The 132294-nt window shown below is 47.8% G+C and overlaps 1 protein-coding gene across 2 annotated transcripts; it reads left to right on the top strand.

Annotated features, from left to right (window-relative positions):
- The first annotated feature begins 17340 nt into the window (after positions 1–17340).
- MARCHF4 (membrane associated ring-CH-type finger 4) lies at positions 17341–119017 on the top strand. Of its 2 annotated transcripts, none has more exons than XM_086751030.1 (4): positions 17341–17817; positions 88667–88822; positions 97678–97870; positions 117002–119017. In XM_086751030.1, exons 1-4 carry the CDS (start codon positions 17341–17343, stop codon positions 117361–117363), a joined length of 1188 nt encoding a protein of 395 aa, XP_086607156.1. In that variant the 3' UTR covers positions 117364–119017. The 2 variants fall into 2 exon arrangements, with proteins under 2 accessions (XP_086607156.1, XP_086607155.1); XM_086751029.1 differs by having other exon boundaries at positions 88667–88828.
- The last annotated feature ends 13277 nt before the right edge of the window (positions 119018–132294 follow it).

Here is a 132294-nt window from a genome sequence, read left to right as displayed (position 1 = left end):
AGAGAGAGAGAACATGCAGAGCATAACCCTGCAACTGTTTCCAGCCACCTTCTCCCCCCCCCGCCCTCGCAGCAGCTATCCAGTTCCAGGTCTCTGCTGATTACTCCTTATGCTTTGGGTGATCTGGGGAAAAAAGACAAACTTGAGAAAAGTGGAGAAAAGCCCCTATCGGGGACTGTCTCCAATTTGTGAAAATGATGAGAGTGGAGCATCATTTGCAGAGAGCTCTTGGGTCGCGTGGTCAGGCAGACACACAGACAGACGTTGAAGCATTTGCTCCATATGGCACAACTTCAGCGAGACACAAGGAACAGCCCAGCCATGCAGAGAGCAGACCTACAAAATGAGAGGCCATTTGCGAGCAGTTCGCTGGTAGCACTCCAGGTGTCCTTTCAGTTGGAACATGCTTCCAGCAGTGGCTTGGACTCACCCTTCACATACTGGGTCAGGGAGCAGAGATGCAGTACAAAAATCCTGGGAGGACTGAGAGGGTTAGCACACACCAGCTCTGCTGCAGAGGAAATGGTTTACCCACTTCTGGAGAAATACTCCCACTGGTGAAAAAACTTAAGGAAACAGGGTTCTCAGTGCTGTTCTTTTGGATCGTTCCATCACTTCGATAGTACTCTAAACATGCTCTCATGGGCTGGACTGGCTGGTCCTGGCTTCTGGCTCCGGAATGAGGACAGAAATGCCTGCGTGGTACATCTTGTACAAGCAGCAGCTAATGTCCGAAATACGAGTGACCCAAGATCCTGGAGCTATTCTGTAATCTCATGGATTGTCCTCTGAGGGGTTTCAGAGCTCTTAGAAGGTTCTACTGCTGTCATATTGAATGTATTCACCCCACTCCATTGCCTTGCCAACACACCTTGGTGGTTCTCCACATGGACAGAGCTGGCTGCCTTCATCCTGGATGTGTGGCCAGCCTGCACTCTCTGCTGGGGCTGAATTGCACGCAGAGCTGCTGTATGTAGCAAGGCCATGCAGCAGAGAACTGGAAATCAGCCAGGCTAAGGGCCCTCAGATGACCCAGCTTCTTGGAGGGTTTTGGTAGACCACACTGAGCTCAGAGACACCATTACCAGTGCCCAAATGTGGCAGTCTTTGACCACCTGTGGAGAACCTGTAGATGCACTGTCTTAAATAAATTAATCCCATGCTCATGAGCCTTATGAGTTCCTTCCCAGCTAAGACCAGTCAAGTGGCTGGACTGGGGATATGCAGGTCAGCTCTTCAGAGAAGATCTTGGGGCAAAGGAGTCAGAGAAAGGCCCCTGAACTGGCAGATCTTCTTGGGATTGGAGAAACCCTTTTTTTGTGCGCTGCTAGGGTCTGACCTGAATACTTTTTACAGCACGTGTCCTCTGTAGGCTGTGTGGTTGTGCTTCCTCTGCTCTGGCTTGGGGTCCTCAGCAGGGTCTAAGTTTCCTAATGGGGAACCAGAGCTGTGGGCTTGGAGGGCCAGGAGATGCTTGGGTTTGGGGGGATGCTGACTTGCATCCCCTTCCATACCAGTTCTCCCTGGATTTCTTTTCTTAGCTGTTCATCTCCTCTGATTTCCTTCTGCTATCAAGGCATGTCAAGGACCGAGGCCTGCTGGCCTGTTTGACAGCCCGGCTACTACTGCAAGCTGACTCTGAATCAGCTCCTCGAGCGTCTCTGTAGAACCAAAGACAAAATTTGGAGTTTGCTGAATCCACCTGTCCTTGTAACTCTGATGGAAGAGGACCCGCAGAGGCTTTTCTGTGAGCTTTTCTAGCATGAGAAGGTTGCTCCCCTCCTCTGACTGCCAGCTCAGTGAAGACCACTTCTTTTTCCCTGCTCTTTGGCCACCTGGTGCAATGAAAATTAGTCACCCTCCACTCTTCTGAAGCAGCCTTTTTTATCTACACAGCTTGTCGTTCCCTGGCACGCTGAAGCCTTCCTGCTCTTGTTTATAGTACAACCCCTCCAACAGATTGCAGGGTCTTTTTTCTGCCTTCTGTCCTTCTTGGCTGGATTCCTCTCCACAGCTCCAGTCCAGAGCAATGGTCTGCACAGCACATGGCCTCTGCTTCACTGCCAGGCCGCTGCCGTGCTCGCAGGGCTGCTGCAAAGCTCAGCCGGCTCTTGATCTTTTATACAATGCAGCCCAGGTGTGGGGGACAGTTCACTGGCACCCAGAACAAAGATTTAAAAGAGAAAAAAAAAAGAACCCACATCCTCCATTGAGATGCAAACAGTGTTTCTGAAGCTTCTGTGTTGCCAGCGTTTAACACAACATGAGCTGTGATCCAGCTGGGGTGAGGGCACCAGCAGCGTGGACTCTCCAAGGTCTTACAACATGCTTAAGATCAGGGCAGAGCACGTCCCTCTGCTCTACACAACTGATGGTTTTGTCCAGATGCTGAACAGAACTTTATCTTGGTGAAACACAGTTGAACTGGCAGAAGGGTGCGAAGTTAGAAGAAAAGGCTTGTGTGCACACACAGAGAATTTAACTGCATAAGCTTTATTTTCTTAGGGAACCAGGCTAAACCAATCCAAGCTGCATTCCCAGTTCTATTCTGGAGCTGATTTTCAAGCTTGGAATAAGCAGATAATCCTGTGGCTTTAGTATCGAAGTGAAGCCAACTTTTGAGATTCTGGTTGTTAAAGCTAGCCACAGTTCTCTCTGCCCTTTCTCTTCCTGGTGCATGAGAGACCCAGAGATATGGAGAAATCCTTTAAGCAGGAGCGTCAGAGGTCACTGATGTTAAATAATTAACCACCAAATGTAGTATTTATTAATGGTCCTTTGCCCTTGCACAGGAGCAGCATCTCTCCTTGGAAGATCTCAAAGCATACTCCAGACCAAGAAGAGTTGGTGGAGCAGCTCGGGACTTGTGTGCAGTGCAAAGTCTGATGCCAAGGGGGTTTTCAAGAGACAGACCCAGGGTTGTGGCATGCCCAAGGCTTTCCTAAAAGCCCTGAGCTTGCAGTAGTTTCTGATACAACTGTTTCCCATCCGCTGCTGTGACTTAGACGGGAGCAGCATAAGACAACTGCTTTGATTAGGAACGTGGACTCAGCACAGGACTCTCTTCTGCCTCAGTCTTCACTCAGCCAATGATGCAGCACAGTGGCTGTTATCTGAGAAACCTTTGTGAATGCAGTGCATGGAAAGTGAGCCAGAATCTGGCCTTGGCAAGCAGCACACTTAAGCACACACCTAACTTGAAGTGTGTGCTTAAGCTTGTTAAGCCTCCTTCTTCAAAAGAGATGATTTTCCTTTATATTGGGAGTCTCATCTGCTACAGAAGGGGGGAGTCACAAGGTGACTTGTTTGTTATATTTTGTATAGCAGCCGGATCTAGAAAACACTTGCTGTCAGCTGCAGTGTTTTGCTACCAGCTTGTCTCAGTGACTTCCACTGGGCTCCTTGGGAGAGCAATTACTCCACAACAGGGAGTGCTCTTGAAGTGTCAGGGCAGCGTGCTCGCAAGGCGCTGCTGCAGTCTGCCTGGGCAGTGCTACACGTCTCTCATTATAAATAACAAGGGTCAGAGGCAACGGGAATGCACGCGCTGTTGTGGGGGATATGTCCCCATTTTGATCACAGTAAAAATCGTGATAGCCAGATCCTGGGAAACAGCTACAAAGGTTCTGTTTGAAAGAATGTGACTACAGAAAGCAGACGCTCATCAAGTCAAATAAGGAATTTAATTAGCCCGCATTTTATCTTGTTTTCAGCAATATGATGACAAATTGCATCTTAATAAAATAACATTAGGGAGCAGCACAATTCCAGTGCTTCAGGAAATAAAAAGCAGTATGAGTTACAGGCCTGTTCCCACTGAAGAAGTCATTCTCATTCAGAAATCTGACATGATGTTAAGATGGATAATGTTTTAGCAAAATGGTCCTCTGGCATTTAGAAAGATTTACAGCCACTTCCAGGTTTAAAAGGCTTAATATAGGGTGGTGGGGGAGAGGGAAGTGGCATGAGTAGCTCAAGGGACTGGTAGTGCAATTCATATTTTTTATTCTTATGGTGGCACAGGAGTGCAGAGTGCTTTACAGGTGAATAAAGAGAGTTGTCCTTTCCCCAGTGAGGCTATAACTAAACATAGACTTTATACATTGTACAACCAGCAGCGGGTTTAGTGTTTGTCGTGTAGTCGAATGTGTCCAAATTCAATTACAAACTCGCATTTGATCTGGGAAATCGGTTTTGTGTAACATGGTGAGGACAGGTCTTGCCTCACTCTGAGAAAGGTTCACGAAGGATCCATGGAAAGTTCACTCATGTCATGGTTTGAGGGCTGCAAAAGTTTGGCTAAACTCAGTTGTAACTTCTTGGGACTCAAGAAATGAATGTTTGGAATATTTCTGTCCAGTAAAACAGAAGAGTTACAACAATTAAAAATTATGAGATTTAGCTTCATTATACAAGAATAAAGGATCTACTTGTCCCATTGGCATGGTTGTCCACTGGATCCTTTATTTCGTCTGTACCAGGGACCAGATCCATGTTTTTGGTGATAGATGATGGGATTATCACATACCTGTCTACTATAAAATGCAGTTTGATCCTGAGCGATATCTTGAGGCAAGATAGTTCACTTGCTGATCATATGTTGTAACAACAGTTATTCCTCGTGGTCTATTTGGCGTTTTCCATCTTTCAGATTCAGTCATTGCACTGTAGCTCTTGCATTAGGAAAGGAAAAAAGTGCAAGAGGTGTCAGGTTGGATCTCTTGTCACGTGAAGGTACACACCTACACAGATAGTACACACATTGAATTTATACACATATACATATTTGTGCCTATACAAATATATATATTTGCTGATAGAGTAATTTTCTGGATTTATGATTTAATGTATTAATCTGAGATTATGCTGCTATTGCTGAGGACAGAAATGCTTCAGAAGTCATTGATGAATTCTGCCAGTCTTCTGCCAGTAACTTTTTGGCCTGCATTTAGTTTAGGTTGATGAGAGCTGAAAGCTCTTGCTCTTTGACAGCTGTTTACTGGTGTATGTGAAATAAGTTTATGATTCTTGATCCAGATCCTAGAAAACATGTCTGTGCTACAAAACCCGTCTTTGCTATTTAGACCCTCGCTAACGCCATCTAGAGGGATGGTGATGGAGCTCTGCTCATTGCTATGGGGCAGCCTTGAACAAAAGACAATGCAGAAGTATGGGTTGGGAGTGGGTGTCCTCTTTTAAAAGCAACAACTTATTTTTAAAATTATCTTGCAGGAGCTAGATTTAAGACTGAATGTGGAAGGGTGAGGTTTTTCCTTCTCTCTGTCGATGGAAAACATTTTGAAATGTATTGACCTGGAAAATCCAAGCTCAGAAGCAGCAGCTGGGTTTTTCAGCATCTTGTTTCTTTACCTGTTGTCCATCTGGATTCACTGTAACACCGAGAAATCAAACATTGCCTCTGAGGTCAAGTAAAGTTTGGAAATGGCCACCATTTCCATACGATTTTGCCAGGATGGGTGGTGGTAGCTTGTGTTCTGAGAACACTGCTTGCTGGATGTGAAGGGCTCCGGTCTGTAAGCAGTGGTGGGGATGACTTTTCTCATTCACAGCGCTGTTTGCAGAATTGGACCCTACCCCCTCCTGGAGCGAATTGTGAATCAATGCACAAATCAAATCAAGATGCTGACTATGACTGCATCACGGCACAATATCATGGTGACAGAATTTGGGGCTAAAAGCAGTGACATTCATGTCCAGCAATGTCTAAAACATCATATGGTTGTAAAGTGACAACTGAGCCCTGGAGGACAAAGATTAACCCCTGTATGCCCTGCAAATATTTTCCACTCCACAGACAAGTTAAAGATGAGGTCTTGAAAATCATTTGATGCGGCACCTGAACTTGATCTCTTAACAGCAGAACAGGTAGTTCCCTCTGAATTTGCACATGCTGTCAGATTTTATTCGTGGTCATGACACCATGCGGTATTAATGTTCCCTGTGGATGCAACCAACTTTTAAAATAGATTTTCCAGACTTTCATTAATTACTTAATTGACACACAGTAATTTGAGAAATGAAGTGTATTCCTATAGGGCAGTCATACTTCAGACAGACAGCAAGCTGTTTGCAAGCAAATTTAAAAACAAACAGGATAAACATTTTCAGTTGTCCCTGCTTCATCCCTGATTTCAGCAACAAAGCTGATATATTGCCAGGTACTGATCCCACTACCTGGGCTTTGTCCAGATTGAGAACTTATTAGTGCTTATTTGAGGGAAGAGGGAGAGAGAACATGGCTGGTATAAATCAGATTAAAGTATTGACAACTCCTAAGCAATGCTCATTCCAGGAACAAGCTCACTGTGTGATAACACCTCTGCTGTAAAAGTGCATTTTGAACGCATGCCACTTTGCAAATACCTGGTGGGTCATGCGTTCTTGAGGATTAGTTCCTAGAAGACAAAACAGGATTGCTGGAAAAGTTAAATAATCTAGGTGGAGATTAGCCAAATGATTTAACAGGTGAGAGACTTAACAGCCACTGGACCTCAGTTTTGCCTGTAGCTGATGGTTCTGAACCGTCTTTGAGCAGAGTAGAGTAGAAATTGCTACAGCTGATGCAGACTAAATGAAAAAGTCAGGGTCTTGGCCCAGGCCTAGTGAGCGAAGAATTGCACTGTGTGCTGTGATTCGCCTTGGCTTGCACATTCAGCAGGAAGGGCATGGTTAAATACGAACCTAGAAGAAAAAACTCCTGTCTCTCAGTGTGGTTGCTGGATGTCAGGACCATGAAATATTAATAGTCAGTGTGTGCTAAGAGTCCTCCTCTCTGCCTGATCCACAGACAATGTGCATCTGTCTCTGCTTTAAGCCACAGAGCTCAGCGCGAGCTGCAGACGCTGGTGCTTTTCGCTTGGGAGCCCTTGATGCACCCGGCAGCGGGGCAGCTTTGCCAGTAGTGTTGAGTCTGGGCTTGGCAGATGGCTCCAGCTTCCTGACTGTCACCCTGGCATCTTGCATCAGCACTAAAAACCCTTACGTTATTTCTATTTGATACATTAGTCTCTTTTTTTTTTTGCTATAAAGCAGAACATGAGCAAAGGGTTGGAGGCAATGTGAAGAAGGATGGATAGCAGGGTAGCAGGAGGGAAAGAGGAGAGCTACCATTGCAAGCAGAAAGACCTTCGGTGGCTCTACCCCATCCCCTTTTCACATCTGTCTTTCACACACACACAGAGTTGAGCAGTGGCAGATGGAGAAAGAAAACAGATAAATAAAAGTGTCAGTAGGATGGATTGGTTTGCACTCGGTCTCCTCACATCTCTCTGCATATGTCTGCTGGTATGTAAAGATCGCACAACTGAGGGACTTACCACTGACCTGGAAAATTTATACCACTGAACATAAAAATGAATCAAAAAGAAAAATATAGGAAGAGGGTGGTCAGGGAAGAGAACAAAGGGAGATTAATTTTTTTTTCCTGTGTACATCAGGATTTCGTTGGGACAGCAATTTCGTGGGAGCAGGTATTGCCAGTGCCACCACAGGAGCATCTCTATCTCAGAGAAAAGAGAACGAGTGAGCAGTTTCCTGTGCTGAGATCCTCTGTGGTTTTGATCTTTATCTTCCTAAATGAGGGCTCCCCAAAGGGCATCAGAGGTGAACAGGGGCGAGCTCAGCAGCAGAGTCCCGACACATGATGTCTTCAGGCAGAAGAGACACCATCTCCTTCTGCAAGCCCTCCTAGTATCACACACCCAAACCACATCAGGGAGGGCAGGAGGAAGATATATCTCAGGGTACTCCGGGCCAATTCTCCTGTGATTTTCCAATTTTCCAGTAAGCTGGTGTGTCCAGAGGAAACGTTTCCCCACTGTGTAGTGCCACCATGTAACGGGAAAGGCAACATCCCAAGGAAGAGATTTGTGGTCTACCTGCTCTGCCTGTTGCCTAGATGACCAGGACTCAAGCCATCGGCTTCATTTAGCACACGACAGCAGCAGCTCGCCATCGTTGTAACGTACATGAGCACGGTCATTCCTGTAGTCTTGCAGCTGGTGATCTTCCTCTGGGTCTCATCAGACCCAGGCCCATTCCCAGAGTTACCACGGGTACCGCAACAGCGTGCCCTGCGGGTGGCAAAAGCCCGTCCTGCAGTGGGCTAAGTCCTCCTTGCCCCATGCACCCTCCCATGCAGGGAGCCTGGGCAGAGAGCTGTGACATGACCGCTGTGCTGGGAAAGGGTGATGGTTGGGAGCAGTGGAAATAATGGCCACTAGGTCCTCCAGTGGGGCTACAGTGGGCTTGAATGTCCATCCCCACTCCTCTGGGGGCAGGTGGGGAGGAGATGGAGCACCATACTGCCGGCTCTTCTGGCCTCTATGCCTGGCATGGCAGCCAGGACTACAGGCAGGTTCAGGGGTGGGATGAGATTCAAATTTGGCCTGTGTCTTCTGCATGGAAACCTTCATTTTTAGAACATGCTGGAAACTTTTTTCCTAAGGCACTATCTATCCTCTAGGGCATCCTTTCCTCCTTCTCATTGCTAGTTTCTACAGAAATGCAGAATCTTTGGTGCTTAGTCACTCTACCATTCCTGCTGTTTATTGCCTCCGACGGGCATAATTCTCCGCTCTGGAGACCTTTGTGAGTTGCTGTGGAGGAGCCGTGGGCTGTTGTCATCCTGTTTCCAGGGGGCAATAAACAGCAGCAGTCAAACTTCCATGGAACAAAGATTGTGTGATTATTCAGTTGTAAAGAGAGGGAAGAAAAAGATATATATTGTGTGTGTGCTTATTTGCACATCACACAAGGATGTGCAAATTGCTCTCAGAAGAGAGTCTTGCTATGAGGTAAAATAGGTCCCCACGTAGTGCTTCGCTTCTGACTCAAATGAGGGATTTCACCTGCTTGCGCCTCGGTTTCCCTGTGCAAATCGAAGGCCTTATATCTCTGCCTACACAGCTTAAGTGTTTTCAGGGCCAGGATTTTGTTCATGCACTTATAGGGTTCATGCACAGGTCAGGAAGGCAGGGATGTGAGTTTGGGGGTGACACAGGGAGGGAAGTGTTTCCTGGGGTTAATGGCTTGTGTTTTCCCCCTCTTTTTGAATGAGATCAAGTGTTTGTCTGGGAGGAAGATCTAGAGAAACCACATTAGTCTTAAGATGGAAAGAGCTGGTATTAGAGCCAGCCCATCACCACAGTCACCTGCATCTGACCTGGGTTAAAAAAACCATCACCAGAGAGAGCTAAAACCTGTTAGAAAGGAAGACCCCCTTCAACAGCAGGGAATTGCTGCCTGCATGCAGACGCTGGCTCAGAAGCAAGTGTTTTTGAGGGTTTCCTTTTGGGGGCTATGAGACTGAATACTTCAATCTACTGGGGCCAAGTCATTAAGAGCGGCGTGACCCCAAGGAAAAGAGGGGATTTCCAGCCCATCAGCAGGGAGGGTCCAGCCCACTGGGGAACCCATGTGCTGAGCACCTCCATGGAGGTGTTCAGCACCTGCCAGCATTCATCCCTAAAATGCTTCCCCTGCCATAAAATGTAATTACAAAACCCTATAACTACATAAACTTCTAAATCAATTATCTTGGCCAGAAAATATATATGGTTTTGAAATCTCTCTTTAATTAACATAAAGCCCATTAGGAAGCTAGAGATCCAGGCCATCACTTGGATGAAACAGTCTCTCACTTCAGTGATGCCCTGGGAGAGTGTGCCAATGCGATGCCCAAGCTCCCTTTAAATTCTATGTCTGGGCCACATGCAAGGCCAAAATTCCCCTTTCAGGACAAGGTTTCCATACTGATATACTGTTGGGGGACCCTCCTTAGAAGTGCAAGGCTGAGAAAACAACTGCCGTCTCCACTGGTGTAAATCCACTGACTTTCCCCACTCACTGCTTTTCCATTTCTCTCTGCTTCCATCACCGGCAGCACTCCATCTCTAACAGTCCTGCCTTTAAATCCACGCTTATCCTCTTATCTCTGTCTTATCTGTTCCTGATGGAGCCCTCAGTTCTTTCATCGACAGACACTGTGCCTGTCCTTTGTGCAAAGATGTGAGAAGAAGTCACCATGGAGAGTGATACCTGCCAGTGAAATCTTTGCGCACTTATTAGCGGCAGTTGGGAGCTTTCCTGTATGTCTGATGTACATTGGAGCATATTCAGGGCAAAGGAGAGAGGCAACACAGTATCTTAACGGGCTGTGGGTTCTCCCAGTGTTTTGCACCTGACATTTCCAGGCAGATCTGGAAACCTACTGACTGCTCTTGTTGTGAAAATGATGTGGAGCTGGTGCATGTGGTGGGTGCTTCTTCAGCACAGGGAGAAACTAGGATGTCCTCTTACAATGTTCTTCACTGTGTGCCTTTCTTTGACTTCCTGTGTCCCCTCCCTTCTCAAGACCCACTATATGCAATGAGGGTCACTTAGGAGACACCTAAAATAGTCTTCTCCTCATGTCTGGACCTTGGCATCTGCCAACATGGAAACCCAGCTGCTACTGATGAAACTAAGAAGATTATCTGGCTCGTAAGTGACTTCACTGCCTGCATTGTATTTATTCACCATGTGTATATTTGCCTGCCGATCCAGAAACAAGCTGGTGTAGCTGCAGAAGTTATCTGGGCAGCCTAAGATGTTAAATCCTAAGATACGGATTTGTAAGAATTTGAGGAAACAGTCTCAAATGTTCAAGCTGTTGATTGTACTGGAGCAGAGTTGGAGCTCAACAGGGATCTCAGCTCAGCACAGGATTCACAGGATTCATCTCCTGGACATCCTGGCACAGTGTCACCACACACGACCTCTTTGTGCCACAAATGGGTCCTCCTGAGGACAGACATTCAGTCTTCCCATACAAAGTTGCTCCTGTTTTCTTAAGCTGAGTATGGCAGTGTTGTGCCACAGTGTAATCATGATGGTCCTGAGGGGAATATCCTCAGTGTCACTGTGTCTGGTCATGAGTCCTGGTAGCTAAGCAAATGCCTGCTGACATGCTAGTTTCTCTCATTTCACCATGATTTGAAGAGCACCATGTATCTCTCAGAATCAGCCCTTAATGAGCTTGTTTAACAACATTGTTTTCTCTCTAAATCCCATGTCAGACATGTGAGAGCTAGTTCCAGGACTGTTGCATGTCGCTAAAATAACATACATCTGAGAATGCAATTAGAGACTTGAAACAAATTTGACTTGACTCAGGAGAGTAGTGGAAATATCCAAGGGACCTGTGATTATATACTTTCTCTCTTTTTTTTTTTTTAATGCCTAAATTCCAGGTCCTTTTAGGTTTGGGATTTCATGACAATTACTGTGTTCCTGGATAGTTAAAACTACTCAGCATTTGGCTAAATGCCTTCTGAAGATATCCTGAAATGCACCATCTATTGCAGCTGCTCTATTCAAGTCACAGCTCTGACTACTCACCCAAGGGGACAAGGAATTCCTTTTGTAGGAGTTAGTGTAGGACTTGTTACCAGGAAAGCTCTGTGTTTGGGGTTGCCTAGTCCTGAAGAGAAGTGCTGTGGCTTTGTAGGTTTGAATTTGAAATCCAGATCCTAAAGGAGGGAAGGTGGGGGCTGTCCTTGTCAGCATTCGTATCATCTCTCTCACATACTCCTGCACATTGACTGGCCTCAAGACTGCTTGTAGAGAAAGCTCAATAAAACAAAGACCTGAATTTCTCCCTAAACCCGAGGAAGAAGGTGTGCAGTCTTACGTCTTTGCTTGAGCTCCTGTTGTGGGACATGCCTGATTTTTCAAAGAAGGAACAATTCCTTCTCTTCCCTTAGCAGAGAGCAAGCTGCCATGGAAGCAGAAAAATTTGCTCTGCATCAGCTCAGAGGCAGACCATGATCCTTGCAGGAAGAGAGCAAGTGGAAGTTCAGCCCCTGCTTGGGGAGAAAGCAATAGCACGGGGACTCCCTGCGTGCAGAGTGCCATGCTTTTTGCTGCAGCCTAAGGCAGCAGAGATATGAAGGCATAGCAGTTGAGAAATTCATTCTGATCTCCTTTGAGAAGATCATTCCAATCAATATGTGGATTATTTCTGGAAGCTCAGAGGACGCGTAACCCCCATCTATCGAGCCCAGCTTCCCAGCAGCAGCATCCTTTGCAGTGGTGCATTTGCAACTGCCCAGAAAGAAAGAAAGACCAAAGAAAATGTGACACAGCTCCCTCCAGCCCCCGGCTGTGTCTGCCCACAAGCTTCGTCAACTAAGTTATGGTAATTGCATCACTTGAGATTTATTTAATATCTCCATCTGGGAAAAAGAAACAGGAAGTCTGGCTGTGACAAGCAATCAGAGGGTACTCAGCTGATGAGCAGCTCCCCATCACCGAGAGCGCAGTAGGAACCTTCAATGGATTGGATTTAAGTAATGGTTTGCAAGAGGGATGAGGCCCACACCATGGCAATCAAAGCTCCTCTGCACCATTAAGGAGCTGTAAGTGGAGCAGGAGGCGCAGTGCAGCTATTGACCGAGTAGGTGGGCATGAAAATGGGTTTAGGTAACTGTTTACTTCCTGAGAGATGGAAAACACAAAGGGATCTTTCTCTGGCAGCTTTCTGGCTCTTGGATCCTGCCTGTCCACATCAGCATTTATATTGTCTGTCTCTCACATACCCATGCACAATAACCGGTATGCTGTGTTCAAGCTGTTTGGCTGCAGTCCACTTGCATTTGCCTTCTTGCTGTCTCTGCCATTTTAAAAATCTCTGCCCTAACAACGTTTTTTAAAGAAACAAATTTCTGATATGATTTTATATCAGGCCACCACATAGGCAGATTAAGTATTGCTGCAGCTCTAGCCACCCTCTTTCTTCCTTCCTCCACCCCCTCTGCACTGAGCGATGGCTTGTGCCAAGGGGTGAAGAGAAGGCACAGAAACAACAATACTTTTTTTCTCCTTGTTGAGGTGGTAGCTAAGGGCAAATGGGCTCACACTCGGATCTAGAAGACCGGAGTTAGAATATCTGCCGTGAGACCAATGTGCAGCCTGACGAACCCATCCTGATGCAGAATCTGTAACAAACAGGCATGCAGGTCTGCGCGGAGATGCCCGGACATCTCCCCTTCTGATTTCCCAGTCACTAGCTCAGATGTAAACAATCAAGAGGAACCAGTTCTCCACTCTCAGCTGACAGATCCATGTTTTTTTCTTCCTCTTTCTGTACCTGAGGAGGGCAGGGGCAGTGTGTACCAGAGCTGATGCCTCCCATATGTTTCCTCTCTAAGTTAACCTCATGACTATTAGTGGGCTCAAGAGACGCAGCATGAATGCTCCCGGAGACAGGCCCTTCTGCAAAAGTAGAAGGTGTTGCCCATCATTTGCTGCATGCTGCTTCCTGTAGAGCAAAGTTGGGAAAGCTGCATTGTCCTCCTGACAGCCCCCTGCTCTTGCTGGGATCCCACCAAAGTGTCTTGGACCAGCTCTTTCCAGTGCGAGCATTTTAAGCAAGGCACCTTGATCCATACCAAGGGACCTGAATGCAGCATCCGAGTGTGAAAACATTGGCCACTGTCCCATTTACCGAAAGAGCAATAATAGCACCCGCTCACCTCTGGGAAGCATATGCAGCACCTCCGATTTATTATTTGGTTTATTTATTTTGTCACATTTATCAGCCATTCAACTCTCTGGGCACACAGCCCATACATTAAAACCCAGAGTATAATACAAAGATCTCCTCTACCCTGAGCATATCCTTTCTGTAAAACCAGGCATGAGCAGGAGGGAAGGATGAAGGATGCTTTACATAAGCAAAGGATGACAACAATATATTTTTCTCCAATTCTGTTATTGATTGAACCATTCTGAAAATGTTGGTGACATCAGGACAATAAGATGAGGGCAATAAAAAGCAGGTGGGGTGGAAAGCTGTCCTGGAGGATAGGCACAGACCCAGCCTCTAGCCAGCCTATCTCATGCTCAGGAAGTCCCTAAAATGCTCTTTCCATTATTATTTCTCTAATGACCCCATTAGACACATGTGAAATTCTGAGAAGCCTGAAATATGTTGTAGGGAGCCCCACTGGCAAATCTGCCCAGCTTTTCGGAGAAATGGCAGGCTGCAGTGATGAATGTTTTAGCTTTAGAGCATCCCGATGTGTAATTTATTTGCTGGAAATTAATTGCATGTGCTGGCTTCATTTTCCTGTAGCAAATAATCAGTTTTGCTCCCTTTTTAATTAGGTACCAACACAGATTCCTCTGCTGATCGTGGCACAGCAGTTTATGCATGTCACGTCTTATTCTAAGGGAGACAATTTCAAATCGTTGTCTAGGGCCCAGCACAACTTTGGAGTGACATTATGTTGTGGTATCAGCTGTAACTCCTGGGTCACCGCCAGTGAAGACCCTGTGCACAGACCAGATAGAGACCCCAGCCTGGGCCTTGGCACGCACCATATCCTATGGAAGCAGGAGTTTGAGGAAACCCTATGGAGAAACCAAATTAAGGAGCCTGAGATTTCAATGGTCTTGACGTGATGTCGGACCCAGGCCCAGCTCTGCGTCACCGAAAGGTGCGTCCCATCTGGCAGGCATTCACTGGTCCCTGAGCTGAGACATGGCACTGACATTAGCCAGATTGCGTAGACCAGAAGCCTTCACATTATCTGTATAATTACCACATTTGGTCCACATCAAACCCAGCACCTTTTTCAGCTGTTCCAGCTGGGATGGCACAGACAAAGTCCCAGTGGAGAGCTCATTTTTCCCTTGTATTCGGAGGCTGGATGGGGCTATGTGGACACACATAGCAGGACAATGTGGAGAAAGCCACCTCTGCTGATGCCTGCAGAGAAAAGCTAAGACACCAGCAGCTGCTACTTACAATAGGCTGAAGAGAGTAAAAAGTACCAGCTTTGGCTGCCATTGGTTACTTCTAGTGAACCTCTAATTAAGCGACAGTGTTCAGTCACATTTACCCTTCCTTGGGCTACAGGAACCCGTCCCTGCTGAAATACACGCTACTGGAACAAAACACATCTATCGTCGGGCTAGCACTGCTGGAGTGAAATGAAAAAATATTGATTATCATAGCTATTAAACCATGAAATCCTCTGCAACTAATTAATCTGCTCGGGAAAAGTTTGTTAGTGGGATTTCGGCTTCCTGCGGGGGACCTGTACGGCAGGCACCGAGAAATCGCCGAGCGCTCGATCTCTGCCGCCTGCCTCTCCAAGTTTCCCGGCTGCACCCGTCGCCGCGACGCCCGGTGGGAGGCGAGGACCGGCGTGCAACCCCGCCGGGGCCCGGAGGCCTCGCTGCCTTCCGGTCCCTCATTGCCGGCGGGGCCGCCTCCCGCGGAGCCGGCGCTGGGCGGGGCGCGGCCGCGGGGAGCCCCGGGCCCGCCCGGCGGCGGGGGCGCGCGGAGCGGCGCGGAGGCGCGCGGAGGCGCCGCGCCCCGCCCGCGCCCGGCGGGAGCTGTCCGCGGCTCCTGGTGCTGAAGCCGCAGCGGCCGCCCAGCCCCTTCCCGCGCCCCTCCTCCCTTCCTCCCCGGCGTGGGCTCTTGCAGGCGGCCGGCAGCCAGCCCGGGGCATCAAAGCGTGGGGAGGGCCCCACTTCTCCCTTTGATTCTCCATCCCCCTCTCCCTCCTTTTTGCTTCTTTTTTTATTTTTTTCTTCTTCTTCTTTTTTTTTTTTTTTTTTTTTTTTTAAGCTGGGGGAGGGAGGAGAGCGCGGCCACGTTACACCCCTCCCTCCCTGCAAATCCCCGCTTGCACTGCAAACAATCTGCCTTCCCCATCGCATCCAAGGGAGACAGCGACAGCAGCATCATCGCGGCGAGCCGGATGGCAGAGCGGAGAGGCGGCTGCTGCTGAGGGAGAAAGGCGGGCACGCACACACCGCCAGCTCGGTGCTGCCAAAGCGGTAGGAGCCACACGAAAAATAAGCCATGCTGCCCCGTGTGTCTGGCGCATTGTGCTCCATCCGAGCCTTTTAGGAGGAAGAAGAGAATTATCTGCTCCGATTCCCCCCCCCCCCCTCTGACAGCGAGAGTGCGACAGACTTGCGATGGTTGAATGTCAATGCCTGTGAGAGAGAACAACAGTCAGAGAAGGAGGAGGACGACAGAAGGGGAGGAAAATGAAGGTGGGGACGGTGGCGGAGAGAAAGAAGGAGCCTCGTCCAATGCATCAAAAGGAGGTCCCTGCAATTGCTGCTAGAGCCCTGGCCGCCTCGCCATCCACAATGGTCTGTACAAGCTGCCAATGCGTTTGATGACGTTCCTGTTTTGTGAAAGGAGGAAAAGAAACGTGACCATGTAAGATCCACGTTTCCCCGGTCAATTACATGCGAAGAATAGATCCGATTTCGACGGCTTATTTTTTTTTTCTTTTTTTTTCTTTTGGTCCAGGATGGTAACAGCTTAGGGAATAATACAGCCGCCTTCCCTCACCAATTTTCGCTCTGATTTTTTTTTGGTGTGGTCCAGACAGCTGCTGGAATAGAGAAGGTCAGAATATACAAATATATATAAAAATATATCTGATATATTAGATATATATTATATATAAAAATATATTTATCTCAGTACATCTGGGATTAAGCTCATTGGATGCTAATTATTTCTTTCAGGACTTTTAATATTTGCAATGAAATCTTTTAAAGGCAATGGTAAAACCTGAAGCCACCTGGGAGTACAGTGTTGGAAACCTAGGGTGTTTTCCCATAAACGATGTGAAGGTCTTTTTTTTGTCAAAGAGGCAATTTTGATAATAACAACAGCTACCAATTTTGCATTTTGATAGCCTGACCGGCTGCTATTTTGTCTGGGTGCACACCGGGTCTCATGTGATCGAGTTTTATTTTTTAATCGAAGAAAAAATTACTAAAAAATAGAAGAAAAAGGAAAATTACTTGAGATGCCAAATACTGTCGAGAGAACCATCTTTTCCCTCCTCCCCACATCCACTGGAGACGTGGACCTTTCTTTTTTACAGGCTTAGGAGTTGCGAGCGCCGATCGTGGGCTTTCTCCCGAGCTCCGGATCCTCGGGCGTGGGAGATTTATTTCCTCCTCCCGCTGGTTTCTAAACAAACTTGTTGGGGGTGTGGGGGGGTAAGACTCCCCCAGGAGAACAGAGTCGGGGTTTTTTTTAGTGTGTTTTGGGTGGTTTGTGTTTTTTTTTTTTTACCTGTCACCCTCAGCAGGTTCCAGCGGGCTGCCGGGGATTCCTCCCCACCACCCCCTCGCCCTCCGACCCTGCTTTTTGCCCTTTCCCCGCCGGCCAGCGCAGCCCCCTCCCCAGGCACTGAGTCCGCAGCGGAGCCCCCCCTCCGCCCCCGGCCGCCGGGCCCCCGGCTCCTGCCCTTTTTTTTCTTTCCCGGCCCGTCCCCGCCTGCCAAGGAAAGGCACATGTTAATACCACCCGGCGCGGTCATTTTCTGCTACTGCTGCTGCGGGCTCCTCCGTCCGAGACAGATGTTGCGAAACCAAGGCCTCCTCAAGTGCCGCTGCCGCATGCTCTTCAATGACCTGAAGGTCTTCCTGCTGCGGAGACCCCCCGCCCCGCCGCCGCCCTCCCCGCCGCCGCCGCTCCCCATGCTCGGCGGCGCAGAGGCGGCGGCGGCGGCGGCGGCGGGAGGCCCGGCGGGGGCCGCGCCGCCCGGGGGGCGAGGGCTCGGCTGGCGGGCGGGGGGCGGCGGAGCGGGCAGCCCGGCCGCCGAGGAGTGGGGCAGCCCCGCCGGGGAGCCGCCCGCCTCCCTGCCCAGCAGCACCTCCTCGGATGACTTCGGCAAGGGCAAGGCCGAGGACCGCTACTCGCTGGGCAGCAGCGTCGACAGCGGCATCCGCACCCCGCTCTGCAGGATCTGCTTCCAGGGCCCCGAGCAGGTGAGCCCGCGGTGGGCGCCGGGGCTGGGGTGGTGGGGGACACACAGCGACGGGCCCTGGGGAGCCCGGCTGGCCCGACGGCTGCGATGCTCCAGCCCGCGGTAACTAGGGCCTGCTGCCTACGGGGCTGCCGAGAGCGGGACCCCAAACCCAGAGAGGCTCTGCCCTCTGCCCAGCCCCTGGGCTGCAGGATTTTGCACCTCGCCGGGGAGATGGGGGGCCCGGGGCCTGCTCCGTCCCTCGCTGCAGCCCCACACCCAGCCTCAGAGCCATGCAGCTGTGGGGTGGCAGGGACTCACCCACCCCTTCGTGGAGCAGAGCGCATCTCGGCGTGGGGGGCCTTTGGGTTGCCTCGCGGGTACCCGGCTGCGATGATCCCAAAAGTGATGCAAAGGACACGTTTAATGTGCAGATTGCTGTTAAAAATACAGCTTCAGTCTGTATAGGCACGTGGCGGAGGCAGCCCCACCTCATCAGCCGTTCCCAGGGGAAGGCTAGTAGGAACTCTGCAGGTTTGCCATTGCCTCCACGCTCCCAGTTGCACTGGCTGGAGGAGGAAAACCGCTGGTTACAATTGTGCTTGCCGAAGCTGCAACCCTGAGATGCTCCTTGGTACCAACTGATGAGGCTGGGCTGGTGAAGTTTCCCTCCACCACACAGGAGAATGAAGCAAATACAACCTCACTAGCACATGAGGTGCCACCCTGGGGCGTTACTCTCCCTATTTAATGGCAATTTAAAACAGTTCACGTATTTTCAGGCTGGCGACTTCCTTACAGTAATATGTACAGCAACCTTTGTACTTAACGTGGCACTGCTCCAGGCGGCAAGGAAGGCTGCGGACCTCCGCTAGTGGGGTCAAGCCCAGATAGGCAGATAACCTTTATTCCCTGGGATGGTCCCGTTACCTGTGATAATAAGGGACCCTTGCACGAGAACGTGTTGCAAGGTTTGATTTGGCTGAGACTCATTTCCATTTTAGGCACAGATCCTACATTGACAATGGTGATATATTGACATTCTGAGCAAAACAGGTTTTGTCCCGTGTCTTCTTTCCCCTTCATGGACCTGTGTGCTCTTCTAAGGAAAGCCAGCGCTTGTCTGAGAGCAGCTGCTCTCTGGCACATGTCCTAGCTGTCCCAAGGCTGCCCACGTCTGTAGTGCAGTGATTGTGCCTGCTGTTGTGTCTGTCCGAGGATGGTGGTGATGGGGACGGGCAGGTGGGGAATAGAGTCCTGTTCTTCTCTGGGAGAAGCTGAGCCTGCCACCAACCCATCTGAATACCTACAGCCCTGCTGCATGTGTCATACCAAGGGTCCCATGGATCTGAGCTTGGTGCTTAATGGGCTGTAGCCTTCTCTAATGGTTTGTGCAGCTGACTGATAGCTATGAGACGCAATTTTCACCATAGGCTTTTAGATGGGGGTGGGAGAAATCGTTCTTTTTTGGAGCTGCTGTATGCCTTCCTTACTTGACTGTCTCCTTCCCATCTCTTCTAAAAGTTGGAAGCCATGCAACTCCCTGCCTGGGAATTTGCATTATTCCACATTTCTAGTACTCTTCCCTTGGCTTGCCATTCTGCCTGTGTACACAAGACGTAGCGCCTGCAAGATTGGCTTACGTGTCTGAGCAAATAGAGCCTAAGCAGAATTAAAATAGAGGTAACTCGCTTCCTCGGAGAACATTGATACTCGAAAATAATTGGATGCTAATTTTCACACTAAAAACCTGTGTAGGTTGCATTGTAAAAGTGAGACTATTTGCTGACCATCTGCCAGCCTACCTGAGTGAGAAGCTGAGCAGACGTGACTGGCATCTAATGAGGTTTCACCAGGATTTCTCTTCTTTGCCTCTCACAGTTTCTGCCCAGTATAATAAGACACTTACAGTAGGATCCTGCCACTCATCCTTGAGCAGTACCTTATTCCACAAATAATTTTTTCTCCACCAGCATGGCTTGAGGAGTGTCTGAAACCCTTTGCCCTGCAGCAGCTGGGAAGCACAAGTCGTTCTGGAGGCCCAAATCGTGGGGTTTAAAAGCCTGGCCAGATCCTGACACAGCTGCCTGGATGTACGGTTCAGAATAACTGAGAGCTGAATCAGTGCAGCTGATGTGAAGACCTGGAGTTTGGTTTATTTGGCCATTATGCCAATAAAACTAAAACCAGGGCTAAATATCAGATTCCATGCTCTTTTTTTTTTTATTATGGTGGTTATTACCAGTTTAGCCTTTATTTCCCATTTGTTTTCTAGCTCAACAGCTGAGCAAGGACCCTTCATGTTTTGGACCCTCACAACTGTAAAAGTCATAGATGCACATTATTCTGTACCACCCCTGCCAAGATCATAATGAAAATTTATCCACTTGGAAACAAAATATAATTGCTAGTCCTTTACTGTGCAGATTAATAACAATGACAGATATAAACAGTGTTTTATTTACCTGTCAAAACCATCTGTAACTGCTGCAGCTGTGGGCAAATTCGCTGGGCTGCATCACAGTACCAAGAACAAAAGCCTTCGTTATAAATTGACTGTTAGACGCTCTAAGCTTATTTACCCAGATAAAATGACAGTGAGTCTCCAAAAGATGTTTTAATCCTGTTCTGATTTTTAAAAAAATACAGCAGCCAAAAAGGTTTCTTGCTAATCTGGCTTTGCAAGTAGGTTTTATTTAATATCTAATGCAAAACAAAATCAGTAGGGATTTTCACTTTAAATTTAGGATTGCCCAACACGCATGGTATTTCAGGCTACTGAATTGCTTATATCTTAAGCTCTTCATGTTTGTTTGTGGCTCTTATGGGTAAACTGATTCTTTCATTTAAAAATGTGCTGAGGGCCGTAGGAAGGAGTAGAGCTCATTATTGTAAAACTGTTCTGATCCTTGCATGGTACTCGAGAGAACTCTACCAGTGATGCAGACAAGAAAGAGTCAATCTGATGGCCAGGTGATCACAGCATCTGGGCTCGTGTTTTGAGGGCATGAAGAGCAAGTTCTGCTCAGGTCTGGCAGGTGAAAGAAGCAACTGCTTTTGTTGAAAATGGGTGCTTAACATCGTGAAAGCTGAAGGGCTGAACTGTGCGCTTGGTAATGGCATTGCCTCTCGGGGACTTGCTCGGCATTTTCAAAGGTTTCATTGACTGAATGTCCTGCACCACTGTGTCAGCTAATTCTGAGTGGATTAGAACAGCACCATCTGGATTGCATGGCAAAGCTCTGGGGAGAAAGTGAGAAAGAAAGATGTTGGAGTATTTTCTTCTGTTTTGGTTAATGCTCAGTGTTTGCAGAATTTTGTCTGCTTTCCTGGATCTCTGACAGTGTTCTGCAAGAGAAAGAAACTAAGAAGAGCTCCGCTCTCACAAATGTTTCACAGTGCTTGGTATGGATCCAAGTTGAAAGCAAGTCATGGACAATAGTGGGAAAAGACATGGGTGAAAAGTCCCTTCACATCAGCAGATAAACTGTTTGCCCATGTCACAGGGAGCTAGCAGCGTTGTGGAGTTTAGGATCTCAAGAGTTGGTGCTGACTGTGCTGAAAATAAAAAGAAAAGCATTCTTAGATGAAACTGGGATAATTTGGAAATCAGCGTGTCTCAAGGATTGCTTGTTAGATTGTCAGAGTGTGTGTACATCTTCTCTTACCTGTCAGTTTCTGTCTGCATTTCGCTGTTTCTCTGTTCTGGGGGAAAATGCTGTAAAGCTGTAGATTTGAAAAGTCAGTGCAAATAGGATTGGTTGGCTAAGGAGGATCAGAGAGAACAGAATGTGGACTCTTTTGCCTGCAGGCTGCTAGCTTGGACTTAGCTGGAAATGTTTGAAAATAGACTATTCTTCCCACCAAAGTCCCCTCCAGACTTCAGGGACACCAACTCATTAATATGAGAACATGAAGACCTTCAAGGAAATTGGAAGGGAAGACAACTTACAATGGATATTAGGACATGCATTTCCATGTGATATGTCATTAGGCTGTGAAGCTCCTTGCTGCAGGACGATAGCAGGACAAAGAACTTAACTAAGCTTAATGAAGGGCTGTAGAGCCATGTGCTTATTAATGATATCTAGAGTCACTGCAATTAATGGTACTACTTCTGAAAGTAAAATTTGTACTTCAGATCTGAAGCCAATCTGGAGATCAGCGTGACGCTGAAGAGGAGCAGAGCCCTGGGGCTGGTCCCTAGCCCCACAGCTCACCAGCCCCTTGAGCATGCCCCGTGAGATCCACCTCTCCAGGTGCCTGTCTGGATTTCACGCACATGCAATGTGATGTCTTCAGCATGTAGGCACCTGCCGTGCTCAGGACCTCTCTAGCGCTAAGTTGACCCTAAATTACTCATTCTGGATTAACGTGCTGTTCTTGGGGGCCCTAGGCAGGATCAGTGAATGGCTAGTACCATCGAATGGCTGGTCAGTAGCATATGTTGCTTGAAATAACTGGTGAGAATCTCAGCCCGGTTCCTGTTAAAAATACAGGCACAGGCAAAAGCCATCCTTAGCTTCCTGCCTGGTTGTGTCTGCAGAGAAGGCACGAACTAAGCCAGGAAATATTGCCACTCTAAAGACTCGTCTCTCAGCAGCACAGAGGAGTGGAAGAAGTCTCTGGGTTGCTTGACTTCTGATTTACAACATTGTAGGATCGAGGACAATCAGGTACCTCTTTTCTGGAGTGAGACAAAGAGGAAAAGAGGTAGCCTGTGGCAGAATTCAGGGCGTGAGTGTGATAATGAATGAGTAGAAGAAAGAACTGTGCAAACAGCATCAGAGGCAGGTCCAAAGCTAGGGAAACTCGGGGAGGGGGATGTTGGCCTGTGGGGGAGTCTGTCCAAACCAGCTCGACCATCACAACACTGTGTTCAAACACATTGAATCACATAATGACGGTGCAGGCTTCCCGTCCATGTCCTTTTCATAGGTGTGTTCCCACAGAATTTGTTTACTTGGTGTTAGAAGGAGAGTCATTCACTGGAAAGCAGCCAGTCTTGCTAAAACTGAAGACTAAGAGACACCAAGATGCAGCCCTTTAGATTTCAATCTGATAGAAAGAAAGGGAATACATCTGTCCTGGTTCCAGCTGGGATAGAGTTAATTTTCACCTGGGCTGGGAGAGGAGCTGGAGCTTGTGGCAGCTATTGCTGAGGGACACAGCTGGGATAGTTTACTAATTAGCCAACAGCTGGGATAGCTTATCCAAATTGGCCAAAGGGCCATTCTGTACCATGGGATGTCATGCGTTGTATATAAGTGGGGATGGTGCTGATGGGAGGTTCCTGCTACTTGGGAGAGAGCTGGGTATCAGGATCCACTGTGAGCTATTTTACTGTAAATCACTTGCTTAAGTGTATTCTGTTACTAGTTTTGTTTGTTTGTTTTCCATCTCTGTTTTGTTTTCTTCTGTTGTTCTCTTAATTTTTTTTTTTTTAAATCCTGACCTTTGGTCCTGAGTAGGGCTAAACTATGACAACATCTTTGTCAGTGACACGGACAGTGGGATTGAGGGCACCCTGAGAAAGTTCAGTGATGACACCAAGCTGTGTGGTGTGTTCAGCATGCTGGAGGGGAGGGATGCCATCCAGAGGGACCTTGACAGGCTGGAGAGGTGGGCCCTTGAGAACCTCATGAGGTTCAACAAGGCCAAGTGCAAGATCCTGCACGTAGGTTGGGGCAACCCCAGGTATCAATACAGACTGGAGGATGAAGGGATTGAGTGTAGCCATGCTGAGAAAGACTTGGGGGGTACTGGTGGGTGAAACGCTGGACATGAGCTGATAGTGCACACTTGCAGTGCAGGAAGTCGACCGCATCTTGGGCTGCATCAAAAGAAGCATACCCAGCAGGTTGAGGGAGGTGATTCTGCTCTGGTGAGACCCCACCTGGAGTATTGTGTCCAGCTCTGGAGCCCACAATGTAAGAAGGATGTGGACCTGTTAGAGTGAGTCCAGAGGAGGGCCACGGAGATGATCAGAGGGCTGGAGCACCTCTCCTGTGAGGACAGGCTAAGAGAGTTGGAGCTGTTCAGCCTGGAGAAGAGGAGGCTCCAAGGAGACCTTGTAGTGGTCTTCCAGTGCCTAAAGGGGGCCTACAAGGAAAGATGGGGAGAAACTCTTTAGCAGGGCCTGTTGTGATAGGACAAGGGGTAATGGTTTTAAAATAGAAGGAGGCAGATTCAGACTTGATATAAGGGAGATATTTTTTACACTGAGGGTTGTAGAACACTGGAACAGGTTGCCCAGAGAGGTGGTGGATGCCCCATACCTGGAAACATTCAAGGCCTGGTTGGATGGGGCTCTGAGCAACCTGATTTGGTTGAAGATCTTCCTGCTCCTTGCAAGAGTGTTGGACTGGATGACCTTTAAAGGTTCCGTCAAGGTTTCTTCCAGCCCAAACTATTCTATGATTCTAAGGTAAGATGCCCCTAAGACATTCAGTCTACCTCTCTGCCTTCTTATCTTTGAATCTTAACACCTCTATAGCTAACTCTCCTGTTTTTTTCTGTCCCAGGATCAAATCTATACTGTGCAGGCAGAACATATTTGGCTTTGGCAAAAGCTTTGCTTGAGCCATCGACTGAATGGAGCCTGTGATGTCATCTATTTTAGATTTAGGCTCTGTTGCCACAGAGTTCATTGGCAAAGCTCCCATTAACTTCAGCAGCAAAAGGGTAGGCATCCAGTAGCAGGGACTTGACCCCTGTATTTCAATAATGTTGTGCACACAGTGGGGTTTCTATAAATAATAGTGACGGCCACTAATCCCATTGACTTTTAATTGCTCCAGGAGACGGGGTTTTCACCTCTTGTGCCTGCTGAAACTCTGATGCCTGACCCATTTATTTCAGTGCCACTAGCTAGCCTGAGGAGCAGTTTTTCTTTTCTTTCACTTTTCTCTATATAAAAGGCTTCATGAAGGAACTTGTCTGTGTTTGTGTCACTGTTTCTTAAATATACATTTCAGGCCATGATTAACAGTGGCTGATGTCAGTTAGTGACAGAACAAGCAATGCAAAAGCATGTAGCTCCATTGTTTGCATCTACAGAGTCACTGTTATTTCCACAAAGGCAACACTTGCTCCTGGAAGGGCTCTGTTCGTACAAAACTGAATTGTATTCAGGTTGTCTTTCAAGCAAAAGTTCATTCCCAGCGAGGGCTGCCTCTGTGGCAGCCTCTTGCTCACACTGGTGTTTTCCGTTCAAAGTTGTCCCAGTCCAGAAGTCAGAAATATGGTTGTGCCCAAAATCTGGATGATTGATAGTATCTGTGATGCTATGTGTCCATATCTGTGGCTGCTCCATCCCTTTTATTAGCTGATTGCTAAAGGAATAAAGCCATGTGATGCTGTTAGCTGTTGGAGTGTGCTCATCAGCCTTCCTCTAAACCTATTGGTTGATTTCAGCCAGATTTGGCAGAGAGTGGAGAGCTGAAAGGCATTAAATTCCTGCAAGTTTCATGAAAACTAGCTGGATGGAGGAGGAAACCTAAAAATGTCCTGTTGTGGAAGAGATTACAGCATTGGCTCAGCTGTGCTACACACTGTAGGGTCACCCACTGAAGGACAGAGCTTCAGCTGGAGCAAAAGCTTTAGCAGGAACGTGTATCACATTAGACAAAAAGAAACCCACACAAAACCCAACATGATATGGTTTCCATGGGAAACCAGACTCAAATAATACTCACAGAATAGCTTGTTAACTTTGTATCTTTCTCCTTTTCCTTTGTTAATCAGGTTTGCTTGCCTAAAATGAATTGCTTGATGCTGAAGACTTTCTTAGCTTCTCTCATCTTTTCACAACCGACCTTTTATCCTTTTCTGATTTATCACTGGTTACAGTAGAACAGATTACATTGTTGGCAGTGGAGAGTGATGACTTTCCTCTGGTGATGAAAAAACCAACAAGACCTGGAAACCTACATAGATAATAAATAGGCTGTCCCCATCCACCTCTATAAAAAGTGATGAGATAAGACAAAATGTTGGTGGGCAGACTGGTTCCAGTGACGGGGCCCAGATCCTGGAATCCTCACACATCATTTCTGTCATGGTTTTACACTCTTTGGTGGTTTGTTTTTTTTTTTTTTTCTGACCTCCTCTTCCTTCTTTTCTTCTCAGCCAAAGTCAGTGGACACATCAGACCTTAGTCCCACCCATCCCAGCAGGCTCTACTCTGCACAGGTTCTCCTGTGGTCTATGTGCCGTCTTATCCTCTCACCCTCTGTTTGCAGCTTGAGCACTGGTGCTGCGCTGAGTGGCACTGCTCACAACAGTCACATGTGTTTAACCTGCTTCCCTGGGTGAGAGTGAGGGAAGGAGCGCTACAGAATGGGAGAATGATAAGCCAAAATGCTTTGCGTGTTGTTTTATTCTTTCCTACATCTGGTGCCTTGTGTTTGTTGGAGAAACCAAGCTGTGCTTGGGGGAAACTGTGTAAACTCCACGAGGCATGGAGTAGTTCAATCTTGAAGAGATTCCTGAGAAAGTTTTGTCTCCTCTCTAGAAGAACTTTGTAGGGAACTTCCATTATGGTTGAAGAATAGGATTATCAACCATACTTTTTACTACAGTTGCAGACAGTCAAATGACAACTGAAGCCATGACCCTCCCTCTAGGCCAAATAATCCCAATTCCACCTTTGCTGTTATGACAAGTTTTCTAAACATCTAATCATCCTTGATGTTATCCTCTGGTGTCTCGTCAGTTGGTCCGTATTTTGCTTTAAATACACTGTCTCAACTTGGAAATAATTCTGCAGCTGTGTCCTTGTCTGTGCTGAGCAGTGCAGAAAGGTTTTGAATCCTGTTTAACAGATGACAAATGCCATCCATTCCAGGGTGGTATTTGCCCTATTTATATATTATTTATGGAACAGCAGAAGATTATTGGTTGTTACTCAACTCATGAGCTACATCTCCTTCAGAACTGCTCCCTGGCCAGTCCTCCTCCATCCTGCCTCTGTGCAGTTGACATTACTCTCTTGGTGAGTGTCCTGGTTCTGGCCAGGATAGAGTTAATATTTACCTGAGCTGGGTGGAGAACTGAAGCTGGTAGCCCCTATGGCTGGGATAGTTAACTAATTAGCTAACAGCTGGGGTTAATTTACCCAAATTAGCCAAAGGGCTATTCCATCCCATCTGACATCATGCTCAGTATATAAGTGAGGAGGGTGCTGAAGGGAGGCCCTCCTAGTTGGAAGAGACTGGACGTAGAGATCTGTTGTGAGCTATTATACTGTATTTGTGTTCCATCACTCTATTGTTTTCTTCTGTCATTACTGTTAAATTTACTTTTTGTTCAATCTCAACCCGCGTGTTTGGTTTTTTTTTTTTCCTGGTTTTCTTTTGTTTGTCAAATCTCCTCCTATTCTCTCGGAGAGTGGGGGGAGTGAGAGAGAGACTGCGTAGTCTGGTCCCCGTTGGGGCTGAACTACGACAGTTAGGTGTCTGTACTTGGCCCTATGGAATTGTGTCCTTCTTCCCCAGTCCTTTCCTCCACAGTAGCAGCCCCTTCCAGGTGGGCCTGCAGATACAATATGCGTTCACTCCATTGAATCTTCCGTGTCATTAATGACTTGAGCTCTTCTGCCTTGACTCTTCAGGAGAGTTGGGAGGAAAGGCCTGGAGGAGCAGCTGTGCTCTTTCTTTAGGATTCCTGTGGCTGCTTCCTCCACAGTTCCCTAATGGAGCCCCACAAAGCTCCTTTCTGCTTGTCCTTCCCATCTTTCTCCAGCTTGTCCACTTCCTCCATTATGTTAGCCCTTAAGGCTGGCTCTGCAGACTTGATTTTCTTCAGTCTAACCCCAGATCTCCTTCTGTCTCCTGGATATCTGTTATTGAATGGTCTGGCATCAGCTCAGATTTCTTGTATCCAGCGTTTTCTTCCACACCCATCTTTTTTCTACCTTCCACTTGTGCCAGCACTGTCACTCAGGACATTAACTCTACCCCTCAGGTTGAGTTTTTTTCCTCTCACTTCCCAGTTGTATATTCACGTTGTGTCCAAATTGTCTTTAGCTTTCTTTTGGGTTGCACAGACACTTGCTCAGATTCTCATTTTTTGCCTTCATTTCTGTGGTGCTTTCTTCTCCACCTTTCTAGCACAGACATTGCTCTGCTTCAGTTGTGTCAAAACCAAGATGTGAAGATCACTTTCTTTGACTGGTATTTTGATGGAAGAAGTGGTTCTCCCAAGAACTTCTATGTGGATTTCCCCTCCAATCAGTGTTCCCTGCCCTTACCTGGGTAGATCCTATCCATTTTTTTCACTCCAATTCCCAGTCTTTTGGGGAGCAAAGAAAGCCTTGTGGAAGGATCTGATGAAGACATAGCTTACAGCACTGGCACGCAGGAATTTCACCCACGCCACATCAGCACCAACCCTGGCAATTTCCTGCAGGCAGTGAACTAAAGCTCAAAGGATGGTTTGCACTTTCTGCAAGTACAGGGCCATGGGCTAAACCTGCCCCTCCAAACACTCCAGCACGTTTAGTTGTGTCAGGTCTTCTTCTCAGCCTGTTTCATATCTTGCATGACCTTGCCCTGTCTAATGAACGAAGCAATTTCCCTTTCCTTTTCTCCTTGTTAAGTGCACTGGGACCTGTCAGGATTAAAGGTGCTGGAGAAGCACTGGCAGATTGTCCCATGTCAAGTGATATTAAAAGAACATTAAGACGGATCAGGTGAGCATTCAGGAGAAGTAGGTGATAAAATATTTTATCAACAGAGAAATAGCAATTAAGTAACTAAAGAGAGGATTTGCACAAGAGGCAGAAGTAAAGTTATGGATGCTTCTGGCCGCTAGACCATTCTTTATTTTAATACGGTGGTAACCTTTAGAACATGTCAATATGTCAAGCCTTGCACCAAGATGTGAAGCAAAGGCTTTTCTTGCCCTAAAGAGTTCACATTTTACAACAGGAAAAACAACATTTCTTTAATGTTGAAGAGAGGTGAATTTTTACAAGATTTAGGGCCAGAGGGGGTTATTGGGCTAGTCTGGTCTGAACCTCTCTACTAGAGCAGTGAAATAAGTTCTGGCAGTGAAATTCCCACTTGAAGGTTAATAGCTGTGCAAGGACTGGGGAAGAAATACCCCATAATGATTTTAAGATCTCCGACAGTGGGAAATTGTTGTAGTGCTCAAGGAGAAAATCTGAGGAAACAGAACTGAAACTGTCTTTGCATATGAACTTTTGTCTCTTCTGTTACAGAAAGGACTGTGTACTGTGTGCATCCTTAGAAACCATCTTCAGAAACCCTTGGGCTGGCTAGCAGAGGAGATTTACCTCACAGAAAAAGTTCTGTGTTTGAAGACAGTTTTATTCCACATCAGATTAAAAGCAAGAAACTTTCAGTCTGGGAAAACAAGCATAGGGTTCAGCTAGTTAGGAAAAAACAGTTCATAGTTTCCTCTGATGTACGAGAGCAGAAGTCCTGTCACCTACATTTAACCCGCATTTGGAAAATTTTCTTCATAGGCAGGATGGCTACATAATTTCTAAAAAAAAAAAAAAACTACACTTCTACAGCCCCTGTAGCCTGCAGTGAGGTCTCCTACATAAAATCCAGCTTGCTAAGCTGCCATTGTCTGGCTCTGCTGCTATTGGCTTTTCCTTTCTCAGTCCTCATGGACTGATTTCTTACCCTTCTTGCAGACACGTGAAAAATCGGCAGGAGGGCCCTTGGCTATCCTGCAGCTATTCAAGAGCTTTCTTCTTCTTTCCCCTTTTCCTTGGTTTTGCCAGACAAGAGCTTTATCTCTTCGGACGTGTGCTCAGGCGTATGATGCAAATGTCAGGGGAAGGTGGCAGTTCTAAGTGTTGTAGCTCAGGTTAAAGAAAATCACACAACCTCAGAAGAATTTAGGATGCAGGGACCTCTGGAGGTCGTCTTGTCCAACCCCCTACTCAAGCAGTTTTGACTAGATCAGGTTGCTCTGAGCCTTGTCCAGCTGAGAGCTGGATATCTCCAAGGATGGTTATTTCACTCACCTTTCTAGACCCCTGAACCAATATTTGACTTCCCTCATGGTGAAAATTGTTTTTTTTCTAATCAGAATTTCTTCTGTTCCAAATTGTGTCTGTTTCTTCTTGTGTTATAACCATGCACCTTTGAGAAGAGTCTGGCTCTCTTTCCTGTACCTTTCTGTGAGGTGCCTGAAGACAGCAATAAGACTCCCCTTAGCCTTTACAGTGATTTTAGGAGGAATTGTACAAAAGATAGCATTAAATGTCTGTTCTAGCTCCCTAGGGTGGATTTGGACAGGTGCTGAGATTTTTGTAATGGTAGGCAGACAAATACCAAGGGAAAATAGCCACCTAGCCACAGGTTGAAGAATGAGAACAAACATCGCTAATAATAGCAAATCTTCAGATATTTGTTTGTCATAACTTGATCCAATAATCACTAAACCTCCAAGAAGTGATTCCAGATCTAAGCCTTACATAGAAATACTGGTTGTAGAAAAGCTTGATTGCGAAAGAACTATTTCTGTTTGAATTGAACAGAAGGATAAGCAAAAAGAGATCTGTAACTAAGGTTTTCAACTTTACTAAAGCAGATTTTGAAAAATTAGGAATGTTTAAAAATATGCAATATAGCAGAAATTTATTATAAATTGCCTAATGACTACCAACACAGCCATTAGTCTCTTTATAACAAAAAAAAGCATTCTGTTACAATTGCTGCTTTCTGGAAGCTCACAGTCATTCTCCTTTCTACAGGCTACTTTTGCTTTCTGCCTTCAATTAATTTGTCTGGAAAGCTCTTTCAAAACCTATCCCAAGATGTATTTTAATAAAAATGAAAAATATTCTTTTCTCTTTCTGGCTTGCTTTTCTAAGCAACAGTACTTAGCCATGTAAGTTCTGTTTGTGAGTCCATGAGATACAGTGACATTTAAACTTGTTTGCCAAATTCAGCTGCCTTTGAGGCTGTGGAATTCTGAAGCTTTTACAAGTTGCATGAAAGCATGTGTCCAAGTGGGGCATACCCCCCGCATTGGGTATGTGATGCCATGAAAGGGAACTGTCTTAGGATGTCCACCCTAACATCAAAGACATCAAAGAAGCCACCTTACTCCCAGGTGCAAACCAGAGGGAACCTACACTTTGACTCCATTGCTCTGAGAACTTCTGGGTTGCTGTTGTTTTTGTTCTCAATTTGGTTTTAAAAAAGGAAAAAAAAAAAAAGATCCATCTGCCAGCAAAGGCTGAGCCTAGTGAGCTTGAATGCAGTACTAGAGTGTTTCAGAAACCTATATCTTTAGGAAAACCAAGGAACTGCATAGTAAAAGTTTTGGAGTCTTCTCCAATGATTGTAGTCCAGGATCTGTTATTTCAGTTGGCCTCTTCCGAGGGCACTTCACAACAGGGCAGTCACACTCAGCCAGAGGATGAGGTTTGCCCTTCAGAGAGCACGGGCGTGGAGGAGGTTGATGTAGAGCTGCCTAGGACAGCATGAAAGCCTGAGCCAGCATCGTTGGTAGCTGTCCCTTATGCCTACAGAACCCGATGTGTCACTCAATTGCTATAGCAAACCCAACCGGACTGGAGAGCTAGGTGATCAAGGGAGCAATTGTAGACTGGTTACATGAACAGCAGGGAGAGTAAGAGAAATAATTCTATGCAACTTCACGAGAGGAGAAACTTCAATCAGAGGCAGCCAAAGTGCATCTGTCAGTGGGAAAGAAAACTAAGCTGCTGGGACTCTTCAGTTGTTGTTGTTGTGGTAAGCCAAGAGGGATGCAGAGATGGCTACAGGCTTGTGGATTTCCACAGAGCAGTCTGAGAGGTTCCACATCAGAGATTATTTGCAAACGCAAGGTATACAGATGTCTGTATGCGTGTAACCGAGCTGCTCTGTGTCTGTTTAGGAGGATCAGAAACACACGCGGCAAATGTTGCAGACTCCTCTGAAACTGGCAGGAGGTTTACTACCATAGCACGGCTCTCTGTTTTCTGTTAGGGTTGGATCAGGTTATTTTTCCCTGTAATGGCTGTGAGGAGGCCACTGAGAGTGGGTTTCTCTGATGAAACAGAAAGTGCAGAGAGATGATCTTGGGAGAGAAGAAGCTGGAAACCACGTGCTCTGCTTCTCTGATCAGCACAAGGTTGTGTTGCACCTGATGGAGCCTCACTCGTGTTTCTGCAGGCAATGCCACCGCCTCCAAAAGAGCCCAGTGATGTCATCTGCTCCTTGCTTCTTTGCATTGCTCCCAGTTCTGCTTTTCCCCACTTGTGTGTCCCCTTCCTTAGGATTTATAACTTCATCCCTCTGCAGGTGATGTCTCTCCATCGGGGGAATGTAACTGTCTTTTCTCACCAGATAATCCTCTGCCTCTAAGTGCTGTGATCAGAGCAGCAGTATCAGCCCTCCTAGGCTACAGGGGAGGTTTTCACCTTCTCTAACTACATCCTGAATGTTCCCAGTTTTTTGGCATGCTCTGCATTTTGGCCTGATTAGGCTATTTGTTCTGTTGTATTGCAGAGACAAGGAGTGGTGCTTAGGCACAAGAGAGCATGTTCTCTCTGTATCCTCTAAAATAAGAGAAAATTTGCTCAGCTGGAAATGAAACAATCTGGAGTTCAAAATTCACTTCCACTGACAGCTGGTTTGCATTTTCGTACACTTACCAGCTATCAGCACTGGCCAAGGTCTCTACCCCTAGGTAAATGCCCATAAGGCTCTTAGCTATTTGTATGCTGGAGATACTGATGAGTGAAAAAGGCTGTAGGGACACAGGAAGATTGGGGAAAACCACCCAGATCCCTGGAATACAGCCTGCATTATCTATGTCTGGGACAAATATTGGCACTGTCCCACATGGTGTCCTTGTCTCTACATTGGAAAGATGTAGATTTGACAGAGGGACCACTCAGTGGGTAAGGAACTGGCTGGATAGTCGCACTCAAAGAGTTGCGATCAGTGGCTCAATGTCCAAGATCAGTGGTGAGCGGCATTCCTCAGAGGTCAGTATTGGGACTGGCCCTGTTCAGCATCTTTGTCAGCGACATGGACAGTGGGATTGAGTGCACCCTCAGCAAGTTCACCGACGACACCAAGCTGTGTGGTGCTGTCAACATGCTGGAGGGAAGGGATGCCATCCGGAGGGACCTTGACAGGCTGGAGAGATGGACTTGTGAGAAACTCATGAGGTTCAATAAGGGCCAAGTGCAAGGTCCTGTGCATGGGTCAGGGCAACCCCCTGTGTCAATGCAGACTGGAGGATGAAGGGATTGAGTGCAGCCACACTGAGAAATACTTGAGGGTGCTGGTGGGTGAAAAGCTGGACATGAGCTGACAATGTGCACTTGCAGCCAATCATATTCTGGCTGCATCAAATGAAACGTGGCCAGCAGGGCGAGGGGGGTGATTCTGCTCCTCTACTCTGCTCTGGTGAGACCCCACCTGGAGTACTGTGTCCAGTTCTGGAGCCTTCAGCACAAGAAAGTCACGGACCTGTTGGAGTGAGTCCAGAATAGGCCATAAAAATGGTCAGAGGGCTGTAGCACCTCTTCTATGAAGAAAGGCTGGGAGATTTGGAGTTGTTCAGTCAGGAAAAGAGAAGACTGTGGGGGAGATCTTATTGCAGCCTTTCGATACTTAAAGGGGGCTTATAAAAAAGATGGGGACAAACTTTTTAGCAAGGCCTGTTGCAATATGACAAGGGGTAATGGTTTTAAACTAAAAGAGGGTAGATTTAGATTAGATGTAAGGAAGAAATTTTTTATTATGAAGATGGTGAAACACTGGAACAGGTTGCCCAGAGAGGTGGTGGATGCCCCATCCCTGGAAACATTCAAGGTGAGGTTGGACGGGGCTCTGAGCAACCTGATCTGGTTGAACATGTCCCTGCTCCTTGCAGGGAAATTGGACTAGATGACCTTTAAAGGTCCCTTCCAACCCAAACCATTCTATGTTTCTCTGCACCCCTTGAGTCCCCTTTCTCCAGCTGCCCTGTGGTATTTGGTTCCCTGAGGTGAGATAAAACCCATGAGTCGTCCTAGTCAAGACTGTTTGGTAACCCTCTGACACAGCTTCAGATGTAACAGGTGGGACACAGGATGAATAATAGCCCTTCCCACGATTTATGTCCTGTCGGGGGGGCGTGGGGGGGGGAAGGAAGGTTTTTTGCCAGATATCTATCGACCTATAAATGCTTATGGCATAACTGCTGGGACACAGCTGCACTCACGTGTCTGTTTTTAATCTGTTTCCTTTTAAATCACTGTGTCTACACTGCCTTGAGCTGTTTTTTTTCCCTCCTGAAATATGTACAGCAGCATTGGAGGTGGGTATGCATGTTCAGTGCATTGGCATTGCACCACTCCTAGACTGCAAACCCTCTGGGACTTTCATGAGACAGCTGGAGGGCCATGGAGGTCAGGGAGCTGGCTTCCCACTAACACACTCCCTGACCCCTCTGTCTTTGGAAGATCAGTGTGATTTCCAAGCAGTAGCCAGCCATCATGAACTGTTGCAGCATGCGCTGATTCCAACACTGTTATTAGGCAGGAATTGGCTGTGCACCTGTTTCCAGCAGTGCGGTAGAAGGCAGATGCCATGTGGCTGAGCAAAATTGGATAGAGACGGAGATTAAGTGGTCGCTTGTGGGTCAGCTTTTCCTACAGAGGACAGCTTGGTGCTGTGGTGCACATCTGGGCTGTTGTGCAGATGCAGCAGCCTTAAACTGACACTTCCCTGTAAGTCTCGGCTGAGCTTACTGCAGGGTTGAAGACTCAACACACCAGCCAAGAGCTCCCGCAGCCAGGGACATTCCTGCGCAGAAAGCAGTCCTTTGGAAGGTGATAACTCTTTGCTGTTGCTGGTGTATTTGCACTCATAGGTCTGCACTTGCTGTTTCTCCCAGTAGCATGTGAATGGCGAGTCCAGTGCAGCGTGATGATTTACAGCGTATCACGACTGGGCTGAATCACAGTGGCTCACAGATCAGGCCTCTGTGACTTCTGTTTTTTTTCAGTCCTCATGCTGGTGCTCTATGTCCACCCACTGAAAAAGGTCTTTCCATCTGGCTGGTCAGCTATGAGGTTCACCAGGTCATGAAAGCAGGCTGACCTAGAAATATCCAAGACAAAATGATGGTTAAGAACTTGGGCTTGTTTAGGCTTGAGCACTTTCTGACACGTCAGGGCTGAGAGTTACCCTAGAGATCAGTATTGGCAAACCCCAGGTTTTAGAGTCAAGGTGGCAGCTCAGTCACTAGATAACAAACAGGTCCCAGCCCAGGTGGAGGTTTGCTCACTGGCTCTAAGAGGACACATTTAGAGTAGTTCCCCCATGGTGAGAGCTGGACTAGAGGAGGTTCCTCTTCTGATTCAAGTGGGTGAAGGAGGATGAGCAGCCCAAGGATCTCAGCTTCTCCTCCGAGCTTTGTAAACCAGCGATGATCCTGGGCACGTCACTGAGGCAGAACACATCTCCAGATTGCAGACACCTCAATGCGAGTGTCGCAACGTAGGTGTCTGGATGTGGACTGGGTGTCTAGGCAGTGAAAAATCAAGAGCTTGACTCATGCCCACACAATGATTTCTTAGTGGAAAACATCTCAAGGTAGGTAATCGTGCCCCTAGTCAATACAGTCAGTGGAACTGGAGAGCTAGACACCTACATTTGCTCAGCTGAGTCACTCCTGGGGCTCTGCTGTCAGCGTTGACTAGACCTCCGTTGATTATATGGGAGCACAGATACCCAGTGCACATGTAGCTGCTACATCTGGGTATAGGCTGTCTGGACCTAGATTCACCTGCAGTGGTATGCAGGACCGTTTCATCCCGCTATATAGCAGGACTGGAAATTTTCATTTCCTCCTAGGAAAGTTGCAGGTGATCCTTGCTCGACTGTGAAACACCTAAACCCCTTCAAAGCTAGGTGCTCTGCATATGCTGAGTATTTGCGTTATTATGAGTAAACAGCCATTTGGAAATGCACGCACAGCATTGAAGAGTAGTAAACAGATGGGAGAAGTTGCCAAGTGAGGCCACGTTGAAGCAGCGAGCAAAAATAAGTGTTAGAGACAGTCTGACATTTTATAGCGAGACAGACGCAGCCAGGATTTGAAGCATATAGCAATGAAATGGGGTCAAGGAGGTGAGTTGCCTTTTCTTGGCCAAGTTCTTCTCCTGTCGGGCAGTCCCTTCTGTGCTCAGACAGCAAGCGTTCCTTGTTGCTGGCCTGGCTGGGAGTTTTCGAGGTAATCACGGCACAACACAGATCCAGTGGACGAGGCAGGAAAAGCGATACTGTTTGTGATGAGCTGTTGTGTGGGAGAAAAGAGATTTTAAACACAGCTTTGAAGTCACCGGATTACACAGCACTGGGCTGAGTTGAACTGACAGCTACTAATTACTGAGAGAAAAATGACTCACTAAAACCCAATAATAATTGTCTTACATCTAATTAAAACGGATGATTTACAGTCAAATAGAAAACTACCGTCTTGACGTGGGGGACATACAGAATGTGATGGACAGCCTGCAGCCTCGCATATCTTTTACAGAACCAGAGTTCAAAAGTTGTGCCAGACATACTGTATTGTAATTAACCGGAGCCCAGAGAAGCTGTCCTACAAACCTAGACAGAAACGGCACATGAGGACATCGTTCTCCTGGCTGAAACACTGAAAGTCTAGTCTGATGCTGCTAATAGCAAAACTCCTCTGGCTTCAGAGGAGTCACTATTTTACCTTTTCCAGTATCCAGCTGGAAGGGGAGAGCATCAGCAGAGAGGATCTCCACAGAGAAATATTGAGAAGGATCAATTCTTGGGGACTGACATAGTAAATGTCAATGTGACAGGCACTTCTGAAAATTCAAGTGTCCATCAGGGATGTTAAAACTATTTCATATTGGTGAAGTAAAAATATATTAAATATTTGTTGAGGCTTACACATGCATGGATTATAAGGAAAGCTCTTACTTTTTAAGGGATTACGTACTTTATTACAGTACATGCTACCTAAGTAGCACTGAGAACAGTTCTCGTGTGTGCCTCTGCTACAAGGGAACAGTAAGCAAAAGGCAAATGATCGTTAGTGGTCTTAGGTGTAATTTGGATGAACAGGCATGGTTTTTCTCTTTTTGGCAACCAGAACAATCTTTTGAAATCTGACTGGGTGGCGTTGAGGATCTCCTTGTTTTGGGGTAAACGGCTCCTCCGTGCCTCTGGGGCATCGTGGCTCTGGGGATCTCTCTCTGGTTCCCAGCTCACTTTTTAACCATGCGCAGTCATTTCCAATCACTATTTTGGGAGGGACAGCTCGGCAGACCTTGGGTCTGAATTTCAAGCTGTTGGGCCCACTCAGCAGCCAGAGATGTCTGCTGGGGAGCAAAGCACTCAGCATCTCTGCAAAGATGAGATCAGTTCAATGTCATTTATTTTTAAGTTAGCTTGGCCCTTCAGTTACTGTTACCTTCTCATGGTATGCTGATAATTCCTTGTTATTGGGTCATTTCCGTTTGTAACAGACTTTAAGTACAATTCAACACCAGTGCTTTTCCTGAAGATGGTGGTGGCCTCCTGATCGCCTCTCCTTCTCTTTCTCTCTCTTGCAATTGCTTGAAAATTCCCTTGAGCCCTTGCTTAGCTGGTTCACCCTGGCCTCAAAATAGTAACAGCCGTAATCCAGGGGACTTCTCTAATCCTGGGGTTGGAGCGGGAGGCATGAGTGATTGCTCTGAGCAGCAAACCCATTTATGCAAAGTGTTTCACTCTCTGAGCAGCATCATTGAGAAAGGATGAGATTAGAAGGATATCACTGGCAAAGTGACTAAGAGATTTATCTTATTCATAGGCTTGGCTCGTACTTAAGGAATTTACATTATTGGGATTTTTCAAAATCTGAGTTGGCTGAATCTATCCTTCTTCCAGCAGTGTCACAGATATTGAAGGCCTGTTGTTCTGTTTCTAGTTCATACCTTCCAGCACCGACACATCACTCCCATTGCTTTCTCTGTTGCTTTTCCACAGTTGTTTGCAAATGCCGGGAGTACTACAGCCTCCCCCAAGTCCTTAAAAGATTATCATAAGGTGATTCAGTGTCAAGACATTTTCCCAGGTTTCCAGCCTGTTTTTTCTTTTGCTTAATTAATTTCTTCCTGATTTGTCTGTTAATACTGTTGGGAAGGATTAAGAGGGATGCATCTCCCTCAGACAGGGATGCATCTCCCTGGATATTTCTAGTAAAGAAGAGTTAGATCTCCTTGAAACTTCTAAATCAGAAATCCCTTCTAGAGAGGGAGCTGTGCCACATCATAGGATAGTGATGGATGTTTTAGTGCACCTGTCCTGAGAGAAAACCCTCAGGAAGACACACTTTGGGGAGCCCTTGCCGCAGCTGAGGTGAGGGGTGCCAGCGCAGGGCCCCTGGCTCACAACGCTGAGAAAAGTCCTAGAGTGCCTTTGCTGCGCTAGGACTGTGTAGGCAGCCAGGCTGCTTGGGAAATTGTATCAGCAAAAATTCACACTCCTCTGCTAATGAAGTCTGACACCGTGCCGGGGGCTTCGGAGAGGTGACGGGGCTGGGCTGGAAGAGGAGAGGGGATGGTTGGGCTGGGCTGGCACAAATGAGTTGCTCTGGGGAAAGGCAAAACGTCCACAGTGAACAAAGTCAGGCTGAAGTCTGTTCAGAAACTGTGTGTCCTCCCAGCAGAGTGTCTCCCTGCTCAGCATTGAGCCAGGAGCAGCGGCGACATTTCCCAAGGGAAAAAAAGTGGTGTCACTGAAGTTGAAGGAGAGGAGCTGGGTGTCACTGAGAGAAGGCAAAGTCTAATCTACAGACCCTCCTGCAGTGTAACAATGACTTTCTGGTCTCTTGGAGGTCTGTGTTCATGAGCAATCCGAGCCAATCTAAGCCCATGCACCTATAGTGAGCAGCAATCTCAGCTCTGCATTTCCACCCCTTCTGAGCTCTAGTACTGGTAACCATGCGGCCAGGGGCTTGATCCATCGAGAACTTAGCAACTCTCTTCTAGCAATGATGAAGTGTAAGGCATTTGAAGATATAGCACAGCAATGCCAAGGGGATTATTCTAAACTCAGCCCAGTAAGATAAAGCATGTTTTAGGCTCAGGTCTTCTAGAAAACAAGTTCCCTGCCTGGCCTGACATCTGAATATCTGTCTCAGGAGGGAGTCCCCTTCTTCCTCTGTAAAAGGAAAAGAAAATGAGTGATACTTTTAGGCATGGAGCCATGCCATTTTCATTCTCATATACTTTGCAGTTTTTCTCAAGTGACATTGAAGTTGTTCCCATGTCAGGGATGCAGTGTCTTCTGGCCAGCCTGGGGAAAAAGGGCTGTACTATGGCAGTGTATGAGGTGGTTGCAGGCTGTAATTTCAGGGATTTAGATGACTTGTTCTGGAGAAGGGTGTTGGGGGGAAAGAAGATTTTTACATGTGCAGAGATGTGCTCCCATCCACTTGCCTGTCTTTAAATGCAAATGTGCCTGCAGCCGGCTTGGTGGTGTCCCAGCTTCTGTCTTAAAACCTTTAAACGCCTGAGCTGGCCCAGCGTGAGAGCCTGCCCTAATGAGCAGAGCAAAGCCACGGCCTCCTGAACCGGTGGCAGCAGTCGGTGCATCACTGGTGCCCAGGAGGTGCCTGTGCCCAGCTTCCCACTCATGTTGGGGGGGGGCGGGGGGGGGGGGGGGGAAGGTTGCTGCTGCCATCTCTCACCTGCATTTTTAAGATCAAATTAATGTAGAGCCAGTGAAAACTGGAGCTGGAAAGGGCTGGGTAGACCTGCTGTGTGCCCACGACCTGCCTTACCTGTACCTGTGACATGGCCCCTGCCCTCTCCCCTGCATAACCCTCAGTCTCCCATATCATCCTGCTTCTCTCTACCCCATGGCCCCAGCTGACTCCCCACTACTCACTTTTCTCCTTGTTTCCAAGCGTGGCTCTTCTTCCTTTTCCCTTCTTGCTCCCTCAGACCTGATGCTCAGACGTGGGTAGAAGGTCCTTTCTGTCCTCTTCTTTGAGCAAACTGGTTTACTGCAGGTTATCCCAGATCCCTCCAGTGTAACATCACACCCCTGTTCCCCAGTTCATCAAGCCCCTTCCCTTCACTATTGTTCCCCAGTCCATCTCGCTGGGGCATCCAAGTCCTCCATCCCCAGTGACTGTCACTGCAGAGCCACACTTGGAAGCACCTCTTACACCCCTGTTTCCCAGAGCCCTTCCAAGCTCAGTACTGCCAACTCATCACACTTGTGACTGTCCTTACACAGGACCCTTTCCCCTCTGGCACATCCCCATCACCTGCACATTCCTCCCTCTTCCAGCAGCTCTGCCAGCCCAGCCTTCAGAAATGGTTCTCCCAGGTCCCCCCCTTCATCTTCACCTTCCTCCTCAGCAGGAGTGTGGGATGAGAAGGCAGGCAAAACCTCTCCCCGTAGAGTGGGCGTGCTTAATTTTGTGTTTGTTTTCAGTGCCGTCTGCTCAGTCACTGCTTAATGAAGTTCATTTGTGACATGCAAAGAAAGAAAAAAGATATATAACCCTGCCTCACTGCAGCACCTTCTTTCAAGGGAAAATACCTTCCCTGTTTACCTGTGGATACTGGTTTCTGTTTGTGAGCTACCAAAAGGCTTGAGTGTGATCACCTGAAGCGTGCTTTGAAATGCTGCTTGTTTTCTCCCTCAAGGGAGCAGGTGAAAGGTTTTTCATCTTGTCCAGTTCTGCCAAGGGAGAAAGCGATGCCAAAATGCAGCCTGCCACAGCTGAGGAGCCGGGTGAAGAGGACGGCTCTGGAAAGGCAGAGTGGGCAACCCCATACCTCCTGAGCATAGCCAGCACCAGCAGACAGAGGGTTTCTTCCCCCTCTGCTCTTGCTCTTGCTGGGGACAGACCCTGAGCATCCCTGTGCTGGGGATGGCCAGGAAGTCTCGACTGATTTCTAGCCTGCCCACAAGTCCAGGCTACTTGAGATCCATTTGATCTTGTGTCTACAAAGTGCTTTGTCTAAACAAAGTCAAGCCTTCAGCCTCCACAATATGAAATAGTTGATTCATATTCCTTGAAATTGATACTCATTTCCTCTTTTAAAATTTCCCTCCTATTCTCCTACACTATCTGAGTTGGGATCGGATGCCACAAGCAGCCTGCCTGTCCCTGGGCAGGGGCAGCTTTCCTGGCCTCCATGTGGAGTTTGGTACCAAGCGGCAGGTTTGCAGGGAAGCCATTCTCTGGATTTCAGCATGAGCTTCAACTCTTACCCAGGCTGCCGTGAAAGGAGAGGCATTAGGGAAGGGCTACGAGGTCTCCAGAGAGCCAGACCCAGGCAGAAGTGTGAAATGTCACTGTGCCAGTGGGTGAGAAGGAAGAAAGTGTGTTAAATGCTTTTGAGAAGCACCACAGACTTCATTTCTCAGCCATCCACCTCGCCACCCTATTTGCAAACCGCAAATAGTAACACCTCCCTTCATCCCTCCCTTCCTCCCTCCCGGGAGCTGGGAGGCAAAATTAACTAATGCAGAGCTCGCTGGGTGCATGAAACAAAGAGTCCAAAGCATCTATGAAAAAGCCTTTCCATGATGTGAATTCTCACTCGTGATGTATTTTAGGCTTTTCACAGAATTAAAAATAAAGCCAGACCAGCCGCCTCCCAGCGCTCAGAGCTGGCGGTGTGTGCAAGGCGGATTTTGGCTCAGAGCAGGTGTTGCTCTCTGCAGCACGAGCGAGTTGAAGGAGCGAGCCCAGCCTTGCGTTGTGCTTTTAGCATAAAAGGATGGATTTTGGGGCTCACTGCAAAGGAGTAGCACTGCCTAACTCTGCCACCATGGTCCCACCTTCGTTACGGCAGATCGTGCTGCCAGGAGCAATTAGGCAGAACGAGTTTTGTTCTCTCTGAGAGCAAGAGCTCTCTCATGGTGTGGTCGCTTCTCGCTGCTGAAATGTGGCTGAGCTCAGGAATTTGCCATGGTTTTTGAAGGGGTGCTGCCAGGCAGAGTAGGACCAACAGGTTTTGTTAGAAAGAGGATGAATGTGAAGCCAGGGAGGGGTGTACGGGTACGTTAAAGGAAGGAAGGATGATGTTGAGATGAAATCTCTCTCCTGGCACTTGGAAGCCCATGGTTTAAATCCTGGTGGTGCCGGAGACCTCCCACATGTCCTCCATGAGTCTCTGCCCACGCGCTAGCTCCCACCTGGGCGCTGGGGACACTGTGCTGTCCCTTCTCCCCGGGGAGACCATCAAGGTAAAGGCATTGACAATTACACAACCCTCAGTATGAAAAAAAGAGACAGACGCGCACATGCCCAAGATAGCCGCTATTAACCTTGCCTCATTTTATATATTTTTACAGCTGCAGCAGATGTCTTTGTGTCTCCCTGGAGGAACGTTGGGTACTTACAGCCCTTTCAGCTCAGACAGAGCTGCCTAGAGGAGCTGATGGCTTTTGCCCTGGCTCCGTGAGGCTTCCTCCTTGCAGGCAGGCTGATTGAAGTCGGTCGAATCGTCCCTGCCCTGAAAGGGACCTGTCTGCGAGAGCGCGGCTGCGTTTCAGCAGCTGGGTCAGTGCCGGCAAGCCGCTCACCCAGATCTAATTGCAAGCTTGGGACATAAATAAGACAGAGGATAAATAAGAAAGGATGTGCTGGGAAGCCCCACAAGAGGAAATAAGGATATTATTATTGATTAATAAAGATAATAACAATAGTAGTTATCGACTTGATCTTGCAGCATTGGGCGCACCAGCCATGTTGTGCTAATGCGGGAGAAGTGAGAGGTGCAGCAACCCCTGCACGCCAGTCACGCAGCAAATTTGCTCTTGCCGAGCTGAACTGAAGCGAGCACGTTTGTAAAATGCAGCCTGAATATCATAAGCTAAAGTGACTCTTAGGATTTTCCTGCTATAGTCACCTGGGGAGCTGTTGGCAGCAGTAGTCCAGAACTATTTTTCTGTGGCATCAGCCTGGAGGACGGTGACATTGCTGGGAAATGTGCTGAGTTTGGGGAGCTTTGGAGCTGGCTGGAAGAGTCTTGCAGAAGATGGAGAGGAATTGAGTGTTGGTGACAGAGCAGTGCTGGGACATCCTGACAGGCAGCTCTGCCGCTCTCTTGCCCTGCTCTTCATCCTATGCAGGGCCCCAGCATGGGCTGCCCAGTCCTGGTACAGCCACTCTGCTCTGCCTCCCCGCTTCCTCACTGGCTTGGCTTGCAAAATGCCGATAGCTACATGGAGATCCCCTTGCCAGAGTAAAGGGCCATTTTGCATCTTCTGGAGTTGCTTAATAGGGCAGATTTGGTTGCTGGAGAGCCTGTCCCTGGCACATCCCCTTTCCCTGCAGTTTCCAGCTGCTCCCTTTGCCCCACTTGTGCCTTGTTTTCCCCACATACGATATCCAAATGAGAGCAGCCAGTTCTGTTAGGCACTAGGATGCTTAACATATTAAAGATGGCACAGCACCTGCATGGCCTTGGATGAGAGCACATGCAAAATGGCTCCACATTTTTATTAAATGCATTTTCTAGTGTTCATTCTGTGCTGCCTCCCCAAAGCCACCAAGTGCGCTACAGATGGGGTGCAAACCTCATACCGAGCAGCCGAGCCAGCTGTGGGGATCTGCTGGTGGCAGAGCCATCCCTGGGCTCACCGTAGCTCCCTGGGCTCAGGGCTGGCACAGCTGTCCCTGGACACGCCGCATGGTGGGATGCGTCCCTCCCGCTCTGGCTCAGCGTGCACAGCTGGACCCCCAGCCTTAGTGCCGAGGAGAGGGATGCTCTCCGCAGAGCTAAACAATAAATGTACTTGCTGTCCTTCGCTTCGTGGCCCCTGGCCACCTCTCCACCTGGCCCCTTTGCAGAGCAGGTGGCTTTTAATCAGGGAAAGGACTACCGGGGCATTGCAGCAACTGCTGGCTTGGGAAACAAGTTACAAATGGCCCAAGTGAGAAAATGCAGAGCTCAGGTAACCCTCACCCACAGGGGCTGTGGGGTGGACACAGCCTTGACCTGAGTAAGAGGCTTATGTGCATTGCAATGAGCGCGTGTTGCGCTGCAGAGGAGCCGCTCGTGCTTGCTTTGTCCTCTCACCCCCTAAATCTCATTCAGGGTGGCTTCATCTATGAGCAAACCTGCTTATTTCCCATTCCTTCAGTCTGCTTCAAATCACCGTGCTGGCCACCCTGCTAGTGTGTGGATGTATGTGTATGTAGAGGGGTGTTAAGCCTTTTAGAGCATGAAATGTGATCGCTCTCCCTGCACACGGTGCTCTGGGGCTGCAATGGGAGATGGAATTAATTGCACCAGCAGCAGAAGTTGATTGACAGTTGGCATCGCAGCAATGGGGAGGTGAGACTGCGAAGGGGTGAGCTTCATCAAAAAGCTGGGAATTGGCTTAATCAGGAGGGTTTTTCTTCAGCTTGTAGCTGGGCAGAAAACACGTCTGTTGGCATGAGTGCCTGAGGGCACCCGCCAAGTTTGGAGGTGCGGCAGCCGCTTGGGCGCCAGCCTGGGCTCCCTGAGGGGTGCGGAGAAGGAGAGCTTGCAGGACAGCAGCCTGGATGTGCTGCGTGAGAAACCTGGTTTGATGTGCATGTAGGAAAGGGGCCACAGAGCAGTCCCTGGGGATGCGGGCTCTAAGTGAGGGCTTGGGACTGATCTGAAATACCAGATTTAAAAGTTAATTTTGGAGGTAGCAGTTTTCAGAGGTAGCTATCCCTGGCAACTGGGTCAGAGGCTAAGGGACATTTAGCTGCTCATCCTGCTTGAGATTCAGCCTGGCATTTCTGGTCCCAGAGCGTGGAGCTACCGTCAGCCTGCTGTGCCAGGGCAGGGTAAAGCACAGTGCTAGTCCAAGTTGGTTTTACTGTGCCGTAGGCAACACTGGTGGCTAATCTCCAACCCCCTAGCTCACTGTGGAAGACTGTTAAACTTCTCCATAACCCTAAAACTGCTTTGTACAATATACCGATTCAGGGTCCCAACTATGGCCAGATGCTCAGTGACTCCGCCTTGGTGTCCTTGGAGAGGTTTTATGGCATGCACAGGAGATGTGACCACCCAGGCTGATCCGTCCAAGGCTGATAGTCACCATAATGACAAATTACCCTGTGGCTCTGCCTTTTGTTACAGGGCTATCGCCACCGTGTCTGTGACATGCAGATGAATCATTCTGCCCAGCGGTAGCGCGCAGCCTCCTCCAGAAGAGCCAGTGGTTACTCATGCACAGCAGCAATACCTCCTGGCTTACTGCTCCAGAAGTGTCATCTCCAGTTGCTGCTTCGAAGTGCAAGAAGGGAGTGATTTAAACTGGCCCTGTGCCACAGTTGAGTGGGGATGAGCCCCTAGATGGGCGAAAAGAGGGGCAGCAAATTTGGAGAGCAGGATTGCTCAGAGCCTCAACTGAGCGTAAGGAACAACCAGGATTTCACCCTTGCATAAACTCATTTGAGCTGGTCTCAGTGGGAGGCAGGACTGGGCAGTGGGGCGGTGAGCTCGGTATTCGGCTCATGGCTGATTCACTGCCTGACACGGGAAAGTGAACCGGGGCTTGTCTGCAGAGCATTTCCCCCCGCACTAATCTGGTCTGGCAGAGGAGGCAGAGTGAGGTGCCAAAATGCTTTTTTTTTTTTTTTTTCCTTTTCATCCTCTTTTTAAATAGCAGTTCAGCTGATGGGCAAAACACGGTCTAGAGTAGCATTTCAGGCAGCAGAAAATTAGTTCAGCTTTTACCCTCATTAGCTGATTGCCAGTAATTAACATTTTGTCATTAACTACAGATGTTTATGGCCCGGAAGAGAAGTTTGGGTGTCTCCACATTAGCTCTCAGAAATGCACTGATTATCTTCATTTAATTGGCTGCCTGTGCCTCAGTTTCCTTATCTGCTAAGGGGAAAAAAAGGTTGTAATGACTCATCCCCATCCTCAACTTTACATCCCAGGCTGTAAGGGCTGTCAAAGGAGAATGTGCTGCCTTTAGATACGGGTCTTTTTAGGAAGTTCAGCTTCAGGAAATGCAGTTTTTCTCCCTAATTTGCTGTCCCTTCCCTTTAATGAGTCTCGTTGTCTAATAAATCATAATCTCCTTGTCATTAAGTGACTCTTCATTGTGTCCTGGGGCTTTATTCAAACTATTATTTTCAAATGAGTGTGGATGCCCACAAGTGCATTCATGTCTGGATTGTGATGGCACCTGGTTCTTTTGCAACTCGTTACGCTAAGGTGTCTTAAAGAAACATAGCTGGGACCCGGGTGGACCATCCCACCCTAGACACCCTGCTCCTGGTCTGAAAAAACAGGCATAGCCCAGCACTCAGGTCCCAAACACAGCAGTAGCTGGGGATGGCCAGCACTGGTTCGTGTCATCCTCATGCCTTCTCCTTCTTTGACAAGCTGCTGTATCTCCCTGGCTTTCAGAACAAATCTTTCCATACCGCTTGTTTTCTCATTAAAATAAATGCATTTATGTAGCAACCTCTTCTGAAGCAGTAACCCCAGAGTAGCAAATTCATGTGTGCAGCCTGGCTTTTCAGAGCAACGGTGTAATGGGAAATAAAGCCAGTTGGAGTTCCGTCGGGGAAGCTAAGAGAGCTCCCTCTCCCCTATCCCCACTCCTCCTGCCCTGGAAAAACATGAAAGGCAGCAGCACTCGGTGCGAGAATGTGTTTTCAGGAGGCTGCTGTTAATGTCACTGAGCGAGCAGGGACCCAGGTAGGTAGGAAGAGCTGGAAAATCATGCACAATACCCCGCTGGCTTCCCTTTGAAAGTCATTCCTGTTTATCTCCCCAGCAGAGCCCTTTCCTGTTCCTCCCGCTGCTGCTGGAGGCCTCAGCGCTCCCTGCTCACCAGCAGTTCCTCCTCCTTTTCCTAGGTAGCAATTTCCACCTTTTGATGCTCTTTCTCTGAGCAGGAGGGCGCAAAGCAGAGATTGAGAACGGAGTTCGAAGGCCCCGGGGACCCTGCATGGCTTTCTCGCTGCCGCAGTGACTCCGAGTCTCTTTCTGGTGGCTCTGTGTTCAGGACTGTACCCCAGTGCCTCTCCAAGCTATAGCTGTGGTCTCTGCAGGCCTAGAGGAAGGCTCTGGCTGTGTCTGGAGAGAGTGCCAGTCTTCCATAGGAGGGAATATAGGTTTTCAGCAAAGCTAAAGGCAACTGGGTGGTTTCTGGTTCACGCCTGGGGCTCGGCTGCTCTCTGCATGGGCAGAGCGAGTTCGCATGAGCCAGCAAAATGCCCATGGGTACAGCCTCTCCTGCATGGTGGCTTTGGCTGTCGATGCGATCCTTGCTGTGTTCATATCCCAGCAATGCCTGAGCCACGCTGTTAATAGGTGTCGGCATCAGGACAAGTAGATTTGGAAACCTGCTTACTTTCCTCTCCTCCTCTGAGGACATCACCTGTTGATTCTTTGGCCCTGCTTTGTAGAAATCGAACCCAAGCATGGCTGAAGACCCCTGGGGCAGCACTGGGAAAGCATGATGGCACAGAGAGTGCCATCCCAAGAGCAGCTAAGATAAGGGAATTGCTGGGCATATGGATAAATCCAAGGAGGAGTCCAAGGATCGGCCTCAAGCAGGGCCAGCGTGTGGCCAGAAGCCAAGTCACAGCTACACGTAACGCCAGGTCATTACGAAGGAGCAGGACCCCAGTGGCTGTCCAAGCTGTGCAGAGCATGTTTGCATGCAACGGGAGCCGCGTGTCTCTGACCGCATCCCCGTCAGGCTGGGGCCATGGTACAGTCAGACCTGATGTAGTGTCAGAGCAATGACTCTGTTGGGATTACTTCTAATTCGCAGTGGCTGTATTAGCTCTTGTTGGACCTATTCTTCAGCTCTCCAGCTCTGCCCTGCGAGCACAGTCCTGCTGGAGTGACTTTGCACAAGGCAGGAATCACCAGTCCCTGGATTTCCCTCTGCTCTTGGCAGACAGGCTTTCCTTGTGTAGTAAAACCTCCAAACACCTACGGGATCCCTGCAGAGGGAAAACTCCCAGCCTCTCTTTCGGTGAATTCTCTGCCTTCTCTACTCAGCACACCACCCAGTCGCCCAGGGCGAAATACTGCTTTGCAGACGGGGAGAGAACTCCAAAGGGACCTGAAAAATGTACTCTTCCTCCTAATTAGATGTCTTCAAGATGGGAGGATCCTCCCTCCACCAGCAGCCCCCCCAAACATTGTCTCCAGTGCTTGCACCCTGGTCCTAGCTCCGTGGTTTTCAGGAGGAAAAGACCCTGTATCTTCAGTGGAGGTTTTGAAAAAAATGGAGGATCAAGGCTGATCAAGACTGCTATACTCTGTGCCTTGCGGTCAAATTCTCTGGTGCTTAATCATGTGAACTGAAGCAATTTCCAGGATACCAGGGCATTTCTGACACTTCTCTTTGTGTTCTCTCTATCTTGTGTGGATACTCCACTCTAGAGTCTAATAAGGAATTTAACTCAGTCCATTGATTTTTCTACATTGGTGGTTTTTAATAAGATTTCTCTCTTCTATACATTCCCCTATTTTCAAGAAGCATAAGCAAGTTTATTATCTTGGAGCTCCCCAGTTCTTGCCAAATGTGGCTGAAAGTGGACAGTGACTTAAAAATGAGTTATTGGGTGGGACACACAGACCCAGGTGTAACCAGCAATGTGGTCTCATAAGCCCCGTTCCCATTACAGACAGTGCTAAAAAGGGGAAGAGCAAAAACCCTTGCTCTCTGTGGACTCTGTGATATCTAAGAGAAGAGCAAAGTTGTGATGGGAGGAGATGCGACACTACAGAGATGGCAGTGATGAGAGAGCAGAGGTGAGGTAGCCGTGACTGTGCAGGAGAGATGGAAGAATGAAATTCAGCAGTGTATGAGGCTGCTGAAATGACGGGATGTATTTGCTGTATGCTGGCCAAAGCATGTGCTGGAATAATTAAAAATGCTGCAGTTCTGGCCAAAGGCTGATACTTCGGGTGTGAGTGAGCACTGGTTTGAATGCCTCCATGCTAAGATCCTGTGAGTGTCCCAGGGTTTGAGCTAGAGAACTGGACAGACCTGTAGCAGTCACTGAGAAAGCTGGGGCAGGACGGGAACTGGTGCATGTGTTTCTGCACGCGTTACTCCACAAGCACATGCCCTGGGGAAGGGCTTCAGGGCTGGACTGCCAAAGTAGCTCAAATGGTTTGGAGAAGAAGGTCTCTGGCAGGTGCTCAGTGTGCCAACAAGAATGGAAAAACCCCGTGGGACATTATTGCCATGCCTGGGGTAACTAGAAGAGAAAGTCCTCAATTTTGTGACAGTGCTTCTGTGGCCCTTTGGTCACCAGATGGATGCCAGCAAGACTATTTTGCTTTTGGGAACTTTTTCAGTTCCTCAGTGTAGCAGCTTGGCCAGAACAACTGCTTCCAGGTGGGAGCTGGAGAGACATCTGGGACTCAGCGTGAGCCTGAGCAGCACAGAGATCCTCCCCACGCAACAGCAAGCATAAAAATGGGGAGAAACAGGTTCCAAACTGGGAGCCAGATGTTCTGGTTGGGGTGGGATGCATTTGCAGCCTCTGAGCGGATCCAGGGGAGAGGCGGGCAATATCTGCGCCCAAGAGATGGAGGGAGAAAACTGTGAGAAGAGAGCACAGAGGTGGGCTGGAAGAGGAGGCAGATTATTCTGGTCATGTATAGGTGTGGAGCAGAGGTCACAGTTACCGTAGAGCCCTTGAAATCTGAAGCAGGAGAGGAGGAGTATGTGCAAGTGATTAAGAGCCTGATTAACGTTCTCCCATGGAGGATGTGTGCAACCGCATGATGCACAACTCATGGCTGGAAGGCAACAGCTATTAGACAGACATTCAGAAGCCTTTAGGAAGCAAAGGTAAATGCATGGATTTTTTTTTTAAGTGTGTCTTTTATAAATCAGCTATCCTGGTTTCTCTGTGGTGTGAAATTCTAGCAGGTTCCCCTCATTTCAGACCCAGTGACACCTGTCATTTCAAACATAACTGGGTTTTGCTTAAGACTTCAGGAGCTTTGGGACCTAATGCATTTCCATAGGTTCTTTAACGGCTAATTGGTTTCACTGTTTCCAGAAAAAATGCACTTTATTTCTAGACTGTATCTGCCCACCTTCAACTTCCATCCAGTGGATCTCGTTCTGCCTGCCTACCAGATTAAAAAGCTCTCCACTGTTAAAAGCCTTCTCCCAGTGGTGGTTCTTAACAGATTGCAGTCACGTCACGTCTTCACCTTCTCTTCATTAAGCTAAGCTAAGCAGATTAAGCTTCTCTCCCCGCTCACCAGAGAGGCAGGTTTTCCCAAACATGGACTCACAGTTCTGCTTTTCACCTCTGAAATTGCAGGAGGGTTGTGGGAAGTCAGGGTAGACTGGGTACACTCAAGATAGTCCACATGACTAGACTAACCTCAATACATGAGGATAAGGTGCAGGCTGTGTTTGAGAGGCTAAATACGCTGAGGTGCTGATTTGCCACATCCTGGTCCATGAAGATGAAGTACAGTGCACTGTGGTCTTGGAGACCTTCCCTCTCCACTGTATCCCCTTCCAGAATGTATGTACAGGAGTTGGAGGTAAAAGAATGTTTCTTACCTTTCCCAACTTATAGCAGCTCTTCTCTGCATCTGGCAGTCCTTGGGTTAATCTTGCACTTGGAAATTTACTGATTTGCAGAAATCTCCTATTTCTTGTGTATACTTTTCTAGGGATAGGCCCATATGTCCTGTCTGCTCATCTAGCGTGAAGAGGATTGACACAAACGAGTGGTGCCATCCACAGCCTGATCATACTTGGCATCCTTGCATTTGGCAGAGGCTGTGGAGCTAGTTTTAAAGAAGAAGAGAGAAGGAAAAACTGTAAGATGCTGTCAGCTCTGCTTTCCTAAAGAGTTTATTAGAAAGTATGTTGTAAGAATCTGCTCAGCGTTTTTGTGATTTGATCAAGAGTACCCGGGAGGGATGAGTGAAGCAGTCTGGAAAGAATACGAATTGATCCAAAGCTCAGCCTGAAACTTATTGGAAGTTTGTAAGTTTGAGCAGCTTCATGTAACAGTTCCCATTGCTACTTTCATGAACTCCTACCTTACTAACACTGGGACCAGCATTCCAAATAACAGAACTACTCTAAAGCCAGGACATGTCCTGCCTGACCAGACATGCCAAGTCTTGAAGAGGATCTAGGATCTCTTCCTCTGGATTTCTGGCCAAGCCCCACTCCTCGATCGCCTGTTCCTCCCTCAGTGTATATGTACGGTTTCTCACCCTGGCAGTCTGAGAACATGCTGTCATTGCTGGGAGCAGTGGGTGGGATAGGCCTCTGAGCTGGGGACTGAAAGGTGTCCAATCCCATGTCTTTGCATGCGGTTTGTGATGTTATCTGTGAAACACGAATCCCTTACTAGCTGATCTGGTTTAATGCACTCAGATCATTTTGTGTCAGGTCCCCAAAGCCTTTCCCATCCTCTTCTCTCTGGTTTGTGAGGAGTCAGCAAAGGGATGTCCAGCTCACCAAACTGTGCCAATGACTGAAGAATCCTCAAGATTTAGTGAGGGAGAAGACTAAGCAGAAAACAGCTCCAAGTTTCAGGAGGGGTAGAAAAAAAAGCAATTATTGGAAGTGATCTCAGTGTCACCACAATGGGTCTGCCTGCTGTTTGAGGACCCTTCCAGTCTAAACCCAACGGATTGCCTGGAGCAGTGTTACTGAGTTAAGAAGATGTCTCCCACCTGCCTCCACTCCCCAGTGTGATGTTAGGGCTTGTGTTTATCTCAGTAAGCTTGCTTTCAGTCGGAATGACAGTGCTCCTTCGCATGGGCAGATGTGAAAGTTCTCATTAAGCTTTTTGAAAGGGTATCCGAAAAACACTGTCCTGGAAAAAGGGCATCCAAACAAGTGTCTGGGCCACAAGCCAGGCTGAGGAAATCACTGCTCTTGCAGTCTGCCTAGATGTCTCCTTAGAGTTATTAAATTGTGATAGGTATGTCAACACTAGTGGCATGGAGGTAAATTACTGCTTTTAGTGGCAGTCTGCTGCCTCCCTGCTTTGGGCCCTAATCTGAGACATTTCCAGTTGCCTATTGATAGATGTGTACCTCCTCCATGTGTCAAGTTGTTGAGTTGTACATTGAGCAGTAGATTTGATGCCTTCAGGTGGCACTGGACTTTCCAGAGCAACTGGACTTTTCCAGAGGAAGAATCTGCTTTCCCAGGAGGTGGTATAGCGATGGTTGGGTGGCAGCCCAGGAAATGCCTCCCATGTGTCACACCATGCGATGGAAAAGTGGTTGTGGGATTTCATGCTGAATGCATGAAGCTTAGCAAGTACAAGGGTGCGTATTAATTATGGAGTTGTGCACATACTACATGCAAAACTAGGACCCAGTTCCCTTTCTGTCCTGTTGGTACAGCAGAAGTGAAAGGTCTTAGGTATGTTACCCATTGAGCTGGAGTGCACATGCACTCAGTTACAGTGTTCAGACTACAAATAATTAATCCTTATGAATGCTAAGAAAGAGTTTAAGGAGCAGCCTGCCTGTTTGGTTATAAATCCCAACTAAATGTGTTTACCACAGTCAATCAAACATGTAACTTAACACTGGCTGAGTTTCTTAGTAAGCAAGGAGATTATTAGCTGTCTGGGCGGGAGGAGTGGATCAGAGTGCTGATCCTTAGAAGTCAGCACCCCTGTGGTGGTTAAAGTGTCCCCTCTGTGTCCCCCTGGACTTCCACAAAGCACATGGGATAGGATGTCTAACCGTGTGTACTTAAAAGTCATGGGGGACAATGACAAGCCTCAGGGGACCTGTGAACACTAAACCCACTGAGACTGCAGGAGGGGCTGTTCAGCACTGAGGAAATCTTCTCCCGTACAGAGATCCTTTTCCATGCAGGGACCCTGAGTGTTCGCAGTACATACATGTGTGAATTCATGTTCCTTTTTACACCTTAAAAATGAAAAAGCATGAAAAGGCTGGGAAAACGCAAGATATAAAAATAAGATATAAGAAAAAAATCTCTTTCTCCATCTGTGGACATTTTCAGAATAAATACCAGAACCGCAGTCCCTGCACTGCCAGTGCAGCCCTAGTCGTGGCTGCTGGCATGGTGATGTCTTCTTTCCATGCTTCCCGAGGGGCAGGGAAAGTCTGACTGAAGAACAGAGTGGCTTGATGGGCTGTTACAGGAATGCACTAAAAATCTGCTGATGACATGAGGTTGAGAGGCATTAGCCATGGAGAGGAGAATGAGAGTCTCAGCTCTGGGTAATAGAAATGCGTGAGAAGGAGTAGGGCTACAGGGAATAACAGCCTGGACTTCCAGTGTTGCAGCTGGAAAGGGCAGTGCTGGACCTAGGAGGCCAGATGTTTCCTGCAGAGGCAGGAAAATTACAGCCGTGGCATTGGCAAGCCCTCCTGGGAAGGCCTGGGCAGAGGAGGGTTTCTGGGATGGCTGTAGGCGTGGAGACCCCATCAGGTGAGAGGAAGACACCAGCCATGTGTTTAGCCGAAGAAAGCAAAGTCTGGAGGAGAGATGTTGGGCTATTCTAGCTCTGCTGGGGGTGGGAGACCATAACATGAAAGAGCAATGTACGCTAGCGGTCGGCATTGGTTCTCAAAGGAGAGAGATTCAGAAACAACCTCTCAGTAGGAATAACAAGAGGAAACCTACTCATAAGAGAAGCCTGAGTCCTTTATTTGGGATTGAGGCTTGCTTTGGAGTCGTGCGACTTGATCCACCCAAGTTCAAAGTCTCCCCTGTAACAACAGTTGATTCAGAAAAGTCTCATGTAAATCACCCACCATTTTATGTCCCAGAGTCTGTAACCCTACTGTTCTTCACACACCCAGCACCCATTTGCCAAAAATAATAGATAAGGTGGCTACAGGTAGGAGGAAGGTGGCATGAAGTTTTTTTTTACCTGGGAGAGGAGGATTTGAGACTCTGACATTAGGTATACAATTCCATACATACAGCTGGTTAGTCCTGTCTGGATTTGTTTGTTTTAGTCATTTGAGACTCATCCACTAGGAAAAATAAAAATAACTTTGAACTTATGACTATTTCATAATCTCTGGTTTCTTCTCCCTGATCAAAAACTAGAGCTATAAATCAGACAGTTCATCTTTGTAATCTACATCTAGTTAAAGAAAAGTTATCCTAGATCTTCATCAGAGAAAAGCTTCCTTTGAACACAAAGTATTAAATTTGGGAAAGGTCTGGATCTCCTCACACACTCTTCATCCCACCTAAGCAGCCAAGTCTGCTGTCAGGAGGCATAGAGAGGAGCTGAGATTTGCTCTGGTCCAGCTCCTGCTCTCGTAAACAAGGGCACAGCAAGCACAGACAACAAGACCTTGTATGAGCTTTGTCTCAGCTCTCATAGCTTTGTAGAGAGGGTCCAAAAAAAGGTGGCAAGAGCGCAATGGAGTGAAGAGGAATCTGGCCATGCCTTCCTGGGGCACGGCAAACCTGCTGCACAGCCTGCTTTGTTCACTGTCAAAAGCTGGATCCCAATCTGCTTCATCATGGCTCCAGCGCAGGTAGCAAACCTCCCCTCCAGCCCAAACACGGCCCCTCGAGTGGGAATGAGAGAAGGGTCTCTAGTTCTTCACAGTCAAAAATGTGGTGGGCTTGAACACATCCTCCCTGAGCGACCTGCCCTGAGACAGTGCTGTGGAGAGGCATTAATTACCCAGCTCCTGCCAACTGCATGGGGAGCATTAAATGACTCACTAGGCTTTTCTGCCAATTTCAGGGGTTTTTATTATTATTATTATTTAGCCTCCAAAAGCATTTTTCATATTCTCTCATCTGCTTTTAATGGAATGCTTTTAGTTTTCGTTTTTTTTTAAACCCCAAATTAAGGCATGATTTACTGTTTTTAGACCTCGGCTGGTCATTATCTCTGTCAAGGTTTTTGGTGTGTCTGGGGTTTCTTTTCTGTGTGCGTTAGGGAGAGCAGGACTTGAAGCAAGAATAGACATCTTACATTTATTCACTGTGCCTGCCATGAAAACCATTCCTGTTTGAAATGAAGTCTTGTTATCTCCAAGATGCCTCTTACTTCTGCGGTGGCAGCTGCCAAAGAAAATGCATTACCCTTCCAGCTTGTGCAGGGGGGTTGCGGCTGCGTGTGTGGGAAAGGAGGAGCGTTTTTCTGGAAGGACCCTTTATCCAAGTGCAGATGCCTTTCCAGCACAAAATTTTTGCTCCTGGGATGAGGGACACCATGAGAAGATGGAGTTTGCTCCTCAGGAAAACATGGGCAGAGCTATTGAGATGAATGCTGTGAGTCTGTTGTGTTTTTAGGAAGTCTCTACTGTCACTCGGCTCTGGAGAAGACTAACGTGTTTCTGGTGGAGCAGAGGGCCTCTGAGAGGAGCAGCACAGCCCTCGCTGCCCACCTACACAACAGCACATCGAGGTCTCATTCCCAGCCTTTCCCAAAGCCTTTGCCAGCCCTGGAGATGGAGGTGTGTGTGGATGAGACCGGTGCCTCTCAGAGCAGCTCTCCAAATTATGTCACTGGAGAAAAACAAGGAATATAGGCAGGGCGCAGGGAAGAGGGAGGGAGGCAAAATGGAAGGGTGAAGCAAGGAGCAAGCAGGGGAGAGGAGATCAGCAGGATCTCAGAAGCAGAGGCAAAAAGAGAGCTCGATGCCGTCATCGACCCAGGAGGTTTAGGCAAAGAGCACAGCGTCCCGAGGACTGCGTGTGGCTGTGTGGGGACGTATGAGTGTATTTGCTATCTGACAGATTGCACAGCATCTTCATCATCCCTATCTGATATATTGATTGTGATTAATGCTATTACACAGCGTAGCTGATTAATTAACAATGGCTTCCCACTTGCGACTGCTTCTAGCCCAGCACATGCATCAGCTCTCACCTGGCAGATGCTGGCACTGGTGTTGCTGGTCCCAACAGCGAGGCTCCCCGCTGTGCTCCGTGGGAGCACGGTGGCCAGGGCACTAACAAAAGGGCTGTAGGAGACGTGGAAAAGCATCGCATTGGTGGCAAACCAAGCTTTGTCACAGGAAGAGCAGGGTGGCCGATTGTGCCAACAGAAATGATAGCAAAAGGCGAGGATGTTCATCTGCTTACATGGAGCACGGAGCTTGGAGTAGTCAGAGTTGCCCTTATGCAAGGCCTTCATCCTGGTACCTCCAGCCCATCCTCCCCACAGCACCAGTAGCCACCAACAGGCTGTAGGCTTTGATCTCCCTCCAAATGGAGGGCTCAGCACCATCTGGAGGAAGGTTTGAGGCTCTTCATTGCCTCACATCTCCTCCATCTCTGGCATTGGTTGTTTTTCTCCCCTGTAAAGTTCTCCAGTCTTGACAGGGAAAAGGGGCTATGGGAACCTCCTCACCCTGACCTCCACAGCAGGGAAAATCAGGAACTTGGCACATCTGCATCTCCTTTCTCCTGTGCTCAAAAGCCATCTTGGTCTGCTGCTTGTTGGCACCTGCATGGGAACCAAAGGAGAGCAGTGGATTTTTGCAGCTTTTCCTCCATGGAGGACAGATCTCCCTTTGCCTTCCACATCATCCAGGGGCAAAGCCACCCTTTGGCATCCCCTTTATTGCTGCGTATCCATTCTCCCTCTGCCCCTGCTGCCATCTCTCCTTGTGATATCTTTTTTGTGGATGGTTTTTGATAGCTGATAACCTGTTACCATGACAACTGGCCTCTATTGTGACATTGGTCTTGAAACAAGCCCAGGCTGATGGTTTTCAAAGTTCCCGCATGTCTCAACCAGTCAGAGGGCTGCCTTTGTGCCCTCCGTTCATCCCCAGCATGCCGCCGAGGCTGAGAGGAGGAGGGTGACGTTTCCCTCTAATGAGGGCAGTGAGTGCCTGGCTACGTTTTTATGTATTAGTGAACCAGAGAGATTAAAGAAAAGAGGCTCCACTAAAGGATTAGCAGATTTGGCTATTCAACTATCTCTTTAAATTATTATCCCTAATTATGAGTATGATGAAAGTCCACATGGTGAGGGATTAGAAAAGAGTCAGATGCAGCTCTTGTGGCTCTTGTGCTAGCATCTGTCTCTGGGGAAGATCTCCCTGTCGTGCTTTTGTGTGCTCCACTCAACTTTTCTTGTATGGGTGGAGAAAACTCACTTTAAGGGGGGAGGGACTGAGGTCCTGGTGGTCCCTTTCCTCCCCTCTGAACCCAGTGAGATGTCCTGTGCATAGGAGAAGAGAAAGGCGAGCAGGACCCCCATCCCCTTCCTGGCTCTTCACCATCGCCCTTTGCTTCCGTTTCTGATTGGACATGATTTCTGTGTCTTCCCACATCACAACCTGATCAGAACCTCACCATCATTTGCAAAACCCTTTGGGGTCCTCACATACACTCCAGACAGAAGAATTATTAGTATTTAAAACTCACTCAGTCTTTGCTATCTTTTGCATCTGCTGTATTGTTTTCCAGTTAAAGGGCTCCAAGGCAGTTTGCAATGACAAGCGTCGGGTTCCTGCTGCTGACAGAACTTGTGGTGGGAGAGAAGAAGGTGACTGTCACCAGAGCTCAAACAAGGCTAGACACTGGAAATGCTTGGGAAATGGATGAGCTGAAGGACAGGGACTTCCTCCTAGGAAGAAAGCTGACATTTATGCAGGAGATAGGGACTAACCCATCTATGCTTGCAAAGTGCACACAGGGAGGCTTTAGGTCATTTTGGGGGTGCTGAACCCTCATTTTCCTGTCAAGCTAGCACACTCCTTCCTCACAGCCTGTGGGGCCTGGAGTGAGAGTCACCCACGAGGCAGAGCTGAGTGTTGGCGATCAGAAACAGGATGAAGCTCAGAGGCTGAACTAATTAAGGTGAAGCACCCTTTGGGGAAGGGTGAGGCTGGGCAGGGCTGGGGAGTGGGAGAAGCAGCTGGCATCCATGAACCTGGGTTTTCTCAGAGCCTTGGTGGTGTTAAAGCTGTGGGAAGAGCAGACCTTGCCAGCAGCTAGGAGAAGGACCCTACAACCCCATGTGAACTGTGCCTCAAGACAGCTCTTCAGGACCCCAAAACCCATCTGCAGCAGCCTGGGCTCTGTTGTGGCTGCAGTGTTGTCCTACAGATTTGACTGAATAATTTTTTTTTTTTTGGGTGTTTGGGGGAGGGGAAGGCAAATCACTGGCAAGAATTCAAAATACAGCAATTAATAGGATTAGTGTCATGTTTTACAGGACTGCATACACAATTTACAATAATGGGAACTGTAATTATAAGTTCTCCCAACTGATGGGGAAAGCGCAGCTTTGCGAGCTGGAGTACCTTATCCAGCACACCATAGCATCTCTTTGCGATGGGGAAGAAATGAGCAGCAGTGATTAGGAATGGCATCATTTGTGGGGAGGAGCTGTTATATAGGCGTGTAGAGGAAACCTGAGTGGTCCCAGGTGAGGAAAGGAAACCACCTCCAAACAAAACATCATCATCACTATCTGGGCTGTAGAGTTCCAGGTTGTGCTCTGGTAACTACAGTGGTATTGCCTCCAAACTGATAACCATGGCTTTGCTGAGCTTTGTGCTGAGGAGAGGAGAGGAGAGGAAGAGATCAGACAGGAGGTGAGAAACACATTTTGATCACTATGGCTCAGTGGAGATATGTGCTCTACTGGTTTCTCTACAGTGATGACATTTGGTTTGTGTATCTGATGGAATAAGGTTGAATGATGTGCAAGGAGGCCTGTGTAGAGGGGGTGGCAGTGTGGTGAAATGAAAAGGGTCCTTGTACAGGGCCAAAGCAAGTGCCCCAGACATCTGCTTGCCTCTGTCATTGCACTGTCTGCAAGATGTGGTGGCTCCATGGTCCATATCTCAAAGGGAAGGTCTTTGGGGCATGCTTGGGGTGGTTAATTAGTAATAATATAATCATGAGCCAAGAGGTGTCAGTAATTGGACTTTGCCGCTTCATTTCATCTGCAGCATGTAAAATTGGGGTTCTACAGCACAGGGAGTTTGGTGCCAAGCAGGGTTGGCTTTTTGTAGGGTTTCTACCTTGGGGACCTCTCTGAGGTTGGCTGCAACATGAGCTCCTCTTGGGCCGCTGCGAGCGGCTGGTACCCAAAACTTTTTCTCCTGGGCTGCTATGGCCGAGGGCTCAGCTCTTTCCCAGCAGGCAGGAGGAGACCCAGGCTCTGCATCATTACCTGGGTAAACGGCACATCCTGAGCAGTGGTGCCTTGTCCTCAGCCTGCCTGCTGGGCAAATAAGAAGCCTGAGAGAGGTGACCTGGTCACTTTTTCTACAAGCTTCATCTCACACCATTAACAGCAGAAGGTGAATTCTACCTGTTATTTGGCAGTCCTGGGGCTGGTTTTGTGGTGCTGTTGTGTGGTGGCAGGTTTGGATTCAGCTGGGCTGACTGAGACAAACCCCTGTGCTCCACAGGATCGCAGTGATTTAGACCAGCTCCAGTGTCAGCGTTGTGGGAGCAAGAACATTCAGGTGGGATCTGCCACTTTTTTTTTGTCTGCCAGAAAGCAGTGGGGCTTTCCATAAATTCTTCCCTCACTACCACATAGGTATAGTCCAAACAGGTTTCACTTTTCCAGGAAAGAAGCCAAGATTAGGTTCTGCCTAAAGATCAGCGTTGGCATCACCAGGTGTCTAGTGGAAAACAGGGTCAAGCCAATCTCTATGTTGTCCACTACAGAGCTGTGACCTCTGGATCAATAGTTCCAAAATTAGGGGTCCTCTTAACCAGTGGGGTCACAAAGCCTTTGGAAAAACATTCCTAGAAACAGGGCTATGAAATGAACCTGGTGGTGCTCCAGGAAGTGGATAATCCATGAGGAAATTTGGATGCAACAGGGCTAGAAACTGCCACCACGGAGAAAACTGAGATTGTCACTGACGAGGAACAGGTCTCATTGGCAGGGGAAGGGGTGCAGAATCAGTTTCCTTTAATTTCCTCCCACTGAAGGCAGGAGCAGAAAATGTGTCCTTCACCTGACACTAGTCAGCAGTTACCAGGATCTTTATGTCAAGATCTACACAAAGGCATTGCAATATTTGGAGGATGCCAGGGGCAGAGGATGGGCTGGACTTACTCGCATCCAATTTAGGAGAGAATTTTCTATGTGTTGACTCTGAAATTCACAGCAAGGACAGAATAAAGCTCATACAACACAAAGGCCTCACAGGAGAGAAAAAAAAAAAAAACACAAAACAAAACAAGCAAAAAGTGAGCAGCTCAGCATGGGGAGATTAATTCCCTATTGTCAAACAAAGTTGGAAAGCAAACCTCCTCCAGCTCTTGATGTTCCCACCTTCCTGCCAGGCAGATCTGTAAAATCTCTGCCCGCAGCCAAGCCTCCTGCTAGCTCCATGCAGTTGTTCCTGCACCATTTCAGCCTGGACCTCTTACGTCCTGTTTACAAGGTGCTGGTGGAAACCTGATTCATAGCTCTCAGCTGAGGATCCGGGTCTGCATTTAATGAAAAGCAAGAGTTAGGAGCAAATGTTGCCTTGGACAAGATCAGTTGTTACAGGTCTGCATTTTTTCCGCTAGATTTACGCCCCTGTTCAGCCCTACTCCACGTCTGGGGGTTACTGCTGCAAATAACTAATAACTAAGTGAAAAGCTGGGCTGAGATTCCTGCATTTAAGCAGAAACACAGTTTCTGGGCTAGTTTTCTGATGGCCAGCAAGGAACAGAACCACTCCAAGCTCCCTGTCCCCTTTTCTGAAGGATTTTCCACCATGTTTCAGTAACAACGTTCAGAGTCACCCTCTTGCTGATTTAAATGTTTCACAGCTTGCAGGGCCTTAAATGAGTTGTGTGTTATGAACAATAAATTACATCACAGCGTGTGCAATGGGGTTCAGCCGAAACACAAAACGCTCCTTTTCCTGAGTCAGCGAGTTTTCCCGGATAACTTCTAAGGCCATTTGTGTTTAAATGTCATCTGTGCAGAGGATCTGGGACCCGTCTCTTTGAATGCTGAGGTCAATAACTGCCTGCAGAATGCTGGCAAAAGCAATCAGGATTTTAGTTACCCACGCACCTTTTGCCAGGGAGATCATTGCTTTGTTAATAGAAGTTGTGTGTGGTTGGAAGTATTATAGGGGATTGCAAAATATGCCAGGAGGCTGTAAAGTTTGATGGCTGGAGCTCTGCACTGGGTCTTGAGTCCCAGATTTCACTCCTAAGACCGTATTTAGTCCCCTGAGGCATCTGTCCTTCCCATGCCTCAGTTTCCCCAGCAGTAAATTGGAGACTGTGGCTTCCCCCCGCCCCCCCAAAGTACTATGAAGTAATCCTGAAAAACAGCTTGTGTGAGAGGGGTTATATTTTCAATATGGTGTTAATAAATACTGCAGTACGAATCATTCGGTAGCCTTACATATAATTATATACCCTTCTTAATTATTGAACAGATGCTTTAATAAAACATGCAACAAATAATTCAAAATCTATTCAAGGAAAAAGATGTGCAAAAATTCTTCCTGTAAATATATACAAAAAATAATTTGTGTATTATTTAAAAATCAGAGGAGTCCTTTGCTCTATCTGTAGAGAATAATTGAATAGAAAAATATTGAAGTTAGTAAACAGCAAATTAATAATTCACATAGTATTTACAGTCACAGTGCACCATATTTTCCACCAAATGCGTGTTCTGTTTTCACCAACCGACCAGAGAGATGCTGCAGTCTAAGGCACTTGTGTCTGGGCACTTTTGTGAGCCATTTTTGGGACTGGGGGATGAGTGGCTTGTCGAGTTGTCCAGCTGACACTGGGGCTGATGAAAACCTACCAAGATGGAAAGCCAACCCCTGACTACAGGTCTGCAACACGTCAGCTCCAGCATCTGGAGCAGCATACACCATACATCCCACTTCATGTAAGGACTAATGATCTCATTTGCATGCTATGCATCTTGGGCCCGTTATCACAGACTGAATCCAGTTTATGGTACACAAATAAATTGATGTAAAATTATTTTGCTTGCTCCTAGCTCTGCAATGGTCAGTTTTGGAGGTGACTGTCCTGTGTTAACATTTATTCTTCTCTGGAATTGTGTGAAAATCTATTTCTTGGCCTGTACCAAAATCTGTGTGTTGCTCAGGAGAAGTAAGAAGTAATTTAGGATTCTCATTTAAAGAGGAATTGGGGATAGAAACCAAATTTTGCACAGACTTCCTGTGGGATCTTGGTGAATCAAAGCCAACCTGCAATCATCACTGCATTGTGCAGATTTGGGGGAAAAACGAACCATTTGAGTCACCTGCTCTCCTGAGCCCTTCTATGTGGCCCCCTGGGTGGGCAGTGCCAAGAGGTGTGTTCCCTTGGTAGCCAGATGTTGGGTGATGAGGGCTCCTTGGGGTTAAATCCATGCCACTACAGGCGTGATTTGAAAGGAATTGCTCATTGCGGAAACACAAGATGGTGTCTCTGGAGCAGCTTGTAGACAACTGGCTTGTACCCACAAAAGCAGCACTGTCCGGCAGTGGGGGCATCACCTCTCTATCCCCGTGCCCAGCCATGACAAGGGGAAGGTATTCTCACACCAGCAGCGGTGCAGGAGGAGGCATCCCAAGGACAGTGGTGGGCCAGCCTCCATAGGCAGCTGTTTGTTAAATCAACCCCGCAGCTGCCACTAAGGAGGAGCTTGCTGTGGGTCAGACCTTTGCTTTCAGCTCCCAGCCCTACAAGAGGCTGAAGCCTGAGAGTCAGACAGATTTAATGTGGGCAGCCCTCTGGGGAGGGTTTCAGCCCTGAACTCAGCAGCGTTTGGGCCACTTTGGTTAGGATCAGCTCCAACTGCCCACGTTTTCTGCCCAGGGCAGGTCTCTAGAGTTCAGTGCATTTAAAAGCTTTGGGTTTTTTTCATGCTAAATCTTTAGGGAGAAGGCCTTTTCCGAGGCCCTTTGAATAGGCTTTTCGAAGATCTAGATTTCTATTGTGTTCCTTCCCTTTCTTCAGATCTGAAAATTAAGTGCTGCCTGACTTCTCCAGGAGTTGGTCCCCAGAGAGGTCAGATGTTGCTTTCTTTCTGAAAACCCAGAATAGTTACAGCATTCATGAGCTCAGGGGACTGGAGCTGGGAAAAATAAGTGCTTTTTTTTTTTTTTCTTTCTAGCTCACTGGTCTAAATCCTAGTCAGTGAATGACCACATGGCATGGTCCTGTCAGGAGAAGAGCTGAACCTTGCTTCTTGTCCTGAGCCCTGGCTGGGGTGGTTTCAAAGGAGCAAGATGCCACGATGTACTCACACCTAGGTGTTAGTGGGGTTGGGATGGAGTCAGGGAGCTTCTGGGGGAGTCCAGGGTTTTGGTGAAAGGGGAGCAAGTGGTAGGTGGCTCTCCAGCATGGGCTGTGCTCAAGGAGAGGCCAGGAGCAAGGGAACAAGCCTTCAGCCAAGAGTTAAAAGAGTGCTAAACCCAAAAGGGTGGAGGTGCCTGTGCTAAGCAGGGAGAGAAGGAGCCAGCCACCATTGGCACGACTTGGAGACATCAGCCATTGTGGATGTGCTGGATCTGCTGATGAGGGTGGGGAAGGGAGTCACTGGAGATCTGCATCGGGGTTATTTCTTCAATCAGGTTCCTCTTGCATTTCCTCCTGGGAGCCCCTGACTGACAGCTCTCACGCAGGGATTCGTGCAGCACTGTCAGTCATTCATTACTGCTGGAGACTTTACGTGCTGACGGCAGCCGCTGGTGGGACCGCAAAGGAGCAGGGGGTGTCTGAGGGACAGGAGGTACATTTTACTCCATCTATCATTTCCCTTCCTTGCTGGGGCTTGCGTGGCTTCATATCTGACAAAGACAGGGGTATTATCTTCAGCTCTGTGACCAGATTTTAATGAGGCAATTCTTTTATTTCTGCTTTACATTCATTGAATGCCTGGATGCAGAGACGATGCATTGCACAAGGATTAAACCATTATCAAACCTGTCAGCAGAGGCACGCCGGAGGTGCCATCCACGCTTCCTGTCCCAAATCTCCCAAAGAGGTTGTGACGGCCACCTTGCCCCAACCCACAGTCAGGAATTTCAGTAGGGGATGGTCAGGCATTTTGGGGTGAAAGTGCTTATGAAAACCAACTTCTTACCCTTCAGGGCTAAGACTCTAAGACCATGGAGAATAAAAGGCAGCCATGGGTTTCACAGATGTTATCTTGCCATCCCATAAGGTGAAGGGTCTGGGTACGGGTTATGGCTGGAGGCTCTTGCACAGAGAGGGCTGGTGGGGCCAAGTGTAGAGATGTGATCAAGCACCCACTATGCCAGTGGGGATCAACCCAAGACTTCAACCCAGGGAATGTGGGTTATCCTGAGGGTGTAGCTTGGATGCATGTCAGGTCTATCCTGGTCAAAATGACCCTTTTTAGTTCCTCTCTTTTCACGCATTGTTTGGACACTCACAACCACGTTAGGGAAAGCAGAGGAAAGTGCAAGGATGGGATCCACATGGCAACACTTGCTATTTTCACTTTTCCATGCTCTCCCACATTTTTAGTTCCCATCATCTGTAACTGCTTGCTCAGGCGAGGTCCTCAGTCATGGCCTTGCCTTGCTTACTGGGCAGTGCCTGGAGAGAAGTGCTGCAGGTGTTGTTAGGGTTGCCTCTCCTGGCACGCCTGCAGCTCTCCGCTCACAGGTACACTCCTGGCATGGTCCCACTCTTTGGGTCACACATTGGCAGGTGTCTGAAGTCAGGGGCTGGCTGTTCTGGCAGCAGTATCTGTTCTGCCATCCAGGTGGGACCTTCCCTCTTTTCAAGAGGGACAGACTAGAGATAGACTCCATTGCTACCATGAGTGAGGACCCTTTTCTGGGCCTTTGGCCTATATTTAATATATTTAGCATCTGTTGCATGCTAATGCTGCTGTTTTCTTTTGCTCATGAAAACACCAAAAGAAGAACTGAAGTGAGATATAGATTATTTTCTATTTTGTTCTCCCCAGAATATAAAGGACATTATTCACAGTACAGATATATTTACATCAACTGAAACAGAAAGTCTGTCTCCCCCTCCATATACATATAACGCAGTTTCAACTACAATTTAAAACTGAGGAAAGTTATCCCTATAAAAGCTAATTATATTCAAAGATGATTAGTGTAAGCGAGACGACAACTGATCAAAAATATTTTTGCATTTATAAAAAATTTAAATTCTAGTCAGCCTGATTGTGCAGGAAAAAGCCTAAAAATATCACACCTCAGATTTCTTAAGATATAATTTCTACCATTGAGATTGGAGAAGGAAAATTTCCAGGTGCAGAGGGGAAGGTGAGCACACTGCACCCCACCTACCTCCACAAACATCTAGATACCAAGCATTATCCCCATGGATTAATAATGGATATGGCACAGCAAGCCGGTGTCGAGACCAGCTCATTGCCCGTGGCTGATTAATGGTTGCTGCTACGGCTCCCAGGCTGAGGCTCCTACTTGACATCAGTGTTATCACATCAACAAGCGGGTGTCCACATCTGTCTCAGCCTCCATTAGAGACAGTGAGCTGTAGGACAGGCATCACCTCACCCAAAAAAAGCAAGACAAACCCTGCCCTCTCTCACCTGTCTTAATTCACCCCTAAACCAGGAGCCAAAGGAGCCAAGTGCAGATGGAGATGTCTGCATGGGGCACTGCACATTGGATGGGATAAATCCCACCCTCAGAGTCTCTCAAAGTGTTTCTCTTGCTGTCAGTGCCTTTCTCAATGTTCCTCTCCATTTCAGGTTTTAAAAAGGCTGATGTTGCTGCTATCTATAAGTTATGCAAATGAAACATCAGGTTTTTTTTCCCCAAAATACACCACCTTCCTTTGCTGTGTTTCTAGAAAGGAAGAAGCTAAATACCTAGCTCACCTTGGCTTGGCAGAGGAATTGTAGTGGGGATTATAGGGTAGAAAGCTGTAAAATCCAGAGTGAAATGGAGTATAAGAACAAGGAACGGTTAATTATTCGCCACTTCTTCCAATGCAAGAGCCAAAGGGTACCCAGTTACCAGAAAACAGGTCAAAACGCAGCAAAAGGAAGCAGAGTGCATCGGCTGGGCAGCTGATTTCCTCAGAATGCCACAGGAGGAAAAAGAATAAAACACCTGAAAGAGGGATTAGGAGTTACTGAACTCAGTGGTCCAGAAGTGACCTCTTTCAATGAACTTTTGGTCTGACCCTGTTCTTATGATGACTGTTACTGTGAAATGTTAACCCCAACCACTGTTGCAACCCCAAGAGGAATACTAATTAAAATTAAAACATGGTTGTCCAGTCCAGGGCAGGCAATGCCCAGTAGCGATGGGAGGAGATTCAACAAATACTGGTGGCTTTAGAGGCGATACCATCTTCTGTCAAAAGCAAAGGAGCCCAGCTGGACTCTAGGAAGTGGGAAGCTGATCTGCTGCATGGCCTCAGGCAAATCATTTCCTCAGTGTTGCTCCTGACCCTGGCCTGTCTTACTGATGTGATGGTCACCGCTGTAGGGCAGGAGCAATCTTTTACTGTTTGTCCATTCAGTTCTTAGGAGAAATCAGCCCATCTCTCAGGCAGTGCCTCTCATTGTGCTTGCAAGAGAGACCCAAATTGGCAATAATTAAGTCTATTATGTGAGAAAAAAAAAAATCCATTCCACTGTGTATTTTACTCTGCATATTTGAAGCTGTTCCATTTACAGACACCCTCCATGTGTCACTCCACTTACAGACTCTGATGCAGATGGTCCAATTATTTATTAATCTGGTTTTAAAATATCCTCAGAGTGTTTCGGCAGGAGACATTTTCTTCAAGGTCCCAATTTCAGCAGAGTCAATGAGAGTTTTGCTGTTGAATTTGCTGGAGAGCAGGACTGAGGCTTCTTTTGTCCTTTCTGACCTTCCCTTTCACGTACTACCAGCATCTCTTAGACTTGGGAGAGACAGTTACTCTTGTGGTGCATTCATATTTTTAAAGTGTCCAAAATTGAAGGGATTACATCTTAAATCTTTACCTGCATCCCTAGAGTGCCTTCAGACTCTCTCAAGCCATAGCATCATGGATAAGAAAAGCATAAAAATTTCTGTGAATTAAGTGTTCAAGAGCTGGGTGTTGTGTTTTGTTTTGTTTTTTTTTCTTTCTGCCACATGTCCAAGAAGATTCAGGACATCTGAGATGTTGGCTGCAGGCCTGAATGAACTGGTTTTGGTGGCAGCTCCTTGGATTTTACCCCCTCTGTTTATGAGTATGTGAAGCTGACCAGGTGATTCATCCAACCCAGGCACCACAGCTGAATTGGGCATCACTGTGACTCAGGGTTTTCTCTTGCTGTGACAGGAAGATGTCTCACTGCAGAATAAGCACAGTTAGCCGATCTCCGTTAGCCAGCCAGCAAGCTAGCCACCAGCCACATTCACGGGCTAGGACATCTGTGCTGCACTGAAACCCAAAGGCCAAATTCACTCAAACCATCGGGGACTTCAAACATCAGCTTGGGGATTGTGCCCTTCCTCTGCAAAAGCAGAGGAAGAAAAGTGCTAGGAAACGCCTTCACCACCTTGTTGCTCTTCCAGCACCATTAGTTGAGTACTGTTCCTGGTGTCCTCCAGGAACGGTACTGGGGGGTACAAGGGGTCCAAAAGAGGTCCAGAAAGCACTCTGAAATCTGTGCCAGCAACCTCCCACTGGCTTCGCAGGATGAGATTTGAAAAATAGCCATAGCCTTCAAAAGATCACAGCAGAGAATAACACACACAAGAGTTTCCTCTTGTGCATCCTGTGAACCTGAGGTTGTGGTATGACACTGCTGTTGTCACAGCCAGCCTGAGCATGCCTGGGAGAAGGGCTGCCTTGCACTGAACGGCACTGAGTGTATTTTAGCGGTCTCAACCTCTGCCTCCAGTTCAGTGTTCTGCCCCACATGCTGGAACAGCTGGAGAGGCTTAGGGGAACAGGCCTTTTCTCCTGGCTTTTTCCCAAGGACAGGTACTCATCTGGCCTCGTGTCCTGACCTGCCTTTTGAAAGTGCCTGTCATTCAAATCCCATCATTGTGATGTTAAGTTCTCTTTTGTTGCACCAACTGAGTAAATTTAGAAACAGTTAGTTAATCGGTACATTCGTCTTATGCCCATTAAATTACAGAGCAGCAGAAAAGGTTTCCCCGGGAATAAAACAATTATTGTGGAAAATGAAAGGAGCTGTTTGTTTAATTCCCTTTTGTAATGAATTGTTTGGACAATGCAACATTTGAACCGATGAGCAGGAAAGAAAGGAATTCTGCCGTTAAAGAGAAGTGGAAGTTCTCCCAGCGCTGCTCCCCCTCCCAGCTCCACAGCCCAGAGCATCACTGCGGGAAAGTGCGCACTGTGCCTCAGGTCTCGGAGGGACACCCAGGGCTCCAGCTCATCCGGGCTTTTGCTGCTATGCCCATTTGTGCTTCTCCTCCGTATTTTTGGGGTTTTCGTAGCCAGGGATTTTGTCATTTAAAGACCCTTTGGCTTTAGGCATAGCTCAGATCCTTACCCTGGCAGGCAGGATGCGAGGGAGCAACGTGGGGTTTAATCCCAGACGAGACTTGGGCGGGTCTGGAGCTGATCTAGTGTGGAGCAATGCCAAAAGTGAGGCATCCTATTATAAAATCTAGTCCCACAAAGCTCCATTATTTGCCTTCTGGTACAAATAATATTCCTACACTTGATGTTGTAAAGTCCTGGACACATCAGCGGAATGATGTTTGTTTCCTTATGTCTGACATCTCTAGAAAAATTAAGAACAACAGAGAAAAGGTAACTGAGCTGCTTGAGAAGGTGTGGTATCTGAGTGTCTAACAAAGACCTTGGTATTGTCACTGAATTTTTTTTTTTTTTTTATTTTGAGTGACCGAGATGCTCCTGGGCTGAAAAAGACAAATGTGATCCTGCAACATGGTGAAAAACAGGATCTCCCCCACAGCTCTCGTGCAACTTTAATACCTGTGTCTGGCTGTGGGAAGGGCCACACTAGGATAGTGTGAGGAGCAAACCACCCATGCTTAATGGGAAAGCCTTCAACCCAGAAGCAGCGCAGAAACCGGCTGCACACATAACCACTGTGGGGTGGACTGATGAGCAGGAGCTCAGGAGTCCAGGAGAAAGAAACAGCTGATATGGGACCTGATTTATCCCTGTAAATTTGCAGGAGAAGAGGAACTCTGGGGAGGGAAAAGAGCTGTTCAAGCCGCACAAATTATTTTGTGACAGATAGATACAGATAGAGCTGGAGTGAATTTAGGGTGAAAATTGTAAGCAAGTTTCTAAGTGACCAGGTAGGGAGGTTTTGGAGGTGCTTTCCAGAAGGAGCTGGGGCATTAAATGGAACTGATTTTATAATGGAGTAGAGCACATTTGTGAGCAAATTTATATGACATGCAATAACAGAAGGCTGGAGCTGGCTGCTGAAACGGCTGGCTTCAGTCTTATATCTGTCTGTTCAAAGCAGGCTCCAATTTCTTGACATAAAGGCATTTACCTCAGTTAGCAAGGGAAGATGTGTGGCTGGCCACCAGCACATGGGCCTCTCCCCGTATCCCAGATCTGCTTCCCATGGTCTGCTCGCACTGTGGTGGGGCTGGAGGCTCCCAGTTCTTGGGCTAAGGAGATACCAATAAGCTAATGTGCAAGGCAACAAAAATCTCTGCACCAAAGAAACTCCTTCCTCTGAAGTCAAACCTAGCTGTGCTCTCTTTCTGGAAGAGCCTCCCTTGAATGCTTTTAGGATTCTTTTTTCCTCTGACTACGAGGATAAAGGTGTGTTATTCCTAATACAGAAGCAATCCGGAAAAGGCATCCACAGAAACAGCAGAAGCCTTGTGGTTTGTGACGCATGGAGTCTGTGTGAGGGGATGTGACCCTTCCCAGCCCAGGACAGCATCATCTGGGCTAAGGTGGACCCTTGTCATGTGGGGGATTTTTGAGCACTTTCTCTTATTGCTTCTCTTGAACTTTGCTAAATAATCACTCTCCTTCCCTGATCTTGCAGCTTTCAGCAGGCCATGTGCACAGTAGGGCTGCCTGTCCCTCTCCAGCGTTTTTACAGACTCCTAGCATGGGTATTCCCCTGTGCTAACGCCCCTCTGGGTTTTGTGAAGCAATCCCCAAACCAGCCACCATCACTGAAAGCAACCAGCTCCAAACTTACATGCAGATGTGAAGGAACAAGTAAATCTCAAATTGGTAAACACCTTATTGCTCATTTAATATTATCGCTCAGGAAAGCTCCCGGTTTGCTAATACACCTGGGTGATCTTGTTACAATTACTGTTGAATTGCGAAGGAGCATCCTCCAAAATAGTTCCAGGTAGCTAGCGCTTTCGTGGCAGACAGCTCTGAATATCTCCCAAGTGAAATAAGTACTGTTTCCACCTAAATAGGATCTAACGAGCCATTCAGGAGAATAGGGAAAAAAAAAGAAGTCTTTGCCCTGAGGAAAAGAATCCCAAAGAATGCAACAGCATCTCCAGCCTGCTGCAGGCAGTGCTTGTCTCTCAGACAATACAGGCCAAGATAGTTTTCTTAAAGTGTACAGGAAAACAGAGAATTAGGTGAAGGAAGTGGAGGTCTTTGGAGTACAGACTTCATAATTGTTCCCAAGAGTCACAGTTTTCAGTTTCACAGTATCTTATCCTGTTACCCTTGCAAAAAAAGATCATTAAAGATGAATTGTGGTGGTCTCAGAGACAGCTCCCTGCTTTTGCAGAGAGCCCAGGAGGACAGGTCAGAGCTGAGTGATGGCTCATTGCAGGTTCACAGTAGTACAGGTAGCAGTGTCAGTGCTGCCAGCCACCACTTCATAGCTCACAAAAGCACAGAATTACAGCAAAACCACAGAAAATAAGTGAATGTCTACGTGACAGGCTGCTGGGTTGCGACTGCATGTTTCTGTGAGGCTGGGGGTAGGGCGGGGAGATGCAGTTCTCCATGCAGTCCCATAGTCCACAGCAAGGTTTGCAGAGAGTGACAATGGCTTTCATCAGCTGAGCTGATACAGATGAAAAACTGACTTGACCCACAGAAAAACCTATGTCAAGTACAGACCAGATACAGAGGCTCTGGATTAATCTGGTTGTACAGAAGGAGGTGAGGGTGGGCAGCCCCAGGAGGTGGCGGGGTGTTAGAAAGAGGAGGGAAAGGCTGCCAGCCGCAAACAGAGAGAGGGATGCTGAGCACCAGCAAATAGTAGGGGTGAGCACTCCCATTACTATGGGCCTTAAACCTGAGAGAAACAGTGGTTCATGGACTAAAAACTCATTTTTAGCCCCAAGATAGTCTCAAACTCTTGAAGATCAGGGAAGAACGAAAAAAAAAAAAAAAATCAGAGTTAGATCAGCTTTCTGGTGAAAAATATTCCCTCCTCATTGACTGAGTGTCTCTCTTCAGGTTCATAGGAGAGGGGAGAAGCCTGGAGCCTAAAAGGCAGCAAAGGGGAGGTAGGTTAGACATAACCTACCATTATTTACATCCATGGCAGTCCCATTTTCTAGTCCTACACTGTGCAGAGCGGAAATTCTTCTCTAGGGACTGGAGAACTGTGAGGGGCTTCTGAATCACAGAAGCTTAAAGATAAAATGTGTTTAGCATAGGTTAAAAAGCTCATGCCAGCTCCCTGCTCGTATTCAGCCAATAATCTATTCTGGAGAGGTTTTGTACCTGAGAAACGTACAGAGTAAATGTGGGTGCAAGAGAAATCCCAGTCAGATCAGTCCAGAGCTCTTGTTTCCACTTGCTCTTGGCTGCATTGGGACCAGGACCAATGGATCTGTCCCCAGGGGCTCCAGAGTAACCCCTGGGGCTGCCCAGCCCAGGAAGTGGGGGAAATTCCGTGATGAGAGAGTGGGCTTAAGTGTTTTCTGGTCACCACAGGCTGCCAGGTGACTTTTTTCTTCCTCATGACAATAGTTGTGATTTAGGAATAAAGTTAGTTTCTTATTAAACACTTAAAATATGTGCCTGGGGATGAGCAGGCACTGCATGCCCACTCAGAAACAAGCAGAGGAGACAGGGTAAACAGAGGCTGAGAAAAATCAATGGTACCTGCTCTCCGTGAGCTAGTCCTGCTAAGGAGGAGGTACAGATTAGCATTGACACTCTACCAGAGAATCCTGTCCTGTGTGACTCAGAGTAACGTATTCCCACCCACTGAAGCCAGATCAAGGCCATAACATTGCTGCCTCTAAGGGAGTACAGCCTTCTTCCACCCTCCTTCCAGGGGCAGGTTCCCTGCTACAAGTCTATCCCTTCCCTGGCCCCACCAAAGTCTTTGGTTTTTTCCCAGGTTGGTTTTCAGCCAGATCAGCAGAGCTGGCTGAGCACACAGCCAGCCAAGGGCCAGCAGCAGGTGTGTCTGATAACGAGGGACAGGACTGTGGAGATGAGCCCAATGGCTTTCCACAAGTGTCTTTAGTAGCCAAGTTACAGAGAAGGCTTGGGCAGGAGGAGTCCTGGGGTGCCTTTTGGAGAGGTGCAGTGCTGCAGCAGCTGCTCCAGGTAGGTGATGCTGCTCTGTGGTCCCTGCTGAGGAGGTCTGAGCTGGAGAAGCCCCAGGTTCTCCCTGGACTGTATTTTAGGAAGTTGGGCTCCTGGAAATGTTTTCTAGTTTAGCTAGGATGCTTTTAGTTTTAATTCTTTTTTAATACTTACAGGCTGTAATAAGACTGTTTCATGTTCCAGGGCACTTTAGGATCCTCCTCCTGCTGCCCAGTGTGTGACAATCTCCATAACTGCGTATCAACGTGGAAAAAGCCTGGATATGGCCAGGCTGATGCCCTTTCTTTTAAGATAGCCTCCACAGGATAGATAATGGCTTTTCCCTTGTAGTTCCTCTCTCCCTGTGTCTGTCCACAGATATTGCCCCCATCATCTTGCAAGGCTGTACCCTGTGATGTTTCTCCTGCTGTGTATGCAGCCATCTCTTGCCTTCTGCTCCTATTGGGATGAAAAAAGAGAAATCAGTGTATGTAGGGAGGTCGTGTTAAGAGCAGAGAGGGAGGAAATGAAAGGTTATGGCAGAGTCAGTCGGGCAAATCTGAGCAACTGCCTATGTGTATCTAAGCTTGTTTCATAGTGCAGGGAAAACACTGGTTTTGTTTCTGAAAACAACGTGCAAGGGGCTGTACAAAGCTGAGAACAGTGCAAAGCCCTTCTCTGAAGGGCTCATGCGTTGGGATAATGAGCAGGTAATCAGCCCTGAGGTTCCCCTGCCCAAAATCGCAAGGGCTGAAGCAGATAGGCAAAGCATCGCCCTAGTCAAAGCAGGATGGGATCTGCTGGCAGTCTCGAGGCAGCGGGACTTTAATGCGTTCAGTCACAGCGGCATTTTATCCCTGTCTCATGGGGAAAACCAAATAACAAATCTCCCCGGGTTGCTGCTTCGCTGTTTCTGTGCAGCTGGCGCCTGCTGCCAGCCCGTGTTTACTCCTCACACCACCGCTCTCCGCGTCTCCGTTTCCTCTGCAGTTTCACACCTCGCTCCCTTTCATCACATTACGCTGAGGTGACCGCTTCCCCTCCACCTTCCCTTCCGTGCGCTCCAGCCCAAGAGCTGAGCGTTGCCTTCGCGTGCCTGAGTTACCTGCAGGCTGTGCAAATAAAATCATTCCCGTGGTGACAAATGTGCCCATATTTCTGTCTCACCTTGGGGAAACTCTCACTCAGCTTATGTCCCTGTTTCCTTCCAATCTAATCAGGTAAGGGGGGGAGGCAGGCTCCCTTCTGTAACGATGGGCAGATCGAATAGTCACAGGCTTGGATTATTGTTTTTTTCCTATTAAGCAATGAATTTAACCAGAAAACAAGCTGATCAGGAGTGACCTGGGCACCCTGCTATCTGTTTGCAGTATTGCCGGCCCTGAAACACGTGGCAGTGCAGCAGAGCACGTTTCAAGACCTGCCTGCTGTGTGCTTATGTTCATCAGCGCTGTTACCGGGCAGACTTTCATCTCCGACATCTCCAAAGAAATTAAAGAAAAATGAAATTTAAAATTCAAAAACTGTTGCTCTCCTTCCAGCAGCAGGGGGGTAAAAACGCTGCAGATCCTGGACAGTGAAGCCCAGGACGCAGGTCCCACCTGGAGATCCCGCTCAGCTTTCCCAGCTGCTGGCAGAGAACAGGGATGGTGGCTGAGCACAAGGAGAATATCTGGAGGTTACAGAAGGAGTGTTTCCACCTGCCAGGCCCTGGGGCTGTCAGATGTCCTTCAACTTCTTGGGTTGATTGCAAGTACCCTTGCCAGCAGGTACCACCAGTTTTATTTCCCACTCACTGCCCCTCAAAAAAAGAAAAAATCTGAGTGAATTTACTGCCTGTGGAAGTGTATGGTTATGAGAGAAGGCGGCAGACATGGCTTGGGCAGGAGCCATGGATGCAGGCACTATGTCTCTGCCAAGGCATCTTGACCCTGCTCTGCCATCCCTGGAGCCAGGAACCTCACTGAGCACTGGCACTTCACGAGGCTTGCATGGTAGCTGGAGGTACTCATTTTGGAAATGAAATTAAAAATAATCATGTCCCACTGCCCATTCCTTTCAGCAAGGACACAGAATTCAGACTGAGGACTTGTGTGTAAACATTTTGAATAAGAGAAGCCCCCTGACTAGGTGGATGTGCAGTAGTAGGATAATTTCTTTTCCCTCAAAGGCTCAGTTTGCTTTCACATAACGCTGGCAGGGCGCCCTGAAGGACACCTTCCACTTGAACACCCCTGCGGGAGGACAGGGCTGCCACAAGGGACGAGGCCTTCCTCCAAAGCAGGCGTGGGCTGCCCCAGTGCTCAAAGTTGGAACACGCTCCGACTGCTGGAGCAGCAAAGGCACGCTGATGAAGATCGATGTCCATGCAGACTGGTGGCCATCCACCTTTAACCATTCACTCTTCAACAGCCTTGTTTATTCAAGATCTCAGATCCCCTGACAAATGCAGATAAATGAAGTCTCCGGTTGGCCGTGTGCGGTGGATAAGAGTCATTACCCTGATACACAGATCCTGGCATGGAGATTGCCCCCAACCCAATGGCACGTCATCGGCGGAGTTACAGGAGGGAGAGCCAGGGCTGGGACCTGCTCTGCCCGTGCCAGCTTCAGACAGCCATGCTTCCCAGTTCGCTGCGGCCCAGGAGGAGCGCTGGCAGCTGCTGCAGATATTTCCCATTCCCAGAGCATCGCCGTGAAGGGTGATGACTGGGTAATGAGTTTCTTTAGTCTTGCCTGAATGCTTTCGGCTCTGCAGACGCAACTTCTCAGCGTTCGGCACCAAAGAGCAGATGAGTAGCTGATTACACACTACCCTGCCCTGAACACAAATCTCAACAATTAGTGGGACTTCTTCCAGGTGATACACATCTGTGAATAGCGATCATTTCTGTGCTCATTTCTCGACCACCTCCAGTTCTGCAAAGGCAAGGAAAAAAAAAAAAAAACAAACCAGGAACTTTTAAAAACCTCTTAAAATCTTCCTGGCTTATGAAAGTCCAGGAGCCCCACACTAAACGATCTCAGCTCTTGGGACTTCCAGCCCTGGCCACTTTGCACCCATGACACCCAGGGCTAAGCAACGAGGACAGCATCTCTCTTTCCTCTTCTCTCTCTGATGGCCCAGCTGCTTGCAGCATGAATGATAGTGAAGGAGTAACTGAGTCCTGCCAGACGATGCAGGTCATCATTAGGGAAGCGGGTGGCCAAGCATCACATTTCCATCTTGCTGGATGGAAACAAGAGGTGTGTTGTTTCAGAGGAAGGCAGCCTACCCCCGAGGCAAAGGAGGGTGCTGGAAGGTCTGTCACAGCCCTGTCTGACAGGATGTAGTTCATTGAGGTAAATAACCTAGTTCAGCTGTGGTGGCAGGAACCTCATGTGGCAGAAACAGGTTCTGTATCTGATACAGCAAATCCCATGAGGAGGGAGCAGGAGAAGCAATTTGACGAAACACAATGAAGACCAGCAACAAAGAGGGTAATAATTCATATTTCAGTAGGGCATCTTTCATGCTGAAGGATACAAATGGTTTGGCCACTGTTTGAAATTCAGCCACCTCTGAAGTGGAACACAGCTGTGCATATCATCTGATGTTGCCTCAGTGTTGATGTATTTGTACATATGCAAATTGCCAATCGGTATATCTTCAAAAGATTATTGTGAAGTCAGATAATAAATCAGCCCTATGTAATGCTTGATATCCTTACACTGAGTGCCGAAACCTCAGAGCCCTGGCACTGTTTGTAGATACACGTCTCTGTGTGTGTTTCACTCTTACACATGTAATAAACCTGATACTGTTCTCGTGCAAAAGGAAAACTGGAAGAAAAAACAGAAAATGGCCTCTGTAGCCCACTTAGTGATGTTACAGCTATTCTTACATTTATTTCTACCTTTTCTCCTCTCTGTTTTATACTCTGCCTGTGAAAGGGAAAGCTGAATTCCCCAGCTGGAGTAGGAAAACACAACAAGGCTTTTCAGCAGGAGGTGTATATGCAGGCAAAGACCGAAACACATGGATTCATGCAGCTTCTTATACAGGAGGCCTTTGGCCAGGGCAGCATTGAAAAATCCGAACTAATGTTGTGCAGCTTCCCTCGGGGACAGTGCAGCCAGTGCCACCGGTACTTTCAGCTCTATCCTCTTGAGCTGCTCTCAGCTGGAAAGTTGTCATGCAAGGGCAAGGGATTTGGGGATTAAGCTGCCTGTTCTCCTTTCCTGTGGTTTATTTTTGCTGCACTTTGGCTGAGTGGCCTGGGGGTTTATGAGCTCTGGACCACGCTCCCGCAGTGAGGGGAGGATGCTGCTGGGAGTCGGTGAGAGCGTGCTCGCCCGCCTCCTAATCCCAGCTTTTCCCCAGGGGACTTCACCTACTTTTCCTACACCCAGGATGCCTTGAAAGTAGAGAGCAAGTGAAGGGGCAACGTGACCCCTCTTGCCACAGCCAAGTGGTTTGAGACTCCCTGCTTTTATCCCATCCCTTGCTCTGGCTGCTCCATGCTGCTGCTGGCTCTCCCATCTAATTCGCAGCCCCCTGACTCCCCCAGGTGTGACCCTGAGCTGCCAGGCTTGCAGACACCTTGCACCCCAGCCCCGTGGGTCCTTCCCCAGGTCCCACTGGAGAGGTATTACGAGCAGTGTTTGGTTTGGCCAGTTCAGGTTCCTGCACAGCATCCGTTATCACTGCACGAACAGGTCCTGCAGGCAGCTGCTCCACTGACGCTTCTCCCGCCAGCTCGGCAGATACTTGCTGAAGAAACACTTTATATTTGTGGCTGGTTTTTAGCTCACTGCCAGTAAAGGCAGTTCAGCCTCACTCTGCAACTGCATCATTTCCAAAGGAGATGCCTCTGCCTCCAGTGCGAGTTGTGCCAGCAAGCATTTTGACTTTCCGCCAGACATTTAAGCGACCTTATGGCAGGATTGAAAGGCAGGGCTCTGGAGCTCCACCGCTCGCAGTCCCTGAGGGCCTCTATTCTCCCCTCCGCTGCCTCCTTCGTATATTTTTGTTCAGCATCTCCGCTTGCAGAGTTGCCTGAGATGTTAAAAAGAAATGCCTTCCCTGCTTAGACATTCTGTAGTAATAAGGAACTTGATCTCGCATAAATTGGGATGTTCGGAGAACCGTTTTAATTTCTGCTAATCGGCAGATGAAAAGTGAATTACTTCAGATGTCATGTCCTACTGCACGAGTCTCGTAACATTTGGAAAAGCCGTAACAGAGTTACCCAGTAATTGAAGGGCTCTACATGAGTGAACTTTGTAATTGCGTATTCTTCTCCTCGAGTCCGGGAGGCAGAAAGGAAAAGCGGATCAGGCCACATCTTAATGAAACAGCTCAGTCCTGCAGCGCTACCGAAGCTAAAAGTAAACAAACCACACTCATTATTCTATATCGCAGCTCCCCGGCCGCGGCAGCAGCCCTGGGTGTGATGTGCTGTCTCCCACCTCACTGCCCTCCACCGCTTCTGCTTTCTGCCCCGTGCCGGGCTGCCTGCGACCCCAGCAGCAGCCTTCACCCTGGGTGCACCCGAGGCCAGCGGCTGCTCCCATCCCGGCACTACCCCATGCCGCAGGAGACATGAATGGCTTTGGAGGCACAAATGGCTTTGGAAACAAGCATGGCTTCGGAGGGTTTCTGTGTCTGAGCTGCTGGTCCTGACCAGCCTGGGGGGAGCAAGACAAGCTCCTGCATAACCATCCCCATCCAGACCTGTTGGGGCAGCCGGTCCTGCCAAATGCTGTCTCTGCTCCCATCTGGGCACTGCTGCCTTTGGATACTGGAGACATGCTCTGCCTTTCTGTCTGCCTCTTATGATTGGCTTCCACTTACTGGATGTGCAGACAGCTCCCCCAGTTCCCCACCCCACTGTCCTTGTTCCTGGCTGGGGGGGGTCACTTGAGGGTACAGTGGCAAACAGGAGCCCCAAATCCTGCAGGACCATCATTTTCCACTATTGGTGAGCTGATGGTACCAGCATGAAGCAGCTCTTGAGTGGTTGCTGCACTTTTGGAAGGAGCATCTCATTGCTGTAAGGCTGCCAACAGCACCTGGCCGTTTCCTCATTTGTGAAGAAAGCGGCAAGATATGGCAAATATTACAGAATAAATAATTTCTGAGCTCTTCTGTTGAAGGGGCTTTCAGCTTTCCGCTATTGCTCTATTTGTTTCACTGTCTTTAAAAGTGGGATCTATCATCTGGAGAGTCAAACCAGCATCCATTTCCGTGGATTTTCCGTGGCTGCTCCTCAGCGGCTGATGGCATAATGTTTTCTGAAATGGCCATTAGCTGAGTATCTCTATCAACAGCTTCCCAGGGAAGTAGCTGCAAAGTTCAATTTGCTGAATTATGAGCACATCTCTGATAAGAATTGCATTATATGGTACTTGCATGCTGAAAGCATTAACTTTATGCTTTGAACTTTTAAAATATGCACTGATGGATCTGATGAGGACTGAAGAAGTAGAAAGGTGAAGGTCCCCAAGGTTTAGAGATAATAAGGAGTAATTGCCATCTTTTTTTTTCCCATGAAAACGAAGCGGTATATTTAGAAGAATTCTATTTAGCTGAGGCTTTTTCTAGTGAAAAAGCCATTTGTACAAAAAACCAAATAATAGAAAACCTCTTTAATTGGTTGAATATTTATTACAACAAGCTATAACTTAACGGCACTTGATTTGTGCTGAAGAGCTGTTTGGCTTCATGGAGTCACATCAGATTTACCCCAGCATCCTAGGGAGCAAAACTGAGCTCACTGTTATATCTCACAGAAAATAAATCTAAGTATTGTCTGAAAAACGTTTATTTTTTAATTAAGAAGAACATGAGTGAAACAACAGTGGGTTTCTCTTTCAGAAGAGACTAGAGCATTCTGCCTCACAAAATGGATGTGGTCTGCAGTAAATCTCCAGAACTTTAAAGCCTCAGTACTTCAGAAGAAAGCCTAAGAGCTACAGACCAGGACACTTATTCTCCGGGATGCTGAGACAGCTCTGTTCTGTATGCAGGGCAAGTCTGGAGATGAACTCGCTGTAACACCTCAGTGCTCAGGGATAGTCAGATATCTTGATTTCACATTCACAGCACTGTGATTTCTATGCACCGAAGGCTCTTCACTTAATCGGTGCTATTATCACACCTGATGAGGCACAGCAGGTGATATTTGAGATGCTTGCCTTTTGATTCCTTGCAACCAAGCCACATTTAGTAAGAATTACTTAAATCAGCTAATCAAAAACATGTTCAATGACATTAGGATGAAGTGGGCTCTAGAACACCTAAGCAAAGTTATTTTTCTTATGGAAATCTTTCTGTAGAGAGAAAAGCAAGTAAATCCCAATGTGATCTATATATTGTAAGCTCTCTGCTCCTTGGGCTGTGGACAAGTAGTTACGAAAGTCCTTTGTTATTCTATATTTCAGACAACGTTTGACTTTGTTCTGATGGAACAGGTTTTCACAAACCTTTTCTTTTTGTATTTTGGGGGCATAGTTGAGATCGGCCCAGAGCCTGTGTGATTGTTGTCAGAGCAAGGGCACGCAGTCATGCAGCTGGGTCACTGCCAGGCTCTGCTAACACATCTATGCGCAGCCAGGGCAACTTGGTGTCTGCCCCTCTGTGCAAAGGGAATGGGATGGTGGGACTGTTTGCAGGTGTGATTTTGATGGTGGTGCATGTAGGCAGTGGCATGGTCCTGTCCAGCACCGGTTCACCAGCTGCCATTTCTATTAGAATCATAGAATGGTTTGGGTTGGAAGGGACTTTTAAAGGCCATCTGGTCCAACCCCCCTGCAAGAAGCAGGGACATCTCCAACCAGATCAGGTTGCTCAGAGCCCCATCCAACCTGGCCTTGAATGTTTCCAGGCATGGGGCATCCACCACCTCTCTGGGCAACCTGTTCCAGTGTTTCACCACTCTTATTGTAAAAGATTTTTTCCTTATATCCAGTCTGAATCTATCCTTTTTTAGTTTAAAACCATTACCCCTTGTCCTTTCACAACAGGCCCTGCTGAAGAGTTTCTCCCCCATCTTTCTTATAAGCCTCCTTTAGGCACTGGAAGGCTGCTATAGGGTGTCCCAAGAGCCTTCTCTTCTCCAGGCTGAACAGCCCCAGCTCTTTCAGCCTGTCCTCATAGGAGAGGTGCTCCAGCCCTCTGATCATCTTCGTGGCCCTGTTTGTGGCCCTGTTGAATAGATACTGGGCCATGGCCCTTGAAATTAGCTTTTCATTGCCTAGGAAGGGTGTTCTCCAACTTGAGGAAATTAATTTGCGTGGAGTTTGGATACCCAAAAGGGCTGATGTTGAAAAAACAAGATGGCAGAGCTGTAAAGGGGCAAAGCATGAAGCTTGGTGTGGTGGGCAGAGCAGGGGGCAAGTCGCCTCCAACCTTTGGTCACCTGGGTGCTGAGTGAGCTTACATACTGAGGGCTTACATTTTGCTGAGAAACAAGGCCAAAGCACTGCTGGCACAAACTGCTGGAGAAAAACACCTGTAGAAAGTCAGAGCACATGTTTTCTCCTTTCTAAAGTCAGTAGAGCCCTTTGCCGCAGTGCAGAATGGCCTGGTCTGCTGGGCACAGGGCAGGATCTGTCCCGGCTTCTTCTCCTGGGGTTCAGTGGTGGCAACAGGTCCCTCACTGTGTTATTTGCTTTGAGGACACCTAATGGTCACAACTCCTGCTCAGAGGAATATCCTCCTAAGGCAAGACCTACACACAGAGACAGAGCTCAACATCATCTCTCTCAGTCAAAGGGACCCTTAGGGACTGTCCTCCCCTCTCACTCTCTCAACAGTGGCTGTCCCGGGTGAGAACCAGCCCCAGCATCCCCGGGCATGAGGGCAGCTTTCCATGCTGTACACCTTCCATATCCGAGTGGGACTTGCGTCATAGGGCTGTCTGCCCTTCACCTTTCACTGGCCTGAAGCCAGGATGTTAAAATCCTCCGTAGCCCATTGCACAAAAAAATACCCTGTGACTCTCTGTTTCTCACAAAGGTCTATGCTTTCTGCTCCTTTAAAGTACTTTCACTTAAAGGAGATTGATGTTAAACCATGAGAAGCCTGGTCCTACCTGTACCGGCTCCCTTTGGCCTTTACCGGTGGTGGCAGGGTTGTGCCCGAAGCTGGTGGATTGTGCCTGCCTGCAGGCAAACACATGGGCAAGTTACTGTCAACTGAATATTGAAACAGCCTTAGCCAAAATCAAGCTCTTTTTTTCCTTATTTTTTAATGAGCAGGGGTAGAGCACATCCAAATATTTTGCATTAAACTCCACAACATTCCTGCTTCTCTTTCCTTTTCCAAGGCATTGCACAAACACGCCCCAGCTCCCTGACGGCTCACGTTAAGCTCCGTGGAGCTACGTTCAATCACTTTCCCCTGGAAATCAATGAAAGAGCCAGGGAAGAGCTGTGTGGCAGAGCCGCCACTCCAGACTGCTCCGAGGATGAGTCACGGCCGCGAAGGCTCCTCTCTGAAGGAGGCAGAGCCGCCACTCTCTAACGCACTGGGCTTTCTTCACCAAGGACTTCTCAAGCCTCTGCCTCCTTCTTTCTTTTCTTCCCAAGTTTTTATTCCTCATCTTTTTTTTTGTCTCTTGCCAGCCCTCCTGCCCTGTGGAGCTCTTTAAGATTTTAGCAATTAAAGGGGGAAAGGAAGCCATCCTTTCTTCTGTTCTCTGGCAGGGCCGAGAGGTGATCTGTGTGCAGAGGAGACCCATCCCTGCACCATTGCTTACCCTGTGGGAAAGGTGGGGTGTGGAGGTTGCCCTCAGGCTTTTTTGTTCTGGCCCCTATCCCTGTTAATAAGCAGTGGGGAATCCCATGGGGGCACATGGGCAGCACTGTGGGGGTCTTGCTTTTGAACATCCTGCTCAGAGGTGGCAGAGAAGGAGCAGGGCAATTTACTTAAAGAGGGCAGCCAACGCCGTCCTGCAGCTCAGGGCCCTTTGGGGCTTTCCTGTGCTCTGCCCACTGGGGCAGCTTTTGGCTTAAAACATCAGCAAACTTCACTGATGCCCTGGTGAGCAGACAAGGTGGGGTGATGGTCTCTTAGCTCTGCAGCGACAAAAAGACCCAGAAACCCTACAGGGATCAAAAAGGCTCAGAAAAAATAAAGTCTCCCTTCCTTCTGCCTGCTTCATCCCACTCCCAGATTCTGAGCTGCCATCCCCAGCTTTGTCTGTCCGTCCGTCCATCTGTCCCAGCAGTAGTTGTGAGCACAAAATGCTGGAGAGGGAAGGAGCAGAGATCACTTAAAATTCCCCTTGGCCATGGTGAAGCCGAAGGCTGTGGGCAGCAGCCACTCAGCTAGAAAGCTGCATCGCTTGTGGGAGAGGTGGAATGAGTTTTCCTACAGGAGGAGGCTGCACCCTGCCCTCCCCGCAGATGTGGCTGCAGCCTTTTGTATTGTCATCAGAGAGGTGAAGAAAAGCCTGAGCAGCCTGGCAGCTTCCGTCCTCCTCACAGGTGTCGCAGCAGCAGCCTCCGTGGGCAGAAAGGCAATTTGTGCTGTTTTTGGAGGATTGGGAGCTCTGCAGATGTGATGGCTTTTCAGACAGGACTCGCTCTGGAACAAACATTGGCTCTTAACTCAGGACTGTGTCAGACATATCCCTCTCCTGCTCAGCACCCGTGTTTCCAGACCCCCCCAAAATACGTCTGGTGGTCCTGGAGGGGTGCATGGTGGTTTCGCTGGGTACATTAAAGCCGAGCTGCCTTTCTGTTTGCGCCCAGCCTGTAGGCAGAGGGATGCTTATGTTTTGTTGCTAGATTAGTCATCGCCCAGTCAGAGATGAGTGCCCCATTCTCAGGGCTGCCAGAACAGTTCATACCCATTGAAAATTGCAGAAAACCATGAAAAAGCAGAGCTGTGCCCCAGCCCGCACCCATCTCAGAGCCCTCGGGCTGCCATGCCTGGCTGTGGCTGCACACTAGTACTGCCATGGGGATGAGGAGCCCCAGAGAGGGACCCACATGCCAGAGCCCCACGGAGATGTGGTCTTGCTCCAGGCAGCTGCCAGGCCAAGATCCCACACCAAAAACTTCAGCCAAGCAGCCACTGACTTAAAGCCACAGCTGAGCAACAGAAATAATTGTCGAGCTGGATTTTTCTTCAGTCCTTTATGGGGCTGTATTTTCTCTTGCTGCTGGGGTCAGAGGTGCTTGTTGCCACCCAGGGCACACAGATCTTGCCTGGCATGGGGCAGCAGTGCCTCTGCATGCCGCAGGGATGCCTAGCCTTGCAGGGGAGCTGTGGGATGAGCCAGTCATGGTCGCGGAGGTGGCATGGCAGCAGTGGTAGAACCTGAGGGCGGGAAGGGAGCTGCAAGGAGTCTGGGTGATTTCTTTTTATAATTATTTGCACAGGTTTTCCTATAGGTTCCACAGTTTTTGGGGAGCTGCCTAGTTGTGGGAGTTCCCCCGAAGGAAAGTCTCTTGGCAAATTGCTGCCGACATGGAGATTGGGGTCAGTGCCTGGCTCTGCGGGGACACCTGGGCAGATGCCACCCCACTGCAGAGCCATGTTCATAACCATATCCCGTGCTGTCCCAACACCATGTAAACCCACCCACTCCTCATTGGGTCCACAGTCTGCATCAATCTCCCCCAGTGCTGGAGGATTCGATGCAGTAGAATTATATATATTCATAGGTGCTTGTTGTGTGTCCCTTGCTGCTGGTTCAGCCTCTTGCACAGTGCCCACATGCGGGAGGGTACTCACGGGAAGCATTTGAGATGCTGGTAGTAACAGGTGTGTTTAGTTTAAAAGGATGGAGGGGCAGTTCTTGTGAGTATGTGTGAAGACAGAGTCATCATTAGTACGTGTTTATTGAAGTTTACCAGCTCTGTAACAATGGGTTTCTCTTTGCCATCGCACTTAATTCCTCTGTAATTATGTTGCTAATATAGAAATCATTTGGCATATATTTGCCATAATAAAACTTCTAATTGCATTTAAATTCATGTGAAGATTTAAGTATTTAGGAGAGTCAGTTGAAGACCTGAAATTAAATATTCCTGGTTTCCTTTTCCAAACAAGACAAACTCAGATAAAAGCTAGCAGTCAGATCCATGTGTGCAGCTGTTCCCGTGAGCAGTGGTAGCTGCATGTGCATAACTGAGAGGTAGTAGCCCTTGTGATGTGGATGATGCTTTTGGTTTCTTCTCACTGCCCTGCTCTGGTCCAGGGCACTGGTCCTGCGGGTGATGCTGATGACTGATTCTACTTTGTACACCTGAGGAGGGAAAACACACAGGTGTTCAGATTGAGGAAAAACTACAGGTGTTCAGATCACCACCGGCCATCCTAGTTTGCTGTACAGCTTGCACTGATTTTCAAAATTCTGTCTTTAATAGTTGTGGTAGCAGGATGTTGCTAACGTGGCTCTTTCCAGCTGAGCTGGTGCTCAGAAGCAGCCCAGGCAGCAGATGCATGTCAGCACAGTTGGAGCTGGGAGAGCCCAGAAGACCAGTCCTGGCCCAATGACACCAACATCCCCAGCCCTGCCGTGTTCAAAGGAGACCTGCTGGGCAAATTTGCTATACTTAATATATAGTTAAAAGAACAGGCCTGGGAAACACATGCCATGACCGCCTGCTGGTGGTTGAGCAGCTGCAGTTTGGGTAGCAGTGTGTAGATGGGCTCTCAGCACTGATAAATGACAGATAAAACAGCTGGGCAAAACACTGACACCAGCACGCAACAGGGATGATGCTGCTCCTGACGTCGTTATTTTCTCCCTAGATATACCGCCCACCAGAAGCAGGCACTGGCAATATTTTTTTTTCCATCCTTTCTCAGAACTCCTCCCAGTAGGCTTAAAATAGCAGGGCCCAGATAATCATTAACCACTTTGACGTATTGCCACGGGCACAAACTGGGAATTCATAAGGAGAGGACAGTGCTGGAACAGACCCACACTCCTGGTTCGTCTCCAGCAGTATCGTCGTCCTCAGGGTAAAGCCAGTTTAGCCTGGCTTTGTCCTTGCTGGTCCTGGAGACAAGCTCCCATCACAGCCAGAAATAGGGAAGAATATTATATAGAATTGGTTAATATATTACTTTTCCCAGAAGTTGGAAAGAGTAATAATATATAGGGAAGAGTATTTCATCCTTATGTTGAGAGGGTGACAGCTGGAGCCAGAGCACCCTTCCCTTTTTATTAACTGTGGTTTTCCACATTTGTCATGAACCCTGATTTAGATTTGGATAACAATAAAAAAAAAGGCAGGCACCGTGAGTCCAAAGCCTGCTTGGTTGCTTCGGGGGGAACAAGATGGCACTGAGCAAGCTGAGGATGAAGCTTGCAGTCGAGGAGTGTTTCTGCACTAGTTGCTGATAAAGCAGAAATGCTGCTTAGGCTGATCTGAGTGACAGGTTATAACTCTATGAAGGAAAATTGCAAAAATAAGTGTTGGGAAGTAGACCTTTCAAAGGGTCTTTGGAGAGCAGTCTCCAAAGGAAATCAATGGGAACCTTGTTGTTTGAAGCAGTGGAGAATACGTTTTGCAGCGCAGTCTTCTATGAACCTACAGAAATGGGCATGGGGATTTAATTTGCATCCCTAATTGCTGTGATCTGCACCTCATTTTGAGCTTGCGCGTGCGTGTGTTGTAGCTTTTAGCAGAGGTCTCTGCGCAGCAAATCCTTCCTGCGTGTCACAGCTGATGGGCTGCTCCTGAGCTCGCTGTACAGCCAGTGATGAGACTCCTTCTCCTTTGCTGTACAAAAAATTTATTCCTTTAATATGCCCCTGGTGTTTATTTTTCTGCTGGTACAGGAGTGCGTGTGTGTGTGTGTGTGCATGTGGCAGTGTTTTACAAATGCCTGCTGTGGACAGAATTGGGCTTCACGGTATGCAAAAATAGCTGTGCGCTACACACAAGGATATAATATTTCACATGGCTGGAGAAAATGTGATAAATCAGGTTTTTGCTAGATTTGCAAAAATCAAGAAACTGGAGGATTCATCTCCACAGTTGTGTTCTGAGCTCTTGCAGGAGCTGGCAGGACTGTCTGGGTTGGAGCATCCCAATTAGGGAAGGGGAACCAGGTCCAGGTCCCCACAGCCATGTACGACATCTATGGGCATCTCTTGGCTCTAAAGAGACAAGCCAAGACTTTTTAGACTCATTTATTACAGAGCCCAGGAAGCCAATGTGAGTCCAGGCTGCAGCTACAGCTTTTCTCACCTGCCTTCGCCTGGAGGTTATTGCTTTTAGTTTCCATTCTGTTCTACCCTGTTCCTGATCCTTCATCACCAGTGCCTCTGCTGCTCATTAGACAAAGCCCCAGTCCCTTATTTGCCCTTTTGAGCCCTGCAGGAGCCCCCAGTGTGCGGTGAGGTGGAAAGGCAGGGGTGATATAGAGCTGGAAGGTTTCTGTGTTACCTGCTTGATGCTGGGATCACACTTGTGCACTGAAGAGTGAAGCTGTTGAGAAAATAAAGCACCAGGGACTGAGATGAGGAGGGTAGACCAGAGGCACAGAGCAGCGGTTCTTGGCCAGCTCTTGGTGAGGAAGAGGTTTGGCAAGGGGAGGAGCTGTGCTAAGCATTTTTGCATCCTGGCTGGCAGTACGTACTCATGCAGGTTCTTTATCATACTTGTGCTTTCCCACTCCAGTCCCAGCAAGGGGCACAAACGTGCACAGCCAAACCTGAACCCCTCAAATGGCACCTCACGCAGGGAATTTAAATGCCAAATGTCAGTGCGCCTTCTCACACGCACCTTCCTCCCATCTAGTCCTTCCCTGCTTCCTTTCTCCTGGCTTGTCCTGTCACAGTTTGTGTCCCCTCCAGTGTCCAATGAAAACCAGTGACAAGTAGAGCTGAGCCTAGTTTTGTAACGTAAACAAAAAGTAAAAAAAAAAGTTATTTACAGTTTTGCTAAAATTTCATGGAGGATGACATTTTTAGGTCACCTAGCTGAAGCAAATGAATTTATTAATATGATTGCATTAAGTTTCATTTTAAAAAGTATCACTCTTGCCCAGTGTGGGGCTCAGTTTCTCAGGTCCTGAGACCTGACGTGGTGCCCTGAAAGCTAAGACAATTTCCCACCCAAGGCAGCTGGGGTGGACATCTTTTGCTGTGTCCAGCGGCCTCAGATGCCAGCCTCTGTTAACCTGCTGCTCCATCTGTGATAATGATGGGGCTGATCTAGGAGTCTAAGAGGAAACATCCACCCCCCAACACTGAAAGTGTAGTGCCAGCCTTCCCCATCCTGTAGATACTCTCATTCTGCCTTTAAAAGCTTTCAAATCTTGGAGCACAGCTAAATACACTATTGGGGACTGTACTGTGGCTTTTAAACACTATGAGGTGGGGAGTAAAAATGTACTGGCTCTCTTTTTCCCTAAATAAGTGATGGCAAATTACTGCAAAATGAGCTCCTGAGCTTGTGTGTGCAGAGGGGAATTTAGTCCGGTGGTGAACAAGATGATAGCAGATGGATCAGAGTATTATTGGGGTTTCCTGGATACCCTGGTTAAAGCTACCCCAGAAACAAGGGAGTTTCAGCCACCACTCATAACTGTCTGTGTGTCACAAGCTAGAACACAATTTGTTCTCCGTCTTGCTTGCTTCTAGGGTGGAAATAGCCAGCCCGACAGGCTGTCCATCAGTGTGACTCACTTTTGGGACAGACTGTCTAGAAGGAGTGAATGGGGGAGTGAAATTTGAAGACCTTTTCTCTGCTGGGCTATGGGTACACAAAGACCTGGACCCAGAGCACACACCTGCCGCCCACGGTCAGGTTCATCCCTCTTAGCCCGGGAGCACTGGGAAGGAGACATCCGTGTCTAGCGCTGCAAATGCCCACTGCCTGGCAAGTCCTGGGAGACACTGCCTGGCGCTGGGCTCAGTCAAGATCCCGGGGAGGAGTGGCATCTTCACGGCTGGCACAAACCAGCCTGCGCAGAAAGTCCAAGGGTCACCACGTCTGTGCTCCCCTCCTGCTCAGCTGGGCTTGAGAAAGCCACTCTGGGCTGAATGGGGCACGAGCCTGCAGCAGAGGCCATCTCACAGCTATCCCCACCACCAACCTCGCTTTCTAAAGTAGGTAGCAGGGAGCCAGAAACCTGAGCAGTGAAACAGTGGCATCTGGTTGTCTACAGTGTCCACTTGTTGTGGTCTAGCGTGGGTGGTCTGGTGTCTAATAAGAGCTGTGCTCATCTAGCTTTTCCTTCAGCAGTGATATTAGGTGTCTTTCATCTACCGAGCTATCTCTTGCCACAAAAAAAATTTAGGACCCAAGCATTTCAGAGCATTACATCCCTGTGAAACTCTGTTCACATCAGCCAAGAATTATTAGAGGGAAAAAGGATGGAGGCAGCGCAAATTACCCAAGCCAAACAAAGTAGGCAAAAAAAATAACGAGCAAATGGGTGGATGCTGGAGCTTCTGCCGTGCCATGCCATGCTGTGCTTGATCCCTGAGGGAGGAGGGGAGCCTCGCTGATGCTGTCTCTCTTTTTCAGGGGGAGTTGCTGAGCCCATGTCGATGCGACGGATCGGTGAAGTGCACGCACCAGCCGTGTCTGATCAAATGGATTAGCGAGAGAGGCTGCTGGAGCTGTGAGCTGTGTTACTACAAGTATCATGTCATTGCCATAAGCACAAAGAACCCTCTGCAGGTAAAGGTACTAGAGACATTTCCAAGTCTATTTATTCTCATTTCTATTTTTGTTTCTGGGAGCAAGTGGATTTTACCTGCGTGGGTTTTCCTTCCCTGCGCACAGTGATCTGTACATCTTAGACACTTACAAGGGATTGTCGGGGGCTGGTCCAAAGAGGCCCCATGTTCTGCTTGGTGGTACCAGGTGCATCCCTCGAATGTCTATTCTTTCCATCCTTTGACAATTCCCACATTCATTTTCCTCCTGTTGAAAACACCAGTGTGACCATGTTAGTGCTGTAACACCTCACAGTCCTTCAAATGCGTTCATCTGCTGGAGACCGCAGGTATGTCGCTGTCCCCAGGGGCGGATAGGGATGAAGGAGTCATGGGATTTGCTATAACAGAGTGCACAGGCTGTGGCAGAGCGGCATCTTGAGACCCTGTGTGTCTGGAGTTGTGCCATCTCCTGATGGTCCTCGCTTGTGTTGGCATGAGGGGTGGAGGAGGTGGATGGAGGGCTCTTACAGCTGTCCTTTCTGATCTGCCACCCTTTTCACTTTACTGCTTCCCCATGACCAAATACATCCTGGCACGGCACAAGCGGTGTTGGCGGTGATGATCTGATCTCTCCAGCCCTCTGGTTCTCGGTGGACATTTGCAGATGTGCGCACAATAGGTAAAGCACATCTTGATGTAAGCAGCTGTGAAAGGCACCAGAGGACCCACCTTCTTTCTCTTCCAAGTTCAAAAGCACTGTGATTTAATAATCCCCACTGCGAGCTGGTAATATAAAATCAAGATTGAAAATGGGGGAAACGTTCTGACTGTTAAAAATGGGATAAATTATCCTTAAAAGCTATTGATTTATTGCGGGGGCGACACCTGAAGATGGACTAATTGCTGCGTGCCTTTGCTGAGCACCATTAGTGCCTTGGACGTAAGGAAGCACATTACATCCAGGCACTACTGCTTAATTAGCATCATCTGGACTGGAGAGACATTACAGCAGTATGCTGTGGTTTAGAGGCCGGGGCAGTGCCTGTAAGGACGTTTGTCTGTCCAGAACATGGTGGAGGGCTTTGGCTCTCTGCTGGTAGCTCTGCTCTCTGACAGGAGGCAAGGGATTTGCCAGTGGTGGTGCCCAGTTGCACAGGGGTCAGGGGGAATGCAAAGTCCTGCTCTCTTCTGCAAACTGCAGTCTCTGTGTGTCTTTTTCCAGGCCTGAGGTCACTAACTGCAGTGAGGAAACAGGGACAGCCCTGTAGGACTTCAGACTTAAATGAAGTAGTGAAATTAGTGGGGCACCATGGGGAAATTTTGCTGGGGGGAAGGAAAAAGACTGCCTGCTCTCTGCAAGTCCCTGCAGCTTCTGATTCAATTTTCCGTGTGCCGTGGGCTGGAGAGATCAGTAGTTTCATCCCAAACCTCAGACCCAGGATGTTTTAATTTCTTGGCTCTAGTAACTCAGAGCAGATTGAAACACAGGAGGGGAGATATGGACAAAGCAGTGTTTGTTTATTTCTGGAAAGCTGGTCCATGAGTGCCCTAGTGCTTCCTGTGTCTCAGATCGGGGGTGCGATGCTGAGCAGCACTGAGGGTTTGTGCGTGCAGATTTACGAGCATGCGTGTAGCCAGTGCTGCCTTTAATGAACGACCTCCAAATGCTCTATGCCTTCAGGTGGCACAGGGCGACAGGTCAGTGACTTTCCTCCTGCTCCTCACTCAGCTAAAATTAATTGGAGCTGTTCACGGGCGAGCTCCCCTCCCACACACGCATTCAAAGCCTGAGAAGAGGATTGCTCTTTTTGGGCTCCCCTGTTAGAAAGTGGCCTGGTCTGCTGGCCTTTGCTACAAACACAAAAATTGGGTGGCAGAAGCAACTGAGTTAGAGAGCTCAGCTCTGGGAGCGAGGGTCCCACAGGATTGTGCAGATCCTGGGCTCAAAGGCTTGACATAGTTGGCTTAGACTTCACAGCATTTCTTGCAGAAGCACTGGGAGATTTGGAGGGTGGGAAAAAGCAACTGGAGCGTAAAGCCACTTGGTCTGGCATAAATGCAGCGTGTGTGGAGTTACAGCTGCGTGCCTGGGCACCCTGTCTGGTGCCAGCACAAAAGCACTTCTGGGAAGCAAATGCTATACTAGCATTAGCATGTAAAATCCTACGGGAAATGGCTAATGTAGCAGGGCTGGACTTCCCATGAGGACTAACGGCTCAAGGCCCCCTTGTAACCCATCACCACGCATGCCGCCAGGTTTCCCTCATTCCTCAGTGGCTCTCACCATCCTCTGACGCTGGGAAAGGGAGGCAGAGAGGATCCAGGGGCTGCAATGCCCTGACACTGTGTGCCATAACAATGTGCCACAGCATGTGCAGGTGGGAAAAGCATCCTTTCTACTCCGTCTTCACCCCACACGTGGATAGCAGGAGCTACCTCGACATATAGCCTGTTTCTAAGTGAAGCAATAGTCCCTGGCCTTTCTTCTCAGGGTCTACTGGCACGTCTGCCCAGCTTTATTCTTACTGAAAAGCTCTGAATTTCTCAAGCAGAAATTTTAGAGGGGAAATACTGTAGGAAATCATGGTTATCTGTTTATTCCAGACCAGCTGTAATACAGGCAAGGACCACACAAACCTCACCTCCTTGTCAAATGAAGCCGCTTTGGGTGATGCTCTGAGCCTGGCTAGATTTTAACGAACAATGTGGCCTACCTATCCTCTGTGACTATCCCTGTGTCCTCTCATGTGAGAGACCACTGGAAAGCCAAACCCGGGCAGCTGGCAGGCCCTGGGCTCCTTGAAGCATGTCCAATTGGTCCGAGCAGAGCGGCACACCAGACACCCACATGTTCCCCAGGATCTGCATGTTTCTCTGCCCATTTTGACATCTGCTGCACATTCTTTGGAGTGCCTAGGAACACGGTATGGGCCAGATGTGTGTGGAGACTTGTGGTGTAGGCAGAGAAGTTACAGCCCAGGGAACACAGTTCATGCATAATTAACACAGACTCCTTCCAGCCTCCAGGCTGTTATGATGTCTCATACCAGAGAGAGGCCTTTAGTCTGGTATTTTGGCAGAATGAATCTCTACAAATTAACGCCCCCCTCCCCGGCCCCCGGATTGCAGGCATTTAAGAGCAAAGATCTTAAAGCAGCAACACCGCAAACCTGCTGAGACTGGGAGATTAAAGTTGTTGGACAACAAAGCAAATGTTGGGCCAAGCAGCAGTCAGACAGCAAATGAGCAAAAATGTTCCACCAGCTGTGAGCAACCAGAAGATCCAGAGCTTTTGTCTCTCTGTCCATCCATCCATCCATCCATCCATCCTTCCTCCTGCTCTCCAGTCTACCAGTCACCGGGGCAGGAGTCATGGGCATGGAGGCTTTAAATGCTCCTCTCCATTGCAATATTTGTGCAAAGCCCATGACTTTAAAAATGCCCTGAAGACTCAGGGTTTTGATAGCACTTGCAGGCACTCTGGTGCTGATACATGGTGGAGTAGGTGCCTGCTATGATGGGACTCTGCAATGGATCTCATCTGTACAGTTCCTTTGTAGCTCCTCCTGAGCCACATTCACTCTGATGCTCTGATTTTAGCAAATACAAGATCCATTTGAACCACAAGATCCGTTTGAACCGGCCTTCCCAAACCTACAATTGTCTGCAGTCTCAGGGAGTTCAACTCCGCTTTCCAGTTGTTAACTCTGACTCTTTGTGCCTTGTGTGTTGTTTCAGCTCCAGAGATCCTCATTTATCCAGTGCTGGGGTTGGGACCCAGTCCTGGTTCTCCTCTGACTCTGTTTGACTGTGGTCATGCTCTGTTAAGAGCTGGTGAATGTTTGAATGGCTTCTTCATCAGGATTCCCACATCTGCAAGAAAAGTGGCTGGGGTCCCAGGGTGTTTGAACTTCAGCCTGAGCTTCTGAGTGAAAAAACTTGAGACAAGTTCATTACTTGTCCCAACTTGCTGTTGTTGTATGTTGAGTACAAGCCTTGACCTGTCCCTGCTGAGCTCCAGCCACAGCCTGCAGCCTGCAAGCAATGGCTACAGTCACAGCAAGAGAGAATTCATGGCCTGTGCCTTATAATTGGTGCTTCCGAGGATACCTGTACTGTAGCCTCCCTCTTACCAGGTGCACCTCAAATACGGTGTTCAGTTTTGGGCCCCTCACTATGAGAAAGGCATTGAGGTGCTGGATCGTGTCCAGAGAAGGGTAACAAAGCTGGAAAAGGGTCTGGAGTCCAAGTCTTATGAGGACCGGCCGAGGGAACTGGGGTTCTTTAGTCTGGAGAAAAGGAGGCTGAGGGGAGACCTTATTGCTCTCTACAAGTACCTGAAAGGAGCTTGTAGCAAGGTCAGTGTTGGTCTCTTCAATTTAAGAAGCAATAGGATGAGAGGAAATGGCCTCAAGTTGCACCAGGGGAGGTTTAGATTGGATATTAGGAAAAATTTCCTCACTGAAAGGGTTATCAAGCATGGAACAGGCTGCCCAGGGAGGTGGTAGAGTCACCATCCCTGGAAATATTTGAAAGACGTGTAGATGTGGCACTTAGGGACATTACTCAGTCATGGACTTGGCAGTGTGAGGTTAACGGTTGAACTTGATGATTTTAAAGGTCTTTTCCAACCTAAACCATTCTATGATTCTATAATTGAGGAGGATGGCCAGGGCCTTGGGACAGCAGAGGGGAGAGCCAGACCCAAGCGGTGCTGGGAATGGTCCACTCCATCCTTCTAGGAAAAAACCTCTGCTTGCTTGTGATCCTGGGTCTGAAAAGGAAATCGCTGACTAGCACAGCTCAGTTAATGATACGTACTAAGGGGACGTGTCAGATACAGCAATAAAAATAAACTGAACTGCCTGAGGCAGGCATGGGGGAGCTCTCAGAGGATGTAGGAAGGCTTTTCCAGCAAGCAAGTCTTCTTAGCAAATTGCTGCAGCAAGACACAGATATCTTCTGCAGGCAAATATCTGCCTTGGATCTCCTCATGCTGGTGCTTGGGAAACTTTGGAGACTGCTGGAGCCAAAGAAAGGGAAATACAGATCAGGCCTTAAATACTATAGTAGTGACATTTTTAATCTGTGGTGCTTTAGCAGTAGGAGATTTTCACTCACAAGCCTCTGAGCAGAAGCACTGAAGCAAACAAGGAAACAGGTTTGTCCAAGTACACCACGTAGGTTATGAAAAAGTGCAAGAGGATAAATGTTACAGGGCTGGCAGGCACCAGTCCCAGCTTGGCCCCGGGCTAAAGTCATCACAAATGTCAGACCCAGGCTCCTAAGAAACCCCTTCTGAGGCATCTGGGTTGCAGAGCTTTGTGATTTGGGAAAAATAGGGAAAGTTGGGGGAAATCAGTCCGAAAGAGTATTGCATGTGCACCCTGAGTGGTGTGCCAAAGCAGTTGGCTGAGGGGGGTGGTGGCAGAGGACAGCCAGCCAGCTCCTGAGTGAATGAGGACATTTCTTCAGAGCAATCTGAAGGGACCAGAGCCCTTTTTCCAGCACTGGTGGCAAGCCATTGCAGAGAGCTGCTTGGGCATGCTCTGAAGCCATGGTAAGCTTGGAGCTCACAGAACTGTCCCTGTTGTCCTGCAGGAGCCTTTAAAGCTTTCTGGTACCACCAAGTCCTTAATTCTGCCCTGTTCAGTGCTGGCGGAGCATCTGTAGAGCTTTCTACCTGCCTAACAGTCCCATTCCTGACTGACAACCTGGGTGAGCTGCCAGTTGTTAAAGCTGAACTTCAGTACAGCTCAGCAGCTAGCTGGGACTCAATGGTCATTATCAGCTGAGGAAAAAAGGGCTCAGTTTTAGGTCTTTTCCTGCAAGGTGAGATTGCTTGGCACTGTGACCTTGCTAGAGCTTGGACGTTTGAGCTGGAGATTTGGAGGGAGAGGGTTGTATCTGCAGCCAGGCATTCAAAGAGCTTTGGGGGTTTCAGACGTGCTGGTGAAGGGACTCTGCAGCATTACTGGGACCTTTCGTTGCAGTTCTAGCAGTGACCCAAGGACAACAGGGTCGCCTACCAGATCCCTGGTCTGCTGGCCGTAATGGTGGTGGAGAGAGGTTAGGAAAATGGGTGGTTTTCTAATGGCTGTTATGAAATCTGAAAGGTACAGTGCTGATTGAGGTGGGCTCCTGAGGTCACCAGTGCATCAGGCCCAGCTTCTGCCGCTGAAATTCATCAGCATGTTCCACCTCTGAACAGCTCTTGGACCCTTCTGTCTGTGCCCTCACTGGATAACATGCTTTGTCCTCTGTTTCACCCCTTTTGTTCTCTCTGTGCAAATTTCATACCCTAAGATGTGTAGCAAAATGGAATTAAAAGATGAAAAATGACGACTCCAGTTATTGGTGGCTTGGGCTAGATGTAGGATGCTAAATTGCAGTTCTCAGGGTTGCCAGAGAGGAAACACAACATTTATTACCTGCTTTGCTTTTTTTTTTTTTTTCTGGAAAATATTAAATTCTTCTGCAAGCTGGTTATTTTCCCCAGTGTTCAGCCCTGACCCATTTACCTCCTTGCCAGAGGGTAATCACACCCCAGTGCCACCTCCTGAACAGATTCAGGACTGCTGCTGCATGTGTCAGTGTCACTTAGTGCCAGATGCCCAGGGAGAGTCTCCTACCCCCTGGCACGGCTGACGGATGCCAGCCTCTTAATTATTGCCGTGACGAAATTCCCGGCAGCTGCTGCCAGCTGAGCGGTGTTGGGTAGCATCCCTGCCTGTGTTTCAGCCTCTCTCTTCCCAGCCAAAGGGAGCTGGGTTTGAAGTTTGCACTCAGGTGTAGCTTCTCTGTGCCCTGAACCACATCCCATATTTAGTACTACACCTCAGCCTCCCCGTCTCTGCAAAGCAGTGGTGCTAGTTGTACGGGGCTGCTAGTTGTAGAAAACAGCTCCTTCTTCCTTTTCTGTCTTTAATTGCTACCTTGGAAGGACCTGTTGCCACCACAGGCCTTGCAGTATGCCAGACAGATGGTGAGGAGCCAGTCCATTACCTCCTCTGGAGAAAGAAATGATGCAGAATGATTGGGCTGGCACGGGCACACGCGGGTCAGCATGAGGGACCTGCAGTAAAACCTTCACAGGCAGCACCAGGCTGTGCACCGGGCTCCCTGCGCTCCCGGCCCCTCGGCGTTTGCCAGAGTGAGTGGAAGCGGGGATGAGCTCTGGGGAAAGCTGCAGGGGTGAAAGTGCAACCCCATGTTCTTACCCAACTCTCCTCCACCGCTGTGCCTCTCATCCTGTGGCCAACTAGAAAATAAGCCGGTACCACCCACCTCACTGATGCTGCACATCCCTGACATACAATTTGAGAGCTGCCTGTCCTTGCAGAGGAGCAAGGCTGGCAGAGGCAGACCCTTCGGCTCACCTCTGAGTCAAGCCAGGCAATCTCCTTCCAGTTGCAACCCGCAGACCTCAGCCTCAGGCTGAAGCCCTTGTCTGTTCCCCTTCAAAGGCAGCCCTTCACAGGAGAGTGCATTCGGTTCAGGGATTTGGTCACTGGACTGGGAGCAATGCCATGCATGCCTGTACCAACACAAGTCACCTATTGTCCTTCTTGCCCTTCGATCGGAGTTCAAAGTTTTCCCTACCTCCCAAAAAACATTGGTAACTCCTGGCTGGCCTGGGCATTAAAGAGGGACCCAGCAACTGAACTCCATTCTTGCCCTGCAAAAGGATGGGACAAGGCTTGATGGGTGGCCCTGATGTCCCAGGATATGTCTGACAAACGGGCAGGGTGCTGCAGACTCACCAGAGATGTCACCTCATAGGGACACTGAATTTAGGCTGAACCCAGGCTAAACATTTTCAATTCCTCTGAAACCTCTATACCTGCAGGAAGTTGAAGTCCACCTTTATTTATGCTTCTACCAGTCCCACTGAGATTTCAAGGACGTGTAGCTCACAGCCAAAGTTGGCCTATGTACTTCAGTGCCAGGAGAGGCTGTCTCTCCCCAGCCTGTTTACATGTTTGATTTCTGATTTGCAGGAGGGGCTATGGACCGTGTCTCCAAGTCTTGGTTTTTCCAGGGCAGTTCTCTCAGCAGTGTAAATCTGAGTGGGGAGCTTTTCTGCTGGATGACAGAGAGGAATCCAGGCTTAGGATATTTATACTGTAGCTTATACAAAGCTATTTGACATAGTGAATGGATTTGGGGGAGTTATTTCTATTTTTCTCTTCTTCTGAGGAACAAGCATTGGCGTTTACCTTGGAACACAGCCTGAACGTGTCACCGCCTAAAGGCAGGGTGTCCTGACCACGGCAACTTCTGTTGTTTGTAACAAGTTTTGTGGGATGTGCGTTGCCACTGTGAGATCCTACCTAGTGCTGCCATCCTGTCAGATCTCACCAAGTGGCACAGAGCCAGTTCATGGGAGGCCTCCGAAGGAAAGCTTGGCTCTCTGAGACGCTTTTTCTCATGGTAATAGGATCCCCTGCCGAGGATGCTGCATGGCCTCTATTTGAGGTAGCAACTGAGTGTCCCCGTTTGTGATGGCCATCAGTGACTTACTGTCACAAGGTTGCTACTTTCAATGTCTTGCCCCTAGTTCACCCTGCCTCCCTTAGGTATCTGCGCTTCTCTGGTGAGATGTAGGATTCCTCCTCATTTCCTCTTCAGCAATGCTGACAGGAAGCATGGGGCCATGCACTGTTGAATGACTGCCATGCTCCACCTGAGATGTGGACCAGGTAAAAGCATCTATGCATAGGGTGCACATGTAAGTCATAGGTGCTCTTTGAGATCTCCAGAATCACCACAATGATGTAAACCAGCAGTGTTCCCCATGTAACTAATCTCTTCTATTTTTCCTTCCTCCCTCCCCCTTGCCCCATCTCCTCTCCCTGTTGCCTCCCCTTGCAGTGGCAGGCCATCTCTCTGACAGTCATTGAGAAGGTTCAGATAGCAGCGGCCATCCTGGGTTCCCTCTTCCTCATCGCCAGTATCTCGTGGCTCATCTGGTCGACCTTCAGTCCTTCAGCCAAATGGCAGCGCCAGGACCTGCTCTTCCAGATCTGCTATGGAATGTACGGCTTCATGGACATTGTCTGTATAGGTGGGTGATCGCATCTCACGGCACAGCCGAGGTTGCCTGCCTGCTCGCTTGTGGAGAGGAGTGGGAGATGGCATGGAGAGCCAGTCAGTACAGCTCAGCTTGGATTGAGCCTCCCCAGCTTTTCCACTTTGATTTTGCAACACCTGTTTTAAAGTTCTCTCTGTCTGGGCAGCCCTGGAGTATCTCCTTGGCTGGGCTGGCAGAGGGACCTGCAGCAACCCCAGAGAGAAACAGATCTCTCTTCAGAGCAAGAAGAGAGTGGGCAGGTCTGGGGGTGGCTGGGGAGTGTAAGGCTTTTGAGAAACTCTTTCTTTTCTAGAATAGCTAATTTAGGGACTGCTCGTGGTTGGGTACGGCAGGGTCTCTCCATATGCAACTCCTTGGCTCTCCAGTCCAGTCTCTCTGCTGGGCAGGGGTGGCTGCCTCTTCTGTGTCCCACCCTGGAGCTACAAGTCCAAACTAGCTCAGGTCATGGCCCAGCCTGGGGTCCTTGTCAGGTTGCTGGAACAGAGTAGCTCTGAGGATGAAGCTGTCCCACACTGAGCAAGCCCAGACAGCAAAGCGGGTGCTGGCAGCCTGGCCCCAGAAGATCTCCCCGAGAGCAAGAGCACTCACCAGCCAGGCTGTTGAAAGAGCAGTGGTTACCGAAAAGTGTGGAAGTGGAGAGCCCTGGCCTGGGCAGACATCAGTAACATGATTAAGTGGCTTTGATAAAGCTTCAGGAGCTGAGGGGAACTGATTAGCTGGTCTGTCAATAGGAGCTAAATCCTCCCACATGGCAGAAAACAAACCATGCCAGCCATGAACTGAATGGGAACCGGGCAGATAGGTTCAGATTTGAGGTTTTCTGTTTCTTTCCTATTAATTTTTTAAGGGTCTGGCTTCTATTTCTCTTCTCCACCTTCTCTGAAGGGAAAAAAAGCCCCTTTCCCATCTCCACTGATGTCACTATCAGGCTTAATGCCCTAAGCTGGGAGCTTTGATTTTTTCCAGTCAAAGAGCAAGTAGCTGTCCTGTTCCCAGGGATATTTCAAAGTCGTGGCTTGGGGCAGCCCCTTGTCTCATGGTCCTCCCTGCGCAGCTGGCAGTCCTGCTGGGACAGGCATGCTGGCTTTCCCACAAACTCCATAGCAAGTGGGAAGCGTTACAGATGCAGTGAGTTCACATGTCTCATGTATGTGTGTAGCATGTCTGCCTGTGCTGCCAGGCAGTCTGCCTGTGCGCGAGCAGGAGAGATGATGTTCTGGACCATGTGAGCCTTTCATACGTTTCAAACATTTCCCTAGAAAAGCTCCTATGTGCCTGCAGCCAGCCCTCAGCCCCTGCCGTGCTCCGGTGTAAAACTTGCTTGCATTGTGCAGCAGTACCCTCTGTATTCCCAGCTGCTGCTGCTCTCAGGTCTGCAGTGGAGGGGAAGGGCAGCTCTGAGCAGTTCTAGCTGAGATGTGGCATTCACTCCCCTCCCCACCTCCTCCTCCTCCTCTTCTTTCTCTGCCCAGGTTGAACCAAGTGACAAATGAGGTCTTCACGGGGAGCTGTGGCTCCCTGGCTGTCAATGCGGTCAGGGCTCTCCTCTGAGGGACTTCTCTGCAGCCCTGCTGATTTCCTGGGGCTGTGCTAGTCCTAACCAAAAGGCTGGTCCGTCCCGTGGAGAGGCCAGGTCAGGTCAGGTCAGCAGAAGGGGCCGATCAAAGGGGACTCCGCGACTGGATTAAATTCCTCATTCATTATAGCTGTGCTCAACTGTGATGGATGCAGCAGTGCCAGCTCCCTAGAAGACTTGCAGTGAGTTCCTCACCGTGGAACAGCTATTCTATCCTTCTCCCAAACCTTGCAGCCTCACGCAGGGTCTTTGATCACAACTGGGCAAAGCCGGCTCCAGAGATTCAGAGTTCTGCTCCTGACTGCCAGCATGGCCCGAAGCCTCTTGTTACTCCTCCCTGCATTTTAGTTCCACTTCTGCAAGTTCAGGATAAAACCTTTCATGGATAATTGCAGTGACAACAGCTCTTGAAATATCAGGATGGTGTCTGTGCATTTCGGTGTCTCCTCCTCCGCAGGCCAGCCCTTTTCCCCTTTTGCTCTCCAGCCTGTGGGTGAGTAGGAAAGATTTAGGTACTAAGAGATGCTCAGTGATGGGGAAAGAGCAGGACATTAAGTGCACTCAGTCCTACCACACTTGTTTTTTTCAGCTAATGTAACACACACATTGCGCATTGTTTGGTAACAGGCTGGGCAGCCTTAGCTAGCAGAATGTTATACTGTAGGTCCTACACTATTTATATGAATTCCAATTGTTTCTTCCCCCAGTTTGACCCCAAGTTTTTTTTTCACTGTCAGGGGGGCAGAGGTTTGAAAGACAAGGTATTTGCTAAAGAGCAGATGTGCTGGAGGAAAGCTCCGCTGCAGTTCCTGCCAGTTCCCACTTTGGTTGTCCTTCTATATCTTATGTCCGTTGAGTAGCCAGTAACATTTGTCCAGGAAGCCACTTTACACATCCTGTCACTGGAGGTGCTCAGCAGGACATTCCTCTGGCACTGTAGAGTCTCAAAGCTGGAGAAGGCAACAAATCTGCAGAGATCCTGACAGCCGTTGGATAGGGAGTACGCATCTAGTCAGCAACTGCCCAGCTGTTTTGTGTGATCTCCTCTCTACCAAGTCATTACAGGATTTAGGCAGCAGTTTGCCAAGACAGAGATATCTGTGGCAATTCACATGGGCAATCCCATGGCAGCACTGGTCTTTCCAATGTGGAGTCAAAGGTGAGGGCACGAGTGCTCCGTTGCACGTATAGCTCCATAGGCACAGATCATTTTTGTTGTTGTTATCTCCACTTGAGCTGTACTTGATCTGAAATAGTCAGATCACCTCCAAGCTGAGCTCTCAAAATACGGCTGTTAACTCAGAGACTATTGATTCATGCATCAAAATCCAGGGGTCTTGGGGTTCACCCTCAGACACTCACATTCAGTAATAGACTAGTTTACTTTGGAATTTCCTGGATCCTAGCATGCTCCACAAAAACAATTGTAAGGGACAGACACCATTTGCTACCCCTTCACCCACCATGGAAGCAAAACTACAACCAAAGTAAAAAGAATCTGCTCCTCACGACCAGCAGGACCCAAATACCAGAAGCTACATCCATCTGGGCAAGATGTGCAAGATGGTCTTTCAACATTGTTCTCCCCCTTGCTCTGAGACATCTAACAGGAGGGCAGGAAGCACTGGAAAGGATTGCTTGGGATTTGTGAGTCTCCAATATTGGATTTTTTTAAAGAACCTATTAGAAAACATATGTCAAGAACAGGTTGCAGAGAGATGATCCCAGTTTGTGAAGGAGGAACAGACTAAATGCTTTTTGATATCCAGCCAGCCCCAACGTCTTTGATTCTGATTTCTCTCTCTCTTTCATGTGTGCTATCTCTGGTCATGTCTGTAGAACAGATATGAGAGTTGGAGCAAACCAGGAACTGGTAGTGGTGCCAGCATAGGTATTGCTTGGCTGTGAAGCCGTCCACAACACAGACATCTGAGATCAGCAACCAGGGAGTGAATGAAAAGTGGGATGGGGACTGTTCATTTTATTAACTGCTCTCTCCATGAGTCCATGAGAGGTAAATCCAGAAAGCTGGTATAGAGAGGGATTAGCAGAAATGCGGTTATCAAAATGCAGAGATAAATGAAGTGAGCCTTCCCAGGCCTGAGTTACTGAGTAGGGAGAGTAGCAGCTGATAGCTGGGTTGTAAATCCCGAGAGACACCTGCCTGTTAATTAAATGACAGTCCTTGGAGCGGGAAGGAGGGGTTTGCGTCTATCTCTGTCAAGGTGCAATTAGGGAAAGTCAGCGTTTGCAGATTAAGGTGTCATTTGGGGTCAGGAGGACAGGAAACCATCTCCTGCTAAACAAGGAGAAACCGCCAGCTAATGAGAGGCTCAGGCGTCACCGGGTCCATGTCTCAGGAAGGCCATTAGCAGGCTGTGCACACGGGGCTGTCACTGCTGCGGTTTGTGTGCACAGTCCTGCTTGTGCTCCCGCAGGGGCATCCCTGTGCTTGGCATGAAGGGGGCTTGTCCCCAGCTCAGCAAAAGTGATCTCATCTGCCTCTCCTTGGATCACGGGTGGGGACTGCTGCTTTGTCCATGCCCACCCAGTCCTTGCTCTCTGACTCATCCTGCCTTGGTGCTGGCAGCCAAGTGCTTTTGCAAGCACTAAATCCTCTTGCTCTTTGAAGCCTTCTCCTCGCTTTCCTGGGCAGCCAGTCCCCGAGGGTATTTGCCTTCACAACAGTAACTGCACTGCAGCTCAATAGCAGGAGAGCCAAGCAAAGCAGGACCATTCATCCTGCCAACGATTTTTGTTGGCACACCATGGCAATCCATTACAGATCAGGAAGTGTGTGCCTGCTGTTTTTAATCCCAGCTGCCAGCAAGAATAATCAAAAGCATCCAGTACATCTGACGGCATCTCAGCACAACCCTAGGTAATAACATAAGAAATCAATAGCCAATTAAAACTGATCCACAACATTTGATCTTTCATAGTGCAATGGGAACAGTAATTAATGGAGCTTCCTTGAGACAGTCGCAATTCAAACTTCCTGCCAAGACTAGTGTGGTTTCATTTTAAATGAGCTTTACTTCCTAGAGGAAATGCCAGGCTGAGGTAGCCTCAGAGGGTTTTCTAGCCAGGTCACTCAGGCCCTCAGCGTTCAAAGGATTTAGGAGTCAAAGTCCTAATAAAATAAAGAGAAACTGAGAAACTAAGTGTCTTCAGGCTCTTCATCTATATTGATCCCATTCTCAGAAGGAAAGCAGATGTTTTCATTCAGGTCTGTGTAGTCCCCCAAGATACAAAGGAGGAAGAATTGCTGCAGCAGTAGGTGATCAGTTCTGGGAAAGCATAAGTCCATGCGCTGGCTTGATGATACCCTAAAGGCAGAGCATAAGGTGGAGAAGTTCAGCAAATGTCTTCAGAGGAGAAACCTGAGACCAACCCAAACAGCAAACATGCATGGCTTCGACATACCTGGAAGAGAACCATGAGAGTATGCAGAAGACTTCTGTGCCTTGTAGCTTAATGCACTGCTTGCCATGCTGTTCATGCACTTTTGCCTGCAGACTGGAGCTACCAGGAGCCGACTGGAGCGACCAGATCCAGGCCCTATCGTCAGAGCAGGCAGTTGGGATAAAGTCAGGCAGACGATTCACTTTTTTGGCACTGTGAATCCTGGTTTGCATACATTCAGCTGCAGTATGCATGCTCGAAAAATCACTGAGCAAATAATTGATTCATCAGCTGTAAAGGGGGGTGTGGAGACAGGAACAATCCGCACAGGATGCTTTGTGGGGCTCTCAATCCAGCTGGGCAGGGACTGTCCCTCGAGAGCAGCGGTTGAGGGCCCTGTGCCTGGTCCAGCAGCAGCAGAAGCGACGCTGCGCAGCTGATCTGCCGACTGACTTCTTGGACGCTATCCAGGAACAGCGGATGCTTGGCAAAGCCAAGACATGCCGCCCCTCTGTTCCTGAAAGATGGGACCTATTTTTATCTAATGCTGCATTGATTATTCAGTAAGAGAGCAGAGTGGGCCAGCCAGCATGCGTGCGTGTGTGCTGCTTTCACCAGCGGGCATTTCTGCAGAGGCTCAATGCGCCTGCTGAACTCCAGCGCAGCTCCGGTAGCTCTCCGCAGAGTGAGCACGTCGCTGCTGAGCAAAGAGCCATGGGGTTTGGACCTGAACCCCCTCCCTTTTTTCAGGGAAGGAGCTTGGCTTCCAGCGCAGTCAGAGCAGCACCTGGCCTTTCACACGTGTCCTTTCAGCTTCACAATCCTTCACCACATCCATCTCCATGCCATTTCCCACTGTTGCAACAAGAGATGGATTTTTGTCATGAATAATCATATGGTGCTCTCTGCTTCAGTGGATCAATGTGTTTAGCATTTAATGAGGGCAATATAATTAACATTTTCTGAGAGGGAAAAGAAATAATTTTGCCTTGTGAGCTGCATCTTCTGCTTTCAAGGGTGATGTGTTATAACCAGAGCGATGCTCTCCTGTCACTAACTCCATGCTGGAATCAAGCGCCTGGTGTTCCTGGGTTAAGTTCCTATCTGTGGGCAGAGGCACAAGCACTCACCTGCCTGTCACAGCTTTTACGCTACGGCCGGAGATTCCCTCTTAGGCAGCTGGTAGGATCTCCGGCACCAGCTGCATAAATTGTGCTGTCTAGTAAAGCATGGAAAAAGTCCTCAGCTCTGTGCCAGGCGGTGTTTTTCCAACTGCCTTCTGTCCCATTGCTCCTCCTACCACAGCCTCCATCCCCGCTCACATGTTTCTCCAGGAGCTGGGAGGATGTGGTCCATGGTATGCTGTTGTGGCTGTCGCAAGAGAAGTCAACTCTGTAGTCAAAGATGCGGCCACGGGGGGGGTCACCCCCCTGCACAGTGGATAAGGCTGCTTTTGCTGTGTCCCCAGCTCTGTAAGTAGCCAGAAGCAGAGGTAAGAAGAGATGAACATGAAGCCACATTAATCCAGCTCTGGGATTGCTTCTTAAAGTAGTGACTGATCGGTTCTTCTCCTGGAGGGATGGCTACCTACCAACAGAGCCATATTTCAGACCCAGATACAACAGTCTGTACGCAAGAATACTGCAACCAGGCTGATGGGCTAAGTTGCTAAACTTAAACTGCTGAACTTACTCTGCCTGGAAGTTACTCCCTGAAGCAGCACTTTTTGCAATGCACATGCCAACCTGCAACTTCAGAGGCACTCCCAGGTCCATTAATTGAGCCTGTGTGCCCTATGTTACCCTGGGGGATGCTCTGTTAGGGGTGATCTGTACTCGTCTTTATGCCTCTCCTAACTGGTCTCTTTTCCTCTTAGTGAAAGAGTGCTTGAGTGGCTGGAGCAGTCTGGAGGGATTGGGCTCAGACAGGACCTGCATCCCTCAGAAAATGAAAAACTGTGAAACAATGCCTGTTTTTTTTTTTCTTTACAGAATTTCATTTGCTAATAAAAGCAGAGAGGGAGGCAGTAGTTCTACCTTCAATACGCAAATGTCATGTTTTGATCATTATTGAACAAAAGCATTTTGATTTAGCATTTAGAGATGACTGCTCATGCTGAGTATTTTAAATTCAGTGTCAGAATTTGAATACAACATTTAACAAAAATTCAATTCCAAATGAAACGTTCTCACCTGTCTGAAAATATGTATGTATTGTTCCATGGTGGGGGACAGCCTGACTTTTTCAAGTCTCACGCCAAGCAAATGTGAAGGCAGATTTCCAAACCCTGCACAAAACAGCGCTGTTGTGCAGCTTTGCCCTTAAGGAAGTGTCCCAGGAACAGCTGAGGATGCAGCACGACTGCACAGGCAGCGCTTTGGTCAAAGCACCATTATCTGTAGGTCAGAGAGGCTCAGGAGCCAGACCTGGAGGACTGGCTGCCGCGGTCCAAGCACAGTGAAATGCAAGCCATGGGCTTTTTCTCTCCTCACTACGAGTATCCACCTCCCCACTTCCGTCAGGGAGTGTCTGGAAAGAGACACCCAGAGACCAGGGCATACATTTAGCCAATACTCTTTGGCTAAACAAATTTCAAACAAATACAGTTTGAAATTGTTTTCTACTCCTTTCTTTTAAAGAACTAAGAGTATCTGCCATGCACACAATGAGTGACTTTCACCTCTCGTGCACAAAGTCCTTTCAAGATGTGAGTTGTTGTTCTCATCTCCATTTTAAATTTGGGGAAAGAAGGCACCAGGAGGGTCTGTATAATCCTAGCTACAAAGCAAGGAGGGGAAACTTCAAGACAGCAAGGGGGTATATGGGCAATGCCTCCAAGCCCTGTCCCTCCTCTGCTGGCACGGTTCTGGGTAGGCTTACAAGCGGGGAATGGTGCTGGAGATGTGTGATTCAGAAGCAAGGCTGTTCTGCCGGTGAAACTCCAGTCTTTATTTATTTATTTGCTTTTTCCGAGAAGAGTCTCATTTACTGCTGCCTGCGTAGCTAGAGACTGCCCTTTAATCCTCTGCTTTATCGTGTGCTGTGAATTAAATACCACAGGAGTACAAGAGCCCTTAAGGGCACAACATCCATTTTCCTGGAGCTGTCCACAGCCAGCTGAGTTTACAGCAGTGCTTTGTTTATGGTTTATCTACTGCCTGCGCGAGCATTTCTCTGGGTTTTATTTTACCTATTTTCACTGTTATTTTTTGTTTTGATTTTTTGTGAACCAGTTTTGAGGCAGGGTGTAAAAGTGCTAGTCTGGGCAGGGCAGGAGAAGGTTGTGGTTGTTGGTAGCTCCTGTGCTTACAGCTGACAATACTGCGGCATTTTTAGAGCGGTGATGTTGCTGTGTGGGGTTCCTGGGGTCAGCCCAGCTCCTCTGTCACAGATGGCATCCTGCAGACAACTGGTGCTGTATTCCCATTACAATCAAACTGTGTGGGAGTGCTGAATGAAACAGAATTGCCTGTCCCTTGGACATCTCCTGCCAGCTCCTTAATTTTGCCTCATTTTGGGGCCTTACCAGCTCAGCCCTACAGGGCCCAGCTCATGTGTTGCAGAGGAATGTGAGGGTGAGCAGAGGACATGGATGAGAATGGCCACCCTGGGATAAAAGTAGCACCTCGCAGAGAAGCTGGCTTCTACCTGGCAGCCATAACAGCTCCCCCAGTGCTCCTGCTACATATTGTCCCCAGCTCCACAGGCCCCACGACAGGCAGTCCTATCTGTCTTCTCACTTCACCCCACTGGATAAAGCGTTCCTCCTCCCCAGCACCATGTATGTGGGACAGCTTGCCCCTACTTCCAAAGGGAACCTGTAGCATCCTGTGCGCACAGAAGTCATTGTCTTATATGAACTTATGACGTGCTGCGGTGTCATGACCTCTTGCTGTATAGCTCAGCAGCATCCTGCAAAATCACAGTGCTGCCTGGAGGAGAAACACTCCCAGCTGTCACTCCAGGCACTTCCATCAGTAATAAAAGAGCTGTCTCTTTTCCCTGGCCCCCCACCGCTTGCCTGGTGGAGCCGTGATCGCTCGCCTAGTGGAGCAGCAACTGTGGGGAACCCTCTGAGATCCCAGCATGCTGGATCCATCTCCCACCTGGCAGGGCTCTTGCTGAGTCCGGGGGTGGGTGTTAATGGCTGCAGAGAGCTTTGGGCGTAGCATTGCCACCCGCCTAGATGGGACCTGCTGCTCCCATTGCTCTGCCAGATGGAGTGGAGGAGGTGGGGAAGGAGAAGGGCTCTCGCTGCCTTTGTGGGGAGTCCTGGCCCACCTGGGGCTGAGGAAGCTTTGAGGCAGAGCCGTCCTCAAACTCCACCTTGTGCCAGAGGAGACAAGCTGTAATAAGCACAAGGTTTGCATGTTAGTCAACAGTTGAAAGCTTGGGGATCAGCCTGTTTGTGCTGTTAATGACCCAGAATGGAAGAGTCCATACCTGCATAAAATACTTCCCCAAGACAGCTGGCAGCAGCTTTTCAGCGTGACTCTGCCCAGGCTATGGAGGTCTCATCCTTTGAGGGGCTCAGTTTCGGTTTTGTCGGAGTCATGGCCCCTGTGGCCTGAGGAGAGCCGAGCATGGCGTACACATCACTGTGAGAGCTGCTTGCCAGTGGAGTCCCAGTACAGCAAATGCACTCACAGGGTGATGGGCCAAAGAAGGAGAATTTTGCCTTTCCCAGACCCATGGGCTCCATGACAGCAGATGCCATCCAGCGGTCAACAGCGCTCAACAAAGTTCAGCCACGCAGCTGCCCCAGTTCTGCCAAGCGAAAACACCGCCCAGACTCCTACATATTTAAACAGTTCTTTGGATAATAAAAAATGTGCATGGAGAATGATTGATAAGAAAATGCCTGATTGTAATCAACTAATTATTTTTTTTCCATATGCTAAGCATTCACTCAAGCTCTAACAGTTATGAATATATTTTCAGTTTATACTGTATGCTGGACATTTCTAAGCTTGCACACCCTCCTTGTACAGTTCTAGCATTTTTCAGATCAGATCTTTGCTAGATGTCTTGTGGACTAGAGACATCCTCACTGGTCCAGTGTCTTGCAACCACCAGAAATGTTTAAAAGACAGCACCCCAGGTCCCAGATTATCCATTCCCTGGACTTCTCCTGTGTGCAAGATAGACTGTCCACTAAGCTCTTGAAACATTTTGGGGACAATATTTATATTTTGGAAAGCAGGGGTAACAGTTATGAAGGAGGCTGTACTTCCTATTTGATTTCATCTGAAAGCGAATAATCTCTGAAAATCAGAATGTAGAAGTAGTTTGTATGAAAAGTGACTGTACGATGAAAGCATTCCAGAGCTGAAGAAAAGTATGATGTGAGAATAATGGACTCCAGAAAAGCAGCGGCAGCAGCCTCAGGGGACAAGAGCAGAGAGTGTCTCTTGGGAAGGGAATTTGAAGGATAAAAGAGCTGCGAACAGCTCGCGGCTGCCAAAAGGAATGATACTGAAGGCACCAGAGCAAACTGTGCCTTTGCAGGGGAAAGCTCAGAAGCGTGGGAAGAGAGCACTGAGGCTGCATCAGGAGCTCTTTGAGGACCCAAAATCAGAAGCTGCAATCACAGAAAAGGCAGAAAGAAGAGCCTGCAACTAATGACAAGTGTCTAGGAATCACACAGGCATGAGGAGCCGTCAGAGCTGAGCCCCAGGATGACCTTCCAGAGATACAAAAGGCAACAAGAAATAGGTCCATAAGCATACGTGAAGTAAGAAGAAGAACAAGGCAAGTCTAAGAGCTCGAATAATATTTGATGCAAAAAGGACAAAAGAGTTAAATGTTGCCTTTGTTTCAGTCTTCAAAACATAACTCAAATAATTTTAATGAGGATAAAGGAGCCCAGGGCAGAATGAGAAAAGAATAGATTCAAAAATATTCAGACAAGTTAGCTGCGTCCTTGTCAGCGTGTCCTAATGAACTTCAGAGGAAGCTGTGGGAGCGGTCTGACCCATGAGCGTTTTAGAAGGAGGAACGTGGGGAGGATGCAGGAGGTGCCAGGCAGCTGGGGAAATGCCAGCAGGTTACCTAGCTTTAAAGATAATGTCTGTCATTAAAGAAGGTTGGAAGTGAGGATCAAGGAAATGAAGGGGAAATTAGCTTAACTGATTCATAGAAAGATATTAGAATAATTTTTTAACTATCCAATTGATGAACACAAGAGTGTAACCATATCTAATTTGGAAGAGTAATTGTCCTAGTGGCTAAGGAGGAAGCCATCAGTTTGACATGCCATGACTTGGGCAATGCTTTTGATGCTTCGCCTTAAGATTCTCCTAAACAAACCAGAGAAATGTGATCTGGATGAAATAACTGTAACACAGGTGCACAGACAATTGAAAAACTGCCTTCTCCGTAGTTGTCAGTGGTGTACTGTAAACTAGAAACAGGTGCCAAGTAGCACTGTTTTGGGCTCTGCTCTTGTCGTAGTTCAGCCCCGATCAGGACCAGACTATGCAGTCTCTCTCTCGCTCCCCCCACCCTCCGAGAGACTAGGGGGAGATGATGTAAGAAAAACGGCTCAGGGTTTGAGATAAGGACGGGGAGAAATCCTTAAAGTTACCGTCACGGGCAAAACAGACTCGACTTGGGGAAAACTATTCATTTATTTCTAAAATTAGCAGGAGAATGAGACAGGGAACAAGATAACCTCCCCCCACCCCTCCCTCTTCCCGGGCTTAACATTATCTCTACTACCTCCCCCCCACCCCGAGCGGCACGGGGGGGGGAAGAGGGAATGGGGGTCGCGGTCAGTTCATCATGCGTTGTTTTACGCCGCTGTATCATCGTCAGGGGAAGAACTCCTTGCATTCCTCCTCTGCTCCAGCGTGGGGTCCCTCCCACGGGCCACAGTCCTTCGTGAAACTGCTCCGGCGTGGGTCATCTCTTCCACGGGGTGCAGTCCCTCTAGAACAGCTGTCCCAGCGGGCCCTCCACGGGCCACAGCCTCCTTCAGGCCTCCACCTGCTCCAGCGTGGGGTCCTCCACGGGCTGCAGGTGGATCTCTGCCCCTCCGTGGACCTCCATGGGCTGCAGGGGGACAACCCGCTCCACCATGGTCTTCACCACGAGTTGCAGAGGAATCTTGGCCAGGAGCCATGTTACTCCTCCCCCTCCTTCTGAACTGACCTTGGCGTCTGCAGCCGTTCCTCACAACAGGCTGGCAGACGTCTCTCAGGATCCTTTTTACATCTTATTCACTTCTCATCTCCTCTCCACTTCTTGCAGCCAGGCCGGGCCGAGTTGGGCCCAGTCGGCTGCCCGGCGGGAGGCCAGAGGGTGAGGCCTGCAAGGCCCATGAGGCTCGCGCCTCCCCCTCTCTGCCCCCCGCTCAGCTGCTTCACATCTTCTCCCCCTCTTTTTTCCTGTTTTCCCCTACTTAAATACGTTATCGCAGAGGTGTTATCACGGGACATTCTGCTACCAATTGGCTCGGCCTTGGCCAGCAGCGGGTCCGCCCTAGGCCCGGCCGAGTCCACTGAACAAAGGGGAGCGACTTCTAGCAGTTTCCTACAGAAGCTACCACCTTAGGCCCCCCCTCACTAATAAAACCAGAACAGCTCTCTTCAATATTTTTATTAATGGCTTAGATAATGAAATAGGAAGTGCTGTTATAAAAGTCACAGGTGACTCCAAGCTTGGAAAGGCTGCAAGCACTCTGGAGGATCAGATCAGAAATTGAAATAATCTTGGCAAATTAGAGAAATCAACAAGAGGGTGTTGAAATAAAGAGAAGTGCAAAGCGCTGCCCTTTGGAGGCAGAAATCAGAATCCCAAACACAAGTTGGACCGGGCTAGAACTGACCCTGCCACAAGGTAGAGGGATGCTAGATGCTAGGTGTCCCTTTCCCAGCCCCATATTTGTAGGAAAAGGTCCCTGTGGCTCTTTTTTCCTGGTTTATCACCGAGGACTATCTTGCATCATGGATGAGGGATAAAGTGCACTCAGAAGTAGTATGGATTGGAAGGGTCCAGAGGGAGCTTGGTGACTTATCTCCCACATACTGTGGGGTACTTGCAAAGCTGGGATGAGGCAGAGATTCCTGGTTGTTTCTAGAGCATTTGGGAATGGAACAATCTCGTGGGGACTGTGAGAATTTGGCAAGTGATGGGGCAGCCTAACTTGCTGCGCAGGGCAAAAGTCGGTATGCTTTACTATACTACAGTAGAAACCTGTGCTTGGGGAACACAAACGAGCCTAAAGAGACCGTCTGTGGCTAGGTGTGGTCCCTGCAGTGTGCAGTGCCGCTCAGGGAAACATCACTCTCCTGGCTTTTTTATCACACCCTTCCTTGAACCGCTGGCCGCTGCTGGAGGCAGGATGCTGTGATAGGCAGACCCCTCTCTGACCCAGTACAGCCACTTTTCTGCTCTTAGGTTAAGATAAAAAGAGGCTGAGGATGGAGCATGTAGGATGAGATTAAGGCAAAGAGGTAAGTGAGGCCTGAGCTGCTGGAGCTTTGGAAACAAAGTGGGGGGAATTTGAGATTGCCACAAAACCAGAAAGAATTCTCAGAAAGGGAGGAAAGGGTTTGTGTATGCAGTGATGTCAACAGAGGGAAAGCCTGGCAATGAAAGTGTTATCTCCCAGGAGGATTGGTTTGCCTTGGCCTGAGCCACCGCTGCTGTGGATGCAAGCATTAAGCTTTGATCACAGCTACCATAATATTCCCCTGACACCCAGCAGTGAAAGCAACAGAAACAGGCTAAAGCACGACAACTGTCTGGCTGAGGTGAAACCGCATTTGGAAAGCAAAATGAAGGGGCAAAGTGCTGCTGAAGGTAGGAACAAGAGGTGACAGCTCAGGTGGCAGGATGAGACAGCTCAGGGTTTTATGAGAAGCAGGACAGAGTAACTGGCTGGAATGGACTGTGATTTTTCCTCCTGTAGATAATGTAAGTGTCAGCACAGGCGTGATGTACACTCACTGTCAGCAGAAGCCTTGTTTTGCTAGTTTCTTTGCTGGAAAACAGGAGAAACAGTTCCTGCCCCAAGAATTTACGTGTCTCTTTCAAGAAAATGCATGGCAAGTATTGGAATAAGAGGAAGGTTAATTAGAGGCTGAAAGTCCCAGTGAAAAGATCACTTGGTGGCAGAGGCTGACAATGTGCAGAAAGTGACTGCTTGTCATTTCTGGGCAACTGCTGCTCCAAAGTTGCCTTGAATTGGAGGCTCACAACCGCTCAGGTTAACCTCAGAGGATGGTGGTGCACCAGCTGATCCTCCCTTGCCTGTCTGAAGGCACAAACACAGTTGTCCTTGTTACATCTGGGTTTTGCCCCTGTTCTTCCAATACCCTCTCTAGCCATTGGGCTGAGGACCTCTCTTGACCAGCCTTGCCATGAGCCCACTGATGGCAAAGCCCCTCTGTCCCGACTAATGCCAAGGGACAAAGGGCCACCTGCACACAGCCCGTATGTGTCCACCCTCAGCACCAAGAACATTTCCTTGCACAGAAACTGCCCACATGGATCATGATGTGGTGTGGACAAGTATCACAAGGCTTGGAGAAGCCCTAGAGTGACACAGGCCTTACCTCTGGGCCATGATACTCACCCTTGGTCATGCTCCTCTTTCTCACTCTTGCATTTTAAGAGTCCAGAAGCTCAGGGTTAGCTGTGGCAGTCAGTAGAACATGGAAATCAAACTGCTTTCACCAGTGCTAGCTCTGTTGCAGACTACATCTTGATCTTGACTAGATCTAAAAAAGAAACAGTCCTATTATTCTTGCTCTGGGATGAAAATGAGAGTGAGGGTGGGGGGGTAAATGGAAGAGGTAAGTCGTTCCCCAGAGTCAGGAACTGTCAGCTTGCTGCCCGAGATGCTGTGGCCATGCATTGATTGACTATGCAACTGCTCTGACACAACCTTTGCCTAGTGAACCTGTACTGATGTGGCTCACCTGTTGCTTTAAATCCAGTCTGGAAGCAGGCTCTGTGCTCTTTGGTGCTTGGTCACTTACGGTGATAACTTTGCATAAGAGCAGCAGTCAGGTGCTGGGTACTCTCCCACGTGTAATAAACAAAAGGAAGCGTAAGATACCAGCATAAGGAATGTGTACAGTTTCGGTATAACCCATTGCCAGGTATAATTGTGTTTACCTGTGCTGTGAAGCACAAAGCAACTTTGTCCTTCCCAGCTCTGGGAAGTAATCCCTGCACCCAGGATAATCATTCATCCCTCCTGCCTGGACTCTACTCCACAGGGCTGGCCATGATCTGACCCTCTACATGGACTCCATAATAATAAAGCCACAAGAGAAAGAGTTTAAAAGGCTAATGTATGAAGAGAGCGAGCACAGTGAAAAGAGATCATGTGGTTTCCTGAACATATTGTTCCAGATTCAGCATGTGTTAATTCAGAGCACTGCACTGAGTTAGCCCTACCACGTTAGCTCAGATGCGATGTCTTGTCCTGGGAACAGCACAGCCACATCATTGTGGCAATGCAAGCAGAGGCATTAGAGAATTTTTTTGTAGACTTTGCTGTTAGGTTACTGACCCCATCACATAATATGGGCTGTCTCCAGCTCCAGAGCCATCTGGTAGATCTTTTAGTGGCACAAGCTGGTGCAAGTAGAAGTGTCTAAGAGTATAAGAATGGCCAAGGCTCCATCTACCCAGCTCCCCTGTTTCCATCAATGGCCACAAACAGACATAAGAGTGAAATAAGAACAAGATAAGTGTATATTATAGTTCCCCTGAATACTTCTTCCAGCATTCAGTGATTTTCAACTCAAGGAATTTCTTCTGATCTTGGTCCAGCCAGGTCTCTATATGAGAAAATGGGAATGAGAACAGTACATCTTTTGTGCCCATGTTCCTTAGGAGTTTCATTTCACCAACACCACAAACAAGGGATTTCATGGACAACAATGTGGACCAGCACGTTTTGCATGAAACTCACAGAGACTTTCCTTCTGAAGAGGATGGTTTTCACAGAGGATCCATTGACAACAGATTTTGTGAAGGACAAGAGGGCAAGATAAACTTGGAAGGAGTGGAAAAGGACCAGGCCACTACTAGAATCCATCTGAAATTCTCATATAGGCATTTCTGACTTGAGAAGAGAGAAGTGGACAAAGAGAGAAGTTCACACCAACCTGCTGTCTTCTCCACATACACAGGATTTGGCTTATGGAATAATTGCTTCTAGTTGGACACTTCTAGTTCAATACAGTTCTTCCTGAAGGATTTCCCACTTAAGTCTGCCCTTTAATTGGAAAGTCTCACCTCTGTAAACAAGAATGATCCGCTAGGGAGGGGTGTTTCTGGAAGGGGATGCACAGAGCTGAATGCGGGAATTCCAATCCTAATTTATCTCAAGCAGACAAAATTTGTTTCGATGGGAGCATTAAGCGTCCCGCAGCTTGATATAAACTGATGGACTCTTGCTTACTCTTGGCATTTACTCTCGCAAATGAATCACTGTTACTTCCGCCTCCCTGCCCACCCCTCCACTTGGTTCCTTTTTAATTTTACGGCTTCCTGAGCTTGACACTGGGAAATCGATAAGTAATTTAGAGCCCAGTAAATACAGACAAAAACAAGTTATTTTGTACTTTTATAAATATTTGGAAACCAAAATTATCTAAGAAAACAGGTGCTCAGTTGACTCAGCAACCCATCCATCAGCATCACACAGTTAATTGCATAAGATCATAAACATTTATAATTAGAAGGCAAACAAACAAGAATTTTATAAACAGCCCTCTTGAATCAGGCTGCGCATTAAATATTTGTGATAAGGTAATTAAGAATAGATTTACAATCCTGGCTCAGTGTTTAATACTTTGGAGAATAGATTTGGTTCTATGGAGAATATGCTACAGCCAAGGAGAAATTATTCGATTTCGGCTGTTTTATCTGAGGCTTAAAGTGGTCTCGGAGAAACATTGGCTCTGCCATTGATCAGAGTGGAATTTCATTCATTACAGATCAGACAGCTCATTTAAATATGTGTCTAATGTCCCTTGTCATGGGCTGATCCACTTCAGGCCTGCCTCTGTCCCCTTGGCTGGATCTGCACACTTTCCCTAAGTCTTGCTTTTTATGGTTGATGCTTTGATCAGAAGATCTCAGAATTCTCAAGCATGATTCGAAGCAGAGAGGAAGAACTCTATTTTTCTTTTATGGCATCATGGTGCTTAGTTATAAAAAGGCAGCACCACTACAGGATTCCAGCTGTGCAATCTCAGTGGTCTATGGGAACCAGAGGGAAGATCTCTTTTGTACTGTAGTGCCCAACGCATTCTGTGTCCCAAAATAGCCAGATTTGCATACTTAGACTATCCAGAGTAACTAGTTCTACAGCCAGTAGGCAGGCTCAGCACCCCATTACAGTGAATGCAAGAGTCCCCCTGAAGCTAGTCTGTGATCAGCTCAGCAGGGCTTCTAGTTATGCTTAAAACCAGAGGGGCTAGAAACTCAATCTGTACTGAAGCTAGGGTTTAAACTCTGTAAAATCACATGCAGACCCTAAGAAACTGGGTGGCTGCATCCTGTCAGTGAGTAACGGGGAGATCAGCCCTAAGGGTAGGATGACCTTCAGATATTTTGTTTTCTGATACAGCACAGGTTTAGTCCACTAATTACCTGCCATCAGAAGCTCAAAACAGTCTGAAAAAGGTGGGTGGGGTGTAAAGCTGTAGCATTTGATTCATCAGGGATAGCCTTAAACCACTTTATTCTGTGGCGACCATCATCTCTCCCCACATTGCTACTTGAAGCAACCTCCTCGTTCAGGCATGATTTTGCTTCTTATTTCTTGTGGGTCTTTTGTTCTTTGCTCTTGTATTTATGTGCTTGCAACAGACAGGCAAGAGAGCTGCGCTTCCAAGAAATGTTTCTGATAATCTTGATCCTGACCAAGAGTGTGAAGCCATTGTTATTAAGAACAATTAAGCTATCACCCAGTCCTACCTGCTGGCCTGGTTTCAGTTATGTGGGACACAAAGGCAGATTGCTGCAAAACAAGGTGACTTAGACCCCCCCCTTATTCTGCATAAATTTGACTCTTTAGCAAAGCTCAATAATAATATTACAGCGTGTCAGCTAAGCCTGTCTACACAAGATGTTGCAGCTTCCTCCAGCCCCAGTGGAGAACACCACCAGCGTGTTGCAGTTGCTGCTGGACCTGGTACTTTCAAAGGGTCTAGCCAAAGCCAGGCTACTTGAGTAATAACAGAGCTTAATACTCAAGTACTGTCATCGTCTGAACAGCTTCTAGCATTATTTAATCCTTCAGTCCTCTTGCAAGGGTGGGGAGGATGGCAGAGACAGCTGGGAGGTGAGCTGTCTCCTGGGTGGAAGGGCCTGAGCTGCTCCCTCTCTTTCAAATGCGAAGACCATTAGACATGAGGTGTCCTACAGCCTAGTGCCACCCCCCGGACATCAGCTCTGGTATATGCAGATGGGCAGCAGGACGTATGCGTTACATGCACGCGCACGGTGTAAGCTCATCTGCACTTTCTTTCCAGCGTGTTGTTTTCCCCCTTGGAAGGGAGCAATGACGTATGATGAGGTACTTGCTCTGCAGATGAGCAAACCATTTTGAGGTGTAGACAGACCCTTTTTTTGCTCGATTGCCGCCCCTGGCCTCCGTGTGCGTGTCTGCTCTGCTGCTGCGTGTGTGGGGAGAGACTCGGGCTGTGCACGCACATGACGCTGGTGCAGCAGACGTCACCAGCACGTCAGATCCAGCTACACCCCCTCCAAACACATGCCGTTAGCTGGGTGAATCATGCCTATGCCACATGCATAGCTAATCCAGCGATAGATAAACCTCAGGCGTTTATTGGTAAACAGATACTCTTTTGCTCTAAGAGCATAACTCACTCTGCTGCATTTACGATCCACGTATTGATTGCTAAGATAAAGTTGTAATCCTTTTAATTCAGGGGAAAAGGGATCCGGCAGAGCTGGAGCACCAATACCCTGCCAGTCGGCAATTAAAGTACGTGATTTATCATTGAATAAACACCAGCCAAGGGCGAGCCGAGCTAACCAGCTAGCTGGGGGCAGGATGCTGGGGTAGGTTGATGGTTCTTTCTAAAGTTTGGTTTCTGTTTTATGTTTATTTCTTTCCCCCTTCCCTCCAGGTCTAATAATACACGAAGGGCCCTCGGTTTACCGGATTTTTAAACGGTGGCAGGCAGTCAATCAGCAGTGGAAAGTGCTGAACTATGACAAAACAAAGGACATGGAGGAGCAAAAAACAGGGACCAGGACAAATCAGCGCCCCTCCTCCCAAACCACCCACTCGTCCTCCACTGGTGGTACAGCCACTAACTCCGCTCCGGCCGACAGCGGGGCACGGGCTGCCGGCCATGCCACAGGCACCCTCTCTGACCACCACTGTGCTTATACCATCCTGCATATACTCAGCCACCTGAGGCCTCACGAACAGAGGAGTCAGTCTAGTAGTAACAGAGAGCTCGTCATGAGGGTCACGACGGTCTGAGCCGAGGAATTCAGGAGGCCTTAACACGAAGCGGAGGAGACAAAGAACTCATAAAGCAGAGGAGCATGGTGTGCCTTTTTCTTTCTCTTTCCTTTTCTTTTTTTTTTTCTTTTCTTTCCTTTTTCTCCTCTCCTTTTCTTTTTTGGTAACTGCACAAGATATAAGAGGCGGCACCTGGCCAGCTGAGGAAAAAAAAACAGGTGGAGGGAGAGCTGCACACTCATGCTAAAGAGGTTAATGTTTTCCAGCCAGTTTAAAAAAAAAAAAAAGAAAAAAAAAAACAACAACACAAATCACAAAAAAAAATCAACAAAACAAGTGCAATACAGACTACAAACTGAGTAGGCAGAGTTCTGGGGAAGCAGAGGAACAGACGGTTTAGCATGTCTTACAAATCCTATTACCTGGAATAGGTAACGCTCTGTACACATCCCCCCGTACACACACGCGTGCACACCAACACACACACAGTGTGAGATTTATAAAAACAAGGAAGGGAACGAAATATTTGGAGTATTTTTGTTTTCCAGACTGTGATTAACCAGGGCTACGAGTTGTTTTGTTTCATGAGTCACTCTGGAACGTTGTTTGATTTACCGTAGGATACCTGAAGTGAAATGGCTGGGGATTTTCAGTTTTGATTTACAGAAAGAGATTGAATCATCTCATCAAGAAAATCTAACAAAATGCAGGCATATTCAAATTTCACCAAAACAAAAAAAAAAACCCGTTTTTTTTCATAATGTTCCTGTCAAAGGGTTTGTGAGGGTGGAACTGGGGGGCGGGGGGAGGGCGCTCCATGACCTTTATTCGACGTATAGGCGTGTTTGGCAAATTTTGTACAAATGCTCCACAGGTGTTTCAAGCACAAGTACTGGTGTGATTTTTGCCTTCATAGCCCCAAATCTTGCCACTCACGCACATCATTTCCCATGCAGATGCTCCAGGTTAATTTCTTTCCATTTTACGCCAGTCACAAGAAGCTGACCCATCTCAATGTGTTTCTGCTACCTTGCTGATTCAGACACTCATGCATTAGAGTTATACATCTTTTTTTTTTTCTCGGTGTCTGTATCCCTGCAGCTCAATTTGCAACAGTCTCACTCAGTCTTGTAGGCTGAGCCTTTCACCATCCAGTCTGTTAGTTTATTACAGAGTCTATTCCATTCAATCATTCAAGAGAGAGTTAGTCTGAAGAGGGAGCACAGTTGCTGATCAAATATGTAACACTTCTAATAACTCTCCTTCTCTGGGATATATCCTCGAAGGTACCGGTTGCTCTTCAGGAACATTCTCTTTCAATGCACAATGGCTGAATCATTTGTGGATATTAAAGGGACACTGTCAAGTACTTTTTAAATAGTTTTTAGGGTTTGGGCTTTTTTTACTCTCCATTGTTTGTAATATTCTCTTTCAAGCTTGAAAATAAAATTTCTTTCCCTACCAATTTTGTCCTTTTCCATTTGGGCATGTACTGTTCTCTCCACTCACCCCATTCCTCTCACCATTCCCATCCCTCTTTGCCCCACCTTTCTTCTGCGACAGGAGGAAATCCATGTTACCAATTTCCCGCTGACTGTCCTCACTCTATGGAGGGTACATCCCAACATTACGGGGTTCAGCTGTTTTGCCAGTGCAGCTGCTGCAAAGGAAGTGTAGGAGCAGAAACACTAAAAATATAGAGATTAGCTAATTGAGGAGCAACAATGCAGCACTTCCAAAACAATGAGCCTGTAGTGATCAAGCCTGAACCCAGCTCCCCCGAAAACTGAGATAAGGACTTCAGCCAAACTGCCTCCATTTTGAAGAAGTGCTGAGCAGCGTTGCACAATGGCTGTGTCCAGTTGCCCTCCGTGATCGTACCAGCACGTCTCGCAGCTTCTACTGGAACCAGGGCAAATGCAAGCCACCAGCTTCTTCGGCAGCTAGGCCATCATGGGTCAGGTGTTTCTGGACTGGGGAAGGTGTCAAACTTCACACTCCGGGTTTGAACACACCAGCCATTCTGCAACGTTGAAGATGGAGGTTAGCATCTTAAGGCAGGTCGTATTTTTCACCTCGATTACTTGACAGTGTCCCTTTGAATATCAGAATGCAACAGAACAGGTACTTCTTTGGCAGAGAATGTGGGAGGTGAAACACCAGCCAAGAAAGCTGACTTACTGAGGACCCATGTGAAACAGCATGGTTTCTGAGACCACTGTACCTTTATCTGACCAATCTTACTATCTACCAAAGAGTGCTTTTGGCAGAGGGGAGGGAAGGGGTATTGGTGGGAGGAGGGAGAGGGAAGGGGCAATTCTTATCGCCTCTAAAAAGCAGCTGCCCCTAGAATGAAGCTGTTGCAGCGAGCGGTCTCTGGAAGAACTGCTTCTGATCCACAGTAGAGAGAAACCTGGCCAAAGGAAGCAAACACAGCAGCCTCTCACCCCCATGCCTGTCCTGGAAGCTGTCCTCATTCCAAGAGATGAGTAATTACAATGGTTTTGGGAAGGGGAAAGCATACACAGACAAAGGGACAGCTGTCAGACATTATGTTGTTTCCCTCCCTACCCTCCACTCATTTAATATGGCGATATCAAATTCCTTTAATTTGGCTAACGGCTAAAAGTTTATGAGGTCAGAAGCACAACTTGCTGTGAAAGAGTGGCGTGATCCAGTAATCTGAGCACACAGGACTCTGCATACTCTCACTCCAGCTCTGCCACCGACTCTGTAGCCTTGGGCTGTTTGGCTCAGTCCCCCCTCCGTGCAAAGGGGGAGTAACAATACGTACCTACCTCACAGGGGTGTTGTGAGAATCCACGTTGGTAAAGCCTGCTGAAGTGCTAAGTCTACCACCGGTAGTCACAAGGCGCATGGCGGGGGTGAGCAGCACTGCCCTTTTGCTGGTTACAGTCCGAATCACTCAGCGGGAGTCCCGTCGACCCTCTCCTGCTCGGAGATGTTCCTTGATCCGAAGCGGAGGGTGTCGTCCGAGTGCCCTCTCCTCCATTGCATGACATTTTAAGTGGCTGTGAGGTGCAGGGTAGTGACAGACATGAAGTCCTACTTGACCAGGGATTTGCTACAACGTTTTCTATATCTGTGGGGTTTGTTGGTTCGGTTTTTCCATAATTGTGCTTAGAAATAAACTTTCCACTTAGGGCTGGCGGTTCGGGGTCTCTTCTGTTGCATGGCAATGTATACAAGTCTTATTGTCTGTCTTACTGTGCAAATGATCCCGCAGCCCAGTTTCAGAGATGGGCATGGTCTGAGCCTTTTCGTAGTGGCGTAAGACTCAAAAGCCTGTCTAGACTGTTTAATATTTAAACAACACTATGAACTTGTCAATTGTATGTGTTCTGTGCAATACGAAGCATGTCATTAGCTGGCTTGATGGGCAGAGGGGCTAAAGGAAGGTCAAAACTTGTTCAGAGAGCTTCATGCATGTGCCAGCATGGAGCCGAAGGGCTGCCACCGGCAAAGCAAACTCGGGGAAGCCATTGGAAACTGTTTTCAGAGCAGTTTACTCCAGAACAAGGTACTTCTGAGTTTATGAACTTCTAGGCTGCCAGCCTGAGAGAACAAGTGCAAATTTATCCTGGGGTTTGGGGTTTTGGATTATCTTTTTTCTTTCCTCCCCAAAGTAATGATGACAAAAATACTGATGAGGGTCTCTTCCTTCCATAGCACAGTTCTCTCATCCCCCACAACCTCCTTGTGCCATCCCCTTTGTGCTACTATGCAGGACTTTAAAAGGTGCAAATGGAGACAGTATGTTCCCGAGACATACGAAATACATTGCGTATTGGGGGATTCTAGCAGGCAGAAGAAATGGGGCAGAGCTATGCTACAAAAGGCATCTCTTCTTGCCCACATCTTTCCTCTAGTCTTGTCTGCTGGGTTCCTGAAGAGATGTTCTCTGTATTTTGTTACAAAGCAGTCAGATCAGCTTCCACCGACAAACAAAACTTGCAGAGTTCGGCAGCTGTTTCTCCCAGTGGAGAAAATCCCAGGTCCTGTCACTGTGGAGACCCTTCAGTTCTTGGGCTTTGTGGTCCTTCAACACCATTTGGGGGTGGTCAGTGTGGAGGACTGTGTTCAGCCATCATCAGAAATTGTGTGTGTGTGGTCTTGCTCATTCTTGTGATTTCTGCTAGTCCCCTGATTTTCCATCAGTGTTGACAGGTCTTTCTGGTAATGCTCTTCTGGTTACACTCTTCAGAGGTCTTTTGCTTTGTGTCAGCCGCCAGTGCTATTCTTGCCTACTGAAATATCAGTGCTGGCCTCCACCTTCCACAGTTCTTCCATTCTTGTCATCCAGTCTCTTGCTAAATATCTACTGCCAAGCTCAGACCCTCTTCCTCTGTGCCTGCAACAGCTGAAGGATGTGCATTAACCCAAGGGTCATCAGAGAACACAGGAACCATTAAGGCTTTGTATCAATAGTAAGACTCTGTAGCCATCAGTCAGTCCTCTGATACATGTTCACTTTGCCAATCTCAGTGCCTGCTGTTAATTGGTTGCCACAAAAACACCATAATGCTAGCAAAGGCCATATACCCAGCTAACACTTGCTTTCTGATTTCAAATGTCAGTGATGGACTCTTTTTCAAGTAAATCAGGTGTGTTCCTTGTTGTGGTTTCCCAAGCAAGGTGCTGAAGAGGTCCATGTCTTACCTTACCATAATGGGCAACCCAAGGAAACAGCAAGTCAGCAGCATAGATTTGAGTCAAGAGGTGTCAGGCTGTCCACTATGTTTTCACTTGAGGAGACAGGAAAATACTACTCGTGTCTGCCAGGTCCCTGACCCTTCTCAAAGCCCTTGTATCTGGCAGCAGTAAAATGTCAGAGGCAATGGCTATAGATGGAGGACAATTCTGAAGACTTGACAATTCTGAAGACCATGCCCTGCCCATGTGTGGTGGTCAGTCATTCAAGCATCTTCTCTTTGTTTTCCTCAAGAGAAAAAAAAAAGATTATTTTGTCTAAGCAAAGTACTGCTACTCTTCAGCGTAGGAGGAGGCTGCACCATTAGCACTTCCCACCTGTGGTTCATCCACCAGGAATGCTGCACATCTCCTTGTGAGAATGCATGGCCAGAAGACCTATTCCTTCCTCTTGCCTCTTCCATTATATGTTGGTCAAGCATTTGGAGGGAATAGTCAGTAGTGCAATTGCCTTATGACTACTGTCTGAGTATCCTAACCTCCCCTCCACTATTCACCTCACTTGTGACTGCTCCTTCTCGTTCCTGAGCCGACAGATGCCTCGTCCCCTTTGCTGTCCCTAGACTCCAGCCCTGAAGATCTGAGCAGACACAGGATGCCTCAGAAACTTGTTTTAGTCTTCTACATCCTTCATGTATCCAAACAGGAAAATTCATTTCATTGATAGACAAAGACATATTTGAATCTTGAGAGGAGAAACAAGTGGAGGAGCATTGACCTTCACCTCTTCTTCTATGTTGAAGGAAATACAGTGAAAATATCTGTTTCTGTAAGACAGCAGTGAGCTGATGGCTCTAGGAATATTTCCCTCAATAATGCAAGTCTGACACACTGCAGTTACTGAAGGCAGTCTTTGATCTCACATCTATCATGTTGGATACAAGGAGAACAGAATCTATCACTTCTGTGCTGTTTACACAAACATCAAAAACTATCTTAGTTCATTATTCAAATTACCTCCAGGTCAGTGGGTGAATTTCTCTTTTGATGAAAGAATGATGTTTTCTCTTCCACAACTGGGATTGCAAGATAAAATATATGTACACATATACATATAGGTTTATAAATGTTATCCTGAAAACATAAAATAAAAAAAATACCCAAATAAACCTGAAAGAATACTGAACTGTATAAGTCTTGACAGGAGCGAGGGAGTTGCTGTGTGGAAAGTACGACATATGATCCAACTTCAGGCAAAGAGAAGACAGAAGAGGGAAATGGTTTTATGTGATCTCTGGCCTCTCTCTGGTTCCTGCTCATTATTGATAGCATTTAATTAATGCAGAAGTACGTGGAAAACAGATGCTCAGCTCCAGCAGCAGGAAACAGACTGAAGACCCCTCAAACTTACCTGAGCCGTACTCAAAGAAGCACAATGATGACAAAGCACAAACACCTGCCATCACAACTCTTTGACAAGAGATGGTTTTCTGAACAGGGACAAGGACTCAGAGAGGAAATATTTTCCAAGCTCCATTGACAGTATTGTTCCCAGCTTGTTTTCTTCTATTATTAACCCCTTTTTCCCCCAAGTATCTTAGGACAAAATGAAAAAAAGCATTCTGATAACCAGGACTTAAAGAATTAAATAACAATAGAGAAGAGGTACTACGGGAAGATGCTTCTTTATATGTTATGTTAAGCATCAAGATGTGCTTTACCAAACAGAACAAGGACATCACATTCAGTTCCCTGCTTGCTCAAAGAATGTCTGAGTGATTGAGTCTGCTCATAATCAAGGAGCCTTCCTAAAGCGTAGCCTTCTACAGGGGACCACAGCTTCCTTCTGAACGGGATAGGCAGCATCAGGCAGAGATGTTTTGCCCCTCTATGACAGGATGCAACCTGTTGTTAGCAAGTCAGTGTTGGGCAGTGGGAGCATCTGTCAGCTCGTATAAGTTTTGCTATCAATAATCACAAGAATTGCACATGCCCAGTGTGCCCCCACAAGTGACCTATCTCATCCTTTCACAGTTCAAGTTGTCAACAGAGCTACTATGCTCTTTGCTCTTCATTACAAGACATCTTTCTTTTAAAATTCAGCCTGCCACACTTCTCTGGAAGTTTCTCCACTGCTCATCACAGAAGTTGTTCAGTCTTTTTTCCTAAAAGGATGAACAGACATCTACTTAACCCACCTGATCTTCTTTCCCAGCTAGAGAGACAAAAATTTATGTTCTCTGAGCAGCTATCTCAGTACCTATGTTCTTATGAGATTGTATTCCCCCTCCGCTTTCACTCACTACTCCATAATCTTCATTTTCCTTTGGAAAGGGGTGATCATGGCTACTAAATGATAAAGCATCTCTCTAAGATGGGAGTGTGGACAGCCCTTCTACTCCTTGCTAACAGGCACACAAACCTTCCTCCCATCCCTCTAGACTGGTGTGGCCAGCAGAACCCTTGTTCGTGGAGTTTAGCTTCTTGATCCAGAAGAGCAAACGCTTTCAAACATTTCCTTCACTGCTATCAAGCTGTGGGATAATGGCATGGGGAATCTTTTTTCTTAGCCTCAGGGTAACTGGAGTGTATGATGTACCTGAGCCAAAAACACGGTGAGGACCAAGCAGGGTGAGGTCTGCCCTGATGAGAGGTGAGCAAGAATCTTTGTCAGGTTTTATACAGCAGCCAAACAAAATGGCCTTGTCCCTCGTGTTTTTAGCTCGTACACATCAGCTCCCCATTTTAAATAAACCCTCTGTAGGCCATGCAGGCCAGGCTTGGAGAGGAAATCTTCCTCATTCCAGAAGCACAACCAGCCCATAGCTATGCATCAACCCCTTCAGGACTTTTGCCCCAGCGAGGCTGAGAGCGAGAAGGGAGGTAGCTAGCAAGGATGGCAAGAACACTTTCCTCGATCTTCATCCCCAGCAGGAAGAGTCCCCAGTAGGCTAATTCTGCATCTCCTCACGAGTCCCCTTTGAAATCACTCCAAGGAGTATGGACTGATCCTTCACTACTGCAGGGTCTGCCCATGAGAGGAAGCAGTGTCTCTGCATGGGTCTCCAAGGTCTGTTGGTAGGGTCCTGATTCGGGCCTGGAAGAAATCACTATGTTCACTGAGGGATGAGATGAGTCAGTGGTGCATCCATGCAGAAATACGCTCTTTGAGACTTCTACAGAGATGTCTGTGGGACTGGGAGGAGGGGTTGGTTTTGTGGAGGGCAGGAAGCACAGGGAAGGCTGTGATGTAAGAAACAATCAGCCAGGGAGGGGTTGACTAAGAGGAATGACCATGTCGACTGTGTTACTGTCCCGTCATTCTCCTGAACCCAGAATGGAAACTTCCAAGTGCTCTTCATGAGCTTACGTTTATTAGAAAACTATTCCTGGGTGTTCAAGGTTGTTTTCTAATGAAAATATACATAATAAAAAAAGCAAATGAATGACTCTGTTAATCTTTTCCTCTCCTTCTCTGTTAACCTGTAACACACACTGTGAAACTTACCTCATTCCTTTGTTTACTGCCATTCCTGGTCAATAAAACCTCTTTCTTTCTGGTCACGATCCACACAGGGCCTTATACAGTAAGCTTTCATCTTCTGCCTATGCATCAGAGGTCAAGACTTCACGTAAGGGATTTAAAAAAAAGCTACGTCTTAGCATACATAACACAATGTGTTAGCACTTTGAGTGATCATTTGTTTATGGCATTAAACAGCAAAAATCGTTTACCAAACATTGCTATAAGGTTCGCCTATAGTGCCTTCCCTGTGTGCAAGGGAGAAGCTCGAGGCAACCATGGTAAGTACAGGCAAGCATTGGAAAATGCTGCTGTTTGCAGAGTACCCACTCTGGTGTCCTAGGTCATTCCCAGGGAAAATACAGAGCCGCCCTTGACAATAAGCATCTCCTGTCCAAACAGTACTGGAGTCAGCCCTTACTCCAGGGCTTTATCTCCTACAAATTACTGTGTGAACTTCAAGAACCAAGGAACACTCAGAGCAAGCATGCACAGAGTAGAATGGAAACAACCACCAACACCATGGTAGGAAGGTGTTGGTAAAGAGCTGGGCTCGATCCACAGCTCCTCTCCTGAATGCTGGGCACATGACAGCAAGTTGTACCCGAGGACATCTTTTGAGGCTGCCCCTTGTTTCTGTGGTGCCCACTGAATGCCTAGAGTGTCACTTTTTTAGGTGATGTGCCCAGAAGCCCAGTGCAACCAGCTGCACACTCTTCCTGTCTCAGGAGGAAAGCAAGGGCAGTGTTTCACCAGCCAAACACAGGACTGACAAAAGACGGTCTCAAGAAGCTCTGAAGATTTTTCTTCTGCTGAAAGGTCTCAGAACTTTCCCATGGTTGCACATGTGAGGATCCTGCCTGGGAGAGACAGAGTCTGTTCCTCATCCTTCCCCTGGAAACCAGATAAGTCCTTTTATTCTCTCTCCTTTTTTTTTGAAATATAAGTCTATTTCGATAAGTCTATGGTAATACACCAAGAGACAGAGAGGGAGAAGTGAAGAAACGGAGAAAAAGAAACAGATAGGACAAGGAGCTACTTGGAAAGCTGTGCTAATCAGCAGTCCAGTGGAGGACAAAAATCAAGCAGAGGGGATATGACAGCAGGAGCAGGGGCTGCAGTCAGAAGATAGGGAGCAGGGGTAGGACTAGCAGAGAGAAGGGAGATGTGGTATGAAGAGCCTGGTGGCAACTATTGATTACTGCAGCAATAACACTGATGGTTTGGAGAAAAGAGGGCCGTAGAGGATCCTTAGTGAAAGGAGGAAGGAGCCATGGAACACTGGTAGACTGGACTTCACAGAGCCCTCTCCAGCCAGCCTTCCTATGCGTCCAGAACCTAAACTGGGTCTTTCACATACTGCAGACTGACAAACAACTCTCTTGTTAGATTATGTCCCCCAATTAACAAAAAGCTGCATCACTGAGACTGTGTAAACACAAATTACTACACACATCATCTTACCTGTAACTCAGTTATTCTTCACAAAGAGTACTATTCTTGATTCAAGAAGGCCTCCCAGGCTTTGTTTTATGCTGTGCACGTATGTGCTGAAAACTGTAATGTGCTCTGCACCTGCTCAAAGTAATTTCCTACACCAGCCAGCGTGGGCTCTGCTGAATTGTGGCAGCTATAACGCACCGCGGTCTTTGCCAGCTCAGTGGATTTCAGGAGAATGGGGATGCTGAAACGCTGGGTTGCTGTAAGAGATGGAAGGGTGTCTGTGAAACAAAAAGGTCTGAGTGATATTACAGCCTGGATTCCCTCACACACAGACAGGAGTGTTGCCAAAACATTGGGATCTGAGCTCAAGCTGCAAAATTCACAGCAGAATCGTAAAAATTGCAGGCTTGAGAGTAAAAAGAATTTCAGGCAAGTTGGTAGCAGTAAAAGGTTTTTAACCTCTTAACTGGGAACGTGAAACTATTTTAGTTTAGAAACAGGTGAAAATTTCAAAACCTGACCTAAAATGAATGTAAGTTTGTCTGTGGGGGGAATATATTTACCTGAATCTTAAAGAGAAAAATATGTTTTGAGAATTTCAAGCAGTGAACAACAGTCTCCCATCCAGAAGTTACTCCCACTTCCAGAAGCAATAAAACAGCCAATGACCAGAGGATGCCAGTCCCTGAAGAAGATGGCTAACACCTGTCTGCAATTACACCGATAACATGCCCAATGTAATACACGTCTATCAGATAACCGGTTTATTAATTTTGAATGAGATAATCTAAGGGCCTGACATAAACCTGACTGAAATCAGCAGGATGTTCTCTCAGACTTCACTGGGCACACAGGATCAGGACTGTGCCTCGGGGGCATTTCGTGCTCCCACCTCCGCAGTACTTGCCTCTTCTGGTTTACAATCCAGAGATAAAAGCACAGGAGAGCAGCAAGTGGAATATCTTTGTGAGGCCAACTGAGTCAGTCTCACTGCAGGATTTGTAAAAGTCACTACTCTTACCATCCACTACCAAAAAACCCCTCATCTTCCAGTGAATTAATAGCCATTAAGCTTAAAGCATCATCTTTGCAACAAAGTTTGCATGAATCTGCATACCTATGTCCAGTCATACTTACAGGTGTAAATATGTGCCTGTACGAGACAGCACTTGAGCTGCTATGGGCACACACAAAATTAGTGCAAGACAAGCTCAGGGACGCGCGCCAGCTACGCTGTGATGGTTCCCGACATGCACGGTCTTACCGCCTGACAAACTGGCCTCAGCCAAAGTGGAAATGTAGTCAGTCACCCTTCGCAGGGGAGAAGAGCCTGTTCACAGGCAGTTAAGGTAGATTACCTGGAACACTGTGAGTTCATTAACGAGATCAGTTACTCATATATTCATAAACAAGGCCTAACTTCCCCAAAAATAGCCAACAGTAGCCCCGTGCATCCTAGCAAAACAGTCACAGAGATCTTACAAAGAATAATTAAAGCATTCCTCTCCCCCTCATTTTTAATTTAGCTGGGAGCAATAAGTACTGAAAATGTAAATAGTGCCTTGGTTATTTAGTGCACTAAATAATGACACCCACAAACTCACTTATTTTATATACTTGCTAAATGCCTACAGCCTCCTCTAGGTTGTGAATGTTGTGAACTTCGTTGCATCACTAAAGCCTTATTGAACTTTGGAGCAGTCTCAGGTCAGAGCATAAGGGATCATTTTCAAGGCTATAAGCAGAGCAAAGGAAGACTAAGGCATTTCACTAGATTCCTGCTTTCACGTACAATCCAGGGGTTTGTCCTTTCCATTCAGACAAGGTTTCATGGTGGTGGAAGATGCCAGATCTGGAGTTGCTTCTGTTCACAGCACATGGAGCAACCCTGGAAGCTACTACGTCTGTCCTCCATCTCCAGTAATCACCTCTGTGAGCTGAGTAATGCTTAAGGCCAGATATTTCAACCTGGGTACTGAGGTATTTAACGCAGCCGTCTACAGCTACAGCTCACACAACTTTATACATCTAAAGGCCACTTGTCATCTTCTAAGCTGCCTTCGCAATCATCAGAGAAAAATAGGTTACCTCCTAGGAATTATTAATCCCAATTGTATTCAGCACCAAACTGCCTACACAGTTGTCTAGTGTGATTTGAGATACTTGACTGGCCTCCAGTGTCTCAATTTTAAACTGACACCCATCCCTAAACTCAGGAAAAAAAAGCACCCACCCCGCTTTTGCCTGTATTGGGTAGCCAGTCCTGTGATTGTCACCATTTGTGACTCATAATAGTGCAGAGAGCTCTAACCATTACAGCACATCTTGTATAAGAAACATCTTTCAGAGCTTTGGGGAATTGTTTGTTTTCTTGTTTAAAGACTGCAGTAGTGGATGGAAAAAATCCTGAAAAAACATAAAAGGGAAGGTAGAGAGAGGCTGAGTACCCAGGCAGAACGAAGCAAGTACAGCCACCACAGTCAACAAGCTGGCCTGACGGAAAGCATAGCCGCATGCTAAAGGACAGCCCCTGGATTAGAAATCATCCCTGAAAATGTTTAACTAAGGCACTTGCCTGACAGTCAAAGCGAACAAGCAGCAGCATGCCGGGGTGTGTTGAGCTTTTAAAATGTTATTTGCAAGGCTGAAGGAGATCAGGGGCTCAACAAGACAAAGCTGTTGGTGCCTGTTATATTTTCCAAAGTAACAGATCTGTGAAAGGGAATCACTCATGACTCCATACAACAAGCAACTGATGTTTTACAAGGAGTGTTCCACACCCAAGAAACATTCCTTGGGCTGCCTTTCACAGCTACCCAAACAGTAGTGCTCTTCTTGCATCACTTGACCTGCAGCCTTTCTCAGTCTCCTCCTCCGGAAAGCCAAGATCCCTGTTCTGCAGAGCAGGGGCAGATGTCACTGGCTTCCCATCAGCAGTCCCATCTCCACCAGCAAATGGGCCACTGGGCCTGAGCTCACAAGTACCAGCCCCTATGGTGGGATCACCCCTATAATTCATATGGACATCATCTAAGGGGACCAGCAACCCTGTTTGTTGCCCTGGGCTTGATTTGAACCCATCATGTTACACTAAAACTACAGTCCAGGAGGCATTTGCAATGTTCACAGTACGTTTCTAAGCACACTGTTTCTGAACATGTGTAAAAAAATCCCATTCCTTTACCTCTCCAGAAAAAAATCCACTGCTGCCTTTGGCATCTGTCTCCACACTCCTTCCACACTTTTCTCTAGACTTGTGGTGGTGGTGGCATTTGCTGCTGTTACTGTGATGCATGAGATTATGCAACTGTCTAGCATTTTGATTTAATCAGCTAAGGGAAAAAAAAACCTGTTCCAAATTCTATTAATAAGTGGCAGCCAGCTCCCTCCTCCCCTCCCTCCCCAGATTCCCATAGAAGGAGGATCACAGACAGATCCCTGCAAGCACGAACTAGCAGCCTGACTGGATCAATAACATCCATGGAGCCAGAGATTTGCAATGAATTCTGGGTAATTAATCTGCCAGGGAAAGACAGTCTTAATTAAGAAAAGCCAAGCTGTTCTCTTCCCAAACCTTTTGATTAATAAAGCCACAGTATTGGTTTGGCTGAGGATTTTGTTCTAAATTTTAATGGGTTTTGTGTCCCTACCAAATGTTTTGAAAGCAGCCATGCGGGCAGCAGTAGTTCTCAAGCAGCAGAGGTGTCAACTCCTTACTTTGGCCTTTACACCACATCGAAGGTGAACGATCTCATTATTTAGGATGGCCTCAGTGCTGGGGAGAAGCACTGGCTTCACAGCTTGGATGGACAGTGACATGGAGAGGTTGGCCCCATCCTCATGCTACAGTTGAGATAAGATTGGGATCCTCCCTCCCCGTCTTCTCAGGAGGAGCATCCAGGAGAAAAGGGTTCCTCAGAAGGCCAAAGCTCCTGCTTTCATATCCCTTTCAGGCAATCCTGGAAATATAATCTGTAAGCAAAGGCAGCTTGCCAGCACCCATGTGAGGTTGCAAGCAGCCATTTGGATGTGAACAGCTGTACAGGTCACTCCTGAAGCAGCTGTTGTTGTGAGGCAGTCATGAGTCCTCCCAGGCACCACGTGAAGATTTAGGAGAAGTATGAGGTATATTTCAGAGGTATATTTCATGAGGTATATTTCAGAGATGTGGGATTTAAGTTCTTTGTTCTTTTCCTTCTGGTTCTACTTCAAACTCCTTATTTCATGTCTGATAAGTATCTATGGCAACACGTATCCTCGTATGCTCAAGGTGCTCAGGACCTTTCTCTGGTTCTTATGCCAATTGGTACAGACTCGCTGAAGTTCAAACTCTTCTTCATCAGGCCAAAAGAGACCAAAGGGTGGCCATATCCAATCTGTCCATTGCTCCTGACTGTGTTAACTCCTGAACCATGCTGGATACTCTTTGGGAGACAGCCTAAGCCAAAGGCATTTCAAAAGCTATGCTAACAACTTACCAAGACAGCTCCAGTGCCTGGGAGTGTTCCTTGGCACTAATACACCGGTATAGGCAGACCTTGATTGTAAAATGGGAATCAGTGTCTTCATCTCATGGTGAAATCCAAAGATTCACCATTCACCATGAACATCCATTCATGATGGAGGACATATCTCAAAACATTTTGGTAGGCCATATTCACAAAGACCCAAGTAATGCCACCCAAAGTCGCACTATTCCCCAGCAACGACTTGGTCAGCTGTGAGCAAAACCCTCCTGCAGCCATTTGCACATCCAGTTTTGAGGCCCGAAGCAGGTGTGTTCATTTTATTTCCCCAAGGTAAGAAGGCTGTTTTGGTCTGTGAAAATGTGACAGTTGATCACATTTCTATCTTGACATGGCACAAAGAGCCAGGAGACCAAACAGTTCAGGGTAGGTTGTTTATGGAGGCACTGAGTGAGTCACAAATAAATTCGAGAGACTTTCAAAGGGAACTTTAATTTCACCAGCCCTGCTCATCTTCACAGGTCAAGCCCTACTCACCTGTCTGAAGCCAAGGAGGGCCTCAAAAATTTATTGCCAAAAATTTGCATTTTCGCTAATGGTACCCTGGATACAGGGTAATTATGGTAAAGACTGATTAAAATCATTTAACTCCTGCTATGGGGACAGCATGATGGCAGCTAGATTAAAGATGTCCTTTATAAACCGTCACATAGCAAGAGAACATGATAATGAACGAGTTAATTACACCAGCATTTGAGGCTGATACTACCCATCTGCCGCTTTGATTAATTAAAATTCTCATGGACGACAATGAGGCCCTTCTCAGGTCTGAAAGCAATTAATTGC

Source organism: Chlamydotis macqueenii, chromosome 6 (genome assembly GCF_036417535.1).
Source record: "Chlamydotis macqueenii isolate bChlMac1 chromosome 6, bChlMac1.mat, whole genome shotgun sequence".
Classification (NCBI taxonomy): Eukaryota; Metazoa; Chordata; class Aves; order Otidiformes; family Otididae; genus Chlamydotis; species Chlamydotis macqueenii.
The sequence above is the reverse complement of the archived record's forward strand: the minus strand, read 5'-3'. Positions and strand labels throughout refer to the sequence as shown.

What these genes read in the sequence shown, in the direction of transcription:
- MARCHF4 (XM_086751029.1), top strand. Translation starts at nt 17,341, where the DNA reads ATGTTAATACCACCCGGCGCGGTCATTTTCTGCTACTGCTGCTGCGGG. An exon ending in GCTTCCAGGGCCCCGAGCAG is followed by an intron (nt 17,818 to 88,666) that starts GTGAGCCCGCGG and finishes TCTCTTTTTCAG; the next exon opens with GGGGAGTTGCTGAGCCCATG. An exon ending in CATGGACATTGTCTGTATAG is followed by an intron (nt 97,871 to 117,001) that starts GTGGGTGATCGC and finishes CCTTCCCTCCAG; the next exon opens with GTCTAATAATACACGAAGGG.